This window comes from Amblyraja radiata, chromosome 20, assembly GCF_010909765.2.
Source record: "Amblyraja radiata isolate CabotCenter1 chromosome 20, sAmbRad1.1.pri, whole genome shotgun sequence".
Lineage (NCBI taxonomy): Eukaryota > Metazoa > Chordata > Chondrichthyes > Rajiformes > Rajidae > Amblyraja > Amblyraja radiata.
In genome coordinates this window covers 12,268,300-12,388,262 of record NC_045975.1, presented here as the reverse complement: position 1 = coordinate 12,388,262, position 119,963 = coordinate 12,268,300, and the positions used below count along the sequence as shown (strand labels likewise).

At 43.6% G+C, this 119,963-nt stretch overlaps 1 protein-coding gene across 4 annotated transcripts; it reads left to right on the top strand.

Moving 5' to 3' along the window:
• Nucleotides 1-25,836: 25,836 nt before the first annotated feature.
• LOC116984595 (fatty acyl-CoA reductase 1) lies at nucleotides 25,837-118,206 on the top strand. Of its 4 annotated transcripts, none has more exons than XM_033038820.1 (12): nucleotides 25,837-25,966; nucleotides 68,407-68,662; nucleotides 82,695-82,870; nucleotides 84,550-84,729; nucleotides 85,293-85,470; nucleotides 86,313-86,357; nucleotides 88,676-88,803; nucleotides 89,368-89,435; nucleotides 91,489-91,660; nucleotides 105,305-105,434; nucleotides 112,429-112,556; nucleotides 115,306-115,468. In XM_033038820.1, the coding sequence occupies exons 2-12, from the start codon at nucleotides 68,474-68,476 to the stop codon at nucleotides 115,466-115,468; spliced, it is 1,557 nt and encodes a 518-aa protein (XP_032894711.1). In that variant the 5' UTR covers nucleotides 25,837-25,966; nucleotides 68,407-68,473. The 4 variants fall into 4 exon arrangements, with proteins under 4 accessions (XP_032894711.1, XP_032894713.1, XP_032894712.1 ...); XM_033038822.1 differs by having other exon boundaries at nucleotides 25,869-25,966; nucleotides 88,676-88,794; nucleotides 115,306-116,799; XM_033038821.1 differs by lacking the exon at nucleotides 25,837-25,966 and adding an exon at nucleotides 30,097-30,116.
• The last annotated feature ends 1,757 nt before the right edge of the window (nucleotides 118,207-119,963 follow it).

Here is a 119,963-nt window from a genome sequence, read left to right as displayed (position 1 = left end):
ATTAGTCGTGCACTCCACAAATCGGGCCTTTATGGAAGAGTGGCAAGAAGAAAGCCATTGTTGAAAAAAAGCCATAAGAAGTCACGTTTGCAGTTTGCCACAAGCCATGTGGGGGACACAGCAAACATGTGGAGGAAGGTGCTCTGGTCAGATGAGACCAAAATTGAAGTTTTTGGCCTAAATGCAAAACGCTATGTGTGGCGGAAAACTAACACTGCACATCACCCTGAACACATCATCCCCACTGTGAAGCATGATGGTGGCAGCAACATGCCGTGGGGACGCTTTTCTTCAGCAGGGACAGGGAAGCTGGTCAGTTGATGGGAAGATGGATGGAGCCAAATACAGGGCAATCTTGGAAGAAAACCTGTTAGAGTCTGCAAAAGACTTGAGACTGGGGCGGAGGTTCACCTTCCAGCAGGACAACGACCCTAAACATACAGCCAGAGCTACAATGGAATGGTTTAGATCAAAGCATATTCATGTGTTAGAATCGCCCAGTCAAAGTCCAGACCTAAATCCAATTGAGAATCTCTGGCAAGACTTGAAAATTGCTGTTCACAGACGCTCTCCATCCAATCTGACTGAGCTTGAGCTATTTTGCAAAGAAGAATTGGCAAAAATTTCAGTCTCTAGATGTGCAAAGCTGGTAGAGACATACCCCAAAAGACTTGCAGCTGTAATTGCAGCGAAAGGTGGTTCTACAAAGTATTGACTCAGGGGGGCTGAATACTTTTGCACGCCACACCTTTCAGTTTTTTATTTGTAAAAAAATTTGAAAACCATGTATCATTTTCCTTCAAGTGAGTGGGCAAATGTTTGGCAGATGCAGTATAATGTGGATAAATGTGAGGTTATCCATTTTGGTGGCAAAAACAGGAAAGCAGACTATTATCTAAATGGTGGCCGACTAGGAAAAGGGGAGATGCAGCGAGACCTGGGTGTCATGGTACACCAGTCATTGAAAGCGGGCATGCAGGTGCAGCAGGCAGTGAAGAAAGCGAATGGTATGTTAGCTTTCATAGCAAAAGGATTTGAGTATAGGAGCAGGGAGGTTCTACTGCAGTTGTACAGGGTCTTGGTGAGACCACACCTGGAGTATTGCGTACAGTTTTGGTCTCCAAATCTGAGGAAGGACATTATTGCCATAGAGGGAGTTCAGAGAAGGTTCACCAGACTGATTCCTGGGATGTCAGGACTGTCTTATGAAGAAAGACTGGATAGACTTGGTTTATACTCTCTAGAATTTAGGAGATTGAGAGGGGATCTTATAGAAACTTACAAAATTCTTAAGGGGTTGGACAGGCTAGATGCAGGAAGATTGCTCCCGATGTTGGGGAAGTCCAGGACAAGGGGTCACAGCTTAAGGATAAGGGGGAAATCCTTTAAAACCGAGATGAGAAGAACTTTTTTCACACAGAGAGTGGTGAATCTCTGGAACTCCCTGCCACAGAGGGTAGTCGAGGCCAGTTCATTGGCTATATTTAAGAGGGAGTTAGATGTGGCCCTTGTGGCTAAGGGGATCAGAGGGTATGGAGAGAAGGCAGGTACGGGATACTGAGTTGGATGATCAGCCATGATCATATTGAATGGCGGTGCAGGCTCGAAGGGCCGAATGGCCTACTCCTGCACCTAATTTCTATGTTTCTATGTTTCCTTCCACTTTACAATTATGCACCACTTTATGTTGGTCTATCATATAAAATCCCAATAAAATACATTTATGTTCGTGGTTGTAACAAAATGTGGAAAAGTTCAAGGAGTATGAATACTTTTGCAAGCCACTGTGTATATATAAACATATATATACACACACACACACACACACATATATATACATATATATACACACACACACACACACACACACACATATATATATATATATATATACAAATACTCTTATCAGGTCTCCCCCTCAACCTCTGACATTCCAGAGAAAACAATCCAAATTTGTCTTCCCCTCTTTTTATATCTTGTACCCTCTAATCCGGGTAGCATTCAGGTGAACCTCTCCTGCACCCTTACCAAAGCCCCCACATAATTTCTGTAACGGGATGACCAGAACTGCATTCGCAAAGGAGATCCCTGCCCAGGTGCACAATCTTATCCCTGCCCTGAGTCATGACATGGCCTCATTCCTCAAACTACATTTAGAAAACCTACCTCATGGCCATCTGATGCGTAACGCACTGCTCAAACATGTCACAGAGCATTCTTAAAATAATCCTGGTCGCCTTATTTATAGCTCAGGCTGCTTAATTTCACTCCCCCTGTCCAAAAAAAGTATGTTGTTATTCTTAAATTAGATACTTAAATTAAATAAAGATACCATGGCATTGTGTTTGTGTTACTGGGCTAACCGGCCAGGCGACTAGAGTAATGATTTGATGACATATATATTACTGGCAGTCAGAGTTTCAAATTCTGTTTATTAAATAAATCTGGATTAACGGACTCATGTCAGGGGTGACAGAGAAAGCACCAGGTTGCCATGAAGATACAATAAATGCCAGAAACACTCACCAGGTCAGGCAGCAACTGTGGAGAGAGAAACTGTTAATATTTTGGTTCTGAATCCATCATTTGATTTTTTAAGTTCTAGCACCTGCAGTTTATTGATTGTCAGCATCTGGTTTGTTCATTGCTCTTTCAAAATGAAATTCACGGTCCCAGCCACACAGCAAGGGAACAAGTCCCTCGACCCGACCATCAACGTCACAGTCGCACCAGTCCTACATGAATCCCATTTTTTGATTCTCTCCGCATTCCCATCGATTCCCTCCAGATTCCACCACTCACCCACACTCCCGCGACAATTTAAGTGGGCAGTTCATCCACCAAAACCCACGTGTCTTTGCAATGCGAGAGGAATACGGAGCACCCAAGGGAAGCTCATGCGGTCACGAGGAGAACATGACAACTCCATGCAGACAGCACCCCAGGTCAGGATCGAACATGGATCTCTGGAGCTGTGAAGTGGCACCAGCAATGCCACTGGGCAGCCTGATGTGAGAAATGAAGCCATTTTAAGGGCATTGAGGAAAGGGTTAGAGGGTGGCAGTGGCTGGTTTGACCTTATAATAGAACCACAACAAGCATGAGCATAGCCTTATCCCACTCATTGTGTCAGATCATCGTAGCTCTCAATCCCCCCTCCCCCCCCCCCCCCCCCCCCCCCCCCCCGATCTTCCAAAGGTGTTTCCACCTCCCGTTTAAGTTTGTTTAAAGATACAGCATGGAATAGGTGCTTTGGCTCACAGAGTCCACGCTGACCTTCGATCACCCGCCTACTTTGAAGGGGTTCTACTCCTCCCTCCGCCAGGAGTTCTGTGAGACCCTCTCCCACTGCTCCCACCTGTAATTCCTACTGCTCTCCAGCTCATCCTTGCATCCCTTTGTTATCACCTCTTCCCCAGCCAACAGTGGACCCTTGTGGGCTCCACCCTACCTTGGGCATCTTTTGCTGGCACTGCTTTGTTCCAGACTTTTCTTACCTCCAGTTCCCTCCCCTCTACTTTTAGTCTGAAGAAAAAGTCCCAACCCGAAACATCACCCATCCTTTTTCTCCAGAGTTGCTGCCTGAGCCGCTGAGTTACTCCAGCACTTTGTGTCTATCTTCGGTATAAACCAGCATCTGCAGTTCCTTTCTACACCCGTTGACACTAGCTCTACATTATCCCAGTGTCACGTCTGCTCCCTACACACGAGGGCCAAGTTACAGAGCTCAACTAACCTACAAACCCTAACTTCTTTGGGATGTGGGAGGCAGGTACAGGATACTGAGCTGGATGATCAGGCATGATCATATTGAATGGCGGTGCAGGCTCGAAGGGCCGAATGGCCTACTTCTGCACCTATTTTCTATGTTTCTATGTTTCTATGAAATCAAGAGCACCCGGAGGCAACCCATATGGTCACTGGGAGAACCTGCAAACTCCACACGGACACTGATAATATTAATAATGATTATTATTTTAAATACCCTCCCAGTGAACCCGTCTGCATGACAAAAGATTTCCAGAGATTCACCACCCGTTCCAAACTGGAATTCCTCACAAGCCTCCTAGTGCAGGATCTAGGAGCGTTTAATACAGAAGCAGGGATGAGTCCCGGAGCACCAAGAGGTTCAGTCCTTTGTTGGCAATGAGCTAATTGGAGTCGCTGGGAGACATTGACCAGCAATTCGACAGCAAGGGAAAACAATGAGCTCAGGAACAAGAGCGGCAATGACAACATATCAGAGCCCTCTGGTCATAGGAGGTCTGATTGATTCCCGAGCATCGACATGTTTTGATGACACGAGCTTAAGTGATATGCCCTCTGGGCGTGCACCAGATTGCCAAGGGGCCGGTGCATCATTCCACACACAGCTTTCCCTCAGCAAACCTCGACCCCGGCTGACAGCCCTAATTACTTCACCTCTGGGTTGCGATCAGACACACGAATGTCACACTCAGTAATGTGGGAGGCCTATCAATGAACCATTACATATACGAAGCAGGACTTCCAGCCACTGAACCTGTGTGGACGGAGCACGATTACGTAATGCGAGCCGCATTGTTTGAACTCTCCTGGGACGCTGTTACAGAGCACATTTCTCAGCTGCTTCGAATACGTTAAACTTCTGTGATATTACAGCATTGAAATGACCGCTTGCCCCCAATTTATTTATTTCTTCGTGGTCTGAGCCTGCACTTAATTACCGCCCCTTGTCGCCCTTCAGAAGGTGCCTTCTTGAGCCTCTGCAGACCTTCAGGTGGACCTTCCATGGACTCCACCTACATCTCACGCTGCTTCAGCAAGGCCACCAGCTAGCATTATCAAGTAGCAGTCTCACTCCATCTTCTCCCCTCTTCCATCAGGCTAAGGCACAGACGTTTGAAATTGCACGCCCTCAGATTCAGGAACAGTTCCTTCCCAAATATAGAAACAAAATGCTGGAGCAACTCAACAGGTTAGGCTGCATCTGAAGAAAGGTTCCAACCTGAAGCTCCAGTTACTCCAGCATTTCAGTCTGAAGAAAGGTCCCGACCCGAAAAGTCACCTATCCATTTTCTCTAATGATGCTGCCTGACCTGCTGAGGTACTCCAGTATTTTATGTCTGTCTTTGGTATAAACTTTGGTGTAAACCCATAGGGGAGAACGTGCAAGCCCCACATAGACTGCTGGAGCGATGGGTTAATGGAGTGATACTGGTGATGGGGACTTGGATCTCTCGCTGTTTTACCCGGTGGTTATCACGGACTTATTATTGGCAACACAAGTATATAGAGTGGTGAAGAAGGTGTATGATATGTTTGCCTTCATATGCTGGGGCATTGAGTATAAGAGTTAGGAAGTAATGTTGCAGCTTTCCAAAATTTTGGTTAGACAATAGACAATAGGTGCAGGAGTAGGCCATTCGGCCCTTCGAGCCAGCACCTCCATTTAATGTGATCATGGCTGACCATCCCCAATCAGTACCCCGTTCCTGCCTTCTCCCCATATCCCCTGACTCCGCTATTTTTAAGAGCCCTATCTAGCTCTCTCTTGAAAGCATCCAGAGAACCTGCCTCCACCGCCCTCCGAGGCAGAGAATTCCACAGACTCACAACTCCCTGTGAGAAAAAGTGTTTCCTCGTCTTCATTCTAAATGGCTTACTCCTTATTCTTAAACTGTGGCCCCTGGTTCTAGACTCCCCCAACATCGGGAACATGTTTCCTGCCTCTAACGTGTCCAAGCCCTTAACAATCTTATATGTTTCAATGAGATCACCTCTCATCCTTCTAAACTCCATAGTGTACAAGCCCAGCCGCTCCATTCTCTCAGCATATGACAGTCCCGCCATCCTGGGAATTAACCTTGTAAACCTACACTGCACTCCCTCAATAGCAAGAATGTCCTTCCTCAAATCAAGGGACCAAAACTGCACACAATATTCCAGGTGTGGTCTCACTGGGGCTCTGTACAACTGCAGAAGGACCTCTTAGCTCTTATATTCGACTCCTCTTGTTATAAATGCCAACATGCCATTCGCTTTCTTCACTGCCTGCTGTACCTGCATGCCTACTTTCGTAGACTGATGAACAATGACCCCCAAATCCCGTTGTACTTCCCCTTTTCCCAACTGACGCCATTTAGATAGTAGTCTGCATTCCTGTTTTTGCTACCAAAGTGGATAACCTCACATTTATCCGCATTAACTGCATCTGCCATGCATCTGGCCACTCCCCCAACCTGTCCAAGTCACCCTGCGTTCTCATAGCATCCTCCTCACAGTTCACACTGCCACCCAGCTTTGTCTCACCTGCAAATTTGCTAATGTTACTTTGAATCCCTTCATCCAAATCATTGATGTATATTGTAAATAGCTGCGGTCCCAGCACCGAGCCTTGCGGTACCCCACTAGTCACTGCCTTAATCCCTACTCTTTGTTTCCTGTCTGCCAACCAATTTTCTATCCATGTCAGCACTCTACCCCCAATACCATGTGCACTAATTTTACCCCACTAATCCCCTATGTGGGACCTTATCAAATGCTTTCTGAAAGTCCAGGTACACTACATCCACTGGCTCTCTTAGGCTACATTTGGTGTATTGTGTGCAGTTCTGGTTGCTCCACTACAGGAAGAAGGTGGAAGATTTGGAGAGGGAGCAGAAGGGGTTTACCAGAATGTTACTGAGAATAGAGGATATTGGCTATCAGGAGAGTTTGGACAAACTTAAATTGTTTTCTCTGGAGCATTGGAGCTTGAGGGAAGATATGATAGGTTTATAAAATTATGGGTGGCATAGATAGTGTAGATAGTCAGAAGGTTTTTCCCAGGGTGAACATGTCAAAGCCTACAGGCATAGCTTGAAGATGATTTTAACGTTTAAAGGAGATGTGCAGGGCAGGTTTTTTACACAGAGTGTGGTGTGTGCCTGGAATGTGCTGCCAGAGATGGTGGGGGAGGTCATTACTATAGTGGCATTTGAGAAGCTTTTGGATAGACACATGGTTATGCAGGGAAAGGTGGGATATGGATCATGTGCAGACGGAGGAGGTTGGTTTAACTTGGTATCATATTCAGTACAGACGGTGTGGGCCGAAGGGCCTGTCCCTGTGATGTACTGTTCTATGTTCTGTGTCCTATTGGCCGCTGCAGGGAACTATTCCTTTGAAGGTTGACAGACAGAGAGCCAATGTCACAAGAGCCGGTGCAGAGATCTAACGGAGTATGGCGTGAGATGCTATTTTGAGAGGTGGAGGAGAAGGTTGCAATCAAGCATGATGTAATGGGCTTCTAAAGGCAAAGCCACCCTGTAAAACCCTGGGCTTATTATCTGTGGCATGTGAAGAATGATTATTAGTGCATCTCCACCACCTACCGCTGCCCAGTCCATCGCAGGTACTGACCTCCCCACCATCGAAGGGATCCACAGGAAGCTCTGCCTCAAAAAGACAGCCTATATCATCAAAGACCCACACCACCCATCCCACACTCTTATTTCGCGACTACCATCGGGAAGAAGGTACAGATGGGTGAGAATTGTGATCACCAGGTTCAAGAACAGCTTCTGCCCAGCAACCATCTAGCTCTTGAACAGTGGCGGACTGGGTCTAAAAATATTGGTTGCCAGGAGACAAAGGGGGCCCACTTCATCAGGTGCCCACTTGATATAGGGGGCCCACTTCATCAGAGGCCCACTTGATATAGGGGGCCCACTTCATCAGGTGCCCACTTGATATAGGGGGCCCACTTCATCAGAGGCCCACTTGATATAGGGGGCCCACTTCATCAGAGGCCCACTTGATATAGGGGGCCCACTTCATCAGTGGCCCACTAGATATAGGGGGCCCACTTCATCAGTGGCCCACTTGCCATCGGGCAAGCTGACACCCTGGCCAGTCCGCCACTGCTCTTGAATACTGTACAACACTGACCCCAGCAACAAAGCTCTTCAAGGGACTGTGTCTTTGGCCGCACTTCAGACTTTGTTTATTTTGCATTATTATTACCGTTATTAATTTATTAAACTATATTTACATGCCTGCAGTAAAGCTGCAGCAAGTAAGAATTTCATTTTTCCATTTTCAAGAGTGTTTAATTGTTGAATCTTTGTTGATTTTATACTCTTCTTTAAGATCACCCCTCAGCCTCCAGTGCACCAAGGAAGAAAGTCCTAGCACAGGACTGAACATTATTGATTCTTGACCAGGGAGGTGATACTTGAGCGAAGAGTCTTGACAGCTTAAGGCACCACTCCCAATGATAAGGTGAAAAGGAATCCAGCAGCATCTAATGCATATCCACCAAATTGCTGGTATGTAATATGAACTGCGTAAATACGATGCAATGCTCTGGTAAAATGGCAGTTACTGGAAACATTCAACAGGTCAGGCAGCATCTGTGGAGAGAGAAACAGTTCATGTCAATGTCTGAACTGGGAACAATGATTAACTCGGCACTGAACTACTGAACTGCTATGGACTTTGTATAAGGTTGCACGACGTACTTTGACTTAGGTTATTACGATCCAGTTGCCTGGAATAACTGATAATGTATTGAATATTTATTTGCTGTGTTGTTGTGTTGAATGCGTCTATAAAACTGTGGTGATTAAGAATTTCATTGTTCCATTCCTGGCACATGTGAGAATTAAACAGTCTTGATTCTTGACTCTAAATGGAGTCAATATTTGCCGGATTTGTTGTTCTTTTCTTTAGTTTAGTGTAGAGATACAGGCCCACAACGTCCATGCTGAACAGTGGTCCCCGTACACTAACACTATCCGATACACAAGGGACAATTTACGGTTTTTACCGAAGCCAATTAACCTACAAACCCCTACATCTTTGGAGTGTAGAAGGAATCTGGAACACCTGGAGAAAATCCACACGGTCATGGGGAGAAGGTACAAACGCCATACAGACACCATAGTCGGGATCAAACCCTGGTGCTGTAAGGCAGCAACTCTACTGCTGCGCCACCCTGCCGTCCAGTTCATTTTATATGTAACTTAGGCCAAGTGGTACCTGTTGGGTCCCTGTCACACGGGAGGCCTGGTCCCCCAACGCTACCTGTTCACCCAACACAATATTCGACCACTCACCCATGGCCCCCACGGGAGGCCTGGTCTCCCAACGCAACCCGTTCCCCAAGCAATATTCCACCACTAACCCGTAGCCCCCATGGGAGGTGTGGTCCCCCAACTCAATTCGTTCCCCAACGTAAGATTCCACCAATCCCCTGCTTTCTCCAGCACTGGACTAAAAAAAAATCCAATTGGACTTCCCTGCCTGCAGCACTTCCAATTGCAATATCAATTCACCCTCCCCCTCCTGTTGACGCGCTTGCTGCCAGGAGCTGGAATAAGTGTTGTATGATGGCAACATTGGTGCAAATGTCGGGCGAAGGACTGTGACGGTGGAAGCACAGAGTGTTCCTGTATTGCAACTTTGTGTCGATGTTTGTTGGAAGCTGGCAGGAAGGATTTTAACAGTAAAAATCTTGTTAAAGTTGGCTTTTTAAATCCTTGAAATAACATCAAATGTGAAGAAACTTGATACAAACGACCACGGGAAAAAGCTGAGTAAGATTCAGCAATTTTTTTTTTTGCACTATTGTGTACCATTTTGGCGTAGAACCCGAGATCACAGACAGACAGACAGACAAACACGTTGAGACTTCAAATAGTTTACTAGACTAAGTGGTACCCATTGGGTCCCAGCTTCATACGGGAGGGCTGGTCCCCCATCGCAATATTCCACCTCTCCACCAGTTCCAATATACACACACACTCACACACACAGACTCACACACACACACACACACACACACCCTCCACCTCACACACACACACACACTCTCACACGCATACTCACACACACACATACACTCACACTCACACTCACACATGCACACACACACACTCACTCACTCACTCACACACTCACACACTCACTCACTCACACACTCACTCTCACACTCACTCTCACACACAGACTCACACACTCACATACACACACACACACACATACACTTACACTTACACAGACACACACATACACTCACACACACAGACTCACACACATATACACTCACACACACACATGCACGCACACATACACTCATACATACACACACATACACTCACACACACAGACTCTCTCACACACACACATACTCATAGATTCACACACACTCATAGATTCACACTCAAACACACACACACACACTCATACACACTCTCACATACACATTCACACTCACACTGACACACACTGACTCACACACCATATATATGACAGTAAACTTTCTTGAATCTATTCACACGGCTGATCACAGCCTCTCCACTGTGGGGCTTCCGCAGTCAGCGGAACTTCTGCAAACAGCGTGACCTCTGCACTTACCAGAAATTACGCAATCAGCGCGACCTCTGCACTCACCGGAAATTACACAATCAGGGCGACCTGTCCACTAAGTCACGAAATGAGCCGGACTTTTGGACTAAACACAGTCGGACCTAATAAAGCATTTATTCCTTCCAAACACAGTCGGACCTAATAAAGCATTAATTCCTTCCAAACACAGTCGGACCTAATAAAGCATTTATTCCTTCCAAACACAGTCAGACCTATTGCATTGCAGTTTCAAGCACAGGCAGGGCAGCAGACCAAACAACTCATGGCATTGTCATTTCATTTCATTTCAAATTAAGCATTGCACTTTCAAGCACAGGCAAGGCAGCAGGCCAAACAACTCATGGCATTGTCATTAAAGGGCTAACAAACAATTTATTGCAAGTACATTGCAGACTCACAGTTCAGTTGATTCACAGCTTAGAATGACAGTCATGGCCTCTCCCTCGCGATCTTGCAGAGTGACTGACTCACGTCCAGGCATCCGGGGTTTTATAGTCCTGCCCCCCCCCCCCCCCCCCCCCCCCCCGGAAGGGACATTACCTTCATCGTGGTGATTGACAGTCGAGAGGACCAATCAGCTGATCTCAAGATTTTTTAAACACTCATAACTTTTTTTTTTCTCATCGATGGGAAAAATCCTCATGGCCAGCTCAGCGGGGGAGGACTGTAAGTAAGATGGCCAAAAGTTACAGCGATATAGGGTAGCATTTTTTCTAAAATCAATATACAGCGCAGACAGGAAGTGGTCAAGATGAGACTTTTAATTATATAGATAGATATATTTCAATGTGATGACATTTAAACAGGTTTAATGTGAGGGGAAAAAGAGAGCCTGAGAGGCAACTTTTTCACACAGAGGGGTGATGGTCTTTGGAATGAGTTGCTAGTGGAAGTAGTTGAGGCAGGTACAATAACAACATTTCAAAGACATTTGGACAGGTGCATGGGTAGGAAAGGTTCAGAAGGATATGGGCCAAATGCAGGCAAATATGACCAGCTGAGATGGGGCATCTTGGTTAGCATGGATGAGTTGGGCTGAAGAGTCTGTTTCCATGCTGTATGACACTGGGCTTCCCTAATTGCTGGGACTGCAACAATGAAATCCTTATTTGCTGCAGCTTTCCAGGCACATTAAAACGCAACAAATAAACATACGGTAATTCATCAGCCTTTATTCAGTTTACTGGCTTATTTTTTTATCTCTCCGATCAGCAGATGACACCTAACGTTTAAGCCCACATTACAACCCGATGAAATTATTTGGCTGTAAATCCAAGCTTGGTTTTATAATACCGAGCGGAGACGAGTGGAGCAGGCTGGTCTGCTCATGAATTTTAAGCTCTTTTGTGTAATTAATGACAAATGAGGTGATTACCTTACCCTTGGCGGCCTGCTTCATGATGCCATCAACAAAGTCAACAAAGCTTTCACACGCCTTATACAGAGAGCCACCCTGTAACACGGGTGATATGTGCTTCCAAAAATAGGGAGCGTGTGAATCCATCATCCATCAGAGACAGGTAGGTGAGTGGGTTGAGCCTGTGACTATGAAGGGCAGAGGCTTGTCGTGACTGCCTGGAGTTATTCGTCCCTTTGGCCTGTGTGGACCTGGGTGATCGGTTGGCTCGAGAGGAGCATTGATCAGTACTGGTATTGATCAGTATTGGCTTCTTGTTGTCACGTTTATTGAGATGCAGTAAAAATCTTTATTTTGCATGCTATCGGGTGGGGGGGGTCATAACCCCAGGGACACAAGGAACAAGATGCTGTTTTACAAAAAAAAAAGACAAAAAGTGCTGGAGTAACTCAGCATGTCACGTGGGATCTCTGGAGAACATGGATCGGCAGCGTTTCAGTTCGGGACACTTCTTCGGTCAGAAGAAGAGCTTTGTGTCTTTTTTGGAAAGCATTTTATACATGAGACCATCAGGTAGTCAAAAAAGAGCAAGAAACAGAGTGCAGGTTTTAGTGTTACAACCTCAAAGAATGTGCAGTTAAGAAAAAGGCTGCAACAAGATAGATTGGGGGATTGGGTAATTCATCCTTCACCTATGAAAGTTTTAGAGTCATGCTGCATGGAGACATGCCCTACAGCCTGAGTCATTCATGCTGGCAAGTCCCATTTACCCATGTTTAGCCCATATCCTTTTCAGCCTTTCCTATCCCTGTACCTGAAATATATTTTAAATGTTATTGTACCTGCCTCTGGCGGCTCGTTCCATATGCCCACCACCCTATGTATGAAAAGGAAGCTCCTCCGGTTTCTATTAATGGTTTGCCCTCTCAACGTTAAACCTATGCCCTTTAGTTCTAGATTCCCCTACCCTGGGAAAAAACTGTGCATTCACCCTATTTATTCCCACATGATTTTATACAACTTATAAGATTACCCAGACACATCCTGCGCTCCAAGGAATAAAGTCCTAGCCTATCCAACCTCTCCCAATAGCTCAATGCCTCAACTACTGGTAACACCCTCAAATAGAAATCTAATGGACCTGTGGGATCATGCAGATGGCATTGTTGGTATCTCTATAGTGGATCTGTAGGATCTTGTGAACAGCGTTGGTGATATCTGCCCAATGGACCCATCAGATCTCATGTAGTGTGTTAGTGGCATATTTGCAGTGCCCTGAGATGCCTGGGTGGATAGTCTATGTCTCAGAACCTACAGGAAGACTGACCGTATGCAATGTGTATTCTCTTCCACCCATACCCCTCCTTCTGGCTTTGCATATCATTCCTCCTCTCTCCTTATCTGACACCCTTCTGTCTCCTTTGTTGCTCACTCCACCCGCCTGCCAATCCAACCCACCCCCCATAACTGTATCCACCTATCACTTGCCAGGCTTTGTCCCGTCCACACCTCTCATTTCCCAGCTTTCTTCCCCCCCTACTGCAATCAGTCTGAAGAAGGATCCCAACATTCTCTGCCCATTTCCCTCCAAGGCACTGCCAGACCCGCCGAGTTCCTCCAGCAGTTTGTGTTTTGGACATTATACAGTGCGTGCGTTTGTGTTTGAAATTCACTGCCGGACCATCAGTGAACTGCTTGGGATGCTGATTAAAAAACGTGAGTGAAACAGCAGCTGAAAGTTACACATTCCTGGAGCTCTGGCAGCTGATGGAGAAGTGAGTTACGATCTTATCCCATTAAATCAGCGCTATTGAAGCCTAATAATTTCAGAAATTCAATAACTCATGTTGACATTTCAACAATTTCATAAATTACTCGATAAATACGCTAGGTGGTGCCGACAATGTAAGTATCTGCCTTGGTAATAATTCTGTCAGAATTTTCTCAGCATTCTCCAGTAGTTAAATACACATGGTACTTCCAACATTAATTTCAACGTCTCGTCTATTCTTGATTCCTAGGCTTTGGAATTTCAAACATTTCTTTCTTGCAAACTGCGATCAAATTATGTTTAGTATTCGAGATCTGAATGTGTGTAAGGCAATCCCTCAATGACAATGATTGTATCATAGATTCATACAGCCAACTCGTCCATGCCGACCAAGGTGCTCATCTAAGCTGGTCCCAATTCCCCACATTTGACCCACATCCCTCTAAACCTTTCCTATCCATGTACCTATCCAAATGTCTTTTAAATGTTGATACTTACCTGCCTCAACCACGTCCTCTAGCAACTAATTCCATATACCCTCCGTGTTACAAAGTTAGCCATCAAATTCCTCTTTCTCTTCTCACTTTATAACTATGTCCGCTAGTTCTTGATTCACCAATCCTTAGAAAAAGACTTTGTTCATTCATCCTACCTATTCCCCTTATGATTTTATACACCTCTATAAGACCATCCCTCAGCCTCTTGTGCTCCAAGGAATAAGTTCCTAGCCTGCCTAACCTCTCTCTGGAGCTCAGGCCCTTGAGTCCTGGCAATATTCTCATAAATCTTTTCTGCACTCTTTCCAGCTTAATGCATCTTTCCTCTAGTAGGGTGACCAAAACTAAACACAACACATCAAGTGTGGTCTCACCAACGTCTTTTACAACAGCAACATCATTTGTACTGAATTTCTTGATGGGTAAAGGCCAGTATGCAAAAAAACTCTTCACCAAGTTCTTGACCTTCGATGCCACTTTCAGGGGTACTTATACTCCCTGGGTCCCTCTGCTCTTCAATATACCCCTTCAGTCCTACCCGCTGTGTTAGGGTTACTCCAGCATTCGGTGTCCTACCTTGGTTTAACCCTTAAAATGCAACATCTCACACTTAGCTGAATGAAACTCTGCGTTCACTAAGTGCAGCTTTGGAAGCTGGAACGCACTGCTTGTGCAGGTGATGGCGGAATCAACATCTAAGGTGTGTCTGGACAACTATTTGAACCTCCAAACCATGGAATGTTAAGGACCAAGTACAGATCAATGGGATTGGTATACATGAGTACTCAATAGCACACATCTCCAGACCCTCCCCTTTCTCACCCCCCCCCCCCCCCCCCCCCATACCCCACGACTCGCACCTATTGCTCCCCTGCCCCTCTTCCACCCCTCCCCCTACATTCCTTTCTCTGGCTTCACAATTCACAACTCTTAAATCTGTTCGTCTCATATCTACTGTTCGAATCGCTGGCCTTTTTTCAACACACCTCCACCCCCCCCCCCCCCCCTTGCCTGTATCCACCTTTTACCTTTTGCCAGCTTTCTTTCTTCCCCCCACTGCAATCAGTCTGCAGAAGGGCCCCGACCTGAAACGTCTCTATCCATGTTCTCCAGAGATGCTGCTTGACCCGCTGAGTTAGGGTTACTCCAGCATTCTGTGTCCTTTTCTGACCTTACTGTTCTTGGCCTCCTCCATTGCCAGGGTGAAGCCACATGCAAACTGGAGGAACAACTCCCCAAATTTCACGGGTAGCTTACAACCCAATGCTACGAACATTGAGGTCCAAATTTAAGTCATACCCCCCTTACCTCACCTCTCTTTCCTGTGCACATCTCCCCCCACCCTGGTGCGTGCACATTTTTCCCACCATCTCCAGTCATCTTGATCCCTTCCCCTCTTCCATTCGCTCATTCCCATACCCAAGACCCCCATTTTCTTTTATCCCCCTTCTTTCCCTCCTCCCTGTGCCCTTCCACCCATATCCTTCCCTCCAGCTTTACATTTCAATCCATCTCTTCTCTCCTTACCAGACACCTTTTTGTCTCCTTTTCACCTCTAGCCTTTGTCATCTACTCCACCCATTTGCCAATCAAACCTCCTCTCACCTGTAACCACCTATCACTCACCAGGAAACAAGACACAAAAGGCTGGAGTAACACAGCGGGTCAGGCAGAATCTCTGCAGGAAAGAAATAGGTGACTTTTCGGGTCGAGACCCTTCTTCAGACTGAGAGACAGAAGAAAGGGAAACGAGAGACATAGAAGGTACATAGAACAAATATATGAAAGATATGCAAAAGGCATCAATGATCAAGGAGAGGTGGAACCCTTCCCAGACTTTATCCCACCCACTCCTTCCTTTCCCACCCCCACCCCCCTGCTCCAATCAGTCTGAAGAAGGGTGCCGACCCAAAACATTGTCTGTCCATTCCCTCCACAGATGCTGCCTGACCCACTGAGTTCCTCCAGCACTTTGTGTTTCGCTCAAGATTTGACCATCGGCAGCGCCTTATGTCATCCGATGATGTTGCTTTTGTTCTTGTCGATGTGCTTGAACGGTAAAACACAAGAACATGTCCGTAGAAAGACACAAAGTGCTGTTGTAATTCAGCGGGTCAGGCAGCATCTCTGGAGAAACAGGATGCGTGACGTTTCGGGTCGGAACCCTTCTTTCCTACACAATTTGTCTGCTCCACTGCAAAATCTAATCAGGGTATGTCTACTTTGAAGACTCCCCCCGAGGGGATTTCTGTGAGACCCCCCTTTCACTGCTCCACCTCTGCGATTCATTCCTTCCTGCCCAAGAGTACGTTGAACAGGCTAAGCAATTCTTTGTAACTTTTCACAACCTCGGATATTCCAGTTGCGATCACTGCGGTGTTGTCATCGATATAACATGAGAAAGACAAGAGTCATATTCAGCACTGCAACCTCTCAAATTACTTTCCTTGGTGACGTTAATTCGATGATAAATATTGTCCCAGGACACAAGAGAATTCTCCCATGCCCTCTCATGAACTATTGCCAATGGGGTCCTGCATATCCTTATGTCTGGGATGATGAAATCATGTCAACTCATCCAACATTGTGGTGCTTCTCCAGTACTGCATTGTAAACATCAAACAGTAGAGGAACAGCCTCTTCAGCCCACAATGCCTAGATAAACTACTCATCTGCCTGCAAGTGATCCATGTCCTCGCATTCCCTGCATATCCATGTGCTATCTAAAAGCCTCTTAAACAGCACTAATGTGTCGAATGAGTGAAAAGTACAACATGGAAACAGGCCCTTTGGCCCAATGGGTCCACACCGATCACCGATCACCTGTTCACACTAGCTCTGCGTCAACTTACTTTCGCTTACACTCCCGACACACTAGGGGGAATTTACAGAGGCCAATTAACCTACAAACCTGCACGTCTTTGGGATGTGCCACCCATGCAGACGCAGGGAGAACGTGCAAACTCCACACAGACAGACAGAATCTTAGAACGGGATCGAACCCGGGACTCTGGGGCTGTGAAGCAGCAGCTCTACCAGTTGTACCACTGTGCACCAACAGCACCCCCTCTCAGTGCGTTCTAGGCACCTACCATCTTCTGTGTAAAAACATTCTCCGTATTATCTTGCCCCTCTTACCTTAAAGCTACGCCCTCTAGTGTTTGACATTTCCACCGTGGGAGAAATGTTCCGATCCTCCCCCTCTGAGAGTGTCTCGGACACTTGACTTGGACACTGACAGTGGCCCTACAGCACAAAAGAAGGCAATTCAGCCCACCAAGTCTGGGTTTGCCCATTGAAAGAGCTCACCAAGTCAGGAGACCAAGTACCAGTTTGCTTTGGTGGGTTGTGATGGAGAGAGTTAGCAGGTTCATATTTCTGGGTGTTAACATCACAGAACATCAGACCTAAGCCCATCAGGCCTGACAAGATGCGTTCTGGAAGTTGGCATGTCAAAGGACACCAAGTGCTGGAGTAACTCAGCGGGCCAAGCAGCATCGCTGGAAAACATGGATAGGTGACGTTTCAGGTTGAGACCCTTCTTCAGGTTCCCGATCCGAAACATCACCCATTCATGTTCTCCAGGGATGCTGCCTGACCCGCTGTGTTACTCCAGCACTTTGTGTCCTTTTGTGTATTAACCAGCATCTGCTGTTTTTTGTTTCTCCAAGAAGCCACACCAGTGCCTTGACTTTCTTAGAAGTTTAAGGAGATTCAGCATGTTCTCAAATACCCATAAAAAACCCTCCACAAATGCACTCCAGATATTACCCTGACCGGTGGCAACACAGTCATAAATGCACAATCCCTGGATGATTTCAATTGCACGCCTCTCGGTGTCAAACAATGGGTTCAAAATGGAGATACATTTTTGAAAGATCAAGAAACTGGTCTAATGTACTGGACCAAAAGCAACCACTGCACGTAAAGGGCATGATCCCTCTCTGTTTGTGTGAGCTGGTTGCATGTGAACTCGCTGCTCCTGTTCCAAATGTTTTTATGGCAGTGAAATCCTTCAGGAAATCCCGAGGAATTGAAAGGAGGGTCAGACAGCACGAGATCTCTTGAATTCCTTGTTCAAACAGTTGCCAAAGTTAAAAGGTTCCAAAGCCATGCCAAACTAAGTTTTGGAGTATAGATTCTACTCGTTGCTCTATCTCGGGATGTGGGCCCTTTAGTTTAATTAGTTTAACGGACGACCTGTTGAATTTAATCCTCAATTAAAATCTGCCACAAGAAGCGATCCACAACAGGAGGGCCATCCTATCCCAACTGTGACATGTGTGGGTCATGCGCCCTCTGGTGTCGCTGGATAAAACGTCGCTCTTCACCAGCCATTAAATCCTTGGCAAAAATGTTTGTGCATACAAGAGAGTGTTTAATTGTCAGACACAGCGGGACTGGAACAATGAAATAATTACTTGCTGCATATTTACAGTCAACATAAGGCAAACAACATAACAAAAAGGATGGATACAAGGCACTGGAGTAACTCAACAGGTCAGGCATCATCTCTGGAGGAAAAGGATAAGCAACATTTCTTCAGACTCAAAACATCACCTATTCCCTTTTCTCCAGAGATGCTGCCTGACCCGCTGAGTTACTCCAACATTTTGTGTCTATCTTTGGTATAAACCAGCATCTGCAGTTCTTTGTTTCTATAACAAAAAGGGACTCAGTATGTCAATGAATACTCTACAGGTGTAAGGTAGAGAGCATTTTGACTGGTTGCATCAGGAACTGCAGATGCTGGGTTTACCAAGGAAAGACACAAAATTCTGGAGTAACTCAGCAGTTCAGGCAGCATCACTGGAGAATATGGTTTGTTCAGATTGAATTCTTCAGGTTAAAGAAGGGTCCTGACCTGAAACGTCACCTATCCATATCCATCCATCCATGGGTGATGTTTTGGGTCGGGACCCTTCTTGAATCTGAAGAAGGGTCCCGACCAGAAACATTGCCTATCCATGTTCTGCAGGGATGCTGTCTGACCTGCTCTGTTCCTCCAGCATATTGAGTCTGGCCATACCTATTTCCTGTGTCATGGAGTGACTTTGGAAGTGCAGTTTCTAGTGCCGGAAATACAGTAACCCATTTGTTCTCGGTAAGATCCCAATAATCGTGTTGAGGTAAACTAGTTCATCTTTTTTGTCTACCTTCATTGGATGTCACTGGCAATTGTTAAGGACATAGATCCCATGTTCCACAACAGGGACTACCCGTGAAGGTGCCTGGTGGCTTGCAGTGCTCCCTGGAAAATCCTGAAATGGGATGTGACAGGCATTACAGAAAGGCAAATCTATATTCCTTTTGTGTAAGAAAGAACTGCAGATGCTGGATAAAGTCGAAGGTAGACACAAAATGCTGGAGTAACTCAGCGGGTGAGGCAGCATCAGACTGAAGAAGGGTCTATATTCCTTTTGTCAGGCAAAATTGGGTATCATATCTGTATCTGTAGAAGGGTCCCGACCCGAAATGTCATCTGTCAATTCCCTCCACTGATGCTGCCTGACCCGCTGAGTTCCTTCAACTGTTTGCTGGTACAACCAGCCAACTTAATTCACACCCCAGTTCAAATCTCAGTCGAATTTCATTGCTTAGATATGAAACTATGTTGGCAGAAACTCAGCAGCATGTTGGGCCGAAGGGCCTGTACCTGCGCTCTCAGTGTCCATGACTCTAATTGTAAAAAGCAAGCTCAAACAAAAAGCAATGCGACTGTGTTTGAAATTCCCGCTGAGAGATGATTAATGTTCAGGGCAGTGAGAAGAGATTCCCTGTCCTCCTTTAAATAGCACCGTGAGAAAATCCAGCAGAAGATGCCCTGTCCTTCATTTTCACATCAGGTCCAAAACACATCAGCTGAAACATTGCAGCATTGCCAATCTCTGCTGGGGCATCGAATCAGATCTTTAAGCTCAGTTAAAAGCAGAAACCGTTGGAAGTGCGTCAGGCTCTGGAGTGCCAAGGACATTTTTATTTGTTGTTTTTTTTTGTGAACGTTCAAACCTTGCGTTCATCCTCTGGACGGATCCAGAAGTGAGCGTGTGGCTTGCTTCCTCACCCCTCCCTTGGGACCAAGAATGATTCCCTTCCACTCTGGTGCTGTGGGTTCTGAGGTGACTCACCAGGTCGACGTGGGAACCTCGGCTCTCCCACAGATGAGTAACGAGGTGCCCGATAGGGTGGCTGGATGGGTGCACCCGCTCCATGGACTCGGTTGAGAAGCAAATTATGTTATTGAAGAACTCAAGTCCATGGAGCAGTCATGGCCAGCATTTCCCAGGACTTCATGGTGGTGAGCGTGGCCCCGAGGTCCTTGCGGGTCGAGGAAGAGAGAGCCGCAGGTGATGACGGACGCAAAGTAGGTATGTGAGGGACCAGGGTATTGCCTCCAGCGCCATCAAGGTCGGATGCAGGAGACCTCCGCCGCGATGCAGCAGCAGTCGGGTGAGGAGAGGGACGTCGGTAGGCGTGCCGAGCCGGTCGAGGGTGACGGAGGAGGCCCTGCAGTAGTCTGGGGCATACTTGGGCTCACCTGGATTGGGGGTGCTCCAGTACATTGAGCACTTGGACTGACTTTGAACTTTGGACCTTTTCTTTTTGTAAATGGTGCCAAAATATTGCACCTTGTGCACGTCTGAGCTGTGCAAAAAATATTTTACTGGACAGTGCATAAGTGACAATAAAGAACCATTGAAACACTGTTAAGCTGTTAAGAACATGGAACATATAACAGTACAGCACAGGACCAGGCCCTTTGGCCTACATTGTCTGTGTTGAACCCGATGCAAAATGTAACTCTTTTTGAGAGGTGGTTGAAAGGGAAAGATAGATCAGCCATGATTGAATGGCAGAGTAGATGCGATGGGCTGAATGGCCTAATTCTGCTCCTTTGATTCATGAGCATGAACATTTCCTCAATAAACTGATTTCCTCCTGTCTGAAGAAGGGTCCCATGGATGCTCCATGCATATTCTCCATTGATGATGCCTGACCTGCTGAGATACTCCAGCCCTTTTTCCTCTAATTAACTAATTTCCTCTGCCTGCATGCGATCCATGCAGATGCCTGCATCTGTCCATTCTCTGCTTGCTCATGTGTCTGTCTGAATACTTCTTAAACATTGTTATCTGCTTCCGTCACTATCTCAGGCAGCGCATTCCAGGCACCTACCATCCTCTGTATAAAAAACTACCATCCTCTGCACATCTTCTGTAAACTTACTGCCTCTACCCCAATTTGGCTAGCCTGTGCTGTCCCCTCCCCTTCCTTCACCCTCTAGCTGTCTCCTCCCACCCTCCCATCCGCCCGCCCTCGGGCTCCTCCTCCTCCCTTTTTCCTTCTTTCTTTCCCCACCCCCCATCAGTCTGAAGAAGGGTTTCGGCCCGAAACGTCGCCTATTTCCTTCGCTCCATAGATGCTGCTGCACCCGCTGAGTTCCTCCAGCAATTTTGTGTACCTGCCTCTCACCTTAAATCTATCCCCTCTGATATTTGATCTTTCCACACTGGGAAAAAGACTCTAACGGCCTACCTTATCTATGTCGCTCATAATTATATCGTCCTCCCTCAGCTTCCAGAGAAAACAATCAATTTTCAGACACATAAATTGTATCTGCCTGTGCCCCCCACCCCTCCCATCCCAGTGTGCACCCATTTCTCCCACAACCCCAGTCAGCCTGCTCATTTTCCCCCTGTATGCTCCTCCCCCATCCTCGAGTCATATTTTTTCCTTTTAACTCTTCTTTCCTCTTCCCCCCCGCCCCTCTTTCCTTTTCCATTCATTTCTCTTCCTCTGGTTTTACATTTCACTCCTCCTCTTCTCTCCTTACTCATTTTGGCTCATCTTCTCCTCTAGCCTTTGTCATTTACTCTATCAGTATGTCGTACAATCCCCTCACCTATATCAACGTATCATTTGCCAGGCTTTGCCCCACTCCTATGTCTCTTTACCAGCATTCTCCCCCCCTCTCCATCAGTCTGAAGAAGGTCCCTAGCCGAATAATCATCTGCCCATTCCCTCCACTGTTCAAGATTCCAGCATCTGCAGTCTCTTGTGGCCTCAAGGAACCTTCTGCCCTCCCAACACTAGGTGGTGCAGTTGCCCCTCTCAACATCTCCTCCCTGCTTCAGTGATACACTAGCATCTGTACCTTTAAAGACTATTTTAATTGCTGTGTAATAATTATATTAGTGTTTGTTTTATTTTATTTTACTGAGCCTGTTTCAACCAGAAAATTAATCGTTTCATGTGTGTTGGAATGGACTGCAGATGCTGGTTTACACTGAAGATAGACACAAAATGCTGGAGTAACTCAGTGGGACAGGCAGCATCTCTGAATAGAATGAATGGGTGACGTTTCAGGTTGAGACCCTTCTTCAGACTGGTTAAATGGGATTAGAATGTATAGGTGTTGTCCAGATCTCACCGTTTCTTGTCTGTTCACGTACCTGTTTTAATGCTTCTTAAACGTTGCCATCATTTCCGCTTCCACCATTTCCCCTGCATGTTCCAGGCACCTCCCAACCTTTATATGAAAAACTGGCCTCGAAATTTCCCTTCAAACATTCACTCTCTACCTTAAACCTATGCTAGCGAGCATTACAATAATCTGACATTAATCCCATTTTTATATTCTCCCCACATTCCCACCAACTCCCCTCAAAAAGGCAACCAATATCATCAAAGACCCACACCACCATGGCCAAGCTCTCATCTCGATGCCAGGGCATTGGGAAAATCATGACCACCAGGTTCAACAACAGCTTGTCCCCATATAACCATCAGGCTCTTTAAAACAGCACTACACTAACCTCAACAACTACGATCTTCTATTGACTGTGCCTTTGGTTGCACTACGACTTCAGATTTGCACTGTTATGGTTATTTGCTATTGCAGTATTAATTTATTGTTTTATTGATTATTGTATATATTGTATGTTATTCTGTTTACAACCCTGTTAAGCTGCAGCAAGTAAGAATTTCATTGTTCTGTTGTCACTGCATATGACAATGAAGTATTATGATTATTAATTTCTGGAACAATTGTGATTATTTTATTTATGTCTGTGTGTTGCATTTATAGGCCTGTTAAGCTGCAGTAAATAAGTATTTCATTGCTCCGTTGCCTGTACATATGACAATTAAAGACTCAGGTCTTTGAAGAAGAGTCCTGAACCGAAACATCACCTGTCCATCCCCTCTAGAGAAGCTGCCGGATCTGTTGAGTGACTCCAGCACTTTGTAGTTCCTTGCGTCTCCCTTAACTCTTGACAGATTCCATCCCTCACCTATACGCTAGGGGCAATATTCAGAATTATCAACAAATCTGAGCATTTTATGTGATATGTGATGAAACCCACGCAATCAGGGGGAGAACGTGGAAACTTCACACTCAGTGTTGGGTGTTTGCATTTGACCCCGGAGACTGACCCTGTGAGGCAGTGGCTTTACTAACTGTGCAACTATCAATCAATCAATCAATCAATCTTTATTGTCATCTTGCAAAGCAACAGTTGTACAGTGCAAAATGAGAAGATGTTTCCCAGGGAATACCGGAGCATCGCACATAAAACTTAAACATTTCACACATAAAATAAAAACAATAAAAACAATCCAGTCCCTGATAAACCAGTACGAATAGTTTAAAAGTGCAGGTAAAAACAGCAACATTAAAATACAAGTAAAAAAGTCATAAAATGTCCAGGGCAGTTGATTTAAGTGGCCAGTGCCAGAGTTATTAAATTGTCAGTGCAAAAGCAGCAGAATCAGGTGGAATGACTGTTTAGCAGCCTCACAGTCTGTGGAAGGAAGCTGTTTATCAGTCTGGTTGTCCGGGCTTCCTATTATGCCATCCTATTGCGACTCTGGCCTCACCCTGACAGATATTCTCTTTGTTCCATTCATTCCCTCCTACACAATGTAAAGCAAACTTGTTTTCTCTTTAGATAGACAAAAAAAAAATGCTGGAGTAACTCAGTGAGTCAGCATCATCAAGCTCGCCGACGACACCACTGTTGTTGGACGAATTACAGATGGCGATGAGTCAGGGTATAGGTGAGATTGACCGATTGACCAAATGGTGCCAGCACAATAACCTGGCTCTCAGTAAACATCAGTAAAACTAAGGAACTGATTGTGGACTTCGGGAGGGAAAGGGTGAGGACCCACAATCCTGTTTATATCAATGGGACGATGGTGGAGAGGGTCAAAAACTTCAAATTCCTGGGCGTGCATATTTCTGAAGATCTTTCCTGGACCCAGCACACTGATGCAATTATAAAGAAGGCACATCAGCGCCTCTACTTCCTGTGAAGATTAAGGGGATTTGGAAAGTCAAAGAGGATTCTCCTGAATTTCTACAGCTGCACAGTAGAGAGTATACTGACTGGTTACATCGTGGCCTGGTACGGCAACTTGAACGTCCAGGAGCGGAAAAGACTGCAAAAAGTTGTGACCACTGCCCAATCTATCACCGGCTTTGACCTCCCCACCATCGAAGGGATCTATCGAAGTCGCTGTCTCAAAAAGGCAGCCAACATCAAGAGAGGGGGAGGGGGGGTGAGAGGGAGGGGGGGGAGAGAGGGAGGGAAGGGAGAGGGAGAGAGGAAAAGAGGGAGGGAAGATGGGGAGGGGAGGGAGAGAGGGGGAGGGGGGGGGGGGGGGGGGAGAGAGACACGGAGGGGGGGGAGAGAGGGGGGGGGGGGGAGGGGGGGGGAGAGGGAGAGGGAGAGGGGGGGGGGGGGGGGGGAGAGGGGGGGGGGGAGAGAGGGGGGAAGGGGGAGAGAGGGGGAAGGGGGAGAGAGGGGGAAGGGGAAGAGGGGAGAGAGATGGGGGGAATGGAGAGGGAGAGGGGGAGAGGGTGAGAGAAGGGGGGAGGGAGGAGAAGGGGGGGGACGAGAGAGGGAAGGAGAGAGGGGGGGAAGGAGGGGAGAGAGGCGATGGGGGAGAGGGGGGAGGGGAGAGAGGGGGGAGGGGAGAGAGGGGGAAGGGGAGATGGGGGGGAAGGGGAGGGAGGGGGGAGGGCGAGAGAGGGAGGAGGGGGAGAGAGGGAGGAGAGGGAGGAGGGGGAGGGGTGAGGGGAGACGGGAGAGGGAGGGGGGAGGAGGGGGGAGGGGAGAGAGGGAGGAGCGGGGGGGGGAGAGAAGGGGGGAGGAGGGGGGAGAGAGGAGGGGGGGAAGGGGGGGGAGAGAGGGGAAGGGGAGAGAGGCGCGGGAGGGGGAGGAGAGGGGGGAGGAGGAGATGGGGGGGAGAGGAGAGGGGGGAAGGGGGAGATGGGGAACATGGGGGAGAGGCGAAGAGAGGGGGGAGGGGGTGGTAGATGGACACCGCTCTGAGATGAAACACACGCCCTGTACTTGATCGTCGTTGTATAATCGCGGCAGAGCCCACTGCTGATGCACGCGCGGTACTTGAGGCGACGGGGCGCGTCATCGATCGCTGCCCATCACAGGTCTATGCCCCGCCCATTGGCTGATTGACATCAACGTTGCCCAATAGTAAACGGGAATGTCACGGTCAGGTCTCGTTCACCGTCCAATAGGAAGCAGACATTGGGTGGCGGCGGGTGATTGACAGCCGTCTCATCTAATTGCAACCCGGTATGGAGCGCCCGTCCCGCCTCCTACCGCGAACGCCGGCCAATCAACACTGATTAAAGGCTGGTTAAGGCCATCGATTGGGTGATTGACATTCTCTTGCCCAATAGGGCCGGCCCATGGATGAGTGACGGCGGCTTTGACCAATAGTGAGGCGGGGAGGGTGGAGATCGGTGGAGCTGGCGGTCCCTCCCCGGGGAGGAGAGGCGGGGTCAAGCTCAGGGCGGCCAATCAGCGCGGGCTGACAGCCGGCGGGCGGAGGGAGGGAGGGAGGGACGGTGTGAGGGAGAACGAGCGAGTGAGCGGGCGGCCGGAGCGGAGTGGAGTGGAGTGGAGTGGAGCGGCGAGGGTAGGCTTGGCTTGGCCTGGGGAGAGGGAGCCGAGGTGGCTGTGGGTCGGGCCTCGGGAGAGGAGAGGGGACTGCGGGCTGGGCGGGTTCGGGGTTCTGCCGGCGGGAGAGGGGGGAGGGGGGAGATAATGGTTCGCCGCCCCCCCGGCGTCACCTCAGTCCGGCCCGTGATCGCAATCGCGACGCTCGATCTTCCGCCAGCCGCGCTCCGTATCCCACCCGCACCTCGGCCATTCCCCATCCTATCCCCTCCATCCCCACCCGCATCTGTATCCCTCCCTCCATCCCCCACCGCGCAAATTGTACCCCCACCCATCCTCTTCTCTCCTCTCCACCACCCGCATCTCAGCCCGCCTCTTCCCAGCTCCTCCTCCACACAAACTATACCCCCTCCCTCAACCCCCCCCACACATCTGATACCACACCCACCCCACACACAATATACCCACCGCACCCCACCAGAATCTAGACCCTCAACCCCCACATAAGCGTACCCTCCCTCACCACCACACAATCATTACCGCCCTCACCCCCCAAACAATATCATACCCACCCCCCACACAATCATACCCTCCCGCACCCCCCACATTTAACCTATACCCCATCCCCCCCACACACAAAGTCCGTATACCCGCCCGCCCTGCCCCCCCCCCCACAATCTATACCCTCTCCATCGCCTCCCCCACACAATCTATACCCTCCCTCAACCCCACACATACTCTATACCCTCCCTCACCCACACACACACAATCTATATCCTCTCCCTCACCCCCACACACATAATCTATACCCTCCCTCACAAATTGTACCCCCTCGTCTCACCATTCTCTGCTTTCAACCCCATCCTTCAACATCCGCTCACCGTCACCCAGCTGGCATCTTCCTCTCCCACCCTTCTTTACCCCCCTCCCCCACCATTCTTTACCCCACTCCCACAATTCTTTACCCCATCCCCCAGCATTCTTTACCCCCCCATCCCCCAGCATTCTTTACCCCCCATCCCCCAGCATTCTTTCCCCCCCATCCCCCAGCATTCTTTACCCCCCCCCCATCCCCCAGCATTCTTTACCCCCCCATCCCTCAACATTATTTACCCCCCCACCCCCAGCATTCTTTACCCACCCCCCATCCCCCAGCATTCTTTACCCCCCATCCCCCAGCATTCTTTACCCCCTCCCAGCCCCCACCATTCTTTACCCCCCACCTCCCCCATCATTCTTTACCTCCTCTCCACTAATCCCCATCACCACCCCAATCCCATGCCCTTTCCCTTGTATCATCCTACCCTGTATATTGTCCCCTCCTAGCCCATTCTTTTCCTGCTACTCTATCCCCTCCCCTAGCCTGACCCCACTTCCTGTCATCACTACCCTTACTCGTTGCATCCCTTGACAAATTCCCTGTCCTTACACCGTTACTCCCTTCCAACACTCCATGTGCCCCTTACTCTCCTCCCCACCCTCGCCTCACTCCCTATAACATAATCCTCTCCTCACTATGGTGGGGGAGGGTGGGCCCAAGAATTGTGTGGGAGGAAGGTCTCACCCTTGATGGCAAAAATTAAATTCTGATAATCATACAGCAGATACAGGCGTTTTTAGTGTATCTGTGTCCCCACCCCTTAACTCATCCCTGTAACCCCACCAGCATCCACTCCCTTTCACCCAGCTCTCACCCCCCACATCCACCCCCTGTAATCCCACCCCATTCTCCCCTTCTCACTGTACCCCTTTTTCATCAGTTTCACCGCACCTTTTAAAGTTAAACCCACCACAGCCTGCTGTAACCCCTCCACTTCCTCCACCCTCTTGGGGCCCTTCTGCATCCATTCTCCCCTTACCCGCTATACCTTTCTATTGACTCTAGCCTCCGCCACTCTTAGTACCTTATTCATGTCCTTTTCTTTGCCCCCTAACCCTACTCTCATGCCCCAGCCCTTCACTGTCTCCCCATTCCATATACACCTGTCCTTGCTGCACGCCCCTCCACCTTCTCACCTAGCCTAGATGCAGATGGGTTCTATCCCACTCCCACTCACCTTTTCCCCCGTATGCCCAGATCCCTGCCGCTTCATGGGATTGTCTCACCTCACGGAGTTCCTCCCCAGACTTTATCCCCCCTGTATGTGCATCCACCCTGTCCTCTGGTCTGGGAGTTACAGCACCTTATTCCTCAATGAGTTCTTGTACATTTACTTTGAGTGCAGTCACCCACCTTGGCCCTTCCCAGTTAAAAAGCAGTTACACCTATTGTAGCCTTCAAAACACCTTGGCGCTCGAGAGCGAGTGCTGGACATCAGAATGAAAATTGTCCTATATAGTTGTTATTCTGTATGGGGTTTCTGATGAAATTGTATTTGCAAATCAGGAAGTTACTTGGTTATTGTGTTTGCATTTGAAGATCTTTCTGATTAAATTGGGGAGCTAATGTGGAATGATAATAGAGTCAATATTTTGGACCAAGTGCTTTTCTCAGAGCCTTGGCAAAGGGTCTCAGACCTGAAAGATTAATTAGTAGAAGGAGAACCAGATGCTGACTGGATGGTTAAGTGTTTCCTGCATTTTCTGTTCATATTTTGGATTCCCAGTATCTGCAGGTTTTTTTGTGATTTCTTTTAAATCTGTTTTCTGTGTACAACACTAGTAGAGAAGGTTTCTTCCTCTTACTCATATCAAACCCCTCCCAAAAAGCCTGATTCCGAACGTCTGGATTTAATTGCAGTTTCTCAATGCTCTGAAACCTCGTACTCCCTCGGGCCTTAATTCTTCCATTACCTACCTTGTCAGGTGACTTCGTCACATTACCCAACATTATGGGTTAACGTGTTGTTGAGCTTTTATTGACAGCTACTTTCTACCACATGGAAATGAATGATAAGGAAGTTTTTTAAAATCTGATTAATCGATGTACTTGTTAATATGAGGATGGAGGATGGAATATGTGGAATTGGTTTTAATATATTATGCAATTATAAAATGTCATCAGGCATTTGGTGGTGAAGAAGGTGTAAAATATCGGCTGTTGTATTAAGTACTGGAGTTTGGATGCCATGTCACAGTTGTACAAAACGTTGGTGAGCCTGCAACTGGAATATTGTGTGTAGTTCACATAGCTACACTAAAGGAATATACTGTATTCTACACTTTTTTGTCTTGCACTATCTGTTATGCTTGTGTCACCGTGATTAACTTCTGGTGTACAGTACGATTTGACTGGATAGTACACAGTTTTTCACTGCATCTCGGTACACGTGACACTATTCATTTACCACCAATATTGAACAATAGAAAGGGTGCGCATAAACTAGAGGGTGCAGAGAAGAGTTGCAAGGGTGTTGATAGGAATGGAGGGCTTGAGTTATTGTGAGAGGCTGTATAGGCTGGGACTGTTTTCCCTGGAACGAAGGATGCTGACGGTTGACCTGTTAGAGGTGTATAAAATCATGAGGGGCCTAGATAGGGTAGATATCCATTTTTTTCCCCAAGGCAGAGGTGTTCAAAACCGGAGGTCATCGTTCTACGGCGAGAAGGGAAATTTTTAATGGGGGTCTGAGGAGCAATTTGCTCCCATAGAGTGTGGTGGGTATATGGAACAAGCTGCCGGCGAAAATGGTCGAGGTGGGGGTACATTTACAATGTTTAGAAGACATTTAGACAGGTGCACAGTTAGGAAGGTTTAGAAGGATATGGGCAACGTGCAGGCTCCCGAGACAAGCTTAAATGGGCAGCTTGGTTGCCAGGGACAAGTTGGGCCAGAACGCCTGTATCTGCTGTATGATTCTCAGAATTTAATTTTTGCCATCAAGGGTGAGACCTAGATTTCTAGCCATTGCTCCTTCACATTCATGCCTCCTTTTAAAGGTATACTTGAGAATGTATTATTATTTGAAGTGCTACCTCAGTGCACACAATCTCATTTTAAGAGGACAATCTTATCCTATGTCTGAATGCACAACAATATCCAGTGTCACACCTATTGTATAATGAGTGCATGTTCATGTACAAAGTCGATGTTTCTTGAAATCCACCAATTGTTTTTAAGATAGATATGCTGGTGAGGCAGCATCTATGGAGCGTAGGAATAGGTGACGTTTCGGGTTGAGACCCTTCAGACTGACGTTCAGTGCAGAATCTGCTGAAAAAAAGAAATGGTATATGAAGGAGTCTTCACTTTTCTAAAACCACATAATGTTGTTTCTAGCAGTGTAGGTTTTAAATAAACTTGAGTGTTTTATTGAATACTTTTGGATTGCTTCCCATACACCAACTCGTGTTTTATGCTGGTGAGGAACAACTTGAAGGTATTCAGTCTACACACCAACACCTATGTTTTGGGTGACCTTAAAGAAACAGTTTGCATGAAGCACATTTCATGGGTTGCGACTGTATAGGTAATCCAAAATCCCCAACGCGCGTTGCAGATTATGCAAATTGTCTGATGCGAAATGCAAAATAGTCGAACAGATGACAAAGTTGTCAACGTTATTTGAACCTCAAACACCTTTTTATGGAAGGAACTCCCATGTCACATTGTGATTCAATTCAATTCAATTCAATTCAACTTTAATGTCATTGCACAAATACTGAGTATGGGTACAACGAAATGCAGTTTTGCGTCAGTCCGTAGTAGTGCAATATAGAAATTTAAAAAAAAAAGAGGATACAGAATAATAAAAAATACAGAATAATTAAACAATGGGGACGGAGGGACCGGAGGAATCTATCGGCGGGACTCCGAGTTCAGCAATGCGACGGTATGATTGTAGAAGCTGTTCCTCATCCTACTGGTACGAGACCTGAGGCTCCTGTACCGCCTCCCTGATGGGAGGAGGGCAAACAGTCCATGGTTGGGGTGGGAGGGGTCTTTAATGATCTTCCCAGCTCGTTTCAGACACCGTTTTCGGTGGAGGGCATCCATGGCAGGGAGCGGGGCACCGATGATGTGCTGCGCGGTTTTCACCACCCGTTGTAGTGCCTTCCTGTCCGCAACAGTGCAGCTGCTGTACCATACCGTGAAGCAGGCGGTCAGGATGCTCTCGATGGTACACCGGTAGAAGTTGGTCAGGATCTGGGGGGACAGGTGGGCTTTCTTGAGCCTCCTCAGGAAGTAAAGGCGCTGCTGTGCCTTTTTGATCAGCTTGGAGGTGTTGAGGGACCAGGACAAATCCTCCGAGATGTGTACCCCTGAGGAATTTGTAGCTGGAGACGCGCTCCACCTCAGTCCCGTTTATGTGGATGGGGGTATGTCTGCCCCCTCTGACCTTCCTGAAGTCGACAATAAGTTCCTTCGTCTTCTTGGAGTTGAGGACGAGGTTATTATTGGCACACCAGGTTGTCAGGTGCTGGACCTCCTCTCTGTAGGCTGACTCATCGTTGTCACTGATCAGTCCTACCACCGTGGTGTCGTCAGCAAACTTAATGATGGCGTTGGATCCGTACTTAGGGATGCAGTCGTGGGTGAAGAGGGAGTAGAGGAGAGGGCTGAGCACACAGCCCTGTGGCACGCCGGTGTTCAGTGTTATAGTGGTGGAGGTGAGGTTGTTGACCCTAACAGACTGTGGTCTGTTGGTGAGGAAATCCAGTGTCCAGTTGCAGAGGGAGGTGGAGATGCCAAGCCCGCTGAGTTTGGTGATCAAGCTGGCGGGGATGACAGTGTTGAAAGCGGAGCTGAAATCAATGAACAGCAACCTGATGTAGGAGTTGTTGTTGTCCAGGTGGGTCAGGGCAGAGTGTAGGGCCGCCAATATGGCGTCCTCTGTAGACCTGTTGGCCCGGTAGGCAAACTGATGGAGGTCCAGTGTGGGGGGGAGGCTGGCTTTGAGGTGAGCCAAGATCAGCCGCTCAAAGCACTGATTGAACTTCAACTTCCATCGCAGGCTGCAACCTGAGGATTCCTTTGCCAACAGACCCAGGTCTTAACTACAACACCATAATTTGGGAGAACACAAGGAGTAGAAAGAGACTTAAGAAATAAGTTGTACAGAATTATGATTATGTGGCTAGTGCAATTAATGTTTGATTTAATTTTTCCAAAAGATTTGTTCAATAGTTAAAATGATGTTTTAGAATTAGCTGAACCAATATTTCATACATTTGTTATATTGTATGACTGCTGTTGTGTTTTTGGTCAGTAAAAATATCCATCTTCAACTTCTGTCGTGTTGAGTATATAAAGCTTTTGTAGTCCGACCATAGATATTCACATGTTTGGCTGGTTGTTCTATCATGAGATCCCCATGTGAACACTACAGGAAACAACAGCAGCATTGTGGCAGAAGAAATTGGCCCAATAGATTGAATTTTTCTCTCCTCTTGCTGTTGATTAGGGGATTCTATTTGTTTCATCTGAACTTTGGGTTCCTACAGGAATATTTTATCTTTGATTATAAAATGTTTATCTGTTGTCTGTTCAGACGAGAACAGATAATGTGGCGCAGCTTAGTCCATCACATAAACCAGCCTCCCCTTGTTCCCTACTTCCCCACCATGGATTCCATCTACACTTTACGCTGCCTCAGGAAAACAGCCAGCATAATTAAGGGCCACTCACACCCCGGTTAATCTCTCTTCTCTCTCCCAGTGGGCAGGAGATACAGGTTTGAAAGCACATTCCACCAGATTCGGAGACAGCTTATTCCCTGCTGTTATTCGACTCTTGAACAGACTTCTCATAAGCCAAGGGTGTACTCCTGATCTCCTGTTGCAGCCCATACACTTTTTTTGTACCTGCAACTTCTCTGTACGTGTAACACCATATTCTGCACTCTATTTCCTTTATCCTTTTGCACTACCTGATGTACTTGTATAAGTATGATTGGATTCCTGTATATGGATAGCACGCAAAACTAAGCATTTCACTGTATCTCTAAACAAATGACAATAATATACCAAGAGAGAGATTGTGGTTCAGTGTAAGCTGCTATTTATCACACTTAACAACATCTCTAATCTAGATAAGAGGGTTTATAGGGTTATAGGTAAGTAATATATAATTATTTTATTTGAGACCGATATCTTAATTATCCATGTGTTCAGATAAGTTTGTTTAACAATGGTGCTTCTAATGTCAGAACTGTACACTTGTCCAGCTTGGTAATGTTTTTAGACCAAGTAAGCCAGTGAAAATCCCACCATGATAAGATGAGAATTTTAATTCAGTGTAACATGGGGATTTGGTATGCAGTTATCAGGGTTCAAAGGTTTGGTTTGAAGGGAAACTATAGTCTGGGCTAATGTATGGTTTTGTTCTCGCGCAAATGTGATTGCTTTGTTTGGTAGGCCCGCCAGCCAGTGTATCAGTGGCATAAAGCAAAGTGACCCACAACACCAACTTAGGGAGGCACAGACCAGAGACACGGGTTCAATCTTGACCTCGGGTTCCATCTGCTTCTCGTTTGCATGCTCTTCCTGTGACTGTATGGGTTTTATCCGGGTGCTCCAGCTTCTACCCACATCCGAAAGATATTAGAGTTTGGAGGTTAATTGGCTTCCGTAAATTGCCTCTAATGAGAAGGTGGGATAACATCGAACGAGTGTGAACGGGTGGTTAGTGGTCGGCGTGGACTAAAAGGGCTTATTTATATGCTGTAGCTTTAAAACTCAAATTAAAAAAATAATAAGGAATTCACAGCAGTGCCAATCCCAAATCATTCACTTGACAAGTTGCCTTGTTTTGTCACAATCTCAGTGATCCTTGTCTACATAAAAAATTATTATAATAGTTACACGTATTGCAGCTATTCTTGAAATTGTTCAACATAGTAAGTAGCAGGAGCTTTGACCCATTGTGTCTGTCCGCTTTGGTCTACCCGCAATAGTTGGTCTTTCCAATTTTTATTCTGTTCCCTTCATTAAAGATTCACGTGCCCCTTGCATTTTAGCTGATATTTTGACTGAAAGATACAGCGTGGAAACAGGTCCTGTGGCCCATTGAGTCCATGCCAACCATCAATTACTCATTCTCACTATTTTAGTTTGCCGATACAGCATGGAAAGAGGCCCTTTGGCCTACTCGGTCCATGTCAATCATCCATCACCGCCCACACCAGCACTATTCTATCCCACCTTCTCATCCACTCTCTGAATACTGGGGGCAACTTAGAGGCCAATTTGCCTACCAACCCAGATGTCTTTGGATGTGGGAGGAAACCGGAGCACCTGGATGAAACCCACTCAGTCACTGGTAGAAGTGCAAGCTCCACACAGACAGCACCCAAGATCAGGATCAAACCTGGGTCTCTGGTGCTGTGTGGTAGCAGCTCTACCAACTTGCCCAACTGTGCCACCCTAATTTATGTTAAATCCGTGATGTGGATAATTTGTTAATTAGTCGGCTACCAAGCTGAATGTTCCTTAGTCATCCAGAAGCTTGGGTTGTTCCTCTTTAGTCATCGGCGCTGGGAATTTGTAGCCTAATGTACCAAATGGGATGCAGTTGAAGACATTATTGGAGTCTTTTGCAAGGTTTTCTCCAAAATCATGGATGTTTAAAACAAAAATAGAAATTATTTGTAGTGGGTATGAAAATATTACTTTCCTAAACAAATGTGAAAGATAATGCGGCACTGGTACAGGCTGGGGCAGTGGCTGTCATATTGACAGAGGAGAAAGAAGGGTTTGTGTTTATACAGAGCCTGCTTGTGTTGTCAATATGGATAAAGTGCATCACACAATGAATTGCTTTTCAGGAGTGCGGCAACATTTGTACAAAAAAACAGCTGAGCAGTTGTTCAGTTTGAGAGAATAATGAATCTTCCTTTTCTGTTGGTAAACTGAAAAATATTGATCGAGAATAAAGGAGAAGTTGAGATTCTTTTCTTTGGGGGGGGGGGGGGGCAGGGGCAGGCAGAGCCGTGTGGATCTTCAACAGCCAATATGTGTTTAATTGGAGCCTGCATTGAAATATTTACCAACGTGGATTTGCGTTTTGGTAAGGAATGAGGTCACACATCATGTAGAAAATAAGAAACAATGTGGAGAAGATAAGGATTGAAGAGTTCATGTACAGTGCCCTCCGTAATGTTTGGGACAAAGACCCATCATTTATTTATTTGCCTCTGTACTCCACAATTTGAGATTTGTAATAGAAAAAAAATCACATGTAGTTAAAGTGCACATTGTCAGATTTTAATAAAGGCCATTTTTATACATTTTAGTTTCACCATGTACAAATTACAACAGTGTTTATACATAGTCCCCCAACTTCAGGGCACATAATGTTTGATACACAGCAATGTCATGTAAATGTAAGTAGTCATGTTTAGTATTTTGTTGCATATCCTTTGCATGCAATGACTGCTTGAATTCTGCGATTCATGGACATCGCCTGTTGCTGGTCTTCTCTGGTGATGCTCTGCCAGGCCTTGCAGCCATCTTTAGCTTATGCTTGTTTTGTGGGCCAATCCCCTTCAGTTTTCTCTTCAGCATATAAAAGGCATGCTCAATTGGGTTCAGATCAGGTGATTGACTTGGCCATACAAGAATTGACCATTTTTTAACCTTGAAAAACTCCTTTGTTGCTTTAGCAGTATGTTTGGGATCATTGTCTTGCTGTAGAATGAACCGCCGGCCAATGAGCTTTGAGGCATTTGTTTGAACTTGAGCAGATAGGATGTGTCTATACACTTCAGAATTCATTATGCTAGTACCATCAGCAGTTGTATCATCAATGAAGATAAGTGAGCCAGTACCTTCAGCAGCCATACATGCCCAGGTGATAACACCCCCACCACCGTGTTTCACAGATGAGGTGGTATGCTTTGGATCTTGGGCAGTTCCTTCTCTCCTCCATACTTTGTTCTTGCCATCACTCTATATATAAGTTAATCTTCGTCTCATCTGTCCACAAGACCTTTTACCAGAACTGTGGTTGCTCTTTTAAGTACTTCTTGGTAAACTGTAACCTGGCCATCTATTTTTGCGACCAGTGGTTTGCATCTTGCAATGTAGCCTCTGTATTTCTGTTTATTAAGTATTCTGTGGACAGTGGTGATTGACAAATCCATACCTGACTCCTGAACAATCTTTATGATCTGTCGGACAGGTGTTTGTCATCAGCTGTGGAGGTCTTCCTTGGCCTGCCAGTCCCTTTGTGATTAGTAAGCTCACCAGTGCCCTCTTGCCTCTTAATGATGTTCCAAACAGTTTATTTTGGTAAGCCTAAGGTTTGGCTGATGTTTTATTCTTGTTTTACAGTCTCATAATGGCTTATTTGACTTTCATTTGCATAACTTTTAGTCCTCATGTTGATAAACAGCAATAAAAGTTTCCAAAGGTGATAGAAAAGACTAGGTGCTGATAGCTCTTATACCTGCATGAAGGAGGCAATTAAATGCACCTGAGCAATTACAAACACCTGTGAAGCCATGTGTCCCAAACATTATGGCGCCCTGAAATGGGGGGACTATGTACAAACACAGCTGTAATTTCTACATGGTGAAACCAATATATGTAAAAATGGCCTTTATTAAAATCTGACAATGTGCACTTTAACCAAATCTCAAATTGTGGAGTACAGAGGCAAATAAATAAATGATGGGTCTTTGTCCCAAACATTATGGAGGGCACTGTACATGTGACCAGGACTTGTGAACCAGTTGGATAAGACCATAACAGATAGAAACCAGACTAGCTGTAAAGTTGTAGGTCTAATCTGCATTGATTGAATTACACATGGTGTACTGTGAAGGAGAATGAATAGCGGCATCAGTGATTGTGCAAGAAATCTTTACAAGTTGTTGCCAGGAAGTTTGGCTTTAAGGAAAGAATGGAAGTGAGTCGTTTTTTTGGTAAGAGCAGGTTGAGGCATGACCAAACTCATGGGCTGAAGGTGTAGACTTTGAAAGGGTGTCATCACTTCTTGGTAAAGTGAAAACCAGAGGCTTTCAGGAAATCGAAAGAAAAATGTTTCTTGGGGAGTGGCTCTCGCACGGCACGCATTTGGGGCAAATAATTGTTTGTTTATTTAAAATCTAAGAGTTTGCAGAGAGAGCTGTGTCTTTTTATACTATGACCTGCCGATCGTTTCACTGAACACCTCCGCTCAGTCCACCTACTTGATCTGGTTGCTCAACGCTTTAACTTCCCATTCCCAAACTGACCTTCCTGTCCTGGGCCTCATCCATTGTCAGAGTGAGGCCCAGTGCAAATTGGAGGAACAGCACCTCGTGTTTCACGTGGATTGCATACACCCCAGCGGTATGAACATTGACTTCTCTAACTTCAAATAGCCCTTGGTTTCCCTCCCTCTCCATCGCCTCCTCCTTCCCAGTTCTCCCACCAGTCTTACTGCCCCCGACTACATTTTATCTCTCTCCTGCCCACTCCCCTGACATCAGTCTGAAGAAGGGTCTCGTCCCGGAACGTCACCCATTCCTTCTCTCCAGAGATACTGCCTGTCCCGTTGAGTGACTCCAGCATCCAGTCTACCTTTGATTTAAACCAACATCTGCAGTTCTTTCCTACACAAATACTAGAAGGCATAGCTTTAAGGTGAAAGGGGAAAAATCTAAAGGAGATTTACTTGGCAAGTTTCTTTACAAGACTAATTGTACTGGCAGGTAAGTGACAAAACTATATATGATAGCAAGGTTCAAGAGCTTCAGTGCATTTAGAAAGTATGTTACATTTTTTGTTACGTTACAGCCTTATTTTAAAATTGATTAAATTCTTTTTTTTTAATCAATCTACACACAATACCCTAGAATGAAGAAGCGAAAAGAGGTGTTTAGAAATTTTTGCAAAGTAATTAAAGAGAAATAACTGAAATATCACATTTACATAAGTATTCAGACCCTGTGCCATGACACTCAAAATTGAGCTTCGGTGCATCCTGTTTCCATTGATTATCCTTGAGATGTTTCTACAACTTGATTAGAGTCCACCAGTGGTAAATTAAATTGATTGGACACGACCTGGAAAGGCACACACCTGTCTATATTAGGTCCCATAGTTGGCAGTGCACGTCAGAGAAAAACCAAGCTATGAAGACGAAGGAATTGTCCGCAGACCTCCAAGCCAGGATTGTGTTGAAACAGATCCGGGGAAGGGTATAAAACAATTTCTGCAGCATTGCAGGTCCCGAAGAGCACAGTAGCCTCTGTCATACTTAAATGGAAGAACTTTGGAACCACCAGGACTCTTCATAGAGCTGGCTGCCCGGCCAGACTGAGCAATCGGGGGAGAGGGGTCTTGGTCAGGGAAGTGACCAAGAACCCGATGGTCACTCTGACAGAGCTCCACAGTTCCTCTGTGGAGATGGGAGAACCTTCCAGAACGACAACTATATCTGCAGCACTCCACCAATCAGGCCTTATGGTAGTTTGAGAAAGAACTGCAGATGCTGAATTTATGTCAAGCCTTATGGTAGAGCGGCTAGATGGAAGCCACTCCTCAGTAAAAGGCACATGACAGCCCGCTTGGAGTTTGCCAAAAGGCACCTAAAGGACTCTCAAACCATGAGAAACAAGATTCGCTGGTCTGATGAAACCAAGATTGAACTTTATGGCCTGAATGCCAAGCGTCATGTCTGGAGGAAACCTGGCAACGCTCATCACCTGGCCAATACCAAACCTACGGTGAAGCATGGTGGTGGCAGCATCATGCTGTGGGGATGTTTTTCAGCGGCAGGTACTGGGAGACTAGTCAGGATCGAGGGAAAGATGAACAGAGCAAAGTATAAAGAGATCCTCGATGAAAACCTGCTCCAGAGCGTTCTGGATCTCAGACTGGGGTGGAGGTTCACCTTCGAACAAGGCAACAACCCTAAGCACACAGCCAAGACAACGCAGGAGTGACTTTGTGACAAGTCTGTGAATGTCCTTGAGTGGCCCAGCTAGAGCCCGGACTTGAACCCGATCGAACATCTCTGAAGGGACCTGAAAATAGCTGTGCATCGACGTTCCCCATCCAACCTGACAGAGCTTGAGAGGATCTGCAGAGAAGAATGAGAGAAATGACCCAAATACAGGTGTGTCAAGCTTGTAGCGTCATACCCAAGAAGACTTGAGGCTGTAATTGCAGCCAATGGTGCCGCAACAAAGTACTGAGTAAAGGGTCTGAATACCTATGTAAATATGATATTTCAGTTATTTTTAAATACTTTGCAAACATTTCTAAACACCTGCTTTCGCTTTTTTATAATGGAGCATTGTGTATAGATTGATGATTTAAAAAAAAAAGAAAAGTTAATTCATTTTAGAATAATGAAAAGTAATTATCGTAAAGTAACAAAATGTGGGAAAAGTGGTGGGGCCTGAATACTTTCTGAATGCACTGTATATAGACAGGTACAGGCAGGAAGGGAATTAAATAATATTGACCCATGTGTAGGCTCGTATGCAGCTTAACTTGGCATCAAGGTCAGCACAGACATGGTGGGACATGAAATTCTGTCACTTAAAAATGGGGTGTTGAAATATCTTCCGATCCTCACACCCATTGCAAAGAAATGGGAAGTTCAGAACTCCACACACAAACTCTGCATATGGGCTCACCAATTTCTCGAAGGGCAGCAAGCCATATGGCCACCTTCAACTGTGTGGCATCTCAAGCTCATTTTCAGCTGATGTCTGACATACAATCAAGGTTACTTTTCTTATAAAGCAATTGAAGATTTAATAGTGGCTTAGGCTGTAGTTCATGAACTAAACGTTAACTACTTGGAGTTGAAATTTGCATTGGTGTAACTTTGATTGTAGCTTGGTTTCTTGGTCCTCCAAAATATTCCAAATGGAATTTAAACTGGAGGTGGTGAAGGGAGGGCTTAAGCCAGAAAGGGTTATTGGGAAGAAAGAGCTGTTGGCTATTTGACTGATTTTTGATATTGCAGGTAGGTGACCCAGTTGCGTACTTGAAGTTGCATGAAAAAATATGAGTGTTATGGGTGAAATTGGGCTGGTACCGAAGTCTTATTGAGTTTATCTGCTTCAGTGACGTTGGCTTGCAAGACCGAAATTGGTACATTGCAACTTGGAAAAGCAGCAGTGTTGTGACAGACTAAATATTTTGAAATTCCTCATGAATCTCCCAACAGAGCAATTTCAAGAATTCCATTTTGCCTCTCTGCCAGTTTATTTCCCTTTAACCATCCAATTTTCTCTCTTATACCCATCAACTCTCATTCTTTCTTTTGACACTTAGCTACACATAAAGCATAATCTAGAGGAGCCAATTAATCTATTAGCATGTCTTTGGAATATGGGTGAAACTGAAGCATCCAGAGATAGTCCACATGAGAATACACTACACACACAGTAACAAAGCCCTGGATAATATGGCAGGGGCTTTAGGTGCTTTGATGTACAGGGGTTCCTTGGGATATGAGTTTGTAGCTCCCTCACAATGGTGTCACTGGTGGATTGGGTAGTGAAATGCAGGGGCTCTGAAGAAGGGTCTCTACCTGAAACGTCACCCATTCCATCTCTCCAGAGATACTGCCTGTCCTGCTGAGTTGCTCCAGCATTTTATAGACAATAGGTGCAGGAGTAGGCCATTCGGCCCATTGAGCCAGCACCGAAAGTTCAATGTGATCATGGCTGATCATCCCCAATCAGTACCCCGCTCCTGCCTTCTCCCCATATCCCCTGACTCTGCTATCTACAAGAGCCTATCTAGCTCTCTCTTGAAAGTATCCAGAGAACCGGCCTCCACCGCTCTCTGAGGCAGAGAACTCCACAGACTCACACCTCTGAAAAAGCGTTTCCTCATCTCTGTTCTAACTGACTTACCCCTATTTCTTAAACAGTGGCCCCTGGTTCTGGACTCCCCCAACATTGGGAACATGTTTCCTGCCTCAAGCATGTCCAAACCCTTAATAATCTTATATGTTTCAATAAGATATCCTCTCATCCTTCTAAACTCCAGAGGATACAAGCCCAGCCGCTCCATTCTCACAGCATATGACAGTCCCGCCATCCCAGGAATTGTTAACCTACGCTGCACTCTTTTGTGTCTATCTTCAGGGAAAAGATTGTTTGTCGTCATGAGCAATGGTCCTATTATACTCTTGTACTCAATCACTGGTACATTATGTTGAAAGACCTTGGTTAGGCCACACAGAGTATAGTGTACAGTTCTGGTTGCTGAACTATAGAAAAGATGTTGGAATACTAGAAAGAGTGCAGATGGTTTACCAGGATGTTGTCTTGAATGGAGGGCTGTGGTTACAATGAGAGATTGGATATTAATAATAATAATAATATCTTTTATTGTCATTGCACATCAGTGCAACGAGATTTAGTATGCAGCTTCCAACCGATGTAAAAGAAAAGTAAAATAAATAAATAAGCTGTGTGACGTGACCATCCGACGGAGACAGTCCAGGGGGGATGGGAGGCACTCAGCAGGGCCGGTTCAGAGCCGCTATAGCTCTGGGAATAAAGCTGTTTCTGAGTCTGGAGTTTCGGGCGTAGAAGGCCTTGTAACGTCTGCCAGAGGGAAGTAGTTCGAACAGTCCGTTACAAGGGTGTGAGGAGTCTTTATGGATGCTGACGGCCTTCCTGAGGCACCGTGTGTGGTAGATGCCCTCCAAGGCTGGTAGCTGTGTCCCAATAATCCTCTGCGCTCTGTGGACGACACGCTGAAGAGCTCTTCTCTCCGCCTCCGTGCAGCTGAGATAACACACAGAGATGCCATACGTTAATATGCTCTCTGTGGTGCAGCGGTAGAACGTTGTCAGCAGCTGTTGGGGCAGACCAGTCTTTTTTAATGTCCTCAGGAAGAACAATCGTTGCTGTGCCTTCTTGACCAGCGCAGCGGTGTTGGTGGGCCATGTGAGGTCCTCTGAAATGTGAGTGCCCAGAAACTTAAAGCTGGACACTCTCTCTACACTTTCCCTGTAAATGGAGATTGGGGCGTATTCTCCATTATGGGACCTCCTGAAGTCAATAATCAGCTCCTTGGTCTTGGAGGTGTTTAGTGACAAGTTGTTACGTGTGCACCAGTCCGCCAGGTTCTGCACCTCAGCTCTGTATTTTGTTTCATCACCGTTGGTGATCAGCCCAATCACTGTTGTGTCATCTGCAAACTTCACGATGGTGTTGGTGTCGAATGCAGGAACACAGTCTTGAGTGAAGAGGGAGTAGAGCATGAGGCTTAGTACACAGCCCTGTGGTGTGCCGGTGCTCAGGGTGATAGTGGAGGACAGGTGAGGGCCCAGTCTCACTGCCTACGGTCGCTCTGTCAGAAAGTTCAGGATCCAATCGCATATCGGCGAGCTGAGGCCTAGCTGGTGGAGTTTGGTGGTGAGCTTGGTGGGGATGACCGTATTGAATGCAGAGCTATAGTCAATGAAGAGCATCCTCACGGACGTGCCTTCTGGGATGGCCTCCCTGGAACACAAAAGGCATAGATTTAAGGTGAGAAGAGACATATTTAAAGGAGATCTGAGGGCCAGGTTTACATGCAGAGGGGGGTGGCTATATAAAACAAGGTGCGAAGAGGCAGTCAAGGCAGATTCAATTACAACGTTTTTATAAAAAAAGCATATAAACAAGTACATGGGTAGGAAAGGAATAGAAGGATATCGGCTACATGCTGGAAAATGGAATTAGCATAGATGGGCATCTTTGTTAATATGGATGAGTTGGGCCGAGAGGCCAGTTTACATGCCGTACAACACGTGCTATGAGGCAGCATCGCTAATTGCTGCACTACTATGGATAGGCCAGTAAGGATTTATCCCAGGAGAGTTATTGCTGGTTTGAGCATTATCAGCTTTTTTTCTTTTGCTGAAAGTTGAAAATTAGTTTATGGCTTTTAACCTATAAAATATTGCAAGAGAGCAGTCCAACAAAAATTAACATTAATGAAAGTGGCCAGGATCAAAAATTTTGGTCGGGGTGGCAAAATCACTTGGAATAATGCATCTTTTTCTGGCCATTTCTAAGCAGCTTGCGTATGTATGGTCCATGTTCTGTTTTACTTTAGGAAATCCAGGTGGAAAATGATCACAAATCACAGGCAGCACAGTAGCGCAGTGGTAAAGTTGTTGCGCCAGAGTCCTAGGTTCGATCCTGACTATGGTGATGTCTGTAAGGATGTTGAACTTTCTCCCTGTGACTGCGTGGGTTGGTCTGATTTCCTCCCACACCCCAAAGATGTATAGGTTTATAGGTTAATTGGCTTTGGTAGAATTGTTCCTAATGTGTAGGATAATGCTAGTGTACGGGGTGATCGATGGTCGGTGCGGACTCTATGGGCCAAAGGGCCTGTTTCCGCGCTGCATCTCTAAAGTTTAAAGTCGCGTCTAGATTAACTGGTCAATCTTTAAGTAGGGGGATATTGCATGGAAACAGGTCCTGTGGCTCACTGAGTCCACGCGGATCATCAACCACCCATTCACACTAATCCTACAAATAACGGAATCCAACTTTATTCCTTTCATATTGTTATCAATGCCCCCCAGATTCTGCCACTCATCTACACAAGGGGCAATTTACAGCGGCCACTTAACCTACCAACCCGTATGTCTTGGTGATGTAGAGGGAAACCAGTGCGATCACAGGGAGAACGTGCAAACTCCACACAGCCAGCACCCCGAGTTCAGGATTGAACTCGGGTCTTTGGCGCTGAGAGGTAGCGGCTCTATCACCTACTCCACAATGCTGCTCCTATTTAATAATATCTGCTGCAAGACAATGAGGGAGACTTCCCTGCTCATCCCTAAAAAGGTGCAGTAGCATCTTTGCATCCAGCTGCCACAATTGTTGAGAACCCCTGTTTAATGTCTCTTCCAATGGACGACAATTCTGCTGCTGCATTGCCTCTGGTGATGTTATCCCTGTGCTCCACTTGAACCAGCATCCCTCAGACCTCATTGGCTAGTTTCATCTGGCCTGATTCAGCAGACCAATTCAGTTGAAAGTATTTCTGTGTTGATGTATTGGCGAACAGCGGAATAGAGGCCTTTATTGTTTCTTTTCGTCAGAATAAGCCCAAAAAGGATTAAAAAGATGAAGCTCAATAAGCTTACAGGAGTGTGCAAGTCAAATTGAGTGCAATTTTTCTCTTGGCATAAAAAGGAGTTAATCAGATTAAGGCAATTCACTGCTAGAAAGTTAATGCAATGAATTGTGCATAGGTGCTAGTGTCTCAGTGGAACATCCCCAGACCCATAGAGATTTTTTAGGAGTCCCAAGAGACTGCAGATGCTGGAATCTGGAGCAACAAACCATTTTTAGGCATAGCTTCTGAAAAACAAGTGCAAAATGGAAAAACCTCAGCAGGTCAGGCAGCATCTATGGAGGGAATGGATCGGTGTGGGTCAGGATGTGAATGAGGGTACTGCAGATGCTGGTTTAAACCATAGATAGACACAAAATGCGAGAGTAACTCAGCGGGGCAGGCAGCAGCTCTGGAGAGAAGGAATGGGTGGTGTTTTGGGTCGAGACCTTGCATTTGGGTCAGGACTGTCCTTCAGCAGTCTGAAGAAGGCTCCTGGCCCAAAATGGCACTAGACTGAAGGGTCCTGATCCGATGCATCACCTGTCTATTTCCTCCATTGATGCTGCCTGACCTGCTAAGTTCCTAAAGCATTTTGTGTTTTGCCCAAGATTCTAGCATCTGCAGTTCCTTGCGTCTCCAAAATGGTTTTACAAAAAAAAGTTTTGCATTTCTATAAACACCTTTCATAACCTTTTCTGAATATTTTATAGCACATTACAATTCTTGAAACATGTTTTACGTGGCAATGGCATTATAAAAGATTTGATGTTCATGAAGCCTCCTTAACAAAGTGTGGCAGCTCACTATCCATATCGCCGTTTCCCTTTCCCCTGACCTCTCAGTCCGAAGAAGGGTGTCGACCTGAAATGTCACCCATTCCTTCTCTCCAGAGATGCTGCTGGCCTGCTGAGTTACTCCAGCATTTTGTGTCTATTCCCACTGCCTAGTAGGAATTGATAATCTAAATGGAGAAGATATCAATGGGAAATTGTCTATTTGTTGGGATCACACAAAGCCAGATTTAACAACAGCAGGAATGTCAACTTTCCAGGCCTGTGCCTGCTCACCTCATGAAGCATCACCTGCCCCACTAACGGCAGAGTCTGAAGGCCTCACATTAGCCTCACCAGCCAGAAAACAATTGTCCTCGAACCTGAGTAATGGCTTATGAAACTGGAAGATAATATGGTCAACATATTTTATAGTGCAAATTCCCACAAGTAGATTCTTCAAAATGTGTCAGTTGAGGGATAAGTGTTGATCATGATACCATTCTTTTTTTTAAATAGTGCCGTGTTATCATTTACATCTCCTGAAAGGGTGTTCTGATCTTGGTGTAACATATCAACTAGAGGCTATAGCTTAACGGTCAGAGAGGGAAGGTTTAAAGGAGATGTGTGGGGCAAGAGTGGTAGGTATGTGGAACGCGCTGCTACGGATGGCGGCAGAAGCAGATACGACAGTGGCTATTAAGAGGCTTTTATATAGGTGTATGGATATGGATCATGTCAGTCTAGATTTTTGTGCTCCGTTCTGGAATAGAGACCTTTTCCTACGCTTTCGCTCTTGCATGGGCAAGGAATGCTATAAAATGAGACTGAGTTGAAGTTTACTGTTGCACAAGTCGTATTAGAGAATGGGATATGTTGTTTGATTATAAACATGTCTGAACGTCAACTGCAGCTGATGCAATGTTGAATGCAGAAAAAGACAAACATTTCAACAACAACTTTTTTTGCCTTCGGTTTTATCTAGTGCGTCACAGCCAATGAAGCACTTGTGAATTGTAGTCAGTCAAAAGGTACGACTCTCAACTGCCATTATGTGATGCTGACCGGAGTAATATATTTGGAATAAATGTTAGTTTCCGATATTGCGTCCAACTACTTATTCTTTTTCAAAAGTGACCTTGAGAGGCGGCTAGGGTCTTTTGTGAACGACATTTATAGTCAACACCTCTGCTGATATAACACTCCCTTCATCCAGCATTTGAGTGTGTGGTCTGGATCAGCACTTTGACTTGAACATCTGCAGCAATTAATATTGAGGTGCACAAACACTAGATGCCTTTGTTTGTGTGAGCCTTCTTCCCGTTGTCAATTGGTAAGTCTTTTTCAAAATTTTTGAATGGCCAAAAACTTAAAAAGTATAATCAAGTTTTCTTTCAAAGATTGTTTGTTCAGCTGTGCCCATTCTACCTTATCTAACTTGCTAACTGGTTATAGGAGACAAAATGTGAACCTCAGCAGTTCATAACAACCTCATCGGCTGCACAGTGGAGATACACAGGTGCCTTTGATTTTTGGTCCCTGGGTTTGGAATTGAGCCAGGCTTAATACTATTGCACTGCCAAACAGGGAGTTGGTTGGCTTTCCAAACTGCTCAGTCTGCAGACTGGTATCGACTCAAAATCACCTATTCATTTTCTCCAGAGCTGACCCGCTGAGTTACTCCAGCATTTTGTCATTTTTTGCTCATGTAAGATCATTTAATCACAGGACAATACTCACGGGTTCAGTTAGTTTGATTATGTATATGCAGGGAATGGAGGTGATGTGAACCTTAATTCAATTTTTCTACTTTATGTTTCATTATCCTTGATAACTTTGGTTTAATCAAACTTTGTTAATCTTTCAATTTCTCGTAGGTCTGGAGGGTATGGGGTTGGAATAGAGCGCTCCACTGCCCTTTGAGAAATGGAATTTGGCATTGCCCTCGAAGGGGCCAATCTCTCAATTTAATGCAATGCCCTGTTGTTTTGGATTCCTCTGCCAGAAAGAATAGCTTATATCCTATCGCATCCTTTTAGTGGTGATTTATATTTTAATCGGATCACTTTATAAATTGGATCACCTTGTAATCTTCCATATTCAGGGCTAATCTTGTATTGTCTGGGTCTGAGTGGTGAATCCTTGTGTCCAGGCATGTCGTTGAACTATTGATAGTGCACTGGGTTGCTGAGAGCTACTCACAAATCTATTAACTTTAATTTACACTAAGGTTTTATCTGCCACTTTATGCCTTGTCTTTTAATCTGCTCATTGCCCCGAAGTAACTTGCACTCTGCCGCTCTCTGATTTCTATCAGGTGACAGTGTTTTCCTCATCTGCAGTGCTTGCTGTTTACCAAAGGTCTTTTTGTAAGACATCAGAAAGTTCCATGTGCCCACACTCTAACCTGAGCAACGCCCACTTAGCCTTTTCGCTGTCTGTCAAACCACCAAATGCTGTCTGACACGCTGAGTTACTCCAGCACTGTTCTTTTTTGTAATACAGTTCCTGGTTTCTACAAACCATCGCTGCATTTTGTTTTGTTTGATGCCTGTTTATTTTCTTTCTTTCTCTCCCTCTCCCTCTCCCCCTCCCCCACCCCCTCCCCCACCCCCTCCACCTCACTCTCCCCCTCCTCCTCCTCCTCCCCCTCCCCCTCCCCCTCCCTCTCCCTCTCCCCATTGTATGGAAACAGGCCAATCTGTGCATCACATCCTTGCTGACCAGTGAGAACCCATCTGTATTGATTCCAACACTTGGCCCATAGCCTTCGATGCTGAGACTATTCGCATTTTTGTCTACCCACTTCCATCTACTAATCTTCCATCACTCTCAGTCCCTTCCAGGTACTTACCATTCTATAGCTGAAACAGATCCCTCTCATAGAAACATAGAAAATAGGTGCAGGAGTAGGCCATTCGGCCCTTCGAGCCTGCACCGCCATTCAATATGATCATGGCTGATCATCCAACTTAGTATCCTGTACCTGCCTTCTCTCGATACCCCCTGATCCCTTTAGCCACAAGGGCCACATCTAACCCTTTTAAATATAGCCAATGAACTGGCCTCAACTACCTTCTGTGGCAGAGAATTCCAGAGATTCACCACTCTCTGTGTGAAAAATGTTTTTCTCATCAGTTCCCTTCTAAATCTCTTGCCCCTTGCTCTAAATCTCTTGGTCCTCAATCTAAATCTATGTCCTCTAGTTTTACTAGTCTCCCCCATCTACACCTTTCATAATTTCATAATGTCCCCTCTTAACCTCCTACGCTCTAGCCAAAATAGACTTGGCCTCCAGTCTCTCCTCGTAACTGAATCACTCTATCCCAGTCATGTGTCTTCAGTTTTTCTGAATGCCACCTATATGCATTCAGCTGCGACCCATATTTTCCTTGGCTGCCTTACAGAAAGTTCTGATCCTCTATATACTTTGAATTTTTTTTTAATTGAAAATCTTTTGCCATACTAGTTTTGCTTACTCTCCTAAACTTGCTATTTCTATCCTGATAGTTGTTTCAATCTTGTTCACCAAATTATGTCATACTCCAAAGATAGACAAAAAATGCTGGGGTATCTCAGCGGGTCCGACAGCATTTCTGGAGAAAAGGAACAGGTGATGTTTTGGGTCGCGATCCTTCTTCAGACTGTGTGTCAGGGGAGAGGGATACCAGAGATATGTCCTGTCCTATAGGTTATTTTCCTTCACTGCTCCTTTAAGCTTCATAAGGATATTGGTTCTCTGATCATGTTGAAAGCCATCTTTCTGGTTTCTGGGTTGTCGTCAGTTGGTGGTTCCTCCCACAATTTTGCAGTCATCCATCTGCATTCCCATAATCTGTCTGTCTGTAGATCTAACCTTTAGCTTGTTTCCTCATCTGGTGGAGGTGGTGGTTGCTCACCCCATCATCTCTGTCTTTTGCCTGTGCTATTTTGTACAACAACATCGGCATAGTTCAGCACATTACCTTGTTAAACTGCATCATGCGTGCCTTGCCTACTTATTCAAAGCTAATTTCCAACAACCACCAGGTTCTTGAACCCATCTGCATAAACCTAATTCTCCCTTGGCAACGTAACACTGTGGGCCACCTTGTGCACTGTGAACTTGTTTTCAAAGAGTGCTTTGTGCTAATGTCTTGTTTATTCGTTATCATTTTCTTTTCACTGTCTTGTAGAATTTTGTGTAATTTATGTATAATGATGTGTATTGTCTGTGCCTGTGATGATACTACAAACAACATTATCATTGTGCTGTGTAGGAAGGAACCTTGCGGGTCGAGACCTATGTTCAGACTAAAAGTCACAGGAAAGGGAAATGAGAAATATAGACGATGATGTAGAGATATAGAACCAATGCCTGAAAGATATGCAAAAAAAGTAACAATAATAAAGAAAACAGGCAATTGTTAGCTGCTTGTTAGGTGTGAACGAAAAGCTGGTATGACTTGGTACCATTGTGCTGGTACCTGACTGAACCTGACTTGATGTGGCAGTCATGGACTTCATTTTGGCATATGTTGCTGGCTTGTGACCCAAGTTTTGCAGCGGCTTTGAAATGTGTAAGCCATTGATTGGCATGGTGCGGATCAAAGATCTTATAGCAGAGCAAGATAGACCACTCCTCCGAAATCCAATGGACTGACATGTAGTACGTGACGGAACGTCACGGCCGCCATTTCTTTAAGCGTAAGGGAGGGAGAGAGAGAGATCGAGAGAAGAGAGGGAGAGAGAGATTCGAGAGAAGAGAGGGAGAGAGAGATCGAGAGAAGAGATGGGAGAGAGGGATCGAGAGAAGGGAGAGGGGAGAGGGATCGAGAGGGGAGAGGGAGAAGGGGGAAGAGGGAGAAGGGGGGAGAGGGAGAAGGGGGAGAGGGAGGGTGGAACTATAGCATGTTATAACGTTCAGCCGTCCCATTCCGACCAAAGATTATAGAGCAGAGCTCCTCTAGTATCTTTGATTGCAACCGCCGCCGCCGAACGCCACGGCCCACCATTGCACCCAAAGATGATAGAGCAGAGTTGTATAATCTTTGATTGCACCCTTCTTCACGGTGGGCTTGTGATCTTTGCTTGTGATGTCGACAATTCGAGGGCTATAACGGCTAACAGCCGCCGCGTTCTCGGACTTGAATCTGAGCTCGAAAAATCTCGTGGTCACTGGGCCTAATGTGTCCTGCGGGCCATATTTTGGAGACCAATCCCTTACAAGAACAAAACCAAAAACGTACAGAAGTGTTAAAATTGTCTTTATTATAGTGGTAAGTAAAGATCTATTAAAAATAAGTCTACTAACTTTCTAATGTGCCGACAAACCTAGTTTCACAATGGCCGTTGATGGGAGAACAGAAAATAAAATTTTCACGACAGAATATCAACAAAAAATAATAATAATATTTTCTTTCCTTTCTTTTTTATCGGGGAACCTAAAGAATGACAGGTCTGGTCGTTTAGATTTACGATTAGAACAATTGATAGCGGAGCAGTGAGATGAAGATTTAGATGAGGACGCCATGACAGCCCAATAAAATGCTCAATAAAATGGCGTCGACAATCACACACGTCATACTACGCGTTTTTCGAGGAGTGGTCTATCTTGCTCCTCTATAATCTTTGGTGCGGATTGCCAGTCCCTGGTTATTATGAACAACAAACATCGAGGGAATTTGGACTTAGAGGAGTTTGGCATCTTTTTGGTATTTCAGTTGATGATCAGAAGCAGAACATGGAAGTAAGTCCTTAACCACTGAAACTGTCCAGGTACTCAACAAAATGCTGGAATAATTCAGCAGGTTCAGGCAGCACCTGTGTCTCTCTCCAGAGATGCTGCCTGGCCTGCTGAGTTAAGAACTGCTGGTCCTCTGGTCGTTGACTGGTAAAGAAGGGTCTCGATCCGAGTTACTCCAGCTTTTTGTGCCTATCGTCTGCCGATTACTCCCATACTTTAAAAAAAAAAAAAATCTTTAAGGGCCTGTCCCACTTGGGCGTCATTTGTGCGTCACGCAGATGGCGCGCAAAGATTTTGTACATCCCAAACTCCTGGGGCGCCGCGCCTGCCCACTTCACCACACACCATGCGAGCGTAATGCGCACCATGCGCGCATCACGTGTGCAGCACGATGCATAAATGATGTCACGTAAATTATGTGCAAATGACACCCGTGGGACAGGCCCTTTACTGTAACTTATTTGAGTTTTCTTGATGTGATGAAAAATGTCTATAGAAATGCAAATTTAGTCATTGTTTTGGGGCTGTTACAAGTTGGTGGACTCGCAGAACAGGACTAACAACAATGTATATAGTTACCAGCATTATATTACAATAAACAGGTGGGGCAGCACCAAGAGTATGTGACTAATTATCTTTAAAATTATTGAAGTGAACACACTGGGTTGAATAACCTCCTTTGCTACATGATTCTGTGGTTTTGCAAATGTTCCTATTGCTTTTAGAACAGAACAGTGCACACACAGACTCTGGTCCCTCGACCCGCTGTCCATGCTGAACATGCCAAATTAAACAAATCCCTTCTGCCTGCACATGATCCATATCCTTCCATATCTACATGCCTATCTAAAAACCTCCTAAAAACCATTGCGTATTGGCTTCCACCACCACACCAAGCAGCACATTCCAGGCGTCTTCCTCTCTTTGTCTGAAACAAAAACTTGCCCTTTTAAACTTTCCCCTCTCATCTTTAAGTGATGCCCACTAGTGTTTGGCATTTTCACCCTGTGGAAACTATTCTGATTGACTACCCTATCTATATATCTCTCGTTATATAAACTGCCATCAGATTTTCCCGCAACTTGCAACACTTCAGAGAAAACAATCCCAAATTTGCCAAATTCTCCGTGTAGCTAATCCAGGTGATATTCCTTCTTCCTGTAATGCGACGACAACACAGTTCTCCAAATGTGGTTCAACCAAAGTTTTATAAAGCTGCCACATGACTTCCTGACATTTGTACACAATGGCCTTGCCTCACATTAAATCGAGCATACTGTTTGCCAACTTTAACACCATATCTACTGATGCTTCAGGGTGTTTTTATAAGTAAAGGTGCAGATTTAGGCCATTCGGCCCATCAAGTCTATTCCGCCATTCAGTCATGGCTGACCTATCTCTCCATCCTAGCTCGATTCTTCTGCCTACTCGCCATAACACTTAACACCCATACTAATCAAGACCCGTACTAATCTCTGCCTTAAAAATATCCATTGACTTGGCCTCCACAGCCTTTTGTGGCAATGAACTCCGCAGATTCACCACCCCTCTGACTAAAGCAATTCCTCCTCATTTCCTATCCAAAGCAACGTCCTTTTATTTTGAGGCTCTGACCTCTGGTCTTAGATTCTCCCATTAGTGAAAACATCCTCTCCGCATCGACTCTATCCAGGCCTTTCAATATTCGGTGTTTCAATGCCACATTTTGACTATAAATTATCACCGAAATGAAGTGTCAACCATGTTTATGGGTAGTGGCTGTGGTGCTGTCTGTCTTTGTGCTAGACCAAGTAAAGATGGCATAGTTCCTGTCATGAAAGGCATAAGTGAATAATTTGTTTAAAAAAAACCCCATATACAATACAATACAATTTTATTGTCATTTGAACCTCAAAAAAAGTTCAAATTAAATTTGGTTTCTGCAGTCATACAACAAGAAAAGAACCAAGACACACAACCAATAAAATTTACACAAACATCCATCACAGTGAATCTCCTTCTCACTGTGATGGAAGGCAAAGTCTTGTCTCTCCCCTGTGTTTCAATCTTATCCCGATGTTAAAGCCCCCGGCGGACGATGGCAAGTCCCGCGGACGTTAAAGCCGCGCAAGGACCCGCTCCGGGTCATTTTTAACTCTGCAACTCGAGCTCCAGATGTCATCGTCCATCGGACCCGCGGCTGGAGCCTCCTAGCTCCTGAGTCGGGCTGCAACAGCGCGCCACCACAGCTCTCCACATTCCGAAGCCGGCCAGCCCCACGATCGCAAGTTCGCAGGCTCCGCGACTGGAGCCCCCAGGTCGTTCCGTTTGGAGGCTGCTCCATGGTGCTAGGCTCCAACGACAACGGAGACCCGTACAGGGAAGAGATTTAAAAGTTTCCCCTACTCCCCCCCCCCCCCCCGCCCCCCACATATACACAGCTAAAAACAATATAAAAACCATAACAAACTATACATTCAACGGGATAAAGAAATTAAAAAAAAAGACAGATGGATTGCAGGGGTTGCTGCAACGTCGGTCGGGCCGCCCTTAATATTTTGTTTAATGACTGGATAACCTCACCTGCTGTAATGGTGGGATTTGTTGAGTGGTCCCAGACTTTAGATGCTTTGAATGGGTTGTGCTGGGACTGGATATGAATGATTACAAGGTGAGGTAGGCAGTCTCCATCATTAACTGGCATAAATGCTTTTGAGAGCTGATATTCCCAATGTGGCCTTAAGTAAAAGTTGTGCTTGATTGGCAAATGAGTCCATGCACTTGTATTTTGAATTATAGCGCAATAACAGTTTTGGAAGCTTTGGAAAAATCAATTTCTTGGAAGATAATGATCAGGACTGGGATGAGATTTTTTTTCTCTTTATTTGAACAGATGTCTTGAAACATTTGATTCAGTACTATCATATGAAAGTGTGGATATAATTTACTTTATGCCTGACTACCTTGCAAACTAAGTGCATCACTGAAATGATTTACCGAAACAGTCTCCAATTTATTGGCACGATTCCAGGGGTCAATTTATTTGCTTCAGCTTTACGCAGCAAATACTTGTTGGAATCACCTATGTTTCGGGTATTGATTCCAAAATGTTAATTAAGTAGTAATAAATAATTCTCCAAAACACACATGAGAACTGGAAGGCCATGAGGTACTACTGGAAATGTTTTTGAAATATATATGGCATCTTTTACATCCATAGAGAGCGCAGATGGGACCTCTTTAACAGATGAGTGGTGGGTGGCACGGTGGCGCAGCGGTAGAGTTGCTGGTCTACAATGCCAGCAACCCGGGTTCGATCCTGACTATGGGTGCTTCTCTGTACAGAGTTTGTACGTTCTGCAATACGCACAGGTATTTAGGTTACATGGCTTGGTATAATATTAAATTGTCTCTAGTGTGTGCAGGATAGTGCTAGTGTATGGGAATCGCTGGTCGGTGCAGATTCAGTGGGCTGAAGGACCTGTTTTCACGCAGTATCTCTAAACTAAACTGGAGAAATCGCCTCCATCCATGAAGCATTCTCCTAGTATTTACGCTGAATGCTGGCCTCTATTTAATGCTCCAGTCTGCTGATCAAGAAGTAGCAATGTTACAAAATTTTGAGATTTTAAAAATCAAGTCTGTAATTTATCCCATCAGATAAAGCATAAAAATAAGTTTAATTTGACACCTAATTCACTTTCATATCTCAAGTATTTAAAAAGTTATGGCCATTTTCATACTGGGAAATGAGCATCTTGTTCCCTATTGATTTTCTATGGACATAACAAAAAAGCTGTGATCGTGAACAGTCAAAAGCCCATAACTTTCTTAAAAATTAAGAGAACTGAATGAAATTTTCAGTTATCATAGATTGAAGCATTCTGAAACAAATATAAAATAATCTTACTTGGATGACCTGAAATTAAAGCATATAATTAGTTAGTTACCTAATTGTAGCTAATTTCAGACTTCAATTACTAGATCTAAACATCTATCCATTTCTTAATAAATGATTAACATTTTTAAATAGCCTAAATGTCCAAATAATATTCACAAATAATTCACAATAAAACATGATTTTTAAATCTCATTTACATTAATTTATAGGCCAAATGGAAGGAATTTAGTGTTTAATTGCTGTAAATAAATGCCCATTTAAATCAGCTTTCCAGTGGGTCCCTGTGGAACGCGCTGGTTTAGAACGTTCACATTGCGGTAGATTTGTGCCCCAAATGCCGAGAAAAATACTGCGCGATATAATGGGGCCAAATTGAGCTACTCGCAATATTAAACTTTGTATAAAGGGATCTTTAGAAGCCCTTTTTAATGTAAAAATATACAACCTAACTTCTGCTATTTGCTTTATGAGACCCTGCGGTTGCTGACGGTCGCGGGTTTAGAGATTGATTTTTAAACTACTATAACTATTATTCAAGGCCTTTAAACCTAATAATAGCTTTTGCGACGGGGTCTTCCAGCGATTTTTCGTTAATAATTAACTAGGCTGAACATTTTCGATTGGAACAGCTTAGAGAAAATCGCGTTTTAAACCCGCCCCCTCTAAACGGCGCCAAAATCGCGCACACCCTCAGCAGCAGATCTTCAACGACGCTTCAGGTAGGCTTTGCAACATACCTACAAGAAGTGGCCCTTTTACTCATATGCTCACGAATATTACAGAGAACTGGGTGATTATTTTGAACATTAGTCTTGCTTTTTTTTAAAAAAGAGGTTGGCACCAGTAACACCCCTGGACCCATGACAGTGAAATCAAAATAATCAGGAGCTTTAAAATCATTAATATTTGAGAATATGCGGTAGAATATGCTACCAACAGAGCAGGACTACTTCTGAGCATTTTATTTTATGCTTAGTCCAAAATCTAATTCCAAACTGGATTTGTCAATGCTGCCAGTAGTTTTGCGTGAGTTATCAGTGATTTTTGATTAAAAAATGCTCCTTTGCATTTTGTAAACCGAGCAGACTTAAAAATGGGAAACGTGATTTTTGGGGACCCAATTTTTCCCTCTAGCTCAGGCACTCGAAGCTGATGTTTTGGGTGGGAAAGTGGTGCAGCAGTCAAGTTGCTGCATTACAGCACCAAATATCGGGGTTCAGTCCTGACTACGGGTGCTGTCTGATGACGTTTGTACGTACTCCCTACGAAACCACAAGTTAGAACACCTTTTAGATCTGTTGTTCTTTATTTCTCTTAATATTTCCTCCCTTCTACCTGAAGGCACTGATCTGTCAATATAATTCAGTGTTTATCGAGATCGGTCATAGCTACAAAAATGTACCTAAAGCCAGTTCAGTGTTGAATTTCTCCTCCAGCACTAATCTCTTTTTTTATTGATGCTCAACCTTTGATAGCCCAGAAGCTGACAAATTGACTGGAAAACCTTTGATCTTCATGCATTGTGGTTAACCGCAGAGCAGTGAATTCAATTGATTTTTACATTAAATCAATTGTTTTTAATGTAATACTGCCGTTTGTTTTTTTATTCTTTGCATTAATCTATTTGCAGCACTGAATATCACAGGTTTCCAAATAAATATTTGCTTTCTTTGTTCCAACATTGTCAAAGATTGCTATCACATCTCATGTGATGTTGCTGAGTAATTTGTAAGATTTTCTCATGTTAACAGGGAAAAATGTTGCTTTAAGCAGCTGCACTATTCCCCATGCAGCTATTGTGATCTGTGTTTGGGGACTTGGAGTTTGTGTTGAAGGTCACAAATTCAAGTTACTGTTGACTGCACATAATGGTCCCTGAGGTTGTGGCTGGGATGAAGATGGCAGTGCTGGGTTAATTCCTACCTGGAGTAAGTAAATGGTGATTTTATTTACTTATGCATTTTGCATTATATAGCTGCTGTCTCTTTATGGTGCATAACCACTCTTCATGCAGCAATGTACTGGGCAGGCTCTGTTTTCTGCGTTCGGTTGTGAGATTACAGTGCGGTCATGAATATTTTAGGCAACAAAAGCTGCTGAAACTACGCTGGTGTATGAATAATGGAGCATGGAGGTGGACTTCAAATTTTCAAGTAAAGAACAGTAATCTCAAAACTATTTATTTTGCTGTGTTTTTGACTTCTGTCCTGGCTGTTCCCCCACTAACTAGCTTTGAGTGGCGATAATGTCCATTATAGATAATAGATAAGTCCATCCTCTGGTTTGGGTTAATTTTAGTTTAGTTTATAGATACGGCACGGAAACAAGCCCTTTGGCCCACCGAGTCCGAGCCGACCCGTGATGCACGTACACTAACACTCTCCTGCACTCTAGGGACAATGTACAATAACCTACAAACCTGTATGTCTTTGAAGTGTGGGAGGAAACTGGAGCTCCCAGGAAAAACCCTTGCAGTCACAGGGAAAACTTACAAAACAGACAGCACCCGTAGTCGGGATCGAACCTGGGTCTCTGCCACTGTAAGGTATAAACTCTGCTGCTGTGCCACTGCGCTGCCCCACGTTCCTGAAGATAATTTGTTTGCAGTTTATCAATTGTCTATTGGGTGCAGGTGGTGGTTTGAGACTATATTGAATCAATTTTAAGCCATCTGTAAAATATTGATATTTGTGTCATCGGTCAGGACCAAAGGCCAATGTTTGTGAAACTTTGCATTATAGATTATTGATGTTGGTTTATTATTTTCACTTGTTTTGAGTTAGTGATAAACTGTTTTGTGTGCTATGTAGGCAAATCGTTCCTAGTACATTCATACTGTACATGAGTACACCAGTTATTGCAAATGAGTGCACAATATAATGCTATTGATTAAGAATAAATGCAAGGGCCAAGACGAGGTAGTTTGGAGATCAGGAATATATCCTGAGCTTATGAGAGGTCCTTTAAAGAGTGATTAAAAGTGGAGAAAAAGGTGTTCTTGAATCTTGTGCCATGTGTTTTTACATTTTTCTGTCTTTTGCCCAGCAGGAGAGGGGAGAAGAGGGTGTGAGTGATCTTAGATTATGTTCGCAAATTTGTAGGTTAATTGGCTTCTGTAAATTGCCCGTAGTGTATAGGATAGAACTAGTGTATGGGTGATTGCTGGTTGGCCTGAACTCGATGGACTGAAGGATCTGTTCCATGTTGTATCTCTAAAACTAAAAGATGCTGGGAACATTGGGTAGGTCACACAGCATGTGTAGATGGCCTCTGAGACTGCAAGTAAAATATTGATCGTTATAGAAACCGGGGAAGAGTATAGGAGATTGACGAGTATGACACCAACTCAGTGATATTGAGAGACTGTCCCCACATTGTAAAAGATGATCTCCTCAAAGCATGGAGATTCTTAACTTGAGATTCTTGCCTGGGATGCAGCAATGATGCTTTCCCTTAGCTGCGGTGCCTACAACCAGATGTCATAATCTCAAAGTAACCACCGTTCAGGACAGATGAGAACAATATTTTTTCACGGTTGGTGTTGGCTATGAATCTGAGAGTTCTATGTTCAGAACCATGACTGCATTTGGAACACAATCGTGTAGAAACAGCACTGTTACCCACCCTGTGGAATGGTCTGTGGTTCTAACTGGCGCCATCAGGCACCTCAAAACCCACAAAACCAAAGTGGGAATGTCTTCAATCCTGACGGAATGTCTGAGAAGAAGATGCCTTTGTCAGAATAAGTTCAATTACTATGTATATTTAAGATATATTTTTCTATATTAAGGAAATCAGTGGATATCGGACTAGTGGAGATAAATGGTGTCAGATTAAAAGATCATCCATGAAGATAACTGAGCAGGAATGCAAGATTGGATGGCCAATTCTGATTCCTTGCATGGCTGAAAATCTTGAATATGCCAGAAGATAACATGGTCAAAAGACAAACTGCTCTTGGAACTCAACAGGTCAGGCAGCATCTGTGAAGGGATGTCTGTTCATTTCACTCAACGGATGCTGCCTAATCTGCAGGATTACCCCAGAGGCTTATTATTTTGCTCAAGATTGCAACATCTGCCATCTTTTGTGTCTCCACATTGGAATGCTCGGATTGGAAGACCAAGTAAATGGAAACTGTCACAGAATTGATGGCCTTTCAGTTGTTGTCATCAGCTATCTTGGGAGCAGTCTTCATCGGAGCAGAAGGTACACAGCAATGCTGGAGAAACTCAGCGGGTGCAGCAGCATCTATGGAGCGAAGGAAATAGGCAATATTTCGGGCCGAAACCCTTCTTCATCGGAGCAGAGTTCAGTCTAATGCAATGGTACAAGACATTCAATAAAACCACCACCTTTAAACCAATGAAGGCTCCCATGCAAATGCATATTCTGAAAATATCTGGATGACGGTCTTGTTGCAGCCACATGATGGGAAGTATGTGGTGGTGCTGAGACTCTAGTTGTGCATGAATGTTTTGCTGTTGGCCAATCTAACAGACAAGTCACTTCTTTGTGCCGGAAAGTTATGTTGCTAAATGACTGACAGTCTGGTTGGTAAACTGTGAGATGATGATTCACTATCTTTTGTCAGTGGGTCGTAGGTGTTTTCTCCTCTCTGCCTTCTCCTAACATTCCTGGGATTGGTTACATTATAATGGTGGATGCTGTGAGGTGCTGATCACCATCATCAGAGGTGCAGAATTTGGGGATCTCAACCCTTTACCTGAGGGCAACAAAAACTGTGGTCCATCATCTCTCGGAACAGACCGACTCCTAACCATATGTCTTCCCCACAAGAACCGTTCCCTGACTGTAGGTTTCTACATTCAGCATATCAGAATATAGGACAGTACAGCACAGGAACAGGCCCTTCGACCCACAATATCTGTACCCATCAGATGTCAATTTATACTGCACATCTGCCTGCATGTGGTCTATATTCTTCAATTGCCTGACTGTGAATCTAAATGCCTCTTAAATGTCACTATCATATTTACTTATACTTGACTTGACTTTATTAGAATTTGACTTGATTCTATTTATGTATGGTATTATCTGATTTGATTGGCTAGCTTGCAAACCAGACCTATTCACAGTACCTCAGTGCATGTATCAATAATAAACCTAAATCTAGACCAGAGGGCACAGCCTCAGAATAAAAGGATGTACCTTTAGAATGGGGATAAGGAGGAATTTCTTTAGCCAGAGGGTTAATTTGTTAATGTGAAATCCATTGCAACAAATGGCTGGAGGCCATGTCATTGGGTATTTTTAAAGTGGAGATTGATAGATTCTTAATTAGTAAGGATTACGAGGAGAAGGCAGGAGAATGTGGTTGAGGGGAAGAAATAGATCAGCCACGATCAAATGGCAGAGCAAACTCGTTGGGCAAATCGGCCTAATTTTGCACCAGCACCTTGTGATCTTACGATATAAAGTGCGGCATGGTGGTGCAGCGGTAGAGTTGCTGCCTTACAGTGATCCTGACTAAGGGTGCTTGTCTGTACGGAGTTTGTATCTTTTCCCCATGACGTGCGTGGGATTTCTCTGAGATCTTCAGTTTCCTCCCCCACTCCAAAGATGTACAGCTTTGTAGGTTAATTGGCTTGGTATAATTGTAAATTGCCCCTAGCATGTGTGGGATAGTGTTGAATGTGTATGGATCGCTAGTCGGTGTGGTCTAGGTGGGCCGAAGGACCTGTTTCCACGCTGTCTCTCTAAACTAAACCTATCAGCCTCACATACTCCAGAGGAAACAATGCAAGTGTGTCCAACCTCTCCGTATAGCTTCTTACCAAGACCAATCAGTGTAATGTGCTGGGAATGGTCCCATTAAGCATATCTTCTTTGAATATTTATTATCCTCCATACCATTCGCTGTCTGAGGGACAGATGTCTGGCAGAGACTACAGAAAAGAGTTTGAGGGAAGTGAGGTCTATGTTGCGATGGAGAGGTAACTACATTTTTTTCCTGCACCATACTTCTCATCTTGTTACAACAAAATAGAGGATGTATGTTTCGAAAATATGTTGCTGGAAACATGTCATTTTTCAGAAAGGAAAATGGAGCCATGCTGAGGACCAGGAAGCTAACCTCATCCTAATTCCTTTTGTAGCTTGAACTGTTTTTAAGTTCTAGACCTGAAATTAAAAAAAAATAGAATACAGTTATCTGGAATTTTTCAGAAAACTACCAAAATATTAGATCTTTGTCAATAAAACTGACTGGCTGGAAATTCCAGAGAGCTATGAATGTAGTCCAGTCTATTACACAGATCCACCACACGCTCCACCATCCTCCTACTCCCGCCCACTCACATTTGACTCCATATACACTTCATACACTCTGGGGAAAGCAGCTAACATAATCAATAATCGCTCAATCCCCCCTCTCCCATTGGGCCGAATGTACAAAAGCTTAAAACCGCACATACCATCAGATTCAAAAACGTATTCCTGCTGTTATCAGACCCCTGAGCGGACCTCATTTGCTGTATTTCCGATCTTCCAGTCTACATCTTTGTTGCTCTTGTACTGTGAAAATAAAATCTGGCCTATCTCTGTAACTGTAACACTCTGTTCTGCACTCTTTGTTTTCTCTTTTGCATTACCTGATGTACTTGTATATGGTATGATTTTTTAAATTAACAATATAACCTGGCATCAGTTTGCTGTTGTGGGAATTCTATCGAGCTCTATGGGTAGAAATGTTCTATAATCCTGGGTCTCAAAGACTCGTATCTTTAAATTGTGCCTTGTGGTCTTCGACAGTCCAACTTGGTGGAAGTAATTTCTGCAAATGCTCCACGTATTGCTTTAAAATCTTTGAAGATAGAAGGGTGGTGCAGTGGCACAGCGTTAGAGATGGTGTCTTACAACGCCAGAGACCCAGGTTCAATCCTGACTGGGTGCAGTCTGTGCGGAGTTTGAACGTTCTCCCCATGACCACGTGGGTTTTCCTCGGGTGCTCAAGTTTCTTCCCACCCTCCAAAGACTTGCAGGTGTGTAGGTTAATTGGGTTCGGTAAAAATTGTAAATTGTCCCTAGTCTGTAGGACAGTGCTAGTGTACGGGGATCGCTGGTTGGTGTGGACCCTGTGGAGAACTTAACTCAGTCTGAAAAAGGATCTTGACCTGAAACATCACTCATTTCTTCTCTCCAGAGATGCTGCCTGTCCCGCTGAGTTACTCCAGCATTTTGTGTTTACCTGTGGGCTGAATGCCTGTTTCCGTGCTGTATCTCTAAACTAACCTAAACTAATACCACTCCTTAACCTCAAGTTCCAGTGAATACATGAATGATGCTCAGTGTCTACTCATTTAAAATCTTAGAACGTTTCTCTAAAATCTGATGACAGAAACATGGTGCCTTTTGCTGATCTATTACTGAATAGCATTTAATTCACTTACGAACTGTAAAGCTTGCTGAACCACAGCAGGCATTGCCGATTGATTCAGCGGCAGCGTTTGTCAGATCAGCAGATCGGAGTGATTACATTTGGCTCGAGGCATACACTATTGGATTTTACTGGCATTAGCACGGTGTCCTGCTCTCGAGATGTGGGAAGATGTATGAAAGAGTTTTGCTGCTTTGGCATTGGTTTGAGAAGTTACACTCAGGACTGTTAAAGAGCAAGAGGTTTTAATAAAGCAAAAAAATGGTCACGGGTGCCAATGGAATTACATAGCATCTGGTATCAGAGTGACCTAGTGTTTGGAGTACTCTTCACTGCAAATGCACTCCCTAATTCTGTTTCTGTCAATATATCAAGCTGAACTAATTTGTTATTGAACAGAAAACTGGAGGTTCAGGGGAGACGTGATGAAAGTGTATTAAATTATGAGATGGGGTCGACAGTCAGAACTTTTTCCCAGGGTGGAAATATCAAAGACTGGAGGGCATAGCTTTAAGGTGAAAGGGGCAATGTTTACAGGAGATGAGTGGGGCAAGTTTTTTTTTTAGAGAGGGTGGTGGGTGCCCGGAACACACTGCCAGTGGTGGTGGTGGTGGAGGCAAATACGATAGTGGGTTTTAGATAGGTGCACGGATCTGCTGAGAATGGAGGGAAATGATCATCAGCAGGCAGATGAGATTAGTTAATCTTGGCATCATGTTCGGCACGGACATTATTGACCAAAGGGCCTGTCCCTGTTCTGTTCTATTCTGCATTCTACGTATGAACAGAAATGGTTGGCATAGACGCAGGCCTATTTCTCTCTGTACAAAAGGATAAACGGAAAGAATGGAGTCCGAGTGTGCAGGTGATATCTTGAATGAATATTTCCTATTTCACTTACCAAGGAAAAGAACATTCCAGTTGGAGAATTTGGGGAGGGGAGCAGTGAAATTCTAAAATGCATACATTCTAAAATGTAAAATAGAGGTATTGGTCTTAAGGGGTTTAAAGGTGAATGAATCCCTGTGCTTGATGTAACCCATGCTGCCACGGGAGGCGAGAGGGTCCTGCAATAAATTTTAAATTCACTAGACATTTGAGGTGCCAGATGAATGGGGGACATTAAATGTACTTTTCATTAAAGAATTGCAGTTAGATAAGCTAGGTAATCACACACTAGCAAGTCTAATATCAGTGGTAATGGAAAAAAATCCAGGGGACAGGGTTTATCTACATTTTTGAAAGTCAAAAAATAATCAAAGATTTTGTGATTTTGTTAGATGTCTGAGCACTTTGAATTTTTCGAAGAGGTAACGAAGCATATTGATGAGTAACAAATAAAGGGGGAAGTTATGGTCCTTGATTATACTGATCGCTTCCCTGCTGCGGTGTGAGTTGTTGATGGATTGATATCTGGGGTGGGAGGGAGAACCTGGTTTGTGCAATGGCTGTGCTGCGTCCTCCACTCTCTGCACTTAATGTCTTGGGCAGAGCAATTGACAGACTAGGCTGCGATGCATCCAAATAGTGAGTCTTCCATGATGCATCTGTAAAAATTGGTGACTCATTGGCGACGTGGCAAATTTTCATGTTCTTATGATGAAGTAGATGCACTGTTGTGCCGTCTTGGCCATAGCATCAATGTAGTGGGACCAGGACGAATTGTTCGTGATATTTACACTCAGAAAATTGAAGCTCTCGACCATCTCCATTCCATATGTCGTGTCCTTATTGGATAAGATTGTCATGTGGCTCCATATAGTTCACGTTCCAGCTGGAAATAGACTTATGTACAAAGCAAATCCTGGTAATCTTCTGCAGGATGATTTTTCATCCACTTTCTTGTTTTCCAATGGGCTAAGAGGTTAACCTTTCTATTCCAACTGTAGGCGTTAGTCATTTTCGAAGTTGTGCCAATGATTATTTGCACGCTTGCACTTTAGCTGCTGAGCGGAACTTGCTTTACTGCAACACTTCTCCAACTTTTTTCCATAACATGATCTGGTTTAATCGCTAGATTTGTTTTGTGCCAAATATGTGGCAAGTAGTAAATGGGTTACCCTACAAAGTGAAGAATCAAACAAATCAAAACAAACAAAAATATTTTCAAAGTGCTGGAGTAACTCAGCATCTCTGGAGAAAAAGGATGGATGATGTTTCGGGTCAGAACCCTTCTTCAGTATTCACTTCTTTAGAGAAATATTCTCATCATCATTGTAGATTACATGATGCCAAGCATGATTGCCCTCATGGGGGTCATGAAATGGCTGAAGATGCTGATCCTGGAGCCACAGACTTTATCTTTCAGCTTGTGTGCGACATCTTTTAATGTGGGGAGACTGGTGCGTGCAGATGCAGATTGAACGGCATCGACTCGCCAACAGTTGGGAGTCTCTCTCTGCGGCAGCCACCTTTCGCCTTCTCAGCCGTTGTGGTGCTGTCCACCTGCTGGCCAGCCACCATCCTCTCTGCTTGTTTCACCGTTAGAGTCGTCGTCTTGGCCCCGCGCTGTCAGAAACCACTTCTTTGACCAGCCTGCCATGGATGACCCTGCATTGACCATAGCTCCAGATATTTACCTCTCAGCTCTTAGGCACCTGCACACCTCACCACGACTAAGTGGTGAATTTCGAGAAAGAATACTCGCATATCTTTTGACGATATGTGTTATCTTTGCAGTCCAAGTGTTGATACGACCAAGGTCCGAAATCACTGGTGTTCATTTACAATTAGTTCCAGGTCTGGTATAGTTTAAATTAAATACAAGAAGATCCGTCTCACCTTATTTTCATCCAGGTCATATTGCACAATTATTGCAAAAGGGTTTAATTATCGTGAAACAATTTCATGGCTGGGAGGCAAGGACGCCTCTCAAAAGTCCATAAACTCTTTATGAGTAGTTGCATTTTAGCAGAAGAACATCAAGGTCATGGGTAGTAAAATGGAGGCACAAGAGGCTGTAGATACTGGAATCTTGAGCAAAAATCAAGCTGCTGTAGGATCTCCACAGGTTAGCCAGGATCTGTGGAAGGAATGGAGAGCCAGTGCTTCTGGTCGGCGCCCTTCTTCAAAGTGAACATCAGTCTGAAGTGGAGTCTCTACCCAAAACATAGTCTTATCCATTTCCCTCCATAGATGCTGTCTGACCCACTAGCTTTTCTTTGTACTCAAATCAGAAGTGGACTGTTCGACAGTTTTACCACATTCCATATTCTATGATCCCCTTAATACCTAAAAATTATCGGTTTCTGCTTTGAATGTACCTGGTTACTGAGCTTTCTCTGCCAAAAAGAACTGTGAATACTTACGGTTCACTACTCATTGGTGATTTTTTTTCCTCTCGCCTTAGTCATGATTGACTGTGACCCCTAACTCTAAACAGCCTAAGTAAAACATAATTTCTTCATCTACACTGACAAGCTCTGGAAGAATATTATTCATTTTGGTAACATCACTTCGCATTCTCCTAATTTCAAGAGACCGTAACCCCAAGCTGCTTTACTTTTCTACCAACTAACCTGCTATTTCAGAAATCAATTCTTCACTGCACTCTCTTCAATCGGCAGTATATCTGTGAACGGACATCAGAACTGTGCACAACAATCTAAATGTCATATCATCAGGATCCATTCCAGATGTTGTCTCATAAGGACCCAGCCATCTCTACTCTTGCACGCTAATCCTTTCGCAATAAAGACCAACATATTGCGTGCCTTCATAATTTCTAGTTGTACCCGCATAAGGCAATTGCATATACTCCAAGGCCTGCTCTTCTTCCACTGCAGTTCTGTGTTCTGATTGTGGATGAAGGAAGTCATGTGCTTATTCTTGTAGCTGTTTTAACCTCCAACCTTGAATAACATTACTTTGCATGCAGGCTCCTATGTGGTCCCCAATTTTCAAGTTTGCCTTTTCAGCTGAATTCCGAACAACATCATACAATTAGTTGTGGCATTTTTGCCCCATTTAAAGCAAGGCATAGTGTACTTATGGCTATCTTTTATGTTATTCTTTAGTGTGTGTGGATTTCCAAATCTTTTTTGCAGCAATGCAGGTAAAATCTTCTTAAACCTTACAGCCGCATTGTCTTGCTACTTTCAGCTCACTTATCACCGTCAGTGTGAAATAAAAGCGTTGAAGTTGGATTCTTCTGCATAAGAATTTATCAACGTCTACCAAACTGAATTTTTTCCCTCCGCAATTTTAATTAATCTCTAATGATCTTTATTGTTGGCTCTGCGAACCAGAAATAGAGGTCGTTTAGATTTTTTTTAATAAATGCAGACGGTGGAAATTTGAATTGAATTATTGAATTAAAGATACTGCAAGGAAGCAATCCCTTTTCCTTAGATAGACACAAAATGATGGAGTAACGCAGCGGGACAGGCGGCATCTCTGGATAGGATGAATGGGTGACGTTTCGGGTCAAGACCCTTCTTCAGACTCTCGACCTGAAACGTCACCCATTCCTTCTATCCAGAGATGCTGCCTGTCCCACTGAGTTACTCCAGCATTTTGTGTCTTATCTTTGGTGCAAACCAGCATCTGCAGTTCCTTCCTACACAACGCTATCCTGTGGGTCCACACCGACCATCAATCACCTGTTCACAGTAGGTCTATGCTATCCCACTTCAGCATCCACTCCTCACTCACTAGGGGCAATTTACAGAGGTTATTTAATCTACAAAAGTGCAGTTCTGTGGGATGTGGGAGGAAACCGGAGCACCTGGAGGAAACCCACGTGGCCATGGGGACAGCTTGCAAACTCCACTCCAATAGCAACTGAGGTTAAGATCGAAGCTGGGTCTCTGATGCTGAGAGGCAGCAGCTCTACCAGCTACACCACTGCGGTGCCCTAATGTTGTGAGGAAGTGTGCTTGCTTGCCATTCACACCTTTTCTGGATAGTTGCAATGTAATTCACCAAATGCTTTGATAGCTGGGATCTATGAAACATCCATCAAAAATGCTTTGAAAATGTTTGTATAAGGAATAGCTTGCATTTACATAGCAATGTGCTGGTGGAATTCAGTGGGTCAGGCATCACGTTGTGGATTTTTTAATTTCTAAACTAAACATGCAATTTAAAAAAATATGCAATGTAAAAACTGCAAAACTGAATGTTCTTGGTATGTCTTTACATTCATAATTACTAGATTTATACCCAGTCCTGTTTGTACTGGTAGCCCTTGCATATAGCACCATTGCCACTCATGTGGTCCCATGGGATGATATCCCTTCGCTTGTTTGAGTGGTGTTCCCACCAGCGTATTGGCCCTACACTGTGCTCCTCCCTTGCAGAGCCTTTGAATTGGCTGCACCAGGTTACAGGAGTACGTGCTGAGGAACACGCTGCTGTGTATAAAACTGGGCAAGAGAATGTCACAGACATCGTCAATGTTTTGGGTCGAGTATAATGGGGAGATGGCCAATGTAAAGAAAGGAGGGGTGAGGGAGGAGCTGGTAAGCGATCCAGGTGAGATGGAGCTAGGTGGGGGAGGGACAGGTGGAATGAGCAACAAAGTATGGGAGGAGATCTATATAGGACTTTTTACAGCACCAGCATTCTTATGTATTGAAAGGCGGTGACTATTGAACCAGAGACACAAATCAAATCTAATCCTCTCATAGCATAAGGGGAATTAAAACTTTGGAATGCAAAATCAAGTGAAATTTGCAGATAGTTATTTCAAAAACTTATGTACAGCAAATCAAGTATCATGTCAAAATAAAAAGCTTGTGTCCTTCAGAGGGCACAATCAAACCTTACTTGATTTGATCTGACCTGACGTGACTCCAAGCCTGAAGTGACTAAAAGTCACTCGGATGTGGCAAATCAGAATATTTTTTTGTGTGGTCATCATTGTGATGTTCAAAATCGTGGTAACCAATTTATGCGCAGTTGAGAATTGTCAGTTTTTGAGAACTGGCAAATGGTATGTTGGTAAATGGAGGAATATTGTCAAGGACGCTGGTGAATCATACTGCCCTTTAAATTGTGATATTGGATTAGTACTAGTCATGTTGCTGCACAGCATGGAAATAGGCCCTTCGTCGCACCTATCGCAATATGCCAACATGCTGACCAAGTTGGCATATTGCGCTAGTACCATTTGCCTGTATTTGGCCCATAATCTCTAAACCCTTCCTATCCATATATCTGTCCAAATATCTTTTGAAAGTTGTAATTATATCCGTCTCTGTAGTATCCTCGGACAGCTCATTCCAGATACAACCGAGTGAAAAGTTGCCCCTAAGGTCCTGCCTAAATCTCACCACTCTCACCTTAAGCCTATGCCTAATTTGTAAAACCTCTACCCTGCAAACATTCGCCTTATCCTTGCCATTTATGATCTTGTACACTTCAACAAGGTCACCCCTCATCCTCTGATCCTCCAAAGTATAATAAGGCCCAAAATAAACAACCTCTCTCTAACGCAAGCTTGTAAGCCCAGGTAACATTATGGTGAATTTATTTTGCACTGGTGAGTGAGAGTTGGTTAATAGATGTAAAAAAGAAAGCAAGGAGCAGGAATTAAAAATCCCTGTCTCGGGCTCGGGTCAACCAATGGAGATCACTATTTGAATTTATGTTTATAACAAGATTCTGTCTTCTGTGCCTTCAAATTCTTTGCAGATGAAGGATTTATGTTGATTTGGGGAGAGGGAATGTGGTGGTTGCTTTCTTGTGCTTGTTTTAATTGTTTTCTGTTTGTTTCTGACAGGCTGTCATAGATTCCAGAACTCCGTGAGAACCAGCTAACGTTTTGCTGGCCACATTGTGAAGGCAGTATGGTGTCGATACCAGAGTTCTACATGGGCAAGAATGTTCTCATCACAGGAGCCACAGGCTTCATGGGGAAGGTTCTGCTTGAGAAGTTGCTGCGATCTTGTCCCGGAGTCAAGACTGCATATATCCTCGTGAGAGCCAAAGCAGGCCAGAACTCTCAAGCACGAGTTCAAGAGATGCTCAATTGCAAGGTAAATGTGTTTCAGAAATGGTTGCATTTTTTCCCCCCAGAACTCTGCATTGGGTTGTGAGGAACATTAAAAAAAAAACAGTGCGGGAACAGGCTCTTCGGCCCACAATGTCTATGCCAACCATGATTCAATTTTAAACTAATGGCATTTGCCTACATGTGGTCTGTATCCCTATATTCTCCGACTGTTAAATGTGTCTTTCTAAATGTTTCTTAAACATTGATATACTATCTACTTCTCTCCCTCAACCTTAAAAGACATTTGAACAGATACTGTATAGGAAATGTTTAGAGTAATATGGTTCAGGCAAATTAGCCTAGCTTAGATGTGGCATCTTGGTCGGCATGAATGACTTGGGCCAAAGGGTATGTTTCTGTGCTGTATGAATCTATGGTTTCTCCTGGCAGCTCATTCCAGGCACTTGCCACTCTGTGTGCCACATAAATCTTTAAACTTTGGCCATCTAACTTTTAAAGCTGTCCTCTCATATTTGACATTACTCCCCTGGGGAAAAAAATGTCTGACTTAACCCTGTCTGTCTCTCATAGGACAGGGAGCAGCAAAATATGCCAGAACAATATAATGATTTGCTTTGTTTTCTGTTCACACTGCTCATGCTTGTTATGATATCCACTATTTGAAATATTTTAAGATTGCTTGAGACAAGGTCACACAGCAGGCTAGTCAAGCACACCCATGAAATCCCAGAGCGAGTGGCAAATTGGATCCATAATTGGCTTCATGACAGGAAGGAGATTTTGTGACTTTGTCAGTTACCATTGCGGTTCCATGACCAGTGATGGTTCCTTTCATATTGGCGATGTACGTTGGTGATTTGCACTTAAATATCAGAACCACAATAGAGAAGATTGTAGATATTCAAAGATTGGTTGTGAGATTGAGAGCGAGTAATGTTTTAGACTTCAGGAAAGAGCAGCTTTAGACAAAAATAGCAGCTACAATATTTTCTAGAGAAGTGTAAGCAACAATAGAACCCTGCAAAAACTGCGTGGTGTGGAATAATAGAGAAACCTGTAATTTTCCTTAAAGGGAAGAGGATGGATAAATAAAGTAGTCATATGGGATTCATTTATTGATTGTGTACAGCATTGCAATAATACTTGTTTCAAATGCAGTTATATATATAATATGCTCGTATGTTATCATTCATATTGCAAGCTCTATTGAGAATATCCTAGTTAATAGTAAAAAATTTTATAATTAGAATTGATTAAGTAAAAGATTAGCTTGAGTATAGCTTGACATTTTTGGGTTCTGAATAAGCTGAAGTTGCAAAGATGTGAGAATCAGGAAATTGGAGGCCAGCATTCAAACTGCTCTGATAGTGCATCCTATTGTGCCCAAGCAAAAGACGTAGTGTGAAAGGATGTATTTCCTGCGAAGTTGGTAGCTTCTGTAAACAGAAGTCTTCTGGTTGGTACTGATACTGATGATCACATTGTTAAGATGGAAATGCAAATGTTAGGCTTTTGACTAAGTTCCTGTTGTTTCGAAGGTTGTGGTCAACAGTTTGTGATTGATAGAACCACAAGATAAACGTATTGTATTAGTGACAAGTATACTTTGAATGCGTATAGCTTGTGTTTGATTTGTGTTAGACGTTGTTGCTGCAATTCTGTATAAACATGTGACTACGTTTCCAAAATACTATAAAATATGCTGTATGTCTTCATTTATTAGAGTGGTATCTTGGGGGAACCAGAAGTATCACTGGATATTTCTGGACTCTAACATCTCCAGCCATTCCCGTCTGACGTAAAAGTAAAGCTTGTATGGTTTACCTAACCTATTGTGAGTTGTCTATTTTAAGAAATGAACCTTAACCCTATTATATATTTTGAGTGGCATGATTTTTCCTTTTTATATACTCCTTGAGCATTCAGTGGTGGCAAGATCTTAAGCTGTGGCCTTTTCACCATAACAATCTTCCAATCTACCTTGTAGTAACCATTACACCTTTTATCTGTTCTTTCCCTGTAGCTGTCCCTCTATATTCTGTATTCTATTCTCCTTTTTTAGCACAAGCTGTTATATTCATGAATGGCTTGATTGTACCTGTGCATACATGCAAAACAATGTTTTTCATTGTATTTTGGTAAAGTGAATAATGTACCAAACCCATCAAGTCTGTGCCAGCTCTCAGAGTGATCCTGTTTCCCTTTGGTTGTGGGCTGCTATCACTGGCACACTAACAAGTAGTGGGCATACCAGTGGCTGACTTATAATGAGCTAATAATCCTCCAGCAGTAGTGGGCATACCAGTGGCTGATTTATAATGAGCTAATAATCCTCCAGCAATAATCCTCTTTGTCTCAATCTATCTTTTGGGAAGAGGAGCTATGGAGTACATAAAATATAAGAGCAGGGAGTTAATCTTGGAAGAGCACATCACAATTTAGACCACAGTGTTCCATGCAGTTCTGGTCCTTGCACAACAGGAAAGATATGATTGATGAAGTCTATCCTTGGTCCCCATTACTGCAAAGGAGACAAGCCCAGCTTATTCAACTTTTCCTCGGAGCTGCAACTTAATATTCTTCTGCAATCACATCTCTCCTGTCACCTAAGGAAAAGAACTGCATCCAGCACTGTGTGGTTGAGATATTCCCTTCCAATATTAATTCCCTGCCATTGTATTCTATGTACACCATGGCTTCTCTTCCCAAAGACAGATTGAAACAAACAAGCACTACTGCTAGAAGATTATTAGCTCCGTAAAACTCACCATCGGGTATGCCCAAGATTAGAGGGTGCCCATGTGTAGCATAAATGAGAAGGGTCTGCCTCCTTTTGCAGAGGAATTATAAACCAGGAGACATGATTGTAAGAAAGATTAGAAGTGAGCTAGGAGAGTTAATATTTCCCTCATTCAGTGGAAGCTTGGAATGCTGCCTGAAAGGGTAATGCGGTGAAAGTGTGTTGAGAATTTAAAGGGAACATGGCTACTATTTGGCAGAATAAGTCTTTTCTGACCAACACACGGGTTGCGCGGCACAGTGATGCAGCGGCATAGCTACTGACTTGCAGTGTCAGACACCCGGGTTTTAATCCTGACAATGGGTGCTTGTCTGTACGGAGTTTGTACGTTCTCTCTGTGGGTTTTCTCTGAGATCTTCGGTTTCCTCCAACACACCAAAGATGTACAGGTTTGTGGGTTAATTGACTTGGTGTAAAATTGTCCCTAGTGTGTGTAGGGTAGTGTTAATGTGTGTGGATTGCTGATCGGTGCGGACTCGGTGGGCTGAAGGGTCTGTTTCCGTGCTGTATCTAAACTAGACTAAAAAACTAAACTAAAGGGTCACAGGGCCTGGAAACACAAGAAACTGCAGATACTGAAGTGTTGAGCTAAACACAGTACTGGAGGCACTTGGTCAGTCAGGAAGCTTGTGAAGAAAGAAAGGACAGGCAACGTTTCGGATCGGATCCTTGCATTAGACACTGGGATTGTAAATGGAAACAAACTATTGTGTTTGTGCAGGTTGGTTTTGGACTGCAAAATTATCTTTTTTTTCCCTCCTGCTACACAGCCTTTATTTTCTTGGACAAATGAATAGCATCTCCCAGTTGTACAATCCTCTGATTACTGCACCACTCCGTCTAAGTGTATTCCAACATTCCAGCATTGTAGATGTATCTCTGAACACTGTCCTACAAATGCTTAGTTAAACTTTTGCCCTAATATTTTGTGTCTGAGTATCCATTTTGATATGTGACACACCTTGTGGTGTAATGTTACAATACAAATGCTGTACAAACACGAGTTGCCAACAATACAGCAATTGATTGGAAATGCAGGCATTATGGTTTGCTTTTCTGTATTATGGTTGATCTAGTTAAATTTTTACTTAGTCACACTTGGCTTCATTTGTCACGGAGACAGAATGCAAGGGAAATATAATCAAATATGCCACATGTCCATTCTTGACAACAATTTGAAATGTTCAATATAAATTTACTGCCCAATAATTAACGCGGTAAATTCTTGGCAAAGGTGCTTGAGCAGTGGAAAGACAGACCGGGCAAACGGTTGTATGTGCTTATGACTAATTCTGAAAGGCTCTGATTTAATCGGGCGCAGCTTGACTGCTTTTTACTGGTGTTCTTTGGTATTTAATTTTGCACTTTACCTTGGTTTTTGCCTGTACTCATTTTTTATTTTAGAAGGACACAAAGTGTTGGAGTAACTCCAGCACTTTGTGTTCTTTTTAAGCAAGGCATCTTGCAGTGCCTTGTTTCCTCATTTTTATCTTCCCTTTCTTTTCCCCCTATTCCCAGCCAATTGGTTTTTCATGCTGCTGCAAAACCTGTATTATTTGATGAATGCTTCAAAAGCTTCTGTTTGTTGCTTGAATATCTCTTGGGTCAAGCCGGGTTTTTAAAATCATATTCACAATTATGGCGAGGTACAGGTACAATGAAAATATTAAGCAGCAGCATCACAGACACATAGATTCAGACAACAGACAGAAACATAAATCTTGCAGGACAGTAAAAATATAAATGTGTTTAAAAGAAGACATTAGTGCCAAACACCTCGAGGTCCATGGTAGTGCGAGAGGTGGTGCGTGATGTTCTGTTACTCGTACCTCTGTAGGATTCGGCTTATGCAGGTCAGTTCAAGAACCCAACCGTTGTTGGAAAATAGCTGTTCCTGACCTAGTGTCGTGGCTTCTGTCCTTCCTGCCCGATGGTAGCAGTGAGAAGAGGACATGACCCGGGTGGTGGAGATCGTTGATGTCAGATGGCGCCGCCTTGGGAAAGGATGTCGATGCTTTTGATGGTGGGAAGAGCTCTGCCCATGCAAGACCGGGCTGAGTCCACCACTCTCTGCAGTCTCAGCGGATGCAGCAGCATCTATGGAGCGAAGGAAATAGGCAACGTTTCGGGCCGAAACCCTTCTTCAGTTGCCTATTTCCTTCGCTCCATAGATGCTGCTGCACCCGCTGAGTTTCTCCAGCATTTTTGTGTACCTTCGATTTTCCAGCATCTGCAGTTCCTTCTTAAACACACTCTGCAGTCTCTTGTGTTCCTGTTCATTGGAATGCTATACCGGGTCATGATGCAACCAATCAGGAAACGTTCTACTATCGATTTGCAGACGTTTGTGGGAGTATTCAATAACAAACCAAATCTCTAAACTTTTATCTTTAGTGATTATCATAAGTTGCATCATATCTTTGACACCTTTGATAATGTGCCACATGGGAGTTTGCTGAGGAAGATGAGAGCCCAAGGTATCAAAGGGCAGATACTAGTATGGATAGCAGGTTGGTTGGAAGGCAAAGTGGCAATAAAGGGGGCTTTTTCTGGCTGTCCGCCAGTGACTAGTGGAGTTCCGCAGGGCTTGTTGCTGAGGCAGCTCCTCTTTACTTTGTATATTAATGATTTGGACGAGGGGATTGAAGGCTTTGTGGCCAAGTTTGCGGAAGATATGAAAATAGATGGAAGGGCAGATAGAATAGAGAAAATAGGGACTCTGGAGTAGGTTTGGAGAATGGGCAGAGAAGTGGCAGAGGGAGTATACTGTAGCAAAGTATAGTGGAGTCATGCATTTTGGTAGTAGGAATAAAGGCATAGATTAATTTCTAAATGGGGAGAGAATCCCGAAATAGGAGTTGCAAAGGGATTTGGGATTGCTGGTGCAGGATTCCCAAAAGGGTTAATCTGCAATTCTAATCGGTAGTAAAGAAAACTAATGCAATGCTAGCATTTATTTCGAGGAGGCTTGTATACAAAAACAGCGATGTAATGCTGAGGCTCAATAAGGCGTTGGCCAGGCCTCATTTGTAATATTGTGGGCAATTTTGGGCACCATATCTGAGGAAGAATGTGCTGACTCTGGAGAGGTTCCAGAGGAGATTTACAAGAATGATCCCAGGAATGAGTAGGCTAACATAGGATGAGCGTTTGATGGCACTGGGCCGATACTCCCTGGAGCTTAGACGAGGGAGAACCTCATTGAAACACAGAATAGTGAAAGGCTTGGATAGAGTGGATGTGGAGAGGATGTTTCCACTGGTGGGAGAGTCTCGGACTAGAGGTCATAGTCTCAGATTAAAGGATGTTCTTTTAGGAAGATGAAGAGGAATTTGTTTAGTCAGAGGGTGGTAAATCTGTGGAATTCTTTGCCACAGAAGACTGCGGAGGCAACAGCAATGGATATATTTAAGGCAGAGATAGATAGATTCTTGATTAATACGGGTGTCGGGTTATGGGGAGAAGGCAGGAGAATGTTGTTGGGAGGGAGAGATAGATCAGCCATGATTGAATGACGGAGTAGACTTGATGGGCCGAATGGTCTAATTCTGCTCCTATCACTTACGATATTATGATCTTTTGGAAATATTGGTGTAACCATATTCAGAATTCTTTATAACGTAACTGACCTAATTTTACCAATAAATTTCCACTGTATTACAAAAGTAGGGGGGATATGAGCCTCAGTCTGTTATCTGGGATGTCTGTTAACTCCAATATGCCAGACAGTCTGATATCTCCCAAAGCTGTTCTCTAGAATTGGATTGTGGCAAAAGGATCTTGAAGGATATGATCAACCTTTCCACCATTCAGTTTGATCAAAACTGATCTGCAACTTTTCTGCATATTTTCCTTTTCATCTAACAAAGTGGCCATTGCTCATACTACTCCAATGTGTCCGATAACCCACCCCCTCACCTGTATCCACCTGTCACTTTAAGAAGGTTTCCGACCCGGAACATTTCTCCAGAGATGCTGCCTGAGCCGCTGAGTTACTCCAGCACTTACCATCGGAGCCGATTCCCTGCCTGGGATCGACGCTCTAACCGCGGCCTGCGGACTTTAACATCAAGAGCTCGCAGTCTCGGGAGAAACCAAGTCGGGAAGCTCCGGAAGCCGCACAACATCGACTAGCCCCGACCCGAGGTAGATCGCCCGGCGAGGGGGAGCAGAGATTCCCCCCCAGTACAGGAGCTTGAGGAGGCCCGCTGCCGGCTACGGGAGTACGATTGTCCCATCAACGGACTGCTGGAGGATAAAGAAGGGAAGAGATTGAACTTCTTTTCGCCTTCCATCACTGAGGAATGTGAAGGAGTCACTATGGTGGATGTTTATGTTAAAATGTATTTTGTGTGTTCTGTTGCTTTTTATTAGCATGACTGTATGGCAAATCAAATTCCTCGTATGTTGCAAAACATACTTGGCTAATAAAGTAAGTATGAGTGAAGTATGAGTATGAGTGTTTTGTGTCTATCCAACTGTCATATACTAGATTTTACCTGCCCCCACCTCTCTTTTCCAGTTTTCTCCCCCTCCATCAATCTGACGAAGGCTCCCGACCTAAAATGTTGTTCCTCTATTCCCTCCTCAATTGCTATACTCAGTTTAGTTTATTTTAGTACTGAGGTACAGTGAAAGCCTTTTGTTGCGTGCTGACCCGCTGAGTTCTTCCCCACTTTGTGTTTTGCTGTGTGTTATTAAAACAGTGGCAATGGGAAGGAGGGGGGTGGGTGGTGGTTCAAGGCTACAGAGTTTAGGACTTGCAATCATGCAGTTGTTTTTCCTGCAGGGTTGTCAAAAAGGTGATTTTATCAGCCATGATTTATGTTGCTATAGCAAGCTAAAAATACCAAATACTGTGTGTTGCATTGTGTAATGGGACATAGTTGCACAGGTGTTGATGGAAGCAACTGCTTGTCAAATTCCAATGGCCACCTGAGGTGATGACTGGCAGACAATGTTCTTAACAGGCAGTGGTGTCTAATTACAACAGTGAGGATACATGCAAACCATTTTTCTTTCCAAATCAGCTTACTTCCTGATTGTCAGCTTCTAAGTAACTCTTAAGTGGTTCTCTAATTCCTGGTGAAATATGGATAATAGGTGCAGGAGTAGGCCATTCGGCCCTTCGAGTCAGCACCGCCATTCAATATGATCAAGTTCAAGTTCAAGTGAGTTTATTGTCATGTGTCCCTGTATAGGACAATGAAATTCTTGCTTTGCTTAAGCACACAGAAAATAGTAGGCATTTACTACAAAACAGATAAATGTGTCCATATACCATGATATAAATATATACACACATGAATAAATAAACTGGTAGTGCAAATAACAGAAAGTGGTTGCTAATAATCAGAGTTTTGTCCGAGCCAGGTTTAATAGCCTGATGGCTGAGGGGAAGTAGCTATTCCTGAACCTGGTTGTTGCAGTCTTCAGGCTCCAGTACCTTCTACCTGAAGGTAGCAGGGAGATGAGTGTGTGGCCAGGATGGTGTGGGTCTTTGATGATACTGCCAGCCTTTTTGAGGCAGCGACTGCGATAAATCCCCTCGATGGAAGGAAGGTCAGAGCCGATGATGGACTGGGCAGTGTTTACTACTTTTTGTAGTCTTTTCCTCTCCAGGGCGCTCAAATTTCCGAACCAAGCCACGATGCAACCGGTCAGCATGCTCTCGACTGTGCACCTGTAGAGGTTAGAGAGAGTCTTCCTTGACAATCCGACTCTCCGTAATCTTCTCAGGAAGTAGAGGCGCTGATGAGCTTTTTTGATAATTGCGTTAGTGTTCTCGGACCAGGAAAGATCTTCAGAGATGTGCACCCCCAGGAATTTGAAGTTCTTGACCCTTTCAACCATCGACCCGTTGATATAAATGGGGCTGTGGGTCCCCCTTCTACTCCTTCCAAAGTCCACAATCAGTTCCTTGGTTTTGCTGGTGTTGAGGGCCAGGTTATTGCGCTGGCACCATATGGACAGTTGCTCGATCTCTCTTCTGTACTCTGACTCATCCCCATCAGTGATACGCCCCACAATAGTGGTGTCGTCAGCGAACTTGATGATGGAGTTCGCACTGTGGTTCGCTACGCAGTCATGGGTATAGAGTGAGTACAGCAGGGGGCTGAGCACGCAGCCTTGAGGTGCTCCCGTGCTGATTGTTATTGAGGCTGACACATTTCCACCAATACGAACAGACTGTGGTCTGTGGACGAGGAAGTCGAGGATCCAGTTGCAGAGGGATGCGCAGAGACCCAGTTCTGCGAGTTTGGTAACCAGTTTGGAGGGGATGATTGTGTTAAATGCCGAGCCGTAATCAATGAATAACAGCCTGACATATGAGTTTTTGTTGTCCAAGTGGTCCAGTGCGGAGTGGAGGGCCAGCGAGATCGCATCCACCGTTGATCTGTTGTGGCGGTACGCGAACTGCAGTGGGTCCAGGTTTTTGTCGATGTAGGAGTTGATTTGCTCCATGATCAACCTCTCAAAGCACTTCATCACCACCGGCGTTAGTGCTACTGGTCGATAGTCATTGAGGCACGTCACCTTACTCTTCTTGGGCACCGGTATAATTAGCTTTTCATCCAAAATCAGAACCCCATTCCTGCTTTCGCCCCATATCCCTTGATTTTGTTAGCCCTAAGAGATATATCTAACTCTCTTGAATACATCTATCTAACTCTCTTGAATACATCTATCTAACTCTCTCTTGAATATATCAAATTGTGTTCCGACTAATTTCTTCTTCTTCTTCTTAAGCCCTTTGCTCCTCTAGGGAGCAGAGGCCATTGACATCACTCGGTTGACGGCAGTTCTTTCAAGATTTCCCCAGTTGAGCCCACTCTCAGACATTTCTGTCTGGCCACCTCTTCTCCAGCTGATCCTGGGGCGACCTATTTTCCTTTTTCCTTGGGGGTTCCATTTCAGGGCTTGCCGGGTGATGTTTGTGGCAGGTTTCCTGCGGGTGTGTCCAATCCAACTCCATTTTCTCCTTCGAATTTGTAAGTCAATGGGCTCCTGGCTTGTTCTTTTCCACAGGTCCACATTGCTTACTTTGTCTCCACCAGATATTATTCTCCTAAGGCAGGTGTTAATGAATGTTTGCAGCCTGTTTGTGGTGTGTTTTGTTGTTTTCCATGTCTCTGATCCATACAGCATCACCTGTTTCACATTTGTTAAATATGTGTATTTTGCTGTTGATTGAGATGTGTTTTGAGCTCCAGATCTCCCTGAGCATGTTAAACACCACCCTAGCCTTATTGATTCCACTTTTTACGTCTGCCTCTGTCCCTCCGGTGATGTCCACAACACTGCCTAGGTATGTGAATGTTTCTACCTCCTCTAGACCAGTGCTATGCATAAGGATAGGGTTGCTGGTTTTGGAGTGGATCCTCATCACCTGTGTCTTTGCTGTATTGGGTGTAAGACCAAGTTTTGTTGCAGCTTGTGAGAGTCTGGCCGTTTTCTCCTGCATTTGAATCTGTGTGTGTATGAAAGGAGAGCTATGTCGTCTGCAAAGTCAATGTCATCTAGCTGCTCCCACAATGTCCACTGAATTAAATTTATTTTCCCTTTAGTTGTTTCCATCATGATCCTATCAATTGCCAGGAGGAACAAGAATGGTGACAATAGACATCCCTGCTTGACACCCGTCCTGACACTAATCTCTGAGAAAGCTGGCCTGCATACATAACTTTGCATGAGGTTCCATCATACGAGTTCTTGATTAAGTTTATGATCTTGGTGGGAATTCCAGAGTGGTCCATTAGGCGCCATAGTGTTGTCCTGTCTAAGCTGTCAAACGCTTTCTCAAAGTCGATGAAGTTGATGTACAGGGACGTGTTCCATTCAATAGACTGCTCAATGATGATGCGTAATGTTGCTATGTGGTCTGTGCATGAGCGATCCTTCCTGAATCCTGCTTGCTGGTCCCATAGCCTCTTGTCTACACCTTCCTGAAGACGGTTGAGGATGACCTGGTTGAGAATTTTACTGGGTACAGAGAGTAGGGTGATCCCTCGGTAGTTGTCACATTTTCTTAGGTCACCTTTTTTTGGCAGTTTCATGATGTATCCCTCTGCCCATTCTGTGGGTGTCTTTTCCTCTTCCAAAAATCTCCCAAAGAAGCCATGGAGCATGTCTGTTGATGAGTCTATATCTACTTTCAGGGCTTCAGGTGGAATATTGTCAGGGCCAGCAGCCTTGCCAGTTTTCTGTTGCTTGATTCCAGCCTTTATTTCTGATTTTGCTGGTCTGTCACACTTAATTTGTAGTGGTATCCTAACTTTAGGAATGTGTGTCTGTGCAGCCGGTGGTGGCCTGTTTAGGACTTCTTCGAAATGTTCTACCCATCTGTCGAGCTGCGCCTCCTGGGTTGAAAGCAGCTGACCATTCTTGTCTGTAATTGGTTTATTACTATGCAGATATGTCCCGGACAATTTCCTTGTGATGGTATATAGCTCCCTCATGTTCCTTTGAGTCGCCACAATTTCTGCCCCATTGGCTAGCCTCTCCACCTGTGTTCTCTTGTCCCTTCTGATGTTCTTTCGCACTTCTTTGTGGCATCACATTCTCCTTTAACTTTCTCCTCTGTTGGATTGCGTTGAGGGTTTCTGGTGTTATCCACTCTTTGTGCTTTTGGGTCCTTCTCCCTAGGGCCTCCTCACAGGTTGTGCTCCAAGCAGCTTTTAGGTGTTCCCACTCCTCATTTACTGTCCATCCTTCCTTCCTCCTCTGCTGTAGCACTGTGTTTTCCCTTGAGAGGGTATCCTTGAACTTCTTCACCACTTGAGCACTACTGAGGTATTCAATGTTGTATTTACCTCTTTGGCGTTTGGCCTGGTGGTGTCTCTTCAGCCTCAGCTTAAATTTCCCTACCAGGAGGTGGTGGTCTGAAGCTGCGACTGCTCTTCTTTTTGTTCTGACATCTTCCATAGACCTCTGAACTTTTTACAGATACAAATGTGGTCTCCTCTCTCCTCCTTTCTCCCTAAAAATAAGATTCAGTATATTAAAAAAAAACAAGCAATAATAGTGCAAAGACAAAAACAGTGACCCAAACCTATGTAGTTTGCAGCTTAATTGGAGGTTGTAGTGTTCAGTAGCCTGATGGTTGTTGGAAAGAAGCTGCTCCTGATGCACCAACCATTTGCTCTCAAACTGCCTGACCTTCTAAATATTTCCAACACTACTCAAATGGCACATTAGTAGCATCAATGCTCTCATTTTTTCCAACAGCACGTGCAAATAAATAGTGCTTGCCTCCTTTGCTGCACCTGAATCCACAAGCTTGAGACTGGTGGGTTAGTTTGACATAACTGAATGATAAATTATGCTTTTTTCCCCCACCTAGCGAATGCCAAGTTAAAACTTCCAGAAAAATTGTTTTAATCTTTTCATGACATGTTGGTCGTGGTTTAAATTGTACTCCCAGTCCCTACCGTTGGCATGCTGTCGTTTTGTTAAAAGTGATGCCCTTATGAGTAGCATAGATAGGATATAGTGCCCTCCATAATGTTTGGGACGAAGACCCATCATTTATTTATTTACCTCTGTACTCTACAATTTGAGATTTGTAATAAAAAAGAATCACATGTGGTTAAGTGCACATTGTCAGATTTTAATAAAGGCCATTTTTATACATTTTGGTTTCACCATGTAGAAATTACAGCTGTGTTTACACATAGTCCCCCCATTTCGGGGCACCATAATGTTTGGGACACAGCAATGTCATGTAAATGAAAGTGGTCATGTTTAGTATTTTGTTGCATATCCTTTGCATGCAATGACTGCTTGAAGTCTATGATTCATGGACATCACCAGTTGCTGGGTGTCTTCTCTGATGATGCTCTGCCAGGCCTGTATTGCAGCCATCTTTAGCTTATGCTTGTTTTAGGGGTTAGTCCCCTTCAGTTTTCTCTTCATCAAAGAAAAGACATGCTCAATTGGGTTCAGATCGGGTGATTGACTTGGCCACTCAAGAATTTACAATTTTTTAGTTTTGAAAAACTCCTTTGTTGCTTTAGCAGTATGTTTGGGATCATTGTCTTGCTGTAGAATGAACCGCCGGCCACAATCAAATAAGATCAAATAGAACAAGTTGTCCTACAACTTTAGGCTGTGCACGCCATACGCAAGAAGAAGAACAAGAAGAAGAACCACCGCCGGCCAATGTGTTTTGAGGCATTTGTTTGAGCTTGTGCTGATAGGGTGTGTCAATGCACTTCAGAATTCATTATGCTACTGCCATCAGCAGTTGTGAGTCAGTACCTTAAGCAGCCATACATGCCTAGGCAATAACACCCCCACCACCGTGTTTCACAGATGAGGTGGTATGCTTTTGATCTTGGACAGTTCCTTCTCTCCTCCATACTTTGCTCATGCCATCATTCTGATATAAGTAAACCTGGCCATCCTATTTTTGCAGCTAACTAGTGGTTTGCATCTTGCAGTGTAGCCTCTGTATTTCTGTTCATGAAGTCTTCTGCGGACAGTGGTCATTGACTAACCCACATCTGACTCCTGAAGAGTGTTTCTGATCTGTCGGACAGGTGTTTGGGGATCTTTTCTTTATTATAGAGAGAATTCTTCTGTCATCAGCTGTGGAGTCAGTCCCTTTGTGATTAGTAAGCTCACCAGTGCTCTCTTTCTTCTTAATGATGTTCCAAACAGTTGATTTTGGTAAGCCTAAGGTTTGGCTGATGTCTCTAACAGTTTTATTCTGGTTTCTCAGTCTCATAATGGCTTATTTGACTTCCATTGGCACAACTTTGGTCCTCATGTTGATAAACAGCAATAAAAGTTTCCAAAGGTGATGGAAAGACTAGAGGAAAGACTAGGTGCTGAGAGCTCTCTTATACCTGCATGAAGGAGGCAATTAAACACACCTGAGCAATTACAAATGCCTGTGAAGCCATGTGTCCCAAACATTATTGTGTCCTGAAATGGGGGTGGACTATGTATAAACACAGCTGTAATTTCTACATGGTGAAACTAAAATGTATAAAAATGGCCCTTATTAAAATCTGACAATGTACACTTTAACCACATGTGATTTTTTTTCTATTACAAATCTCAAATTGTGGAGTACAGAGGCAAATAAATAAATGACGGGTCTTTGTCCCAAACATTATGGAGGACACTGTATACAGATGGTCTTTTTATTTTCAGACCAGAGAAGGCTAGATCTAGGTTTAAGGTGTAAGGTATGCCGTTCAGATCTGTTGTGTTTTCTGCCAGTCATTGAACGTCTTATTGTTTGCAGCTTTTTGACAGACTGCGAGAGGAGCAGCCCGATTTCAAAGAGAAGGTTGTCGCAGTGAGCAGTGAACTGACTCAGCCAGAGCTCGGTCTTGGCCAGGCTGACAAAGAACTCTTGATGTCTTGCATTAACATCGTCTTCCACTGTGCAGCCACCGTGCGCTTCAATGAAACTTTGAAGTAAGTATTTTTCAAAAATACTTTGGATTAACTAGCATTTTTGTAGTCCATCCCCAGCATCCCTCGAAAGTTCTTGAACCATGGCAGTCATTGAAGGTTCTGTTGGCGAATGCTACAAGTCTTTGATTCAGTGGTATGAGGGAATAGCTATTTCGAAGGAGGGGTGGTGCATGACTTAAAGGACAACTTGCCAATGATGGGTTTTTCCATGCGTTTAATGTCCTTTGTACTTCTATCTGGAGATCGTAGTTAAAAAATTCAGCTAAGTTGTTGCTGTGCATTACCTCTATATAATTGTGCTGCACAGTAATGAGCCTCTTGAGCGAACCTTCTTTATGCAAACCGTTATGCCTATGTATGCTTATTATTTTTGCATTTGGCCTGAACCTGCACCTTATCTAATCGAACATCTGAAAAATTCCTTTTAATTGTTGTAATTGGATCTGTCTCTGCCACTTCCTAGAGTCCTAATGTGCTCACACCGGCCAACATGTCCCAGCTAGACTAGTCCCACCTGCCTGTGTTTGGTCCATATCCCTCCAAACCTGTCCTCTGGTCCTCGATTCACCTACTCTGTGCATCTACCAAATCTATTCCCCATATGATTTTATACACCTCAATAAGATCACCCCTCGTCGTCCTGTGCTCCAAGGAATAGAGTCCCAGCTTACCCAACTTCTCCCTATAGCTCAGACCCTCTAGCCCTGCCAACAGTCTTGTAAATCTTCTCTGTACCGTTTCCAGCTTGACAACATCCTTCCATAACATGGTGCCCAGAACTGAACACAATACTCTAAATGTGACCTCATCAACGTCTTATACAACTGCAACATGACCTCCCAACTTATATATTCAATATTCTGGCTGATGAAGGCCAATGAGCCAAACGCCTTTTTGACCACCTTATCTACCTGTGACTCCACCTTCAAGGAACCATGCACCTGCACTCCTATATCCCTCTGCTCTACAACACTCCCCAGAGCCCTACCATTCACTTGGGTCCTGCCCATGTTAGACTTTCCAAAATGCAGCACCTCACATTTCTCTGTATGAAATTTCATCAACTATTCCTCAGCTCATCTGCCAAATCGACCAAGATCCTGCTGCAATTTTTCACAACCATTTTCACTATCTGCAAAACCACCCACTTTTGGGTGGTTTCCGCTTCCTATGGCAGCTTATTACAGATAATTACAGATAGAGTTGCCCCAAAGACTCTTAGGCTTCAGTGAGAATAAATCCAGCCTATTGTCTCCTGACGAGTCTTCTACACTCTCTCCATTGCTACCACATCCTGCATATGATGTGGCAACCAGAGCCATGTTTGGTACTCCAATAGATGTGCATCTGATACATTATGTCCCAACTTTTATACTGAATAGTCTATGAAGGCAACCTTATCAAATGCTTTTTTCACTAACATATCCACCTGTGTCACCACTTTCAGAGAGCTATGGACTGACCCGAAGGCCCCTCTGTACATTCATGCTTCTAACGACTCTGCTATTTACTGTGTCCTGCTAGAATTTGACTTGGCTTTAACTCACTACACGAGCAATAACTAATGTTACTGGTACATCCTTTACTGTGACAGACTTGGCTAGCACATTTCATTGCCTGTATCTTGCAGCATCGAGTGTCGAGATGTTTGCTGATTAACTTTTGTTTTTTCCTTGCAGGGATGCAATGCAGTTGAATGTGGTCGCCACCCGCCGGCTCGTTTGTTTTGCACAGTTGATGAAGAAGCTTGAAGTCTTCATTCATGTCTCCACTGCCTATGCGCACTGCAATCGCAAGCATATTGAGGAGGTCATTTATCCACCTCCAGTTGATCCTAAAAAATTGATTGAAGCCCTGGAGTATGTCTGTTGTCTTATTTCTTTCTTGCTCTTTGTAAAACTAAATGACTTGATTTTGCTAGATTCTCTCCTCCTGCAATGTAGTTATCACACTTTGCCTTCACAATATTTCCTTTGCTTTCAGATCATGCTAAAAAGTTTAAACTATTTCAAAACTCCTATAGATTCTGGGAGTATTGAGTTTTGAATTGTTTAGGTTGCATGTTTAGTTCCAATAATTGCTTGCGTTCAAGGCACACTCTCATTCTTCCACTAGAATGGCATCCTGTATTGTTTAGGGGTAGCGTCAAACTGATTGTTATGTTCAGATAGAATTAACTTTATTCTATGTTCTTGTACATTTGTATTTTGCAGTGAGTTCCCATCTGAAAGATTTTGTACCCGGCTTGTACATTTTAATTTTATTCCTATGGGATTGTTCACCAACATAAATTTTGCCCATGGTTTTGTAGCTGACAACTCCTGATGTTGCATTGCCTCCCTAAATGGAAACCTAATAAACTGTAGATTAAAACAATGATTTTCGAAAGCTTTAATTTTTTTCCCCATGTTTTTCTTCACAGGTGGATGGATGATGACTTGATTCAGGACATTACAAGAAAACTGATTGGTGAAAGACCAAACACCTACACCTATACTAAAGCCATGGCAGAATATGTTGTGCAGCAAGAATGTGGCAGCTTAAATGTAGCCATTGTTAGACCTTCCATTGTGGGAGCCAGCTGGAAGGAACCATTTCCTGTAGGTTTGGGTATAAATCATTTTAAACTATAGACAAAAGTAACAATAATTTAAATGAGTGCCTTTTAACTTTATTCCAATTTAGTGGCCAGCAAACCACGGTGCTTTGATTTTGGGGATGAAGGTATTGACCTACAAGGAGTAATATTTGTCTGTGTTCACTGTAACTGAGAAGTATGGGAGGCGATCTTAATGAGGCATATGTAATTGACAGAATAGATGTTAATAAGCTGTTTCCTCTTGCTGGAACATCTAGAATTAGGAGGCATAGTCTCAGGGTACAAGAATCAGCCACTCAGAAATCGGATGTGGTGAAGACTATAAGTCTTAAGAATGTCCTACTTCAGGTCAGGATATTGTCATTGCTTAATTATGTTGACGAATGTTACTGTTTCATGCCCTGGTAGGCCCATCGTTGGCTAGGGAAGGTGTGATCACAAGAGGGGTACAATGTGGGGAACTGGAACTAGAGGGGGGGAGAAGTTACTTAAAATGAGAGAATTCAATGTTCATACCATTGGGTTGTAAGCTACCCGAACAAAATATGAGGCGCTGTTCCTCTTGTTGGTCCACGCTTATTTATGAACAGTTTTCATTGCTTATTGATACCACATGGAATTGTGAGTGCTTGTTATGATCCAAATTCTCTTTTCTGATGTTGTAGCATTTCACTACATGATGTCCACTCTACTTTAGTTAGTATCCTGATGATTTTTTAATTCTTCATGGGCTGTGGACGATCTATACATAATGTCCATCCCCAATTTCCTCCTGAATGATGTTCCCTGCTTAGACTTTTTCAGAGTAATTTTATACCGTTATCTTTTATCTTTTGCATCCAGGGCTGGATTGACAATTTCAATGGACCAAGTGGACTCTTCATTGCCGTAAGTTATCTAAGGTTACATCTGTTCTTAGGTACTCAGATTGGCTACATGAAACACACTATACTCAACATTGTGTTTAGTTGCAAAATAAAGTGCCCATCTTCTATAACACAATACCCTATTAGCTAATTCTGATATGCGATATCCATTGCAGAACATCATCCACATTATTGGTACTACTTTATGTTGATCACCAGATTTTGCAAGTTGCAATCTATTTGCCGTCCTGTGGGATCTTAAGTGTTTAGAGAAAAGACCCATTTGTGTCCCGTAAAAATCGCTGTGTGTTTGCAATGAAATGACATGAGGAAGTGCTGGAATTGACTGCAATTAACTGTAATGGAATATAAAATTAATCTATAATACTTTGCCTATTAGATTTGGACGATCGTCAATTTAATTATGAAATTGATTTGGTCATCTATATTTCTTTGTGCATATCTAGGCAAGTTTCCTACTTCTGTTTTCTTAATGCTTGTTTCCTGCACTCAGTTTAATGCTGTAGCTTTTGGGATGCTGACGAAGGATGTCAGCATCCATCCACCAGTCTTTGGAGCATTGTGAGCAGTTTTGGGCCCCACATCTGAGGAAAGATGTGCTGTCATTTGAGAAGGTCCAGACACGGTTTAAGAGAATGATCCCAGGAATGATTAAGTTAACATATGATGAGCATTTGCCAGCACTGGGCCTGTACTCGCTATAGAGCTCATTGAAACTTACCGAATAGTGAAAGGCCTGAGTAGAGTGAATATGGAGAGGATGTTTCCGCTGGTGGGAGAGTCTATGAACAGAGGCCATAGCCTCAGAATAAAAGATCTTAGAAAGATTAAGTGGATTTTTTTTAGTCAGATGCTGGTGGATCTGGAATTCATTACCAGGGACGGCTGTGGAGGCCAAGTCAATGGATATTTTTAAAGTGGAGATTGACAGATTCTAGATTTGTTATGCCCCTGTCCCACTTAGGAAACCTGAACGGAAACCTCTGGAGACTTTGCGCCCCACCCAAGGTTTCCGTGCGGTTCCCGGAGGTTGAAGGTGGTTGCCAGAGGTTGCAGGTAGTGGAAGCAGGTAGAGAAACTGACAAAAACCTCCAGGAACTGCACGGAAACCTTGGGCGGAGTGCAAAGTCTCCAGAGGTTTCCGTTCAGGTTTCCTAAGTGGGACAGGGGCATAAGGGTGTCAGGGGATATGGGGAGAATGCAGGAGAATGAGGTTGAGATGGAAAGATAGATCAGCCGCAATTAAATGACAGAGTAGACTTGAAGGACGGAATGGACTAATTCTGCTTCTAAAACTTACGAACTGTTCCAGCGTTTCATTTTGGGGATGATTATTGCATCTTGGCCTGGATCAACCTTAGCCTAACACAAATGCCTATAATACATTAGTTGGTTTTGCGTGGTCTAGTCCAAGTACGGTAGGGCAAGCAGCAAAAAAAAATAATGGTATAAACTTTCTTCAATTTTCTCTTTAGTTCTTTGAAACAGAAACATTCAAAATACTTCCATTGCAATCTTTGGGGGTTCTACCACAGCACAATTCATTTGTCCTGAGAGAGTCTGCGATTAAATATTTACCGAATAATAAACACAAATACCAACTTTTTGCCTATAATACAAATATGCTTGTGTGCTTCCACCATGGAGCCTCATCTCCCAAGGATATTCACCAGGACTATACCAGGAATTGTAGGCTTGGCTTATATGGAGAGTTTGGGTAGGCTGGGCCTGTTTCTTTGGAGTGTAGAGGGCTGACCGGTGTACAACATCATGAGGGGCATGGATGAGGCCTCTTTCCCTGGATGGAGAATTCTAAAACTAGAGAGCATAAGTGTAAGGTGAGAGGGGAAAGATTTAAGAGCGGCCTCTGCAGCAACCTTTTCACTCAGAGGGGTCCATATCTGTAATATTGATAGAGGAAGCTATAGAAGGGAATATAATTATGATTTTTTTCAGTGATTTGAACAGATATATGGATAGGAAGGGTCCACAGGGATATGGGCCAAATGCAGACAAATGCGACTGGCCCAATATACTAATTTGGTCGGCCCGACAAGGTAGGTTGACGTCCTGTTTCTGTGCTGTAGCGCTCTCTGACTCCATGGCACATTTAACGGAATTATGTGAAGCTACCAATTTGGATTTTACTTGTGTGAACAGCCACTTATGTTACTCACATAAGCTTTTTTATTTTTCGAAAAGGTAGTTCTAGGCTGTAAACTGCAGCATGCTGTTGTCATTTGCTGTTGTGAGTTGTAATATTAATGCAAAAGCCGTTAAAATTTGCGCTCATCCATATCCATTGGGTTTGTCTTGCAGGCTGGCAAAGGAATCCTGCGTACAATGAGAGCAGCGAACAGTGCTGTGGCAGACCTGATCCCAGTGGATGTGGTTATAAACATGACTCTGGCGGCTGCATGGTACTCGGGAGTTCATAGGTACAGCAGGTGACTCCTCTAAATTTAAGAGGCTACTGCACATTTAAATAGGCAGGGAATTCTTAAGAGAGCACTCATTGAAGGGAGAATAAGACTGATACTCGAAGAATGAGATATGACCTCTGAGATCCAAAGGTCTAGAAAGGGACCTGCCTCCTCTGGCAGCTCGTTCCATACATCCACCACCCTTTGTGTAAATAAAAAAACACTGTTTCAACTGATTGGATCAAGTGTAGTTTAAATATTTAATTTTCATCATTTTCACCCAACCTTCAAGATACAGACCTATGTTCCAACTTTATTTACATTTTGTGCATATCCACTTGTGTTTGTTAAATGTTTACAGCAGCCTGCTTATGAGTTTAAGACAAAATTCTTCACGAAATCCAGAATGGCTTTCTATTTCTTGATAAAATCTACTATTCCTTCAGCAATGGTCATCCCTTTACACAAATCTTTATACTAAGTCCTGGATAAGGTTTCGATTGTGACTAAAAGTTTTTTTTGTTTTGTTTTTTTTGGAACAGTGTTGTTTGCTGCATACAAATTAACTGTTTTAATTTTCCCCTTCAGGCCAAGAAATATATTGGTTTACAACTGTACTACCGGTGGCACCAATCCGTTTCACTGGGGTGAAGTTGGTATGAAACATAACCTATTGTTTACATAAGCGTTAACTGCCTGCATTATAGTTTAGTATAATCCTTGCTTTGTGGTAAATAGTGAAATGTAGCATCGGATTAATCAACCGCATGCAGCAACGATCTGAATATTTCTGATCAAAGTGAAGGAAAGGGAGATACCTGAAAGTGTCCATGTTGTGGTAGTTTTCCTGCATGACTTGGAAGACTCTTGCAATTCTGAGACCCATGGAGTTAAATTACACATGGAAACCATTTGATGGCTCAGTTGTCTTCTGGCTAATTGCCTGCATGGCACTGCTGCCTGTACAGAAAAGAAGACCACCACTACAGCTTAAGTAATATAATGTCTAAAATACAAAGTGTTCCTAATTTGCAGTAAGTCAAATCATAAATGTTAAGTTTCAATTTAATGTTCTTCCACTTAAAACCAATTGCAATTTTGGCATGGAAAACCTCTCAAATTTATCACCTCGTGGGCCAAATGTATCCCAAAGTAGTCTTTCATGAGTTTTGATGCTTCTAGCTTGATTACTTTGTTTTAAACTCTCCTTCAGTTCACACAAAGTTTTGCAGGTGACCTTTTCTTTCACATGATCTTCCCATGCTGCATTTCAAAGTGAATGAAATTCCAACCCAGCTAAATCTGTGTTCCAAAGTAATTGACTGTGGTCCAGGAATAAAATAGTCATTTGTAACAAAGGTTGCAATCATCTTAGCTCTATTTAATTTCAAGCTCATTGGACTTTCTCAGTAGGTGGCAACCCAGTTAGATCCTAACCTCCACAACCTTTCAAATTAAATACATATTATCTCTCTTTGGTAAGTCACATTGTTAAAAGTAAATTGTGTAATTGTGTAAACAGGGCGAGTTTGAAATGGGTATTGTCAAACTGAGAACCTTTTACTTGAAAGGAAGACTGTACTTACCTGGATATTTTCTTTTTGAGTACTTTCAGTAAGCATATCTTTAAAACCGTTGAAGTTGGGTATTTTCATTTACATTTGGAGGTGAAAGTTGGTTTTGTATAGCTTCAAACTATTGCTAGTTGGTTTGATTTAATTCCAAAATGTTTCATGGAGTGCCTTAAAATACATTGAAAAGCCAAGATACCTGTATCTGAGTAGGCTGTTAAAGGGGTAAAACATGAACTCAATGTTAAAATACATTTTTAAAGGCTTTATCAAAGCAGTTTTGTATCTTAACATTTTTCACTGTAACACAATGTGAAAACTGCTCTGCACCAGCAGCACAAGCACTTTGACGCAGACATATAATTTAATTTGTTCTAGAAAATGCTGATTCATTATTTGTTTTGTATTACTAGTGAAGATCAATGACCCCCTCTAAAGTAACCAGAGGGAATAAACAGGTTCCCTTTAACTCATATGTACAATACATAAAGCCAACTTTGAAAGGCACTTCCAGTTAATAACAGTCTTTGTACACCATTGATATAGTTTCATTTTGTTGTGGTCATTCTGCAGCTGACAGGATTACATGTTAAAGGCATGTTACAAATGGGTCTGTGGTTGGTGCAATCCTTTCCTGTGGTGGTGGAACTGTTGGGATTTTAAAATGCCCTTTTGCCACCAAGTTGGATAGTCACTTTGGCTTTGCAGAGTGTTTTTCTTTAAAAAAAAAAAATCAAATTCTAGTCTTGATATTTTTTTCAGAAGTTGGAGCTGCTTATTTCCGTTTTGGGTCAGATGTTTACTTTCTGAAATTAACATAAATCAAGTGGTAATCCAGCCAGGACCGAGTAAAGTGGTAATGGATCGCAGGTTAATTGCTCAAACTGCTTATCAATTTTCCACCATAATAAAGTAATTATGAGATCAAGAATGTCACTTGCTGAATGGCAAAGCGTGGGCGTTCTGTTAATGGGTCTATTAAATTGCATTGCTAATTTCTGGCACTTGTGATGACCAAAGATAAGTAGTGCAGTGGATCTGATGCCTCCTTTACACCTTGTAATCCTTGCTGAGCTTGCTTGAGGTTTTGCATAGATGCAGAAAATCAATATACAATCATGCAACTTTTCTTCTTCAGAATACCATGTAATATCAACTTTCAAGAGGAACCCTCTCGAACAGGCTTTCAGACGGCCCAATGTAAATCTAACCTCCAATCACTTGATCTATCAGTACTGGATTGCTGTAAGCCACAAGGCCCCAGCTTTCCTGTATGATGTCTACCTCAGGCTTACTGGAAGAAAACCAAGGTAATGGTGGCTAGCTTTACCCTGTATGCTTAACTGAATCAATAAAAATGTACTCTAATTCTCAGCCCTCAATTTATAGTCATCACCTGGCCATTTAAAGTACAAATGACAGCAATTGGGTGCTTGATTGTAGCAACCATAAATACTAATTGATGTGGTGTGGCACACTTTCTGAAAGAATGTTGTGGAGCTAGAACAGGTGTACTTGCTCTCATTTTAGCTAATCTTGAAATTGCTCACACTTGGAAATGTTGAGAGCTGTTTGCATATTTAAAGGAAGTCTTCCAGCTGCAAAGTGTTTACCCACAAACACCCCTCAAATTCCGGTTTCATAATGGGGATGTGGGGGCAGGGTGATGAAGAAGTCATCTGAAAAGGGGAAGTGTCTTTTGTTGCTGTGGGCAAGGAACACTTGTATCTTTATCTTTCACCAGAGTTGGGTCAGTGTAAATGCCCAGGAATTCTCCTTTGCAATGTAACACAAATCTGTTTACCATCACCTGGTAAATCTAAAATGAAGGCATCTAACCTGATGCAACTAATCCTCAAGTGCAAAATCTGCGTTAAGTTGAAAATCTGCAGATGCTGGAAATGTGAAATAAACTGCTGGAAACGCTCATCAGGTCAGTCGGCATCTGGAAAGAATCACAAGTTAACGCTTTGGATGTCTGAAGGTCTTGGAGCTGAAATATTGACCATTCCTCTTTCCACCAATGCTGAGTTCTTCCAGCATTTTCAGATTTCACTTGGAGGACTGACTTTTATTTGAAATTGGAGCAATATTTTATGACTTTGAAGCCTGGAATTTTCCTTTAAACCATTACTATCCCACAAGTATCTGGTATGCTTTGTTCAAAACTACTATTACTTATTTTCTCTGCAGAGTATCATGTACATTTGTCCTTCAAGATGAGTCCTTTAGAATGGGCAATGAGACGCCTAAATGTAAACCTGAGTTCCAATCCTCTTTTTCACCGCTATTAAGTTGCTATCAGTCACACAGTACCTTCATTGTTGTATGATCCTTTTCTCTTGCGGACTGGTCACAAACTTCCGGTAAGATTAGCTCAGCGGAGAATAGCCTTTGTAACTTGGGAGCTCACAAATGCTGGCTTTGTTGACACTATTCTTGAGGCTGTTTAGCTCTGCACTTGTGCTTTTTGCATTAATTTTAATTGCAATACTTAGCGTAGTGGAAGGGTTAAACAGACAATTTCTGAATCCGGTGTTTTATTGGACACAACATTTTGGTATCTTCGTCATGCTTTGTATAAGCAAGGCAGTGGAATGCCAAGCTTGGGGTCTGTGAATCAGGGTGCGATCCCGGGTGTAATTCCCCCAAGTAGTGAGTGCTTGCGGCCGACCTCGCCCTCTTCTCTCTGCGCCTTACTCACTCAGCCAAGGCGACATTGGAAAGAGAATAAGCTCTGATCCTGTGCTTGGTTTGGAGAGGAGGAACCCAAGCCACTCCAGACTATTTTCAAACAGCCAGGTGGTCTTGAGCTACAAGACATGTAAGGTTACCCATCTGACTACTTGGGGTACAATTACACCCAATATTCGAGGGTGGAAGAGATAGGGGGCAGTGGGAGGTAATAGGGGGAAAAAAGGTCTCTTGTAAGAAAAAGTTTGTAATTGACATATTTACCAAAAACAGAACAATAAAATTCTTACCTGCAGCAGTATAACAGCGCTGCAAATGCAATACACAGATAATATACCACCAGGGGGGCGCCGCACGATGGCAGCCTCACCAACAGTTTGTCTGTTTTTTAATTGTTATTTTTAGTGTGTTTTAAAAGTTTGTGTTAATGTTCTCTGGTTTGATTTATGTGGGGGAGGGGGTCGGGGGAAACTTTTTTTCAATCTCTTACCTTGCTGGAGATGCGATTGTTTTCCGGATCGTATCTCTGGTCGCTCTGCAGCCTAACATCATGCTCGGGACTGACTTTGGGACGTGGACACCATTGGAGCCGATCCCTTGCCTGGGATTGATGCTCCAACCACGGCCTGCGGATTTCAGCATCAAGGAGATCACAGTATTGGGTAGAGACCGATGTTGGGAAGCTCCAAACGACGCAGAAGGCTTCGACCATCCCTGACCCGGGGTTAGATCGCCCGGCGCGGGGGAGCTGAGATTCCCCCCCCCCCCCCGGATGTGGGAGCTTGATCACCCCGACGCGAGGGCCCAAACGCTGCGGGGTACGGGAGCCAAGATCACCCCATCAACGGACGGCTCGAGGCCCCCGACTGCGGGAGAACAAAGAAGGGAAGAGACGTAACTTTTTTTCGCCTTCCATCACAGTGAGGAATGTGGAGGAGTCATTGTGGTGGATGTTCATGTTTAAATGTATTTTGTGTGTTCTGTTGCTTTTTATTGGTATGACTATATGGCAAATCAAATTCCTCGTATATTGCAAAACATACTTGGCTAATAAAGTATGATTATGATATATAATAAATGAAAATTCAATAAATTAACCTCAATACTGGTGCGCAAAAAAATTTCCCAAAGCCCAGCATGCAACCAAAGACAGCCTGTATATAGTTCAAAGTTGTGGTTACTGTTGTGTCGTGCTCAAGAGCCTGATGGTTGCTGGGATGAAGCTATTCTTGAAGTAGCAAGGAACCTGCAAGAAATGTAGTGCTCGCCAGCAACTGTGTCCAAAATGTGGCTGTGAAATTCAATCATATGTTTGAGACAGCTCCTTCAGAGGAAAGAGCAAACTTGTTCAACAACTGCTACAATTACTTTTGAAGTTAGGATATCACATTTCCATACATCTCATGATTCCACAGAAAACAAATTGGTTAACGCGAGTTGTGAGTCAAGGTAGAGTCCAAGGTAAAACTGTTCTTCAGATAATTCTGTGTTGGCATCTCGGCTGAACTATTGCCCACATTGATAGCCATCCAGTGCTGCTTTTGTAGACAAAAAATGCCAGTACACATATCAATTTAAAAATTAAGCTAAGTTTACCAATAATTTCTATCCATCAATATACCTTCCTTTTCTGTTTTGACTTTACAGTCATATGGTATGGAAACAGGCCCTTCGGCCCAACTTGCCCTCACCGACCAACTTCCCATCAACACTAGTCCCACCTGCCTGCATTTGGCTCATATCCCTCTATACCTGTCCTATCCATGTACCAATTTTGTGACCAATCAACTTCGACTTTTACAAATGAATAACTGAAATGTGCATAATCCAACATGTTTAAAAAGTAAAAAAGTGAAAATCTAGTTTTTAACTTTTTAGTGGTGCTAGTACGCTGCACTGTCACAAAACAAAGCACTAGGCCCACTAATCTTATTGCTTGATTCATTCAACTTAAATACATGTTTTAACATGAACATGGGACAACCCCTGCATTATGGTTGTTTGTGTAACGAAAATTCATCCTTGCATAATGCACATCATTCACCACAAATTTGAGATATGGAATAAAATTTGCTCTCATGGAATTTATATGAGGAGGGTGGGGAAATAAACCAATGCAATTTTTTAATCCAACTCGTGTTTCTTGACAACTATGCAACTATGACACGGCTTAACATTATGGAAAATCATGGCCATTTTCTAGGAAGCCAATCCTCTATAAACACAGGGGCCACCTGAAATAAAAGCTGATGTTTTTAAATTAGCTCAATTGAAACCTTTGCACCACGCTGACACCATTTAAAATGGTTGATGTAATGCTTCCACTCTTCTGAATGTTCACAGGATCAATGCACTTGGGACTCGTTCATCTTCAACTTGTTATTAGACATGTTGACAGACTCTTGAATTAATTCCCTGCTAAGCAGGCCAAGATGAAAATGTTTAGCAGCAGTTGCTTTGTAGACCAGGTCGGTCTGTAATCGAAGTGTGAAGGTCAGACGACTGCAGTGTCGGGAAAGGTGAGCAGACCGGATCCTGAAACCAGCCCGATTCCTCCTCTTAGGAAGAAGGTGGATTTTGAGGAAAGATGGTATTACTCGGGCTAAGGTAGTCTTTTAGTATTAGGTAAAATATGTTGAGTGGTGGACAGATCAACTTCTGAGCACTTGTGAACTAACCTCTTTTAGGCTATGGGGCAAGTACAGAAATGTGAGTGGGCAGGAAGAAATTTACAGGCAACACGTCAAGCGATTATTCTCTGGAGTGAAAGTGTATTTAAAAACTGACATAACACACCTGGCGAGCAATTGAGTTGTGTATGAGTGGCATAAGTGTTCATAGTTAATGCAGTGTTCTGAAGTTGAGTGGGATGGGGAGGGGAGATGTTCTGTGATATTCTGTGTTTCAGCAACAGCTCCAGCTACAAAATTATAGAATTTACATTCCTTTCCATGTTAGCAAGTCGTATGCTAACCTTTCATCTGCGCATTTTTTAAATTACCAACTCTTTTTCCTAAACAAACTGAGGGCCAATTTAACTTGATCCTGTTGATGCCTGGGGATGCTGAAATGGCATGGGAATGGAATGCAACAAGTAGCTGGATAATGCTGTTGCTGAATGACGTTGGTGGATAAATATGTTCAGCACTTACATTGTGGGCCAAAGGGAGATGAGAGTAATTGCTGACAAATGAGATTAGTTGAGCTTGGAATCATATTCAGCAGACATTGTGAGTTGAAGGACCTGCTCCTGCGCTGCACCCTTCTATGCTCTATGTCTTTCAAGGCGTCCTTAGTTTAAATGTCATATACGTGACAGCAATGTTCATTGAAAGAATTTCGTTCATCGCTTAACTAACATATTGTGGGAGGAAAAGTATGAGAGCAATTTGATCTCCAATTGCTGATAACAACATTGGTTACACCATTCCCAGGCTGCTTGTTGGTGTCTAATGTAAAGCTGAGGACCGTGAATTATCCCGATGGGCTTTGCCGCAATCATTTATTTCATCCTCATTCATACTGACCGATCCAAGATTTATCTTAAATTAAATTAGTCCCAACTACTTACTGTAACCAATTCAAAATTGTGCAGAACTCAACAAAAGTGTTGGTAACTTGACAACCATATGAAGGATTAATATGTTTATCCTACCAGCAAAGACATGAAAAATAAATCATGATGCAAGAAAGTACGGTGCAGGTGTCCATTGCTGCTCGGATTTTAATCCTTAGTTACACTGTTGGTTCTGTGCAGTTTATGCGTAATTAACATCTTCCATGAGCCTTCGATCAATATATCTCCAAGAGCAATCAATTGGGGTACTTTGGTGCGAACTTGGAGAGGGATTTTTTACCCTGTTTTACCCTGTAGTGGAAATGTGCTGCTACTGCAAGGAAGATTTTCATTAAACACAAAAGAGTACGGCACAGGAGCCAGTACCTCTGCCCACAGTGTGTGTGTTGAACATGATGCCAAGCTAAACTAATCTCCTCTATCTGCACATGATCCATACACCTTCTTTCCCTGCCTATCGTACCTGTACCTCACCGTACTTGTGAATATGACAGTAAATTTGACTTGACTTGGCAATCATTTTTGAATAGCAAGTGTACTTGTGTTTGGGTATCATTGGAATGAGAGAGCTTATCTGAAGACTGCATCCTTGTATACTAGCTGTTGACCTTATTTGCCACTTGAAAGCAATGGATAAACTCTGTAACATTATCCAAAATGAATCGATCCTCATGTAGTATATTGGCTGATACCATTTATCTCGGAGTTAATACTAATACTAATTTGCTCTTGGACCATTAGAAATAAATCATTTGCAGATAATTTGGCATCATTTTCAGCACAGACTGTGGGCTGAAGGCCTGTACCTGTGCTGAACTGTTCTATAGCAAAACACAAAGTGCTGGAATAACTGGAGTCGGGCAGCATCTGTGGGAGGAATGGATGGGTATAGATAGGGTCATGACCCAAAACATTGCTGATCTATTCCCTCCACAAATGCTTTCTGACATGCTGAATTCCTCCAGCACTTTGTGCTTTGCTCAAGATTCCAGCATCTGCAGTTCCTTGTGTATCCCGTAGTGTTCTCTATCTGTGGCTGAAGTAGATATAAATGTGGTTTAGTTTTATAATATACCCGGGAAACGGGGCCTTTTGGCCCACCGGGTCCTTGCCAACTATCGATCACCCGATCACACCATGGCATGTGGGAGGGAACTGGAGCACCCAGAGGAAACCCATGGGTTCATGGGGAACGCTCAAGCTCTACACAGACAGTCCCCGAGGTCAGGATCAAACCCGTGTTTCTGGTGCTGTGAGGCAGCAGCTCTTATCAGCTGTGCCACTGCACTGCCCTGAAACTAGCCAAACAGGCAGAGGTGGGGACTCTTATCTGATTTATTAACTTTGGAATATATTTATACAAATTAAAGTACACATTGCTACTACTTTCGATGGTGTTACACTTTAATGCAAATGATGATTTGCATTCAGAAGCTGTTATGCTTATATTTGTGCAAGAGGTGTGACTGGAGAGAAAGATCTTTCTGCAATTATGGGATTCATTGCACAACGGAAAAGTATGCTGACTGTATTTGTATTGTATTCCCTGCGGTTCAAGATAACCCGTGAGATTCCATGGTCTGCTTCTTGTCTGAATCCCTGGATGAATGTTTACGAAAATACTTTTTGCTCACCTGATTTTTTTTTTTCCATGTTTTACCTCCAGTTGGAAAATTATTTTATTGGCAGAGCTGCACAAAGCTTTGGTAGCTGGCGTATTAATTTTTAATTAATTGCAGTGGGAAATTTTCACTAATAAGTGCGATCATACTTTGCTCTCAGCCATTTTACCATTGTGACATCAGGTGGAGCACAGCCAGTTACAGTGTCAGCTATCCTTTGCGATAATTATTTTGCTTTGGTTTTAAGTTACTGTGATGGTCGTTTGTTCATTGACCACTCTTGCAGCATTTTAAATATTAAATAAAATGTTTTATCTTGTGCTCATTAAAAGTTAGATTGAATCTGCAGACGCAAGAAACTGCAATTGCTGGAATCTTGCGCAAAGTGCTGATGGAACTCAGCGGGTCGGGCAGCTTCTATGGAGAGAATAGACAGATGAGGTTTGGGGTCAGGATCATGCTTCCTGAATTTTCATATTAAATCCATAATTATTTGTGACATAGGAGGCCAGTCAAGTCTATGCCAGCGCACAGAACGATCCCATTTCCCCCATTTATTTTCCCACTTACCCGTTTTCACCCTTTTCCCATCAATTCTACCGCCCACCTACACTGGGGGCAATTTACAGCGCTCATTTAACTGACCAAGCTGCACATATTTGGGTTGTGGGAGACGGTCACGGAGAACATGACCACTGGGTGGCGCCTGTAATGGCCGCCTTGCCAACAGCCTGTCGTGTCCCTTCTCTGTTTTTATTATTTTAAGTATGTCTTAAATGTATGTTTCAATGTTTCTTGGTTAGTTTATGTGGGGGGAGGGATGAGAACTAGGGGGGAAACATTTTTTCAGTCACTTACCTCGACGGAGATGCAATTTTCTCCGTTTCGCATCTCCACCTCCCCCCTGCGGCCTAACAACTTGGATTGGCGTGGCCTTTCCTGGAGACCGGCCCGGAGCTTCAAGCCACGGGCGCGGCGCGGACTTACCATCGCGGAGCCGGGGATCCTTTGCCGAGGATCGCCAGAAGAAGAGCTCTGACCACGGGGCCTACGGACTTTAACACCGTGAAGCCGGTAAGTCTCCGGTAAGAAGTGGCCGACTTGGGAACTCCATGCCATGGAGGAGTGTTCCAACCCGTCCCGACGCCGGAGTTTCAATCAAGCCGACGAGAGGACCTGGACATCAGGCCATCGGCAACGGCAATTGCGGAGTGTTCAAGGCCCCGACCACAGGTGAACAAAGAGGAAGATGACTGAACTTTGACTTCCATCACAGTGAGGAATTTTGATTCCACTGTGGTGGATGTTTATGTTAAATTTAATTTTATGTGTGTATCGTGTTATTTTCACAATATGGCTGTATGATAACTCAAATTTCACTGTACCTTAGTCGGTTAAGTGACAATAAACACGAACTAGAACTTGAACTCAATACAGCACCTGAGGTTAGATCTAAACCTGGCTTGCAGGAGCTCTGAGCCACTAGCTCCAACAACTGTGCCGTTGTCTTGCCATTAAATTGTTTCATAAAGGGCCCTGAGGGATACTATAATAAATAAAAATTGAAAACAAAATGGCAACTCCCAGTAAGTCTGGCAGCATCCGTGAGGAAAGAAACGGATCAACATTTCTGATAGATCAGAACTGGGAAAGAGAACTCCCTGCTCTGACAAAGGATTGGATTTCCAGTAACTTTTATTTGATTCTTACGCAGCAGCACTAAGCCGAGTCATAAGTTGCCGGAGCAGAACTAGGCCATTCGGCTCATCACATCTACTCCGCCATTCAATCACGGCTGATTTATCTTTCCCTCATAAACCCCATACTCCTGTCTTCTCCCCATAACCCTTGACACCCGTACTAATCAAGAATCTATCAATCTCCATCTTACAAATATCCATTGATTTGGCATCCACATTTGTGATCTATGAAAAAAAAGTCAGACAATGCACAATTTAATTTTCACATCTATGTTGCTGGATGGAGTAGCTGTTTATAAATACAATTATGGGACACCATAGTTCATTTCTGCATCTGACTTTTACTTTGATTTGCCCTGATTTCAGGTTTGTCACTTTCTCCTTAAATGAGGGTACACCTAATTTGAGAATTGCCTGGCCTTGATGCGGCATGCTTTGCTGGGGATTTTATAAGAACAAAATACTGTGGATGCCAGAAGTTTGCAACTAAACCAGAAAACATTGGAAACACTTTGCAGTTTAGTCAGCTTCTGTGGATGTAAAACGTTTTTTTTTTTAAAAGACTGGTGACTCATTGGTACGTCGATGCTGTGCTTGAGTGGTTGCTATTGATCTGGAGAGTGTGTGATGTTGATGTTTATGGCAATGGTTGGTGGCACAGTGCAGGTGATAGCTTGTGCTTATTTCATGCTATTAACAGTGAGGCTTGTTGTGCTGGACCTGGTTTGTTTTCCTTCTGTATGTTCTGAATCAGTAATCATGAATGTTGTTGAACGTTTCATGGTTTGAACCACATGTGGTTTTGAACGTTGTCCTCAGTGGCCCAGTTAACAAAATACTACAAAAATTGGTTTAACAGTGGCATGCATGTTGGGCAACGTCCTCATTTCTGAGAGGAAATCTGCAGCGATCACTGAGTTGTGTTTATCAGTGAAAATTCCTGGTATGATGCTGGTGTGGCAGTATCTAGTGTTCAGCATGTGCATGAACATCGTAGAAAGCCCTTTGCATTTGCTGAACAAAAATCAGCCAAGATCCAATAAGGAGGGAGACGCAAAAGGACTGCAGATGCTGAAATCATTGCCTCCACAGATGCTGCCTGACTAGCTGAGTTACTCCAGCACTTCATGTTTTACTTCAGTAGCGAGGGAATTGAAGCCATAAATAGCATCAGAGAACAGCTGTCCTATCGAATGCACAGTAGAAAGTTGACATCCATGTGCAAATGAATGTGGAAATCAATTTCTTCAAATGATGTCAAGCATTATTCTCTTAATTATCAGGTGCAGTTCTTCACTTCTGCATTTGCTGTTATTTTTAGAACACTGGTCTAAAGTATTCTTTTATCAGATTTTGTACCAATCACATTAAGGAGATGGTCTGCTTCTGTGCCTCAAATATTATGCAGTTTATAGAGCATATCAGCGAGGTAACATTTTTTTGCCACGTTATTCAGTTGTGGAAGCAATGAATAGGTCAACTTGGAATGCAGAGAAGAATTGCAGAAAGTTAGTTTTAGTTTAGAGATACAGCACGGAAACAGGCTCTTTGGCCCACCGAGTTCAAGCCAACTAGCGACCCCTGCACACTAACACGATCCTACACACATTAGGGACAATTTACAATTTTACCTAGCCAATTAACCTACAATCCTGTATGACTTTGAAGTGTGGGAGGAAACCGGAGATCTCCAGGAAAACCCACGGGGAGAACGTACAAACCCCGTATGGACAGGACCCACTGTCAGGATCGAACCCGGGTCTCTGGCATTGTAAGGCAGCAACTCTATCGCTGTACTGCCCGAGTCTGAACTGAGGTTGCAACTATCAAAGATGATTCAGTCAGCCGATATTGTAAATGACCTATAGTGACCTTGAATATTATAAAGCATTTCACGAAAGGGGATGTTAAAGTTGAAGAATTGCCTCGTGAGTGAATCCTGCAGAAGGTTTCATATGGGTGTCGGGGGTTATGGAGAGAAGGCAAGAGAATGGGGTTGGGAGGAAAGATAGATCAGCCATGATTAAATGGCAGAGTCGACTTGATGGGCCAAATGGCCTAATAACTTATGAATGGAGCATGAACGTGAAATGACAAATAATTTGGTTGTGGGGGGGGGAGAACATCTACTTGCCTCATAGATCGTGTAAAGAGGAGTTGAGTGCTATATGGTTGAGGTGAAATGAAGGCTTCTTAAGACGAGACTTCACAAATGCTTCAGGGAGATGAGAGTAACTTCTGGAACTGGTCTGCTAGAGGAGCAGGTTCAGTTTGACCAGTTCAATATATCATTGACTCTGAGTTCAGTTTAGATATACAGCATGGCCAAAGGCCCTACGGCTCACTGACAACTTGACCAGCCATTCACACTTGTTCTATGTTCTCCCACTTTCTCATCCACATCCTACACATCTGGGGCAATTTATACAGCCAATTAACCTACATACCCATGCGTCTGTGGGACAAACCAGAGCAAACCCAGGCGGTCACAGGTAGTGCGTGTAAACTCCATACGGACAGCACCCGAGGTCAGAATCGAGTTGTAGTCTCTGGCGCTGTGAGGTTTAGTGAGAGACATCGTGGAGTTGGGCCCTTTGGCCCACCGAGTCCATGCCGACCAGCGATTCCCTTCGCCTGTTCCTAGAGATTAGGGACAATTAACTATTTTTATTGAAGCACCCGTGGTCAGGATCAAACCTGGGTCTCTAGTACGGTAAGGCAGCAACTCTACAGCTGTGCCCCTAACACTGCCAGCTGCACCACTGAGTTCAGCACAATGCATGTGGCAAAATAATTGTGCCATTTAAGCATTGAGCTAGTGTGCAAATGTAGCACTTGGAGCCTGCCCATGGTACATCATGTATAATCTTTACATCTAGGCTACTGTCTGACACCTTTATGCTGTGGTTTAGTTTGTGAGAAAATTATCTCACGCAGCGCTCTTGTTGGAACGCCTTTGAAGGCAAATTGAGGTGCCTTGGCAATTTCTTGAGTTGGTGTCACATAGCATGGCCCTTCAGCCCAACTCATCCATGCTGACCTAGATGCCCAATATAAACTAGTGCTATTTTCCCACCTTTGGCCCAAGATGGATTAAATGACAGTCTTATAAACAGACACAATGTTTGGTCAGTGAGAAGCAATAAAATAAATGGAAACACACGAGACTGCAGATGCTGAAATATTAAGCAAAGTCTGAAGAAAAAGGGTCCTGACTCGAACGTCATCTGCCCATTCCCTCCACAGATGCTACCTGACTCGCTGAGTTCCCCCAGCACTTTGTGCCTTGAGCTTTAAGATAATGCTGCACCTTACCTGTAAATACATCCACAAAGATAATAATTGGGTGCACAGGTTTTTTATGGGGAAGTGATAAGAATCTCTTGGTACTAAGATTGTATCGTTAAACTGAAATCGATGGATCTTAATATTCTTTCTTGGGCCTTGCTTAATAGAAAGTGTGGTGCTGTTGGAAAATAGATTTTGTTCCTTATTAAACATTGCTGCTGCTGTCTCTTAATAATTTTACTGAAAATATATGCCCCAATTATAGTCCCACAACAACAGAATCCTCATATGGCAGCAGCTGGGTTTACGTACCTCATAAACCAATAGCCTAGGGTGTAAACAACTGTGAACAATATATTCAGCTAACGATATAGATAGCAAACTTGAGATGAAGTTCAACTTTCCCACAATGTCTGATTCAATTGTGGTCCCAAAATTAGGATTCAAATATTCATTTGTAAAAATGTATGATTCATGCAAATTGGAGTACTTGTCCACCTGAACTCTGCGTGCAAAGAGAAAACAAATATATTTAGAATTTAGAGAGATAGATATGGAAACAGGCCCTTCATCCCACTGGGTCCACGCCGACCAGCGATCCACCCATCCACTGGTTCTGGTATCCCACTTTTGTATCCTGCACACCAGAGGCAATTCACAGAGAACATTTAGTCGACAAACCTACACGTCTTTGGAAAGTGAGAGGGAAATGGAGCGCCCGGATAAAACCCACGCAGTCACAGGGAGAATACACCCATAGTCAGGATCAAATCCGGGTCTCTGGTGTTGAGGGGCAACAACTCTACCTCTGCGCTAATGTGCCACCCTAAATTTATTGTGTTATTATTTACTGTATTATTGACTTGCAAACACTATTCATCTAATCTGTGACAAAGGTTTTTCACCCTCAGTTGATGCGGAATGCTGTGTGTCGCCACTGTTTTGGCTCTTTGCGATTTTGCCTGCTCCTTTGTGTAGCCTTGTTTACTAATTGAAATCCTGCAGAGTAACAGAAGTAAGCTCATTGGATCTCTGATCTATATTAATTGCCCTGAAAATAAACGGCAGTGTCGAAACTTGCCCTGTTTGATTTGAGAATGCATTTGGGTGGATTACATTGAAATGGTTAATAACACTAATGTTGTGGAGTTCTTTAGTCGATTAATTTAATATCCATATGTAAAATTATTTTTAGCACTATATTAGAAATAATAGGAGGAAGACTGACTGAACTTTATTACCTTCCATCACTGTGGCGGATGTTTATGTTAAGTTCTATCATTCTTTTAATTGTGTTATGTTCTTTTAATTGTAAGGCTGCATGGTAACTCAAATATCACTATACCCTAATTGGTGCATGTGACAATAAATTTGAATTTGAATTTAAAATTAAACTGCAGACCTGTCCAGTTTCCTTCCCTTCCAGGTGTAACTCAAGTTCCTTAAAACTGCAGGAATTTAACCCAACTCTTGCTGAACCAACTATGTTTCGATGAGTGTTCAATTGTCATGTGTACCAACAATGAAATTCTTACCTGTGCGTTAGTTACGGGCCCTAACACACATATAAATATGCAATAATCAATAAGTCAATACATTAATCACTAATACTAGCGCTAAGCTGAAGCATGCAGTGTAAACAAAGGCACAGTCAATAGAAGGTCATAGTTGCTAATGTTAATGTTGTGTGGTGTTCAGGAACCTGATGGTTGCTGAGAAGAAGCTGTTCTTGAGCCTGGTGGTCATGGTTTTCAGGCTCCTGTACCACCTTTCCGATGGTAGTAGAGAAATAACAACATGTCCAGGGACTTGGGACTTGTGCATCTTTAATATTGCTGCCTTTTTGAGGGAGCGTCCCCTTTGTTCGTGGGGAGGTCAATACCTGATATGCACGCGGCGATATCTACCACTCTCTGTAGTCTCCTTTGTTCCAGAGTTCTTGTCCACAACTCGTGTCTGCCTGATTTAACATATATTCAGTGATGTGCTGCTTGTTGTACCTGTCCTTTCTTTCTGATAAGGGATACAGCTGTTACATCTCTGTTTGATTGCACTGATTCACTTTGTTTTTAGGATGATGAAAATCATTAATCGGCTTCATAAATCAATGATGCTGGTCGAATACTTCACAAGCCATACATGGGTGTGGAACACTGATAATATAAATATGCTCATGAGTCAGATGAACCCAGATGACAAGAAGGTAGGTCAGAATATATATCTTGACTATCCATCCTTTACAGTTTGACTTTATCATGATCTGTTTTGGGCACTAAGGTTTCTCCTGGAGACTGACAGCATGGAAACGGGCTCTTCTGCACAACTTGTCCATGCTGAGCAAGATGCCCCATCTAGAATATTCCATATGCTTGTGTTTGACCTATTTACCTTTAAATCTTTCTTACCCATGTACTTTTTTAAATCATATGTACTGACAACAGAACAATGAAATTCTTTATTGCAGCAGCTTAACAGGGCCTTAAACACAATACACACAGATAAGTATAATAATAAAAAAATTCCGTTAGTTAATAGCCATAATACGAGCACAAATAAAACCTCATAGTGCAACCAAAGACACGGTCCATAGTATTCAACGTTGAGGTTAGTGTAGTGTTTACGGGTTTGATGGTTGCTGGGATGAAGACCCTTAAACACTACACTATCTTTCATGTGTTCTATATCTCTGTCTATCACTGTCTATATCTCTTGTTTCCCTTTCCCTAGACTAGTCTGAAGAAGGGTCTCGAGCCGAAACGTCACCCAATCCTTCTCTCCAGAGATGTTGCCTGTCCCGCTGAGTTACTCCATCATTTGTGTCTAAGCTGTTCTTGAACTTGTTCAAGGTTTTCAGGTTCCTTTATCGCCTTCCCAATAGTCGTAACAAGATGAGAGCCAGGTGATGAAGCATGCTGAAGGTCCCTTTATTTGTGGGGAGCTCAGTATCTGTGATGGGCCGGGCAGTGTCTACCACTCTGTAATCAACTGGTCTCTGCTGTAAAAATATGGGATTCTGCTGCACAGCAGCCAAATCACATGTAGCAGACCACCGCTACTTGTTCAGCACCTTGCATCTCTCAAACTAGCAAAGTTCATTGCCAGGCTCTACAGTGCAATAGGATAGGTGGACATATGAATTAAGAACCAGAGTAGGTCATTTGACCCCTTTAGTCTTTCATTTTAGTCTGTACTCCATAATTTGAGATTTGTAATAGAAAAAATCACATAGTTAAAGTGCATATTGTAAGATTTTATTAAAGGCCGTTTTTACACATTTTGGTTTCACCATGTAGAAATTACAGCAGTGTTTATACATAGTCCTCCCCATTTCCGGGCACCATGATGTTTGGGACACATGGCTTCACAGGCGTTTGTAATTGCTCAGGTGTGTTTAATTACCTCCTTCATGCAGGTATAAGAGAACTCTCAGCACCTAGTCTTTCCTCCAGTCTTTGGAAATTTGTATTGCTATTTATCAACATGAGGACCAAAATTGTGCCAATGAAAGTCAAAGAAGCCATTATGAGACTAAGATTAAAACTGTTGAAGACATCAGACAGAAGAAGGGTCTCGTCCCGAATTGTTGCCTATTCCCTTCGCTCCATTGATGTTGCCTCACCCCCTGAGTTTCTCCAGCATTTTTGTCTACCTTTGGTGTCTTTTTGCACGATTTTTAAAAGGCTGCATGTAGCTATACTAGGAAAGCGAAACATTATGGAGGGCACTTTATGCCTCTTTGTAACTTGCTCTCCCATCTGCCTTTGTGCCATCGGCAAGTTTAGCAACCACACCTTCATTTGGCATCTTTACAAATTCTAAATATTTCAGACCTCTGCACACCACTCCTTGCACTTTGCCAAACAAGAAATGACACACTCCCTATTTTGATAGTCAGATAATTATTTCTCAATGCTAACAAGTTGCTGCCTGTGCCATGAGCTTTTACTTTTGACTAAATTTTGCTACTGTAGTTTCTGTGTTTTACTAATGAAATAATGTGGTTAAGTTAGAAGTAGTGCAAAAGAGATTCACCAGGATTTTACCTGGACTTGCTGGCTTGATTATAGGGAGAGGTGGCATAGGCTAGGTCTTTCTTTGGAGTGCATGATGCTGAAGGGTGACCTCCATTGTGCTGTACAAGATCAAGATGGACATGGATAAAGTGAATGCTCAGCCTTTTCCCCAGGGTAGAGGCTTCTAAAACTAGAGGGCATAGATTTATGATGAGATGGGAGAGATTTAAGAGGGACCTTGGCAACAAACCTTTCATTCAAAGGGTAATCCGTATCTGAAATGAACTGCCAGCGGAAGCTATAGAAGCGGATACAGTTACGATTTTTATAATACATTTGAACAGGTCTATGGTTCGGGTGTAGAATAATATGGCCCAAATGCAGTCAATTAAACCTAGCTCAGTGTGCCAACTTGGTCAGTATGGACAAGGTGGGCTGAGTGGCCTATTTTATGCTCTATGGCTGCTATTTATTGACTGAAGTTCTTGTACAATAATAGGCCCTATATAATAATGTTCTCAGCTCTGATGGCTAGGAAGGGAGGGTTGTGTCTGTTTTTAAATTGTGTCAGCCTTGAATTAATGTCTTTGATTTATTATCCTCGTAACAGCAAAGTCAAAAGTGCAACTTGTGCTGCTTCTGGTTTCCAGGAGACAATTGAAGGTGATCATTGCCCTGGAAAAAAGTCTGAACACATTGTTCCAGAAAGGAAATGTTTAAGTGAATAAAGGAGAGGTGTGGATTTGGGATTGGTCAGCAGTTCGGAACATTATAACCTTGACGGCAGACTCGAGACTGCAGATGCAGGAATCTCGAGCAAGTGAAACTTTGGAATGTGAAACAACAAGGAGGAACTCAGGAGGCCAGGCAGCATCTATGGAGGGAATGCACAAGACGACATTTTAGGACGACAGACTGATGGAGAACCTCAATCTGAAATGTTGTCCATCCATCACCTCCAGCGATGTTGTCAGACCTGCTGAATTCCTCCAGCACTTTGTTGTTGTGATCAGATAGCAACCAGATTTACGAAATATATGGCATGTCACATGGTAGCTAGTGTATAATCTGTAAAAGCATCTGCTTCCTTGGTCTCAGTAACTGAGACTGAAATAACTCAGCTACTCTTAGACTTGCATCAAGAAGCTGATATTAATTTTTCCTCAGAGTGCATAAGACCATTGAGGCAAGGTAACTTGTGGATTGTAGGGCACTTTCTAAAATGGTCAAATTGGCTTTAAAACTAAACACCCGAGTTTATTAAAAGTTGGAATCATTGGCAGTCTTTTTCTCGGAGACGGACTTACTATGGAATTGAGCCTCCGGGAACAACTCTTCAAAATTATATTAATTTTACCCCACTTTTTTCCCTTCCATAGGAAGAATGGAGACGCGATCGATGTAACATATTTTGTAAAGCGGATATTCAGACGTTACATGTTCTATATTTGCCCTGTGGGTGATTCAGGCTATCACATGCATGATCTTTTGGTTGTGCTTGCTCTCATTAGCAAGGGGCCGTCTTGTTCACTAACTTTTTAGAGATACAGCGCGGAAACAGGCCCTTTGGCCCCCCCGGGTACGTGCCGACCAGCAATCCCCGCACATTAACACTACCCTACACACACTAGGGAAATTTTTTACATTTATTACAGGAAGATTATAGAGGCTTTGGAGAGGGTGCAGAAAAGGTTTTCCAGAATGCTGTATGGATGTTATACCAAGTCAATCTCCTCTGCCTGCATGTGATCCACACACCTCAATTCCCTGCATAGCCTCTTAAACACCACAATCATATTTGCTTCCCCCACCATCTCTGGCAGCATGTTCCAGGATCCCTCTGCTCTTTGTGTAAAGAAAAACAAACAAACTTGCCTGCCCTTTTCCATTAAACTTTCCCACTCTGACCTAAAGTTATGCCCTCTAGTATTTGATGTCCATCCTGACTGTCTATCTATGCCTCATAATTGTTTATACTTCTAACAGGTCAATTTTTGTCTGCAATTCCTGGAAGCAGAAAGTATATTGAGGTTAAGCATCATGCAAAAAGGACATAGTTTCTGCTTCAGGCCTCTTCTTCAGAACTCCCAATTTTTCAGTTTGAAGATAGTTTGCCAATAAACCAGAAATCTGCTGAGGAAGTCCTTTTAAAGAGAAGGCAATGTGCTTTATGTCTTAACCACAGTTTGAAAAATTGATGGAGAGATTTAAAATGACACCATTTGCAAAATTGATGGGAGACAGATTTAAAATGAAATACGAAAAGGGAAATGGACAAACTCTAGAAGATGGGAAAAATTACAGGGCTGAGGAAAACAGAGAAAAAAATCACATGTGGTTAAAGTGCACATTGTCAGATTTTAATAAAGGCCATTTTTATACGTTTTGGTTTAGTATTTTGTTGCATATTTTTTGCATGCATTGATTGCTTGAATTCTGCCATTCATGGACATCACTAGTTGCCGGGTGTCTTCTTTGGTGATGCTCTGCCAGGCCTGTATTGCAGCCATCTTTAGCTTATGCTTGTTTTGAGGGGGTGGTCCCCTTCAGTTTTCTCTTCAGCAAATAAAAGACATGCTCAATTGGGTTCAGATCGGGTGATCGACTTGCCCACTCACGAATTTACCATTTTTTAGCTTTGAAAAACTCCTTTGTTCCGTTAGCAGTATGTTTGGGATCATTGTCTTGCTGTAGAATGAACCGCCGGCCAATTAAATTTGAGGCATTTGTTTGAATTTGAGCAGATGGGATATGTCTATACACTTCATTGAATGCAACATCTCCAAGTTTGCGGATGACACGAAGCAGGGGGGCAGTGTTAGCTGTGAGGAGGATGCTAGGAGGCTGCAAGGTGGGTGTCATGGTACACCAGTCATTGAAAGTAGGCATGCAGGTGCAGCAGGCAGTGAAGAAAGCTAATGGTATGTTAGCATTCATAGCAAAAGGATTTGAGTATAGGAGCAGGGAGGTTCTACTGCAGTTGTACAGGGTATTGGTGAGACCACACCTGGAGTATTGTGTACAGTTTTGGTCTCCAAATCTGAGGAAAGACATTCTTGCTTAGAGGGAGTACAGAGAAGGTTCACCAGACTGATTCCTGGGATGTCAGGACTTTCATATGAAGAAAGACTGGATAGACTCGGCTTGTACTTGCTAGAATTTAGAAGTTTGAGGGGGGATCTTATAGAAACTTACAAAATTCTTAAGGGGTTGGACAGGCTAGATGCAGGAAGATTGTTCCCGATGTTGGGGAAGTCCAGGACAAGGGGTCACAGTTTAAGGATAAAGGGGAAATCCTTTAGGACCGAGATGAGAAAAACATTTTTCACACAGAGAGTGGTGAATCTCTGGAACTCTCTGCCACAGAAGGTAGTTGAGGCCAGTTCATTGGCTATATTTAAGCGGGAGTTAGATGTGGCCCTTGTGGCTAAAGGGATCAGGGGGTATGGAGAGAAGGCAGGTACAGGATACTGAGTTGGATGATCAGCCATGATCATATTGAATGGCGGTGCAGGCTCGAATGGCCTACTCCTGCACCTATTTTCTATGTTTCAGAATTCATTATGCTACTACCATCAGCAGTTGTATCATCAATCAAGATAGAGCCAGTACCTTCAGCAACCATACATGCCCAGGCCATAACACCCCACCACCATGTTTCACAGATGAGGTGGTATGCTTTGGATCTTGGGCAGTTCCTTCTCTCCTCCATACTTTGCTCTTGCCATCACTCTGATATAAGTTAATCTTCATCTCATCTGTCCACAAGACCTTTTTCCAGAACTGTGGTTGCTCTTTTAAGTACTTCTTGGCAAACTGTAACCTGGCCATCCTATTTTTGCGGCTAACCAGTGGTTTACATCTTGCAGTGTAGCCTCTGTATTTCTGTTCATGAAGTCTTCTGTGGACAGTTGTCATTGACAAATCCACACCTGACTCCTGAAGAGTATTTCTGATCTGTCGGACAGGTGTTTGGGGTTTCTTTGTTATTATAGATATAATTCTTCTGTCATCAGCTGTGGTGGTCTTCCTTGGCTTGCCAGTCCTTTTGCGATTAGTAAGCTCACCAGTGCTCTCTTTCTTCTTAATGATGTTCCAAACAGTTGATTTTGATAGGCCTAAGGTTTGGCTGATGTCTCTAACAGTTTTATTCTTGTTCCTCAGTCTCATAATGGCTTCTTTGACTTTCATTGGCACAACTTTGGTCCTCATGTTGATAAGCAGCAATAAAAGTTTCCAAAGGTGAAGGAAAGACTGGAGGAAAGACTAGGTGCTGAGAGCTCTCTTATACCTGCATTAAGGAGGCAATTAAACACACCTGAGCAGTTACAAACGCCTGTGTAGCTATGTGTCCCAAACATTATGGTAAATACTGCTGTAATTTCTACATGGTGAAACCAAAACGTATAAAAATTGACTTTATTAAAATCTGACAATGTGCACTTTAACCACATGTAATTTTTTTCTATTACAAATCTCAAATTGTGGAGTACAGAGGCAAATAAATAAATGATGGGTCTTTGTCCCAAACATTATGAAGGGCACTGTAAGTGAGGCCTCCAATTACCCCCTTTGACTGCTCTTTTTTCCTCAGCCGTGTAATTTTTCCCGTCTTCTAAAGTTTGTCCATTTCCATTTTTGTATTTCATTTTAAATCTGTCTCCCATCAACATTGCAAATGGTGTCACTTTAAATCTGTCTCCATCAATTTTGCAAACTGTGTTCAAGACATAAAACTCATTGCCTTTTCTTTAAAAGGACTTCCTCAGCAGATTTCTGGTTTATTTGCAAACTATCTTCAAACTGAAAAGTTGGGAGTTCTGAAGAAGGGGCCTGAAGCATTAACTGCGTTTATCTCTCCACAGATACTGCCCAGACCTGCTGAGTGTTGCCAGCATTTTCTGCTTTTATTACTGAAAACTATCACCTGTTTCCAAAGCCCTCTGGTGGAAACTTCCCAGAAACGGGTGTTCTTTTTGCATGATGCTTAACCTCAATATACTTTCTGCTTCGTTAGAGGTCCAGATGGGCTGTGATGGGTCTTATTTTTGTCTGCAATTCCAGGAATTTCTGACTCTCACTTCGTGAAATTCCATTGGGCTGCCCATTAATGGTTCAACTGTTCAAATAAATCTCCTGTGTATCCGAGCAATGTTTAACTGAGTTTTGTTTTTTGCCTCTCAGGTATTCAACTTTGATGTAAGACAGCTGCACTGGGCCGAATACATGGAGAATTACTGCATGGGAACCAAGAAGTATGTACTCAACGAGGAGCTCTCTGGACTCCCGGCCGCCAGGAAACATCTGATCAAGTACGTTAGCACAGTACGGACGTAACTTGGGACGTGCCGTGGGAAGTTGAAATTGCATATCTTGCAAGAGAGAAATAATGGACCAGGTTGGGGCCAAATCCTTGGGTGAAGTGAGGTGGGAGGCTGCAGTTCTATTTGGCTGATTTGAGGTTAGTGGTGGTTGTCACCTTAGAAACATAGAAAATATGTGCAGGAGGAGGCCATTCGGCCCTTCGAGCCAGCACCGCCATTCATTGTGATCATGGCTGATCGGCCCTTATCAATAACCCGTGCCTTACTTCTCCCCATATCCCTTGACTACACTAGCCCCTAGAGCTCTATCTAACTCTTAAATCCATCCAGTGATTTGGCCTCCACTGCCCTCTGTGGCAGGGAATTCCATAAATTCACAACTCTCTGGGTGAGTTTTTTCTCACCTCAGTCTTAAATGTCCTCCCCTTTATTCTAAGACTGTGGCCCCTGGTTCTGGACTCGCCCAACATTGGGAACATTTTTCCTGCATCCAGCTTGTCCGGTCCATTTATAATTTTATATGTTTCTATAAGATAACCCCTCATCCTTCTAAATTACAGTGAATACAAGCCTACTCTTTTCAATCTTTCCTCATATGACAGTCCCGCCATCCCAGGGATCAATCTCGTGAACCTACGCTGCACTGCCTCAATCACAAGGATGTCCTTCCTCAAATTAGGAGACCAAAACTGTACACAATACTCCAGATGTGGTCTCACCAGAGCCCTATATAACTGCAGAAGAACCTCTTTACTCCTATACTGAAATCCTCTTGTTATGAAGGCCAACATTCCATTAGCTTTCTTCACTGCCTGCTGTACCTGCACGCCTCCTTTCAGTGACCGGTGTACAAGGACACCCAGGTCTCGCTGTACCTCCCCCTTACCTAACCTAACCCCATTGAGATAATCAGCGGGTGCAGCAGCATCTATGGAGCGAAGGAAAAAGGCAACGTTTCGGGCCGAAACCCTTCTTCAGTCTGAAGAAGGGTTTCGGCCATGAAACGTTGCCTTTTTCCTTCGCTCCATAGATGTTGCTGCACCCGCTGAGTTTCTCCAGCTTTTTTGTGTACCTTCGATTTTCCAGCATCTGCAGTTCCTTCTTAAACCCATTGAGATAATAATCTGCTCCCTTGTTTTTGCCGCCAAAGTGGATAACCTCACATTTATCTATATTATGCTGCATCTGCCACGCATCTGCCCACTCACTCAACTTGTCCAGGTTACCCTGCAACCTCCTAACATCCTCTCCACCCAGCTTTGTGTCATCCGCAAACTTGCTAGTGTTGCTCCTAATTCCCTCTTCCAAATCATTAATATATATGATAAGCAGTTGTGGCCCCAACACCGAGCCTTGCGGCACTCCACTCGCCACTGCCTGCCATTTTGAAATAGACCCGTTCACTCCTACTCTTTGCTTCCGGTCTGCCAACCAATTTTCTATCCATTGTCCACCTTGTTGGCAAATTGTTCGCACATGTCTTGTACATGCCCACCTCTTACTCCCCCCCCCCCCCCCCCCCCCCCCGCCCATCCCCTGATCAACAGTGAAGGATTAAGCTGACCCTACATCCTGTGTAGGGCTTAAAATGCTCTACCATTATTTTGGCTTATCCAAGTCGTGCAAGCTAAATAGTCTATGTGCTACAGTAGTTGAGAAAACAGCACCCTCCCACAATGACCCTGCCAAACGTGATTCCAGGTTAAACTAATGTCCTTTGCCTACATTTGATGTAAATTTTTTCATTTCCGACACATCCATGTTGCCCATCTAAAAGATTCTTAAACGCCACCTTCATAACTGCCTCTACAACCACCCCTGGCAATGTGTTCCAGATACTTGCCACTCTGTGTAAAAAGAAAACCTGCTCTACACATCTTCTTTAAACTGCTTCTCTGACCTTAAAGCTATTCTCTTTAGTCTTTGACAAAAGAAATAATTCTGACTGTCTACCCTATCTTTGCCTTTCATAATTTAATGTAACTCTATCAGGTTTCACCTCAGCTTCGGACACTCCAGAGAAAGCAAGCCAAGTTTGTCCAACCTCTCGTTGTAGCTAACACCCTCAATTCAAGGCAGCTTTCTTGTAAACTTTTATGCACCCTCTCCAAAGCCTCCACATTTTTCCTGTAATGGGATGACCAGAACTGCACGCAATACTCCAAATGCAGCTAAACCAAACTCCTATAAAGCTGCAACACGATTTCCTGACTCATACTCAAATGCCAAGGGCTCCACATCCTTCCTGTAATGAGATGACTAGGACTGCATAGAGTACTGCATACAGTACAGGGCAGTCATTGTGGCGCAGCGGTAGAGTTGCTGCCTTACAGCGAATGCAGCGCCGGAGACCCGGGTTCGATCCCCGACTACGGGTGCTCTCTACACGGAGTTTGTACGTTCTCCCCGTGACCTGCGTGGGCTTTATCCGAGATCTTCGGTTTCCTCCCACACTCCAAAGACGTACAGGGTTGTATGTTAATTGGCTTGGTAAATGTAAAAATTGTCCCGAGTAGGTGTAGGATAGTGTTAATGTGTGGGGATCGCTGGTCGTCACGGACCCGGTGGGCCGAAGGGCCTGTTTCCATGCTGTATCTTTAAACTAAACCAAATGCATTCTGCAAAATTCTGATAGTGCTGACTTTTTTAATGAAATTTTGAAATGTCCCTGCCTGGATTATTTTTAAAGCTGTATTATTAAAAATTAAATCTGGAAAACCATTTCTTTGAATCGCAGGTTAAGAAATATTCGCTATGCATTCAATACAATCCTGGTTGTCTTGATCTGGAGAGTGTTTATCGCAAGATCGCAGATGGCACGGAATATCTGGTACTTTGTGGTCAGCCTGTGCTTCAAGTTCTTGTCCTACTTCAGGGCATCGAGTACCATGCGATACTGAAGATGCTACAATTACTCAGTCACCTATGCATTTATGGATAGCTGTACTGGACATTGATAAAATCTTGTGTTAATGTTTGTACTAAAAAAAAAACCCGTACCCAATTCTATTTTGTCATGTATGTAATTTGTTAAAGCTACTTTATTATAAGTTAGGACAGCTATCTAGCACCATTATAAGTACAGAAATGCACTGAAGTACAGTGAAGAACTATTTCAGGGTTTAAAATAAGCTTTAACACTGAAGGAAGAATGACATGGGGAAAACAAGTTTAATTTTTTTTTCCATCGAATTGCTGTATTCAAATTTCTGTAGGTCATCTCTGCCACTTCACCGAGTTCATGAGACTTGTTCCGTTGTAAGTGGAGTTTGTCCATAATTACTAATTTACTCATAGTGCATGCTTTCATCAGTTTACCTTTCCGTCACTGCATTGGACATTCAGTTTGAACTTCAGTGGTGTACAATAAAGCAGAAGCGAGTCTCCTAATATTGGCAGCAAGGCTTGATTTTCCTGCCTTTACCTTTCCCACGTGACACCAGTCACGTCGCTGAGCTTCCCTCTCTAATCTGCTTCTGACTGGGCTTTCGGTAACCTTTCAGTAATAGTGCTAATTGCTTTAGCTGAACTGAGCATAAAGCACCAAACCCGCTGTTTAATCGGCAAATGTTGAATGAGACCTGCACTTGGCCGGAAACTGCAAATCAGCTTGGGATGCATTTGACTGAAAATATTAGAGGAGATGTTTACTTTCATATAGCTTCTGCAGCTGTGCCCTGAGGAACAGTCTCGTACCATTCCTGAATGCTAGGGCACAGAGCATAAACCTGAGGAGCTTCAACTGAATGTCTGACTGCAACAAATAAACTAGTTGGGAGTGCAGAGAGGAAGGGTGCTGGATTACAATTGACGAGGAACTGATGGATGAAGCTGTCAATATACTGTGCGTTTTGTGCTAGCGCCCCAGACCAATTTCACCCCCTCCTCTCAGCCAAAGGTTTTCTAAATTAGCTGTTGGTTTTATGCAGAAGTTGCAAATGATCTATTATACCTGAAGACATTCCTGAATTGGTGAATTAATGCACTATGCTCTCTGCAGACACGGACAAATGGTTGTACTTTGGGGGGAGGGGGGGGGGAATAAAATAGGAAATATGTGTTTTTGCCTTGATTTGGGTGGGAAGACGGGGTCTCATGGGAGCGGCAGATGGTGCCTGGCTTTATTGAGTTATGCCGAAGAGTTTTGATGCAAGAATATCAGCTGGTCACTCTGATGTGCACTCGGGGTTGCTGGCCTTTTTTGGTGTAAGGATAAAATGTATAAAATTTGTATTGTTTTTGGATTTGGGTTATAAGGAGACTTCCCTTGGAACCCAAGCTGTGGATATCCCGTTTATTTTGTTCTGCAGCTTCACAACCTGGTGTTTCGATTATGACGGACTTGTACATGTTAATAATGGGCACTTGTCAGTCTCTGCCTGTCTGGGCTAAAATATAGACATGTGTCAAACCCTTCCGATTAAGGATGATCTGATTAATGTCGCTATAAAATACTATAAAACAAGTCCGTTGTTTGAATTACTACTTGTTGGCACTGATGTCTGAGTAAATGATGGCATCTGTGCACAGATCTCTATATATATATAAATTAGATTGGATGGGACTGGTTCAATTCAAGAGTAGAGGTGGAGCCAAGAAGTTGAATTAAGCCAAAAATTCAAAGCCACCAGCCTATAATTCACAGCATTATGTACTTTAATTTCTACAGCCTCGTTATCTAGAAGACTCCTTTCATTTCATGGCCTGGATGGAGCCCATATTTCTCACAAAATGTCTCACCTGCTCGTGAAGCATGAAACAAATGGGGGTCAGAGGTTTGGTAGCTGAACAGGCGTGATGCTGCAGTGAAAGCATTGTCCTCTGGGCTGACCACTCTGTGTTAAATATTTCCATCTCCCGAACGTCTCTCTGACTTCTGCGGCATACAGTTTGGCCGGTATCCCTATCCCTCACCCACCCCCCTCCCTCACTTTTAATTTTAATAAAGCCCACCACTACCTTTATATCTAAACTGGATGGCAGTCCCCAGTCTCTTGTAGTGTGGACGGATCTGTGTTGACGACTGTAATTCAAACCTTGCTTTATAAAGTTGAAGCAAGGGCACTTTGTAAACCGAGAGAGCCTTTTCCACTTGTGTTTACTAGGAATTACTGACTTTGGCCTTTTTGTAAATAGCAGATAATTAGCAGGTGAAAATTTGAGGCCTACTATGCCTGGTCTAGTCCTTGTGCTGAATTTTACAGGTATGGGTGGTGGTTGAGGGGAGCTGGTGTGTAAATGGCACTGGGTTTTGATGTGCACTTAAAAATCTGTTGTAAAATAGTACTTCAGTGTGCATTGTATGGTTGGCGCTGCCTTTAAAAGAAACTGATAATTTTTAGTGAATGTTTCCCGCAAAGGACAATAGATGACATTTGTAATTGACAGGTATTTATTGGCATCAGCTGGTATAAAACTAGGGTTGTCTGTTAGAATTGACTTTAATTTAAGAAAATTTTCTGTACACTTCCAGTCAAACTTTTTCATCTGAAAGCAATGTTAAATGCTATACTGCAATGGCAGCATTCATATTTTTACACTGTATGTATGAAAAATGGACAAGCATTAATGTCGCAGTTAGCAGTACAACAGTGATTTGTGAATGGAAAATTAAATGGGTGCCTTTGAGAATCAATAACGATGGTGTGTTCATTTAAATGAAGCCTCGTCTCACTCCTGCAGGCTCCAACGTCTATTTGAAATTCTTCAACACTAACACACAGTTTAATTTTGTATTCTCAAAAATAACAACTGGAAGATCGCAGTCACGCCATGCTTGATGTTGATGTGATCTTGTTTGGGGTAGTTTCATTCTTTTCTAAGGAGAAAACACGACGAATGTTGAGTCAAAAATGGCTTGACTGCTTTTTCAGGAAGAGTGACTTTGATAATGCAAGTTTAAAGGCAATTCATTCACGATCAGTTGGGCCTAACTATAGTGGACTGGGAATTTAAAGTGTGGCAGTATATAATGCTGGGTAGTCCTGCTGAGGATTTAATTTCAACTTTATGGCATCCTAAGCGCATGTGTGTTAGCACATACAATTTATGTGGGTCTAATTCACAAGCATAAACGGCACGGTGGCACAGCAGTAGAGTCGCTGCCTTACAGCGTCAGAGGCTCGGGTTCGATCCTGACCTTGGGTGCTGTCTGTACGGAGTTAGTACGTTCTCCCTGTGATCTGCTTTTTCTCCAGGTGCTCCAGTTTCCTCCCACACTCCAATGACCTACAAATTTGTAGGTTAATTTGCCTCGGTAACAATTGTAAATTGTCCCTAGTGTGTGTGTGTGTGTGTATAGGATAGTGGTAAATGTGCGGGAATCGCTGGTCAGTGCAGACTTAGTGGGCCGAAGGGCTTGTTTCCACGCTATATCTCTAAACTAAACTCAAACCAGTGCAGGATATTGATCGTAAATCTAAACACAATTAAAATGCAAGGCGCTGGAGGAACCCAGCAGGTCAGGCAGCATCTGCGGAGATAAATGGATAGATGCCATTTTTGGGTTGGGGACCCTTCTTCGGTCTAATAGCGTAGAAGGACGCACGATACCTGGTTTGAAGGTGAGGTGGGCACAGGGAGAAAAGGGCGGAGATAATAACCAAGATTGAGAGTGGAGAAAACAAATGGGAACAGACGGATCTTATAAGACAGGAAGGTGGGGAGTGAAATGTAGAACCAAAGTGAGGGATGGCACAGGTACAGAGAGGGGTGGGGGGAGATGAGATGAGCGGTGGAGGAGGGAAAAGGAACGAGGAGACGGGGATGGGAAGTGAAAAGAACGGTGTGCTCCTGGGGTGAATCTGGGTTGATGAGGAGCGGGTGTTACCTGAAATCTGAGAATTCAATGTTCATAACGTGGGGTTGTAGGCTACCTAAGCAGAATATGAGGTGCTGTTACACCATTTTGTGTATGGCCTAATTCCGGCAATGGAGAAGACCCAAGGACAGGGAGGTCGATGTGGGAATGTGACAACTGGGAGCTCCAGCAGGCCATGGTGGACAGAGCACAAGTGTTTGGCGAAGAGGTCTCCTAATCTACGCTTGTTCTCATCGATGTTGAGGAGGCCACATCGAGTAGACTCTGATCTCTGGAGCTAGCAGTTTGAGAATCTTGAGCCCACCTTGAAAAGAATCCCAGAATCTTAATGGGCAAAGAAAATTCAACTCATTGTGTCTGTGCTGCTCCAGGTGAGAGTTTTCCGCTAATTTTATACCCCAGCCTTTTCCACATAATATCGCAGATGACGCTCTTTCCTCAATGTGTTTAATTGTATTTTGAAAACTCCTATGGCATTTGCTTCCTTGCCTCTTTGAAGATGCCTGTATATGGTATTGATTGAGATACAGTCGACCCTCCTTATCATGGACCTCTTTATAAAGGATTTCAGATAT

Bases quoted from the DNA above. Each gene is read 5' to 3' on its own strand.
- LOC116984595 (XM_033038819.1), top strand. From the start codon at position 68,474: ATGGTGTCGATACCAGAGTTCTACATGGGCAAGAATGTTCTCATCACA. The intron at 84,730-85,292 runs GTATGTCTGTTG...TTTTCTTCACAG, and splicing joins AAATTGATTGAAGCCCTGGA to GTGGATGGATGATGACTTGA. The intron at 89,436-91,488 runs GTATGAAACATA...TTTCTTCTTCAG, and splicing joins GTTTCACTGGGGTGAAGTTG to AATACCATGTAATATCAACT.